We start from the raw sequence: 113,999 nt of genomic DNA on the forward strand, positions 1-113,999 counted from the left end.
ACGCGATACAACTATTCGCGCAAGATGGATGTCCACATTGCATATGAAAAATGTAAGACGCGATGCCATGAGTCGTGAACTCGCAATGCTCTGCTCTGTTTTGAAGCAACATTACAAATAAAACAAACGGAAACAAACACAATATGGAAATAGAGCGAGGGAAAGGATGCGCGTTAACGACGGCGCAGAGATACAACTATTCGTACTTGATGGACGTCCGTGCTGCATCTGAAAAATTGAAGGCGCGATGACGCGAAGCGTGAGCTCTCAATGCTGTGCTTCACGTTCAATTTTGCAATTTTTACTCCATGCGATCAATAAACTTTGAACCTGAAAATAGCATGAACTTGTACTGATTTGCCACAATTTTCTGAACCCCTCTCCACGTAGGGAATGCCCTACCAGGAAATATCACATTACGCCCCTTTAACCAGCCAAGGGTCTACGTCCTCAGATGCGAGCCAGTCCGACCCTGATTGCCTCAATATTTGGGTGGTAATGGAGACGTTTCTCATAGTTCGTAGTAACTTTGGTTATAAATTGTGAGACTTTCTCCATACCAATTCTATGAATGTCAGAATTTCTTTCATACCATCGTGCCCCGACCATCTGTCTAGGGGCACGATTTTGAAATCTTTGTAATATAGAGATAAAATTGCGACAAGATCGAGGATAATCGCTTATATGTTGATGATTACGTCCGATGAGCAAAGATATGACGCTCGAAAAATAAGTTAATGTCTCGGTCTGGTGATCTGTTGGTCAATGGATACGATATGACAGGAAGACAAGCAGTGAACTCCAACACAATGTGTTGATAAGGCGCGTCATTAACTCGCACATATCAACCCCTTTAGTTTTCGTTTACAGAGATTTCAAAAAAGGCAAGCAGCACAACAAGAGAATTAACGATCCAACAGTGCAAGGTCAACGAGGCACCTTGACGAGACCGTGTATTGTAAATCTAGAAAGCTATTCGAACAAATTTAAGTTTTTTGATCTGCCTCAAGCAAAATCTTATCAGATTCTTGAAGAAAAGTGCTACGGAAAAATTTAAGCGAAGAAAGGAAAAATTCTGTCGAACTCCTAGAAGATAAAGTCGATTTAAAGGTATTTTTGGGCTAAAATACCCAAATCACCGGTATTATAAATCCCGTTATATTATTGAAAAGAGATTTATACTCGATATAAATGCAATTGTATTAAATATGTCTTGATTTTTTTATTTTAAACGTCTTTTCATGCAAAGAAGCTTAACCATGTCCATGCTTTATTCATTCATGAATTGAAAGTAAGCAATCCACATCCCGAAAATCTACCGATTTGCCGTGAAAAATTGCAGAAACTTGATATATCAGGTCGATGTACCCACTCTTTGAATTTACCAATCGATTTAGTGAGTGCACGTATGTGAAAGTCAAAATGCTATAGTCATTTTGGGTGCATTCATTTTTCATGAAACAATTGTAAGTAATTTCAATCCCGAAAAACCATACATTTTCCGTATAAAATCGAAAAAATCAAAATATGTCGACTCCCTGACGTGAAAATTAAATTCTACGTGTGAAAATACTTATGTATCGATATGCTGAACAGAATGCCCGCCTCTCCTCGTAATTTACAAACCGTTCCTATACTCATCTCAAAATTTTTCTCAGAGCTTTGTGTTATTATCAGCTTCCATTTAAACCCCGGTTTGATGGCCGAATCGGCTGCCCAAAAAGCAAGCCATTTTTGAAGGGCTCTATGAGAAATTCGTGATATTATCAGCTCTCAGGAAATCACCCCATGGGTAAAATTGCTGGTATAAATTTTCGAGAGCTTAAAATAATCGTATTCAAGAAACTAAGGCATTAAACTATGGAGTCAATTTCGTTTTAATAATGTAACGGGATTTACTTGTCTTCAGGTCAAAACTCATACAAGGAAGCCCCTTGCAAGAGGCTAATTTTTTGTAATTTCACTCAATTTTTTCTCCTTTTTATAATTGAATTGCTTGTCACATTCTGAGGTCAATCATATTAAATTGTAATTTATACATTTCTTTTTTTTCCCCTTCATTTTATTTTTTGTTTGGAGAAGTTTTGTTGATTTCTTCGGATTTCGAATACTGTAACTTCTCTTCTATTTGGCCGATTTTTATGAATGAGACCTCTTTTAATTCGTGTTTCAACGGAGAGTAAGGAAAAAATTGCTAAAAACTCGCGAAATAATTTTTTCGAAAATTGGGCGAATCCTAGCGTGACGGTGAAATGGTTAATGAAGCGTAAGTAATTGGGCGAGGAGCTGAGGATCCCGGCCTAGCTTGGCGACCGTCATTAGCTATTGTTCGTCGAGACGCCGACGCAGTGATCAGGAGCGTGGGGAAGAGAGGGGTAAGTGGATTCCTGTATGAGCCACGTTTAGCTAATGGTCTAATGAGTCTCGAGGCTCATCACAGATTGCACTTACACAGATTGCACTGTATTTCTTAGTTTTAATAAGAAATAAAATATAATTCTGTAAAATTAGTAAATAAATACCAAGACAATTATTCAGGATGTCAAAGACTGACTGAAAACTTTTTATTAACCTCATATGATAAAAATATTATTATCAGCTGACACTGACATTGTTGTCAGATGAACAGCACTATCAGAGCACGGGTACCAACTTTTGAAAAGTATAACAGAGGTTTGGAGATCTGTCAAAGCAACGTTCTGAACAAAGCGGAGGAGTTAAATTCTCATTCCGAGAGTGCCGACCTGCTCAGCCATCCTCGAATCAATTCGCTTGATTCTGCTTATATATGCATATTTTAAATCAGCGCGTCGTACTCTTAGGCTTTTTTTAAGAAAACCAAGTAACGTAGACTCTTGGTATTCACTGCACATAAACTAGAGAGCCCCAGAATGAGAAACAACTTTAAATCATAATTATTGACGGATAAATAAACTTTTTACACGCTTTGGAAAATCTCAGAAGTTCGCGGTAGTCACTTTTCGGTAAGGAACTAAGGGACTCGGTTATTGTATCGAGCAAGGTTCGAAACGATCGCAAAGGCGGTATACTACGTATACGCGCCAAAAAGGGGAAAAAAGAGAGATAACTTTTGCATGTATAGAGTTGTACTTTTTTTCATCTATCCGGCAACATCGAGCATGTCTCTCCGACACGCTGTCTTTTTCACGAGCCATTGTGCCTTTTACGCAAACTTTCGCGTCTGCTTTGTCTAAGCAGTCTTTACTCCTGATTTGGAATATACCACAGCTTGTCTTACGACCAGTTATTGTCTTTTTCGGATTTTTTTTTTTAAACACTTCCACCGTAAGCAGTTTGATAACAGATGGACGGAGAGGTTTTAATGGGGCCATAGCCATATCGCCGGATGAAGAGTTAAAATTCAATTCAACGAGAAGCAGTATTCTGCGAGGCATTATTGTCATTTTAGGTAAGATCGATGGACCGACTTTTGTACGTAAGAGTGTTTTTTTTCCTTATTTTTCTTATTCCTCTTCTTCGTAATCTATACCAATACTTTCACCATAACGCATACGCGGACATAAGGCCAAACAAGCGAGCAGATGTAGAAAATTAACGGACAGCTGTGCAACCGTAACGGGACGCGCAATAGGTTTGGAGACTTAAACGCAAGGATAAGAAAGTAAGCGCGATTTTGCAGCTAAAACAGGAGTGTTTATTAATTACGTAACGCACTGTGTCGGCATTTTTGACCCCCCCCCCCCCCCCCTAGAGCCCCTTTATACTGAGAGTTAAGACAAACCTTCCCCCCTCATGGAGTCACAAACTGGTATGAAGATTACACAAATTGAAAGTTTTTCGTAATCTTTGATCGGCCCATTCTCAAGTTCCTTTCTCCGTTCCTTCTCTCATTCCGTTTGTTCCTTTCCAAACCTGTAATTCTCCGGTCCATTCCAGATTATAATCTTTGCAATTGGTGAAAATGTAATCTTTATTCCCGTTTAAGACACTGTGGAGGCCTAAAATACGGGAACCAATCAGGAATGGATTCCCATTGTCTTAACTCTCAGTATAAAGGGACTCTACCCTCCCCCCCATCCTCATGTAACGCAAGTCCGAACCCCTTCCCCTCCTTTTATAATTATACGTGACGCTCAACAGACGTTCCCCCTTAAAATCCCAAACATTGTGGGAAATTCTTGAATAGACCGGTGGATAACATTTGAAATATTTTTAATGATAGTGACAGATAACTTCGATGAAACGAGATGAATTTTGAATTTTGTGTATTTTTACCGATCGAGAGGGTTAAGTAACGCTGCGGTACTGAGCCCCCCCCCCCCACCCCTCACTTTCTTGCAACGCAGGCTCATAGTCCTCTCTCTCCACGGAGCATTAGATAATTTATATGAACCCTCCCTAATTGGTGGTGCCCAATAGGTTTGGAGACTTAAACGCAACGTCAAGAAAGTAAATGCGTTTCCGCAACTGGTATCCGATGGTTCAAACTTGAGCTCGGTACTGTCTCAGTGACGTTGTCGTGATTTGTTATGGAATCGATTGTATCTTAACCAATAAATGATTAAAATAAAAAAAAATTCCATCTCGAAGGCAGCGTTTCAACCGCTCTTCCTTTACGCCTTCTATTATAATAATTTAATAATGTTTAAAAAATATGAAAATAAATATTCCATAACAAATTTAGTGTTGCAGAACGCCCCGGTGGGTTATTGAAGCAACAACTACACACATTCTGCCGTGCTAAAGAAGAACGTCCTATGAACCTTTCTGCGTGGCAAAATTTCTTTCGGTAAAATACGAATTTTCAGGAAAACTTGTGAAAATTGTCCGTCCTATCTCCAGATAATTTTCTCCGCAATGTGATTTAAAGTATCAGAAGATTTCAAGTAGAAATATTCATTATTTGTTTCAAAAAGTAATATTTCATAAGGAGAAATTTGGCAACACTCGGATGTTCATACGGCGTTCTTCCTTAGCACGGCAGCATTGTTGAATTGAATTTTTTTTTTTTAAAAAAAAACACACTCAGTCTGAAGGAATTTTTCATTTACTGGACATTCACGAGGGCTTTAATCTACAAAATATAATATTTGAAACTAGAGGATAAAATTGAAGAACACACGTTATCTGTGACTCTGGAGTCCCTGCAAATTCCAAAGGATGTGTATGTTTACTTACGCTGGGGAGCTTGGCAACGTGGAGAAACCTTGGTAACATCTGATAACACCTGCTCTCGGAATCCCTCTTATGACAAAGAAATCGAGTTCCGAATTCCAGTTTCTTCTTACTCGACACCTTCTTCACCTTCGGCCATCGAGCGTTGGTTGTCCGCCTGTCACCTCTTTGTCAGGCTGGACAATCGGCAGACACCTTCCAACCCCTGAACGCCTCACCTGAATGGGACTATTCGTGTGGTTTAGAGAATGGCTCGTTCCTCCTCAAAGCTATTTCTTAGCATCAGTCACGTAGTTGTTGTAATCTCATCATACGCTACGCTAGCTCCTACGATTTGTATCCATCCGTGCTTTTCACCCCCTTTTTTCGGTTGCAAAAACGACGTTTAAAAATCAACTCTCCACGGAAGTGGTCCAGGTTTTGATTTTGAAGTCATATTTTGACCACATTTTTCAATGGGGAACTGTCATTTCCGACTCATTTTAGATGGAAACAACGTAGGTCCCATTCATCTCTCTATGCGGATAGGAGCTTTTGGACGAGTTAGAAATGCGGACGTCCACCAGTTGGAGCATATTTTTCAGTAAGGAGCCACTATTTCTGCCACGTTTTAGTAACAGCGTGTGTGCAATTGATTTTTTCATGTAGATAAGTTCTTCTGCAGACGACCCAGAGGTATTAGTGCCTTATTGCAAAATGTGGTCCAACGCTGTCATGTATTCCGAAAAATGAAGTGCATTTGCTACTAAGGACATAAATATGCATTCAGTCCAACAATTTCAAACCCTAAATGTGGCAGATTGATTTATATGATTTTTTCACCAGAAAAAATAGCAAATTTCAAACTGTCATGGTTCCGCTTTCTTTTGACATATTTTGGTACCTATATTTCCATTGTAAAATGTGTATGCAAAAGATTTCCTCTATGCAGAGGTATCAGGTGTCATTTCCTCGATTCTTAATTTACGAGAAGTGTAGGGTCTCTATACCTTTGGATGGTCACAGGCATACGTAGATTCCTTACTTTTTTATCGATTTCTAGGAAATTAAAGATTCAAAATTCAGTTTAAATATTGACTGAATTTTTTATTAATTCCAGTTTTAAGTGTCTGCTATAGTGTTGAACGCGCCTCCTAGAAGAAAGATAAATATTATCAGACAATATGGTACGGACTAAAAAAGTTCCCCGTGGTCAAGAATCTGAATCATTATCATCGTGTTTTTTTCCAGTATGGACATTCATCTCAAGATTTATTGCCGCCATGACTTTAATAAATAAAAAATCCAAGATGAGAACTTAAAAAACATCACAACCGCTTCGCGTGAATTATTATCAAGATTTTAAACTAAGTTTTATTTTTATTCAACAACGGAATTGACACAAAAATACGATGCCTCGAAAGTAATACGAATTTGCCGCTGTTCAAGCAACTTTAATTCTTTTTTCTTGTTTCCTTTTTTCGTTTCGACTCTTTTTTTCGAATGAAGTGAGGTGCAGACGAAATAAAATAATTATTGCCGAATAATCCTTTTTGCGCGGTCTTTCGAAACAAGGTACGCTGTCATCTCATGAATTATGACGGTGGCTGCGGGTATGAAAAATTGCGAGACCGCCTTCGTGCGACTCTTGCGGGGTTGCAATTTTGTGGCGGGAAAATGTTCCTTTTTCCACTGTACGTAACCAAAACCTTGGTCATACATACGAATGAACAAAGTCTCTCCGGAATGAAGGTTAGTTTTTCCTGATGTGTACCCTCTACTGCAGTTTAATTCATAGACTCGGACTGCAGATATAATTCAGTTGCAGCTACGGTGAGTATGGTCGTGGACAGATTTTCCGTCAAAATCTCACAATCCGATTTTTGGTCCCAACTCGACGGAGATTTTTCAACTGCAAACTGACTATTGAAATCTATAGACAAAGCGATAGACAAACAATACATGGGGAACACGGAGCGATCCTATTGGTCAGGGTGAGTGATTCCTAGATTAAGGGATATAATAATGGACCAACTAAAGGGTCTCTCGTGGGTTGCCGTTATTAAGTTAGTCTATTACCAGCCTCATTTGTCCATTGCAACCACCCGCTACCACCAATAGGATCCCTTCATACCCATTTTGTCTTTTTTGTCTATAGCTTTGTCTATCAATTTCAATAATTGGCCCGCAGGTAAGCTTACCTGACATCTCTTTTACCTAAGTTTGGACAATCACAAAACTTTAAACTGGGCTTGAATCTGTTAATCACCGAAATCAAATCATTCTGACTTTTTTATTTTCAGCATGAAATTAAGACATGATTCGGTTTATATGGGTTAAGTTTCGATTAAGGCAACTGCGCGTGGTGCCTCACGGAGAATTAAGCCGCAGGGCCCAAAGGCACACGGGTGGCGGCGGTGGCGCTCGAACGCACTCGAGAATCCACTGCCTCCGACCGGTCCGATGGATTCTTCTTCGTATCATTTTATATCATTTTACATCTCGTAATCATTTATTTATACCTGCCTCATGAGGAAAATGAATTAAAAGCAATAATACGAATCGGAATATTGGAATACATGTACCTGGAGCGGTCAGGTGCCCAAGTTCCTGGAAATTACGCAGAGCAAATTTAATAGCTTTGTCGATACGTAACAGTACTTCTCAAACAAGAGAATGAGGTCTGATCATTTTTAAATTTACTCCTTGCGTGGTGGATTTAACAGTAAATTGTTGTTCAAAATGCATACTTACCATCACTTACTTGCTTAAGAACTGTACTGCCGTGCTGAGAAAAAATGCCGTACGAACATTCGAGAGTTGCCAAATTTTCTCGAGTAAAACATACATTTGTGAGGAAAGTTCAGCATAGTTTTTCTTGAAATTTTCTGATATTTTAGATTAAATCGCGCACAAAATTGTCTGACAAATTTGAAAAAATATATTCACAATTATCCCGCTAAATTTGACTTGTCTTGAAAGAAATATGGCAACATCTGAAAGCTCATACGGCGTTTTTCCTTAACACGACAGTGTAGGCATAATTACCTGGATGAAGTGACGGAATTATCGGTGAGAGATTCAGCTTGCAAATAGAATACACTTGGTGATAATAATCGATACCTAGGGAGTGGTGTATGTGGCCAGTAGAGTTTTTCGCTTTTTCAAATATGCGGGACAAAATAATATCGATTGAACCGATTTTTTTCCAAATCATGTGAACGCCAATCTCTATTTTGGTGGTAAAGGAGTTGTTTTTTCTTTGTTTGCTCTGGTATAATCAATCATGTCTGATTTTAAAATAGCCTTCTAAAAGAACATACATTTTGCGGAATTCGAAGATTGTCAACAAAGCGAATAAAACGGGTTTTCTTGTTTTTCTTGCATTCGCAATTTTGGCACTTGCGTGATTTGGAAAATAATCCGTTCAATTAGTATACTTGTTGACTCGTATCATTGTAGCAGGAACTAGGCAACCTTGCTATTCAGGGGAATGATTGGGAGTGATTGGGGGAATTTCATGAATCATAGTTAAAAAAGTTCAATTTTGTGACCCTAATGCACTAATTCGTGTAAAAAAGTGTGCGAAATTATCATTATCGAGGCTAAAAAATGTCCTGTCGGTTTTATGTGAAACCGATTTTAAAAAAATGATCCCGTCGGTTACGTAATGGACACGACGTATTGCGGTTTTGAGATCTCAAGAATGATGGCTCCTCATATCGATTGCTGAGGTTGAGAAATGAATACCGCCATTGCAACGTTGTAAATCTCCGATGATTTTTTTTTTCTGAACTGACCAAATATCTCTTTGAAATTTTCAGGCAATATACATGTACTTGGGTAAGAGGGACAATCTTTCAAAGAATTTCAAATTTTTGTGAATTCATCCAACATGTTTTTATTTATTTTATTTTTTATTTTTAGAGATTAGTGCATTAGCCTGAACAGAAAGGCTCAATACAAGTCGAATTAGAAAAAGTTACAAAACAGATGATTATTACAAATTTAAAAATTCTTGCAAGGCTCGCTTTTAGGCGTAGTCCTTTCCTTACTCTACATATATTAACTACTTGCCTGATTTTTTAGCTGACATTGAGGACAGTCAAACAGTAATTTATGATGATGATATTAATGTTGTAGTCCAGGGCAATAATATACTGGAGAAAATAGAACGGGTAACTGCCTTAGTTAATAATTGGGTTGAGGCAAACGATCTTAAGTTAAATTTTAGGAAAACCTGCATACTAAATCTAACCAGAAATGTGCAGGCCTTTGAAAAAGTTGTTTTCGGTTTTCAAAACGTTCAGTTTCTTAAAAACCATTGTTCCTCAGATTAATTTTGTAGGAGTCTTATATAAATGTCAACTGTTTAAAACCACAGTTTATATTTGATGCCTTTTTTAATACTCATTTTTCTGAAATTTTACCTTTTCAAATAAAGTTACTATAACGACACCTAAAAAAAGATTTAGGAATTGTGTATTTAAAATGTAAAATTTTGTAAGTTGTTTTACCATTATGAAAGACGCAATGAAACGGAAGTAATTTAAAAAAGGATGAAAGTATATGTAATATTGACAGTTCCTGCGTGCTAATCAGGCAAAATGAGACTGATAATTGTGATTAGAGCCAAAAGTGGGCAAGAAGTGACAGAAAGTCCGTGATTAAAAATGGGCTCTGATGGCTACCGGCTGCAAGTTAGGTGCTTCGATTGCCCTCTGCAACCAAAAAGCGTCTAAAGATCCGGTTTCTGTTGCCGGTGATTTATAATGAGTGAATCGGTTGGCAATTTGAATCATTAGTGCTTCTGATCTGTAATTTATGTGATCTCAGCTCAGGAACTGGAGTTGAGTGCACAGGTTTGCGTTTTGAATGCTTTTGAACTGAATTATCTATCTTTGTTCGTACTTCTTATAATTAGCTATTTAAAAAGAAGCAGAGTATATATGTCGCTGTCTTATGGCGTCAGGAAGCACTATGCAAGTATTCTATGTCTTAGGATTGATGAAAAACTCATACGGCGTTTTTCGTTAGCACCGCCTATCATCTTTGTGTCAAGACATTTTTCATCCGAGAGGATCTTGCAAATGGTGCGGATTCTAATTGTATATGTTTCCATCAGTATTCGGTGGTAAGCGAGTGAAAAAACGTGTACCTGGATAGTGATGTTTCAAAATCTTAGTTGTTAAATTTTTGTCTTTTTTTCTTCTTGTTGAGGAGTTAAAGGTACTTTTTTATTTGATTTGTTAATTTTCATGAAATATTCTGCCTCATTCTGGGTAGAGAAAAGAAAAAACATAGTTAACATAGAAATATTGTTTTTAGGTATTTATTTAACGGAATAAAATGTAACTCCAGAAGAAATCTGCGACGTCAAAAATCGAGGTGCAATTTTTCTTTCCCCCATCGTAATTTCAAGCTCGAATTGGACTACATTTTGTAAAAAGGAACAACGATTTCCACCTCTTTTTATAAACTACAAATAGATTACATTTTGCAAATGGGGAACCACTATCTCTGGCTCTCCCATAAAACCACATATCTACACAGGGAGACCAATGGCATGTATGTTGTTTCTGAAATGGGCCAGAAATAGTGGTTCCTTATTGCAAAATTTAATGCAAATGTGCCTTTAGCTTCCCCAGATGCATACAGGTGCTTTCGTATGGATGAACTAGAGACAGTAATTTCATTGAAAGTTGTAATCCACTTTGACTGCCGTGAACTCGATGATGAAACAATCATGTTTACGTATATTTCATTCGTTGTATCGCCAAGTTTGGCTGATGATTGTCTTGAAAGTTGGCAATAAAAGAGGGTCAATTAACAAATCAAATGGTTAATGTCAAACAGTCTTTTTATTATTTACAACTATACAAGTTTCAATTGTTTAGCGACTATGTACAAAGTATCACAAACAAAAACGCTGAAAGTTGAGTCAGATGAAAAAGTATACAAAAATATACTCTCATGTTAAAATCCAGAAAGAACATATAGATTACTGAATGTGTACAGATAAGTACAGGGGAAAAAAATTTAAACGGGAAGTTAATTTATGACAGGTACATGTGAGGATATAATTTTTAAAAAATTAAAGAAAAATGCTATAAACATGAAAAAAAATAGGTAGGTATGCAGTTAATGTAGAAAAACTCAGTCTTCATGAAAATCCCTAGTTTGGCCAAATCTGTATAATAGCGGATACACTGGGGAAAAAAGTCGCTTGGATCTAGAGTCTAGACTCTTAAAAACATTGACAAGAAAAAAAAAACTCTTGATTCGATCGGATTTTTGCTTAAATCGAGAATCAAGCCTCTTTTAAGCGGATTTCCCTTTGATTCAAGCAAAAATCCGATTGAATCAAGAGTATTTTTTCTTATCATTGTTTTCAAGAGTCTGGACTCTAGATCCAAGTGACTTTTTTTTCCAGTGTATAGTCGCTTTGTGAAGCAGGGACAAAAGGTTGGAAAATACAAAAAGAACAAAAACCGATATTTGAATGCTCATTGAACTTTTAGTCAGGTGCGATGAAAGTCAGGCAATCTGAAAATTTAAAGAATCGTGGAAAAACTTTACACGAGATTTTACCGCTCTTTTTTGTTCCAACATGAATCTATGCGTGAAAAAAAAATAAAATAAAAATAAATTAACGCTTGAATCCTCGATGAGATGAAATATATGATACTACATATCAGTACGCCAGAGCAAAAAGGTACCAAACTCCATTTTAGTTATTCTGAAATATCAGGGGAAAACTGCGCGTCGTCGGCCCCATTGATTCCAATGTAGATTGCAACTTTTGAAATTCTGTATCTCATAACCGGTGTAAGATAGAAATACCAAATTTTCCATACACATGGAACCGATAATGCAGATTTTGAACCAACTCAATTTTTCCAAAAATGTGAGTTATAGGTATCTTCTGGCTCTGGGGTGCAGATACATATTGGTATGACTACATTAATCGCACAATCGTCTTTCATGGAGGTAAGAAAGTTATTTCGACCTCCATAGGTCAATTAATCAAGGAAAGCAAGTCAAGAAAAAATCAAATTTTAATGTTGTCCCTAGAAAGACGATGCGTGCTATTGAATTGGTCATTTAAAATATCCCACTATCAAAGCCGACTTTCACACGATGGGTATTCACGAGGACAATAGGTATGCAATTAGCGGCACATGTTGTTCTTTTCATCACTTTCAAAGACCGCTGCCGATCCGTCACCGAAAGCTATCAATTTCCTCCATAAAGGGGGAAGAAAGTTGCATTTTTTCATCTCATCTGGCAACTGCGCTCCCGAGGAGCGACGTACCCAGGTGCCTACGCACTTGAACTCGTTTCCTTTTTACGCCGAATAAATTAGTGTCATCCGACACTTTGCTCCAGAATATAATGCATCATGCGAGACCTTGCACTGGATCTGGGCCATTCGACACCATCATCCAGAGAAATGTTACTATTTCAGAATAGTGGTGCGAGACTGATAGGAATTCGACACAGGATAATCATTTTGCAACACATTGAAGCTGTGGAGTTGAAAGATATATCGGGAAAAATTCCCAAGAGAAAGTAAGACATGTGCCGCGATGGCTCCAGGTTCAAAAGCGATCCATTTTTATGTTTTTTTACAATTTCAAGTATTTTTTAAAGGCGTTTTTTTAAATAATTTTAATTGCGGGGCTTTGAAAAACTGAGATTTTATGAAGTCAACTGAAATGAGTTCGAAAGGATATTCTACGAAAAATTCACGACTAAAATCCGACTTTAAAGCATCACAACCCTGGTAAAAATTGGCGATAGGAGCTGCGTTTCAAAATACCATAGGAGTTCTTAAAGCCGACTAAAGAAGGCTATTGAAAATCATATAGCTAACTGTAGAAAGCGGAGCAAATCATATAGCCGGGCTATACGAAGCTATAAAAAAGTATTCAGTCGGGCTTTAGTTCCTATCGCCGGGCTTTACACTTTATCGCCATTGGCTATGAAAGACTAGAAGAAACTAGGGGGCTACGCCCCTGGCCGCTACGCGGCCCAACCCCTTAAAGGCGCTCCGCGCCATCAATGGGCCGCTTCGCGGCCCTATTTTTACTCTCCTATCGGTGTTAGTTTTATTTTTCCCCTAAAAAATTACGATATGAGGTATACTTTACTTTCAGAATTAAATAATTTTTGGTTTTCATGCATAAAGAAACAAAAATTTTTTTTGAAGTCTAAAGGACGCGTTTTGGAATGACTGCTTGATGAAATATTGCAGTAAAACAACGAACAATTTTAATCAGGCAATAATAAAGTATTACGGGAGATGGGGATCGAACCCACACATTGATCTAGGTGGACGTTTCCGACGTCTTTGATGACTCGGCTACCGCTCGTCATGAGGGGGGTGAGGCGAATCTTGTGTAGATAAGTGTAGAGATGATGCGCAGGCTACACAGCTACTGCGCAACCTCCTCGACCACTGCGCATCCTCCCGCGCACAGCGGTAGCAGTCTCAGAGCATTCTGAAAATTCACTCACTTTTATAACGTGATTGTAAAAAAACCTGGGTCCTATTTCCAAAATCTGAAAAGAGCGGGCTCATCTAGGGCCAATTACCCGTCGATTACCGCGAAAAACTTGGAAATCGGCCCGGTAGAACGCTCAAACGAACTATGACCAAAAATATAAATTTACATTGTTTAAATGGGAGAATTCGCAACTTTACCATTTAATATAAAAAAACCTGGGCCATATTTTGAAAATCTGAAAAGAGTTGGCTTATTCAGAGACAATTGCCCGTCGATAGCCGCAAAAATCATGAAAATCGGCCCGGTAGAACGCTGGAACTAAGCGTTACCAGTTTCGCAAATTAGGAGGTCTCGGAGCTTATAGTATAGATTGTGTATAAATTCGTGCGCTTTGAAAATCATTAAGTTTGATACGGAACTACCTTAATATTTACTAAACACACATTATATTTTCCTTTAAAACATATTTTTATTTATCAATTAAAATGAGAATAATCCATACAGAGTGTGCAAACATTTCAAAATCATGAGATGAAAAACGCTGACTCCGCGAGATTAAATATTAGAGCCTAACACAAAGCGGAGCGGCGATGCACTGGCGCCTACAAACCTAACTGGGATACTTCACGCATTGCGCAATGCGGGAAGTATCCCTGTTAGGTTTGTAGGCGCCAATGCGCGTTTCGCGCTCTCTGCCCGTCCGCCGCGCCGCAGCGTGCCACGGCGTCTGAAGCAACTATTTCACACCAGATGTATTGCACAGTATCATAAGAAATTGAAGGTGCTCCAACATATTAAAAATGACAGGCATCCTTCAAAAGTACGGAGCTTTCCTCGCAAAATAAATCAAGATACTACGGCACAAAAGGAGAGCGGTAGTCCAGAAACTAACTAAGTCCTAGTATCCGTATTTAGTAACGTTTAGCATAAACTTTATCGTCTGGCTGTTGCTTAATCGCCATCGGCTATGAAAGGCTATAAGAAATTGTACAGCCGGCTGCAGAAGCTATTTGAAATCTTACAGCCGGCTTTAGGTCTATAGTATTTTGCAATACACATTCTACTGCCAATTTTTACCAGGGAAAGTCACAAGTATTTCTTGAAATAACAAAAACTGCACTTATGCGCCTTCTCCTCGAAGCCCTCATTTAGTTTAGTAACACGGTGACACGCGATATCACGGAATATCGTGAGGAAAACTCAAGACCTGACGATGGGTAAATTTTGCCCAAATCAGCTGTCGTCAATGGATTGAGAAGAAGTAAAAACAACTATCGTCAGACATTATCAGGGTAAAGATAACTTTTACTTTTTTCACCTAGAAGCTTAGTTTACTCCGGACTTCCTGCAAATGAATTAAAAAACATTGGTGCCACTAATACAATTAGAAATAATCAAATCCATCTCGATGAGAAGTTACGAAAAAACATTTTGAGAGGACCGTTCATCTATATCAAACAAGTCTTTGGTAACACTGATATAATTTCATCACTTGATTTTTGAACCTTCGTGAGATAACTAGAAATTGGACTGAATAGTACTTAGAAAAGGTGCCTATGAGTACTTAGAAATGGTTGCACGGAGACTCAAAAATCGCGGTCAGACTAGTTCTGATTACGCGAAGTGAACATAAATCGATCGAAGGTATTCATTCGGTCTCGTCGATTTTAATGGCCGGTGATTCGGTGCGAACTGTACACATTGTCTGCATCTGATGAGGCTCATAAAGGTAAAGTTGTCGAATCAAAAAGGAAGACATTGATTTTACACTTCAGGCACAACTAATAAATACAGTTTTTCGTTATCTAGCCGCTCAGATAATGTCGGTAAAAAACGCTAAAGGGACCCTCGGATGTTGCCAAATTTTCCACCTCGTGAAAAATGTACTTTTGAGAATAATAGCGAATATTATGTGATGAAATTTTCAAATAATTTAAATTAATTTGTTTTTTTTCTGAAAACTTTGAAGAAAAAAAAATTCTGAGCTTTCTAAAAAAAGCGTATTAGAATAGATGTTTCCAAATTTTGCCCTGGTTGTGAATGTATTTCTGAGACTATTGGTGAATATTTCTTGTAGAAATTTGTAAAGCAAATTTCCTGAAAAATTCGAAGAGCGAAAATTCCAAACCGTCCAGAAAAGTCATATTATACTAGCCAAAATGTTCCCAAATTTCACCCGTAGAAAATGTATTTTTAGAATATTTGTGAGTATTTTTCCGTGAATATTTTCATACACTTTCTCAGATTAATTTGTAAGGAAAACTATCTGAAAAGTTCGAAAGGAAAAACTTACGAACTTTCGATAAAAATTGGAGGGGCTCTCAGATCTCATAGGTAGGCTTATTGGCAGGAAAGCTACGACCTAATAATGATTTTACTTGACAAAATCTGGCAGCACCAGAATTTTCATGCGACGTCTTTTTTCTTGAAACGGGAGTATCTCTAATGAGAAATTCCTCCAACTTGGACTTGACTGATTCGGTTGATGGACAAGATAAGGAGTTGCGGTGAAAATTTATGAAACGCGAAAGATCCTTTGGACCGACGAGAACCTCACAAACGAAAACCTGACGAACACATAAATCGGGAGAGCGATACGTGATATTGACAGGCAGGGAAAACAATCAATTCGAACGTGTATGTATTGGAAAGAAAATACTCCTCTCTCCTCGTTTTATTTACTACTCGGGTATAAAAAGTGAGAATGAAAATAAAAGAGAACAAAGCCGGGACAACGGCGGTACACTTTTTAACGATTATTGCACGGAGAAATTTGAATAAAGCGGTGCTAAACTACCAACTTTATCGCCACGACAGAACCAACACAAAAGCGGGGGTACGCGTCTGACCTTGTAGCAGGGGAGTCATAGCGTGCTACGAAATGAACCCGTAAAATGGCGTTTTCTATTCCTCTTTTCCATTTTACAATCTTTTCTCAACATTGACAGACCCATCAAATGCCGATCCCATTTTTTCGGTGATTTATGATCAGAATCTGGCGGCCATATTACTACCGTGCTAGGAAAAAACGCCGTATGAGCCTTCAGGCGTTGCCAAATTTCTTCGGAGAAATCACGAATTGTCGCGAAAAGTTGTCGATACCTCTCGACCGAGAATACAAAGAATCATGTCCGTAAATTGATCTGGAGTGCTAGATAATTCCAAGGGGAACTGTTCATAATTTACTTCAAAAATACATATTTTCTGAGGGGAAATTTGGCAACATTCGAAAGCTCATTCGTCGTTTTCCCTTAGAACGGCAGAGTGTCGCTTCGGACGGACACTCCAATAAAAATCTGAATCCAGCGTTCCGGGTGTTATAAACCTGAACATTTGAAATTTTATATTGAACTGTATTTTTTACGCTTTTTACTGTCATGATGAAATTGTGAGAAAATCAAAGGTGAGAATATTTTCCTTTTTTTCTTTTTTTTTGTAAAATGCTTGATTCTACAGAAAAGAAAATGTTTCAATGTTACATTCAATGTTTGTATTCAATGTTTCTACATACTGAAGGCTGTTGAAAAAAGAGTATTTTTTAAGTAGTAATTTTTAAGTACTTTTAAGTTTATTTAAGCAGTTTCTACCAAATTAGTCCATTGTCTTAAAACCTATCATCATGATTTATACCTATCAAAGGAAAGCTGCGACACATATTGAACTTTAATTTTTGGATGGGGAAGAAAAAATCGTCTGAAATAAGCTCTGCGAGACTAGTCAAGCTGACTTTTCTTTTTTTTTTGGCTCGATGTTCACCTGTTCCACTAGACTCTCCTTAAATCAATATATTTTTCCGTTGCATAGCATACAAACGTTAAGAAATTCCATGACTTCCTAGCCAAAGAAAAAAACCTAATTGACATTCTAATCTAACTTTAAAAAACCAGGCTCACTAATTTGCGCACGGGTGCAAGAGGCGACAAGACATGCGTCTTCTCTAATGGGACGTCAGTAAGGCAAACAATGTAAACGATAAATCCCAAATAAAAATCATAATTAATCTCTATGAGAAGCCTCCGCATGGGTAGCCATGAACAGTTAGCAGCCATTTCAGGCACTTAAAAAAATCATGAATCCCCATGATGAGAACGTAAATCAATTCCGCTTGGAGCGCGCATAATTCTCGGCTCCTAAAGCGAACATTTTTTCCTGCAGCGTAATTTACTCTTCCTGCGACTGCAAATGACATTCCGGGATTTTTTTCACGCGGGACACAGCGTGTCGAGTGCAGGCGACATAAATAAATACAAGATTTCATTTTGAACACTTTTCCCCGGATTCGGTTTAATTTATAGCGCGAGATTCTTGCCGGATAAAAAGAAGTCATTGGAACGAACGAATGGCTGGAATCATGTTCGAGTGCTTGAGTGCAGTGCACGCTGCTGCAGCGATAAACCACTTATCAGTTTGATATCCGCCGTTGAGGCGTTTGCGCGGTGGCCAACGGGGCAACTTTCCTCGCTCATAGTCGTTGCTAGATCGCCCAAGAAACCGCAGAGCTTTTTACCGTGACTGAAAATTATCGATGTTTCCCCATTTGAAGCTATGGGAAAGAATCGATTGTTAAGGTGTTCCTTGCGAACACCCTGTTTATCGATCCTTTCCATGGGTTTGGGGTGGATCAATCGATACATCGCAAAGCACGCTGAAAATCTAGAGAGGAGACCAGTATGCTCGAAAGACAGCCGTCGTAATTTTACGAAAAAATAAGTGCATTCCCTGCATTTTGCAGGGGAATCATAGTATTTTTAATGATGGCGATGGGCAAAGTTCAAAATCACGTATCTCAATTGCGATGTTTCAAAATTTCCGCTCCTTTTCAAGTTTTACACAGACAAGCAAGCCGACTTCAAAGCTTGAACTTTACACAGAATATTATATGATACTTAGGGTTGCCATAATTTCTTCATATATGTATAAATTCCCTGACCTAGTCAGCTTTTCCTCGTTTCCAAAAACGTCTAATTCCCTGCTTCCCCTGATTAAATACGCTGACTTCCGCTAAACTTTGGACAAAATTTCCTTGTTTGGACATCAAATTACCGGAAAAGACATCAAGTAGCTGATTAAAAGATGACAAGCCTTAAAAATGACCAGAAAGAGTAAAAAGTTGGACAATCAGTGATATTTTTTGGTGGTTCGTAGATGTGTCAGAAATTCCGTGACTTTTCTTGACTTTCTTGGTTTTTCAGACCGCAGGCAACTCTGTTAATAGAGGAGAAAAATAAATGTAGTTTTCGAGAGAGTACGTTAATTGGCAAGTTTTCCAAAGACAAAATAAAGTATGACAGGAAGTCTGCGACGCCACAAACGGAGATACGTGATTTGGAACTTGTGCCATCGATGGATGAGCGATTACACGAAACGATCTAGCAACGTGCAAGGGCTTGCCCGAATGCCCGGTTGTGCGGGGCAAGGCGCAGGCGCTAAGGAAGAACGCCGTAAGAACATTCGAGAGTTGCTAAATCGTCCCGGATAAAACATTTAATTTTGAAGAAAATTGTGCTCTTTTTTATTTGAAATTTTCAGACATTTTAGATAAAATTGCCAACAAAATATTCTGAAGAAATTGAAGAAAAAAATCCACAATTTTCCTAGTAAATTAGGTTTTTATTGTCGACAATATGGCAACGTCTGAAGGCTCATAAGGTGTTCTTCCTGAGCACGGAGTATGAAGCGCAAGCTCAGCTCATTTATCACATTAGATGTAATGTATTAATCAGCCTTTTTAATTTACGACAGAGATTTGAAAAAATAGTTCACTTTAACACCTATGAACTTCATATTCTCTCCGCCTTCGGTTCTCTATTGCTCCAGCGACGCCGCGCCGCCGCTCCGGTTTAATTGCCTTTAAAATACACTCCCAAGAATGCACACTCCACCAGTGATGCCTTTCATAGCTCAATTTCGATTTCTCGATCGGAATTCAAATTATTTTCTCATTTTTTCTTCTCTTTTTTTCCCCCTTTTCGATTTCGATTTTCTCTTAGTGACCATCATTAACGAAAAGAGGCCACGGAAACAAATTATTCAGAAAACAGTTTTTGAAAAATTGATTCGAAAATTTATTATTTTGCTTTCCGATTGGAAAGACCAGAATCAACCTGATAGCGTTTCACGTTGCACAAATTCCTTTGATACGTCATTTTTTAAAATTGGGGATTTGACGACAACCGCTTCGAAACTTTTTCTGAAAGTTCCTCGGATAACAAGGAGAATACTTAGAAAACTTCAAGTCAGCATGTTGCTTAGTTTTCTGATTAAAAAAATAAAAAAAATTAGACGAGGTCTAATGAAAATGGGCTGATCCTGGTTGATTCGCCCAATTCACTTTACTGGCTTATTATTGAAATTGATAGGCAAAGCGATCGACAAAGAGAAAATGGAGCGATTCTAAGGTTGAAGCAGTTGGTTGTAATGTATATATGAGGTAAGTAACACAGAAACGAACGGCATCCCACAAGAGGCCCTATTGTTAGTCCATCATAGGATCGCTTAATTTTTTCATTGTCTCCTTTCTTTATCGCTTTATCTATCAATTTCAAAAATCAGCTTGCTGGCATCCAAAAAAGCCAGACTTAGAGTTTCTCTAAATATGTCTTTAGACTCTCTGAACAAATCGAGAAGTGTCAAAAAACGTTCAGACGTTTTCCTGGCTTTTCCAAGATTTTGAACGAGGATTTAATTGTATTCCACGAGAAAAAACAACTGCAAAATTCGAGGCCTGCCGAAGATGCACAAAGCGGTAGAACTATGCAAAAGTTTCGACAGGACAAGAAAATATAAGGGTTGTCAGTGAAATTTCTATAATGATAACGATAGAGTGAAATTAAGTGACTTTTCGGGGCAGTACTCGAGTATTTCAAGACATTTTCACCCTGTACATGATCCAACAAAAACTTCAAGCATTGGAGTTAATCTTTCACTAATAATTGACTGCATAAAATTAAAGGAATAAAAAGAGGTACGAACTTGCAGTGCTGTCATGATAACGTAGATATAAAAAAAAAAAAAAACATAGAGAGCGATTGTTGGGATGAAAGATGAGTCGCTTCCCTGCACACAAAAAAAATAGGCAATCTACTACGCAGCGAGAAATTACACACTCATTTTCTTCCGAGTGCACAAAACCGTTTTCCGGACTCGTTAACAAGGAGGAACCTAGTTCCCGAACCGCACATCTCGGATAGCGGTGTTGCTAACTTCCCGTCTTTAACTTTTGTAGCGGGGAACTATTCAACTTCGTTTTTCGATAATTTTCGTGATTTTTCAGCGATAATCTGTGAAAATTTCACCAAGAGGTCCCACGTTTTCAAACTTGTCGGGAAAAATTACCTGAATTTTCCAGGTTTTCCCTGACCAAAATGTTCAAAGTTCCCCGATTTTCAAATGGACCATTTATATGCGTAAAATTGAGATGGTACATTTTTTTTTTTTTTGGCACTTGCATATGCCTATTCTGATTTTCCTCATTCAAATAACTAAAAATTGCATTTCTTTATAAAAACTTGTTCCTCTATCCACTGTTCAAAGTGTAACTTTGAGCACAGAACCCCAAACCTGACTGAGTTTGGTTCAGTTGCGCGGACAGAGCATACATTTTTGTTTCTTTTCTTTTCTCTCACTTTAAGTTTCAAGGTGTTAATTTCAGCCTTCATTATTAAATTCTCTGACTTTTCTCTAACCTGATGACAACCCCCAGTGTTCCAGACCAATTCCACCATAGATTCATTTCCCGTTCAAATTATTGAAGAAGACGTGAGATTTTGCAACAGCGCAATCGAGGTACGCGGTTTTATAATTTCGTCGTCGATGTATTTTCCGCTCTTGTTATCTCATTCACCCGGGTGACGTCATCATAGTTGATAAGACCTGGGACCAAGAATGCCGGCCCATAAAAACGCAATAAAACCCATCGCGTGGCTCGCCCGACTTTATAAGTAACTCATCAACGCTCTGCATTCTAATTAATTTTTGACGCGCGCGGTTACGGCTTTAACGGGTCGAATCGACGGTAACCCAGTTTACCAGAGCGGAGGTAACGAGGAATCTTAGGCTTGGTAAACTATCGTCGAAAACCAACTCATATTTGTTCGGATACAATTTACGATCCTACCGACTGACTCCCTATGTTGTTATATTAACTCGTGGCGCATGACTGCCTAGGTATGAATTGATTGACGTTTATCCCTCGTCCCTTTGTAATTTCTTCAAGAATTTACAGAGGCACCTCATCATAATATAATCACACAGGACGGAGTAATCTATCCATTTTCAACAGGCGTCCGCACTGAAAAAAAAACACATTGGATCTAGAGTCCAGACTCTTGAAAACATTGACAAGAAAAAATACTCTTGATTTCAATCAGATTTTTGCTTAAATCAAAAGGAAATCCGCTCAAATTAAGAGGTTTGTTCTTGATTTAAGCAAAAATTCCGATTGAATCAAGAGTATTTTTCTTGTCGATGTTTTTAAGAGTCTGAACTCTAGATCCAACGTGTTTTTTCTCCAGTGCGTTATGAAAAAGCAGAAAAAATTGTTGAAAACTTTAAACTTTTTTTTTTTCAAAATTGAAACAAGATTCCCTTTAGTTTAAAGAACCTTTTTGGAGGCGAAAGTAATTCTCTTTGAAAGGGGAGAAATGTACTGTTCATTGAAATGAGTTATCCTTTATTAATGCAAAGAAAATGTTTGGCATCGATGAAAAGTTGCATTTTGTGAATTAGAAAAAAGCTAATTCGATGTAAAACATTTCTTTAACTCCAAATACCTACTTTTTCTTTGAATTGAAAAATCAGAATAACAATACTTCCTCTACTCACAAGGGAAGCGAAAAATTAAAAATTGCCTTTAAAAAAAAATTGATTTAAATCAAAGAGAATTTAGTTTTCATTTAATAAATGCTTTTAACCACTTTTTCCGTGAATATTTGATTGTAATATTACTAGATATAAGATTGGCTTAGAGAAAGAGACTCTCATTTTTGGTTTTTTCTTAGTGAAAAGGCTAAAATTAGAACAAGACAATATATGCAGAAATTCAATTCATTCAATTTAAATCTGACAAAAATAAATCCATCATTTCATTTTCAACATTTCAGCGCGTTTGGAAAAACATGGTACATACAATATTTACAGATTGAACATACTACGCACGACACTTACAATAAAAGACTAGTTTAAAAACATAATACTACTAATTATTATCACATTTTTTGTTTCTAAAATTACTTATTCAAAAAGTCAATGGTAATTCCTAAGCTAAACTTTAATCAGAGTTCTTCATATTTTTCTTGAGTTGCGGGAAACATTATTTTACCTAGACGTTTACAAAAGGAACTAGTGAGTGCGGGGGAAAAATTATGATTTTCGGACGAAAAAACGTGACTTCATTTTCATCGTTGCCCTTTCTAAATTTTATTTTCACTAGGAAATAGTTGGGCATTTCTAACATAAAATTTCCCGGCTTTCGACTCTAATTAGACGCGTAACTCGGTAAAAGTTTGGACAAAATGGCACTGTCATATTCTTAAAAGAAACTGAATTATTACAGTCGATTGTGCAACGTTGGAATAAAGTTGCGTTCATTTGTCCGGGTAGCGACGAAATTTCTACGAGGTGGCAAACTGTTTTTACTCTATTTAAATGCATGTGAACGATCGATTCTTGGAGCTGCAAACCACCTTAACAAAAATCGATCAGTCGAGCCTTACGTAATTTTTAAGAGGGGGAGAGTGGTAAGAGATGCCTTACAAGAGGGGGAAGGGGGGTCTAAAAATGGGGAAAAGTACCTTACGTAATTTCTGGAAGGTCCCTAATTAATTGTTTTTCTTAATTCTGGCGTTCACGCAAGTTACGATTCAAGCACATACACAAATAGTGTAACTTTTCCCTTCGGACAGATAAACATTATGAGCAAGAATGAAAGAAAATATTTCATTTGCAACTACAGTGAGGGTCAGAATCAGTGAAAAATAGAAAAAATGAAAAACGACATTAAGAAATACATATAAAACCTCGCTCGCCTCAAAATGATCGAAAAAAGTGTTTTTGTAAAGTACAATATGGCTCGGAAAGTCTTGATGCTAAAACGTCCACAGACATGATTCAATTTTCCTCTCGGGTTTAATGGACATTACATATGTTCACAAGAAGTACTGAATGTTTGCTTGACGTCACTACAATGGGTTGTTTATTGATTTCTTTGATAAATTCATTACATTCAAATTTTACTCGTCCGGACGACGTTTGAATAATTTCCTCTAAGATCATGTCGACAAAGAACTTTTTGGTAAAGGGGAAAACTTTCAAACTAAAAAATGCATGATGAAAAAATTGCAATTCGATTGCTACTTTTTTGCAATGCGGCAAAATGTAATCATAAGGTGAAAAAGATGGGTCGAAAACATTTTCGAGAACATTTACATGAAAAAATAAGAGTAAAAAATTACGTAAGGCTGAGTGACATTATGAGCCGAGAGGAAATTCTTGCAACTCACAACACATCGTAAAAGCACCAGTGTGAGGTTGACAACACAGTTCAAAGTTGTTCACGGAGAAAAATAGAAAAGAGAAGGAAAATCTACTATTTAAAAAAAAAAATAAAATAAAATTGACATTTACACTGATCACACGGACGAATATTTACATATTAACATACATCACAAATAAATACATATTATCACATTTTTTCAAAAGAAGCAAACGTAGTTACACTTCGTTTCATCATAGTCGTGGGAACACTTCTTTGGTTGAAAGGATACCATTTGATTTTTTATGGTATTTCGAGGATTATAATGCAATGAAAGTGTCTTTAAATTTGTACATTTTCGGGTATGCCTTTAAAACAAAACGAAATATAACTACCGATAAAATTGGTCATTTTTGACTGAGTTAATGACAAAAAAGGTTTATAGGTTAAAAGCAAACCCAACGTTCAAAAACAGAACTTTAGAAATTCTTGGAAAGTAACTTAATATAACAACCGGCATTTTTTTTGTGTTAAACTTGTCCAAAATGTACACCTGTTGTAGGTGGTAAAAAAAAAAAAAAAGTCTGGGAGGAAAATTATTCCAAAAATAGAAAATAAAAGAATACTGTACTGATAGCTGGTGCACTCAGGCCACCTATTTTTTATGATCGAGAGATCAGAAAGGCAATAATAAAAAAGAAGTAAAAAAAATATTTAAAAAAAAAAACCCAAAAAAACTCTTGATTGTCGAACCGCGACAAGAGCAATATAACAACCATAAAAAATTATAATTTGTTTTTAAAGAAATACCTTCCAATGAATTTCAAGCCTATTTTTACACGACGAGGCACGAATAAAAAAATATATCAGTCAAAATCGAGACAAATTTCTCTAAGGGAAGCTGCTGTTTTCAAGCCTTTGAGGTTTATTTATACTTTGTCGAGTGCTTGCCATCTTGAGGAATACATTTCAACTCAACTTTAGCAACTTCCAGAGAAACCGCCTCGCAAAAATAAAACAAGTAAAAACTATAAGACTGGTAGTCAGTAACCTGTTAAAAATTGGCGATAGGATAATCACTCCAAAACATCACGGAAAATCTTACTGTAAGGCTATAGATCCCGATTTTCTTATTACCTTTCGGAAAAGGTAGGAGTATTTAGCCCTGAAACTTTCAGATACACTCAATTGAATTTCAATTTGATTCTCACAAATTTTGAGAGAGCAAAATTCACAATATTTCTAGGAAAATCACTTAAAATTATTCGAAGAGATTTGGCAAAATTTAAGTGTTCCTACAGCAAGTTTTCTTAAATTGACAATATGGCACTTCGGAGCGATTTCCTATCATCGATTTTCGCAGCAATGGAACGAACTTGACTTGATATAGGCAGAAATTTTCTTGAATTTTGTCTAGAAAGTTTATTAATTCGTGATTTAATCTAAATGATTAAAACAGGAAAAGTCCAAGCAAAATATTTATACCTTTTATCAAAAACAAATATTTTATTGAGGGAAATTTGACAACTCTTAATTGAATGTCTATACCGTGTTCTTCCCTAGTGAGGCCGAATATTCCTGCTTATATCAAGTCCTTCCCGTCCATTGTAGCGGGCTGATTATTGAAATTGATGAAATTGACAAAGAAGACGACGGAAAAATGGAATGATGCAAAAAACGGTTGTGCAGATTCCCTCGACAATTTTAAGGAATTTGCTTCGCAGTATGCAGAAAATTCACTGAAATTTGCACAAAAATCGCACAACCAATTTCGTCTGAAAAATTAAATTGCCAAATTTTGATGAGGCTGGTTCCGGTCCGCTAAACGTGGTCCATTTGAATCGGGACGTGCGAAAACCGCTAATGTCCATTTTTCCAGTCTTATTTCTTTGAGTTGATAATACTTTTAAAGAGTTGATAAAACCAGAAAGGGATAAAGGAATTGTTTTGGGATCAAGGAAACCCGGCTCCACTCCAACCGTTGCTCGTTGCAACCAGCTCCAAAAAGTATTAAGAACTCAAAAAAACATAAGACTGGAAAAATGGACATTAGCGGTTATCGCACGCTCCGATTCATGTGACAGTCGATTACTTACCTCTTCAGTCATTTCAATCGACCGCTTTCACCGATGGGTTCGCTCCATTTTCCCGTCATAATCTTTGTCTAAACTTTCATCTAAGCTATATTATCGGTCTATACATGCTATAGCTTTGTCTATAGCTATGTCTATAGCTTGGTGTATCAAGTCCAATGAGGAGCCCTGCGTGGAGGGTGGTAAGTAGGTTAAAGAGACGAGACTGGAGGTGGGTCTCGGGCCTCTCGGGGTAGCTAGACGTAGGCCTGGACCTTGCGGCCGTGGAAGTGGTAGAAGAACTCCTTCCAGGAGGTGAAGGTCTTGCCGGACCAGATCCAGAAGCTGGAGGCGATGCCGACGATGAGGAGGTTGATGTACTTGACCATGAAGATCTCGAGGTCGGGCTTGCGGCCGAGGTCCTTGGCGCGCTCGCCGACCGGGCACGGGACGGCCATGTGGGTGAGGCACACCTCCTGGTTCCAGGTGAGCATCCAGTGGTCCAGGTAGGCCTGCTCGTAGAAGAGGCACGCGATGACGATGAGCGCGGGGACCGTGTAGCACACGCTGAACACCCCGATCCGGATCATGAGCTTCTCCAGCTTGTCCGTCTTCGTCCCGTCGTGCTTCATCACCGTCCGGATCCGGAAGAGGGAGACGAAGCCGGCCAGCAGGAACACCGTCCCCAGCACCAGGTACACGAACAAAGGGATCAGAACGAACCCCCGCAGACTCTCCGGGTTCCACATCCCCACGAAGCAGACACCCGTCAGCACGTCCCCTGAAACACACAAACCAAATCCTCAGTCAATAGTTTCCAGTATTGATCCAGACATATCCACGTATTTCTATCAAACACTGGTAAAAAAAACCTCTTGGTTCAAGAGAGCAGTTTCTTGTCGCCGGATTTAAGAGTCTGGACTCCTGTTTCAATGCAAAATGCGCTTGAATCAATGCAAAATCCGCTTTAAACAAGAGTTCAAGACTCTTAAATCCGGCGACAAGAAACTGCACTCTTAAGTCAATGCACCGCGGCATTGGTCCAAGAGGTTTTTTTTTTACCAGTGAACGGAACTAAGCGTCGTATGGGAGGAAGGGAGAGGGGGGCTTGGATTGGCGGGTGTTGCGGAACGCGATGCTCGTTCCGTCCTATACTGGCAATGCTTTTCCATGGCGCTAAGGTAGTTCCGTTCGACACAACGCGCTATCCGGGATTCTAATACCCTCAAAAGGAACTCAATTTGGCGCTTAGTTCCGTTTAACAGAAATACGTTCATGTATCGTCGCTCCTTTGACGTAAGAGAGATTCTCAATTTCCGCGTGAGCCCTGTTTCACAAATGAATCCTTGGTTTCTGGAGCTCATCCTGAAATCGAGACACGACCCACACGTCAGAGTAGCGGCGATATTCAGGGTTCATGACATCTCTCCTAGACTAGGACGTACAAATGGACGTATTTCTGTCAAACGGAACTAAGCGCCAATTTGAGTTACTTTTGAGGAATTTAGAATGCCGGATAGCGCGTTCTGTCGAACGGAACTAAGCGCCATGGAAAAGCATTGCGGGTATGGGACGGAACGAGCCCGACGCCGGTTTCTGCCAACAATCCAAGCTCCCCTCTACCTTCTTCCCCCTATGGCGCTTAGTTCCGTTTGATAGAGATACGTCCAAATGAACGAACTATTCTGACATGACCCCTGAGATCGATAAAAATACATGCACAAGGGGACTCATAGCACAATGGATACAGTTCCCTTAATTTAATACATCTGAAGTCGCCGTTTCCCTCACGAGAGAACGTAGCTACACTTCAATATTGCCACGTTTTTCCGCGTACATTTCCACTTTCCCCAAGAAAATCTTCGGCTTTTTTAACTGAAAATGCCACTGATTTTACCCCTGATCTCATGCAATAACCGGAAAAATGTTGGACAAAATTGCACGGATACATTCTTGTGAAAAATTGAATTGTTGGAGACAATTTTCCGACCTTGAAATGAAGTTACATTGATTCCTCCGTCAGGGGAAACTACGAGTTATTTTCTATATGAAAGTTTGGGGAGAAAACAAATTAAAATGCTTGAATAAAGAATTTACACGCTCAATTTTCATTGCTTCATCTGTAAGTGTTTTAATAGCTGATTTCGCAGTATTTGTTGCACGATTTCTGTCTTACATAGGAAATAGAATAAAAATGGACTTAAAAGTGAGAGGCTGCTCGTGGAGTGGATGGTCAATGAACGTCCGGCGGAGTCCATCCCGGGAAAGGAACTCCGGCCGGAATTGAGAAATAATTCCGCGAGGGAGGTGCATTAAATTTGTAGTTGGGCGAGATTCTCTCACACTGGCTCCTTGCGAGTTGCGTTAATGGCCGCGGATGGGGTCGGCTCTGCGCGGAGCTCACGAGGCCTCGTTCGCAGAGCCATTGTCGAGTGCTAAGCGACAACGACCGGCGACCGGCACCGGCACCGGCAGCGGCCTGCCTCGCGCAGTCTTCCACGCTCCCAGGCTACTACATCGCTCTACCCAATAGCAAGCCAGCCTACGTTGCCGCACACCCTTCCACAGACCACTGGACGGACAGCGGCATAATCACCGTGTCTCGGGTCAAAGATACACGGAGAAAAAAACTTCGTGTATGGGACCCGAAGTTGAGGTCATATGGATCTCTGAAGTTTTCTGATCACGCATCCGAAAACCTTGAGGTCGAGCTGCCGAAGTTCGGGTCAGACATCGAGGCACTTCGGTATGTACCGAATGACACCCAGTCCACTTCGGCACTTCGATATGTACCAGATGTCTGACCCGAACCCTAGATCGAAGTACTTCAGATATCTGACCCGAACTTCGGCAGCTGGACCTCAAGTTTTTAGATACGCGATCCGAAAACTTCAGAGATCCATATGACCTCAACTTCGGGTCCCACGCACGAAGTTTTTTTCTCCGTGTAGGGGCCCAAAATATACCCCGGAATTCGGTGTTCGAAATTCACAAATGCGCCTAAGAAATCGGTCATGGCGCCTAAAGAATGAAGGCTCTGCGCCAACGTAGCTCCTAAAAATTACCCTCCCCCTCCCCCGCCGTCAAGAGAAAATCCCAATTTTTCTGTTCAATGATATATGAAAATTTCGACGCACGGCTCCGGATTCTGACTTTTCACTGAGTGCGCCGTGATACATAGGCAAAAAGTCGATTTTGCCCCTAAAAAATCTTCAATGGCCCTTAAAAATCGAGCTTCATGATCCATGGCTTCTGAAACTCGACGGTGAGTTTCGAACACTGCCCCGGATCATCGGATCCGCGGATCGCGAGGGAATTTTGTCCAAGACGATGCCGAGAAAAGTGTGGTTGGATCAACAATACTTTTGGCTGATGCAACCACTCGTATATCAGGCGCCAACATCAGCGAGAAGTATACTGCCGTCCTAATACTGCACCCAGAAACTGGTGTTTCTCGAGAAATATTACGAGTACTTAAATCGGAAATCCCTGACACATGCAAGAGGTCCACTGAGCACTGACCACCACAAAACATGTTCCCTCATAAAAGTTCCAGTTCCGTTCCAGACTTTCCAGGTTTTCCAGACCTGCGGACGGATTATTGAAATCGATAGACAAAGATGACATAGGGAGTATGGAGCGATCCTATATTGGTTGCAACTGGTAGTTCTAACAGACTGGGGGGAAAATGATGGACTAACTGTCGGGTCTTCTGTAGGTTACCGTTAGTTAGTCTATTTCTTCCCTCCTTTGTCCATTGCAACTCTCTTCTTCCACCAATTGGATCCCTCCATATCCTTCATGCCTTCATTGTCTGTCAGTTTCAATACTCGGCCCGCTGGCGACAGCCTGTTAAAAGTACTTTTTTCGGGAATTATGGCAACACGTGTTGGATTTCATGTTGCGGGAGCATTGACAAGCGCGTGGTGTCTCATTATCCGAACGAGGCGCAATCTTTCCTCGGCGCATTAGCCGTACGCAGGCGCAGGGGCAGGCAGTTGCAGTTGCAGCGGCTCCGAGTCCATTCTTAAAACCTGTGAAGATACTTAACGATGCTAAACGAGCATTTAACGATTTAACCAGCTCGCAACTCAGCCACCAAGTTCCACGGCCTCAGATTGTGTCGGCCGTGTCAAAGATGAGCTCCTTATCTGGACTCGGTGAGAATTAGTGACCCAAGTACTGCCAACTTCTCGAAATGAGTATGCGGCAATTGCCCTCTCGGGGTGGGGTTCCGCGATTCGGGGCCACGGCGCGGCACGGCGACAAAATTTCATGAAATTTAAAATCCTAAAATTTCGCGTCAACTGTTTCGGAAATTTCCCAAAATTAAAAATTGCCACTTCTCTGACGTTAAATCATATCTCTGTTTCCAATTAAGCCCTGGAATGTACAACGTGGAAATTGAGTTACGTCTTTGCGCCAGACCAAATGTGACAGGATCTGTGAAGAGGGGCCTTATTTTCGAAAAAATTCAAAATTGGGTTATTAGTACCCTGCACAGAGGAAGAAAATCTGGACATTTTGACGCAAGTTTGATCCTGAAAGCTTCAAAATTGAGAAAGATATCACGTCTTGAAGTTCGGATACGAAAATTCTTAAGTTCTAGGTTACATTGACGTTAAAAATTCTGACATACACACAGAAAAAGAGCGATCTGTGAATGATAGAAACTCGCGCTTATCCAATAGTGCTTCTTCGCCAAGATTCCAACGCTTAAATTCTCATATCGCCTAGTGGTCCATTCTTTGACTTCTTCAGTTTTTCGGTCAAATTCCCTGCCTCGTCCAGGTTACACACAATTCACCAATTATTCTCTATTTTCTAGGTTCTCCAGAATCACCTTTGCGACGCGGAGAAAAAAATCCGGGCGTGGCACTCGAAGTTGAGGTCATAATTATGCATATCGGAAGTTTTCGGATCGCGCATACGAAAATATGCGCATTAATCCCGCGCATAAATGTTATGGGTGACCCGAACCCTTTGATATTTCCCGGAGTACGTCAAATGTTCCACTCGAGCTCCGACAACTAGACACGGTATCCAGGTTTTTTTTTTTCATTTCGGGAAATCCTGATTATCCTAAAATCCTAATTTCATAATGTTTCCAAATCCTGATTTTTGGTGGAGAAAAATTAAAATTTCTGGATAACCGCAAGCGAAAGCATAAAAAAATCCGATCGGACGGCCGAATTTTCTCAAATCCTGATTTTACGACCGATTTTTCCTCAAATCCTGACGAAATCGGGCCTAAATCCTGATTGACCTCAAATCCTGATAGAATCGGAGAAATCCTGATGCTAGACATCCTGCTAGACCTCAAGTTCTCGGATGCGCGACCCGATCGCTCATTGGCCGACAGACGTCCAACTTCACCTAAAAACCGATCCAGGGGTGCAGAAAATGACCGATTTGGAAAAGTCCCCAAAATGTGGAGGAAGGGAAAATTTTGAAGGGTCATCAATCGAAAGTCAAAGAAAAACAGGGAAAAAGGTCATCTTCTTTTTTAAATTGGTGGGAAATTTTGTAGAAAAGCTATGAAAAAAATGTGGAAAGCCCTCGGGTGGGTGCGTGAAAATATGGAAGCTTGGGAGATTTTGGACCCCTGAACCGATCTCCGATTTGATTTTTTCCCGGACGCGATTCTCAGCGCAGCACGGAGCTCGGATCCGGCGTCCGGAATGGTTCCCATATTAACTCCACTCGTGCCCCGATTTTCGTTCCCTTTTTTTCATGGCGGGGGACGGGGTGGGGACGGGGGGCGGCGGGTCATTAGGAGCCGGCGTTTATCGCGGGGAGCGCACGTCGCTGGCGTATTAAAATGCAAATTCGAGGCCGGGTTCCCCGGTTCCCTGTCCCGTCCCCGTCCCCGATGCAGGACTCTAGGAGCCGCCAGCCCGCGAGCCCTCACCCATCAACACAAATTTAATTATCTACGCTTATCTACGTCAAACCGCGGCCCCGGCCCCCACCCCCCACCCCACCGGCCCCCGCGCTGACAGCCCGACCAACGGTCCCGCTTTCCGCGCGTCGAATCGGGAACGCCGCGAAAGCGGACCGGGAGCCGCGCGTACTCCGCATGCGTGGACCGTTCTGCGTGTCACGCCGCCGCCGCCCATCGCTATATGGACCAGCAGACAGCGCAAATTTAACATCAAAGAATAATGCAATCTATAAATCTATAATACAGTGGTTTAAGTCAATGGAATTTAGGCATTCTGATGCATGTTTCTTGACCAAAATTTCACGCAGAACGCGATAGGTACGCGCAACGAAAATTAATAGAACTAACTCCTAACTGACATGTTTCAGGAGCTTGGAGGACAAGGCGCACGAGTACAATAGAGAATTTGCAGGCGTCTTAAATTTTCATCTTAAAATGATACTTCTAGGAGAACTGAATACGAGGATATCCAAGGTTTCTTAATTAGACAATTATTGGAGAAAATATTAGGCACTTCAGACAATAGAAACTCATTAGGCACTTTCAGATGAAGCGATAAGATTTTTGTGTGCAAATTCTCCATTCTTATTATTTCTAAAATAAACGTTTCAAGTTTAAAAATTACATGGAGCCTTATGGCGGAAAGAAAGCTCAGACTGACTTTTTGATGCTTAAAAATTGGATTTTCGCGGTGAATTTTCTAAAGAATATGGATTAAAACTAGTTTTGATTAAAATAGTTGATATCTCATTTTTTTTTTCAAAAACTGCACTTATCCCACTTGTGTTCCAAGCCTCTCATTGAATGTTCCTTGGCGAATTTTTAAGTTTTCTTTATTTTAAACCTCCCGCTCGTGAAAAAACTAAAGTCTACGTGAGTCAAATCACACAAGTAAACGTTACCGTAACCGTTTTTGCGGTATGAAAATAAGACAAACTCGATCCCGGCTGTTCAGCTCACCTGTTGCACGTTGTTATCGAATTGAAGCACACAAGGCTTGGAGGGAACGTTGCTTGATCAAGCAGTTTTCCAAACCCGTTATTGTGCGCGATTTGGTCAGCGGGACCATTGTTTTCCTGAGGAGCGAGGAGTTCATACCTCCCGTAACCAATGTAAATTAAAACGTTAATATCTTGGTCAGGGCCGGATTTTCCTACTTGCCGTCCATGGGCCGCCTGTATTTTGCCGCCCCCTTCTCATTCGTTTTGAAACATCAATAAAAACAATCAAGTGAACGTGCCAGCGGGGGAGGGGTGCATAAGACGCGTTTACTCGTGCGTTGAACACATTTTTTGGGAAAGCCCTGTCAACACTACTAGCAAAAGGTCACGGAACTTTGCGTGAGAGTCAAGTTTCGTAAACCTATCTCTAATGGACAAGGCCTTCCATTCATAAGAAATGCACGAAAAAATTATGAAAGAACAAACACAAAATTTGGTTTAATGATTTTAACTTCCGCCGTCACGCCGCGCCGACCGCACCGTGTTTGACGCAATGCGTGAAGTATTCACGCAGTCTTGTAGGCGCTATGAGTTTCACGCCGACCGCTGCTGAACGCATTGTGTTTGACGCAATGCGTGAAGTATTCACGCAGTCTTGTAGGCGCTAATATGTGTTACATGCCGATTGCCGCGCCGACGGCTTCTCCTTTTCATCTCAAGTCCTCGTCATCATTTCTTCCTAAGTCGCGCCGTTTTAGGCCAAATTGTGTATTTGGTTTCTCTCTTAACTCGACTAATTAAAAGGTGCTCTTGTATCACTGAAAGACGACAAAATTAGAAATTACTATACTCTCAGGAAATGAGAGATTTTGTAGCTTTTTCTCGTTTGTAATTCTTTTTTCTAAATCCGATTTTTTTTTATACACCTATTTTTAAAAAAATTGCAAAATTTGCCGCCCTCTAGATTTGCCGCCATGGGCCGCGGCCCATGTGGCCACCCCTTTAATCCAGCCTGATCTTGGTTAGAAGTTGACTTTAGTTATTTTCGTTGGGCGCATCTGTTCTCCGTGAAATTTGGACTTGAGAACGTGTATCAGAATGCTTAAATTCGTACGTCCCCGACTACTGCAGCCTGATTTTTGAAATTTTGTGTTTGTCGGGTAGACATAGATGACATAGGTTGAAAGGCGGAGCGTGATTGATCGGCTATGTCTTATCGCTGCTTTGTCGGTTGGAATGGACGACAAACAAAAGGCACTTCTTGAGTTTCCGATAGCATGTCGTCCATTCCAATCGACAAAGCACGACACAGTAGCGATAAGACATAGCCGACCAATCACCCTTCACCATTTGGACCGCGTTAAACAGAAAGGAACCAAGTCACATCAGCTATTGCCAAATTTAATCGGGCAATTTAATTTTTTACATGAAAACAGTTGTGCAGATTTTCGTGCAAAGTTCGGTGAAAATTTTCCGTGGTAGGAAGCAAATTCCTTAAAATTTTCAAAGAAATCCAAACAAACGTTCTCTCGTAAAAAATTTAATCGCCCAGTTAAACTTGGCAATAGCTGATGTGGCTTGGTTCCTTTCTGTTAAACTCGGTCCATTTAACCTATGGCATCCATGTCCACCCGACAAACACAAAATTTCAATAATCAGACTCCTGGTCCATTTTGGGACGCATATTGAATAGTTACAAACTCCGGGGGTTTTCTCGGTGAACGCGACCCGGTTTGGTCGGCAACGCAGCCCGGTCGGCGGCGAGACTATTCCGGTTATGCTTGGCTTCCGCTGAACCGTATCAGCGCGGCGCGGAAACCGGTCCGGTCGTGGCGTCGCGCGTCGCGTCGCGTCTTGTGCCACCTCGCGGGCGGCTCAACTGGATTAGCGCCCTCCCGACCAAGAAGCACCTATCTGCGAGGGTCTCCCGCGGACGGATAGGCGGTTCCTGCTCGTACGGGCGGAGTCTGCTCGTCTTCGTCTTGGCCACTTGGTAATGTCTTCGTCCGATTGTGACTCGCGAGTGCCGAGTGCCGAGTTGTCGCCGAGACCCGAGCGTCTTCGCGCCTTGGTATTCAGCCCAGGGAACTGCTCTCATTCTAACTGCTTTTACAGGGGCATTCGAAAATCTCGCACCACCCTTATCATCCCTGGGCTCAGGGTTCCCGCAGACTATATACAATCACGGAAAAAAAAGTGTTAGGAGTTATCCACTAAAATTGTGGTACTTCCACGATTTGTTGGATGATACGGACATTTCTAATTAATTGTGGTAAAACCGCATCTCAAGTTAGGGTAGTACCGCAACATTTGGGTAAGTAACCTAATTTGTTGGGGTACGACCACGATTAATTCGTGTACTACCACAATTAATTGGAAATGTCCACATCAAATTTCTCCAAACTTTGTCTATTGATCACACATACTTAAGCGCTTCTTTTCTCAAATTTTCAGACCCCCAAAACGACCCCCCAGACCCCGGGTGCCGACCGACCGGCGGTTCGGTGGGCCTCTCATGTAGCGCTACTGAAAAAAAGAAATTTTTGAAAGTATCTGTGATTTTTAAACTCATACAGTGACCCTTAAGAAACCCTAAAAATGTGTTTTGCGCGGTTTGAACATTTAATCTGATTTATTAACACCCAAATCCGGCTGCGGAGCCATATTTTGGCGCGCGAAAATCGGTCGGTGCGCGATGAGCGGAAACCTAATCGTCTATAACTCTCGAACCCCTCGGTTTCCCAGCTTAATGGACCTGGTGGCCCGGGACTTTTGGATCACCCTGTATACACATGCGGGAGAGAGTATGCAACGGTATAAAGAGATGGCCGAGACCTCTTCCGAACTGTGCTTCATGGGGATAAAACGGCCGAGTGCCATGCCGGAAAAGGTAGGTCAAACCGTCGCTTTTCTAACGTAAGGGCGTACCTCCATTTTCAAGTGAGCCCTGTTCTCCGTCTATCTCTATACTTTCCGGGGCTCATGTGGCCAAACAGATACGTCCTTACGTCAGAGTAGCGACGAAATGGACCGAAGCTCAGAAATGCACAGAGCCGCATTTTGGAAAAACAAAGGGAGGCGATCGAGAATAGATTTGAAGTCAACTAAACAAACAAAAATCCTCTCAGATTAAAATTAAAAGTGAAAAAAAAAAAGAATTAAAAATTCGATTTTTAGACCCAACTCTACTATAACCGTTTTACAGAGCATTCTGCCACCGTGCTACCGCTCAAAGCAGAAACGTCATATCTCCATTCAAGATTTTTCATTTTTTTCCACACACAATGTTTCATTGCGAGAGAACATGATCACCTCATTTCGAGTTAAAGATTTCGATGACATGCCATGATTATTCTACAATTATGAAAAGCGAGTGCTATAGTTAGTTGCTCTGCAGTTAACAAGTTTGTTACAAAAAACTTAAAACTATCTCGAATGGATTCAGGGTGTTTTTGTGTTTGAAGGCAGCGTAAATTATAGGGGGTGGTCACAAATTGACCGAATTATAGAATTAGGAATATTTCTGGCTTACCCAAAAAAGCGCCTATCACCGTAGGGAAATTTATATCGCATATGTTGTTGAAGAAATGAGCCAAAATTGGACCGAGTTCATCAGAAAGGAACCAACCCACATTAAGTTGAAACTGAGAAAAAGAGGTTTGAAGTTTTATGGCTGCATAAGGCTCAATGTAGAAATTAAACTTTAACCCCGCCTTTTACATACTAATCTCTGTTTTTCGACTTTCAGTTTTTGGCAGGAGAGAATATACGGCTAGTGGAACTTGAAAACATTCTCAACTCACTTTTTTCAAAAATGTGGGTTGGTTCCCTTCTGATAAACTCGGTCCAATCCACATTGGGTTCGGTTAGGTCACGCAACTAAACCAACTTCGGAGAGGTGCTCCAAGTATCATCCAAAATTGAAGGCGCACCAAGCTGAGGCACGTATGTACCTTGACAAGCGCACATCCTAATGCGACAGAAATATCGCTATGTTCAATCCATATTGGCTTCGGTTAGGTCACGCAACTAAACTAACTCCGGAGAGGTGCTCGAAGCGTCATCCGAAATTGAAGGCGCACTATGCTGAGGCACGCACCTCTACAAACGCACATCCGTATGCGACAGAAATAGCGCTATGTTCAATCCATATTGGCTTCGGTTAGGTCACGCAACTAAACTAACTCCGGAGAGGTGCTCGAAGCGTCATCCAGTTTTGAAGGCGCACCAAGCTGAGGCACGCACTTCGACGAGTGCACATCCGAATGCGACAGAAATAGCGCTATGTTCAATCGGACCGAGTTCATCAGAAAGGAACCAACCCACATTAAGTTGAAACTGAGAAAAAGAGGTTTGTAGTTTTATGGCTGCATAAGACTCAATGTAGAAAATAAACTTTAACCCCTCCTTTTACAGACTAATCTCTGTTTTTCGACTTTCAGTTTTTGGCAGGAGAGAATATACGGCTAGTGGAACTTGAAAACATTCTTAACTCACTTTTTTCAAAAATGTGGGTTGGTTCCCTTCTGATAAACTCGGTCCAATAAGTGTTTCCCAATTTAATCGATGCCTGTCAAAGGCATGGGTCCAAAAACTCGTGACCCGTGAATTTCGTTGAATACGCAGAACGCTAGGGCTCAAGAGTTATGTACTTCGCCCTTTTGCATGCATCGATTTAAACGCAAACTTCCGTTTAAAGTTTGGTTTTCACCGATATGTACATCGAATCCAAAGTTTTAAAATGAGACCTTGCTCAGCTCATTGAATTGGTCCGGTTTTTTTTCTGCTCATGAAAAGGCTACGGCTAGCTTTGCCGAAGGAGGAATGGAAAGCGAGATGAGACCTCATTATGAAGGGAGCGGTTCTGATCGTAACGACTTGATGCAACTATTGCTGCTCCAAGGACGTCTGTATTGCATACCCAAAATAATGAAGGCGCTCTGCGCAGCTTTGCACGCCAGAGCATTGGGTCAAAGTTAACAAATCGCAGAGAGATCTGATTTCATCTGAAATATAATGTTAAAAAAAAATAAACTTACGGACAACTTGAGTCTTTTTAAGCACTGCAAGAGATACAGATTGTCAACATACCTGAAACAGAATAAAAAAAAGTCATTAATGATTTGCTCGCACATAGACTTTAATCAGATAATATTTGTAATTCAGTTGCGAATTGCGAATTCATTCATGTCCTAACACGTTCATTTCATTCGCTTCAGCAAAATCGGGAAATCGTATTCCTTTTCCCACAAAGCGCTGATAGTAAATCAACGAGAAACGATCAGAGTACATACTTACGTGGGACTACACTGTGCTTTCTTAAATTTATTATCTCTTTGATTAAAACAAATATAATTTGTCACCGATAAAAAATATTCTCTTTTTTCCTGGATCAGAATTACTTCGGTACATGAAAATTCTAAGGAATGCATTTGCCCCCTTCTACTCGAAGAATACGTATTCGCTCCAGGTGGATACATAAAAAAACTATCTAAGTAGAACCAAAATTTTTTTTTTTTAAAGTAAATCAAAAATAATAATTGTTTTAAACTTGGCAAAACGCGTTTTTAAAAACAATCCCTCGATGCTGAAGAAAAGAGATTTTTCGATTAATTTTGTGGAATCGTCTCCAGCGTGTACAACAGAAGGACCAATTTACATCAGAAGGTACTACATCCATTGTGACATGACACGTATCATGCATGAATTCTTACGGGTCTCAAGGCTCGTGTCAGGGAGGGTACAGTTCCTTTTGATTAAAATACTTCCAAAACGCAAACAAGGAGGAGGAAAATCTCGCTTTTTAACTAGAAGCACGTGCTATGCTGTCTGGAGCATTACCATCCACAGGGTTGTAAAATTTCCCTAACAAACCCTCATTCCCCACGTGAAAAGCGCGCTAGACGCTCCGATTGGCAGCGCTGGTGGGAAGCTTTCGGTCGGCTGAACTTGCTCCGGCTGTGGAATGCGTTTCTGCTGTGGCGAGAAAGAAGCACCTAACTCCAATAAATACCTTACTAAGATCCGCTGTTTTTGCCAAGTACGGCAGGCTTTACTCCTTTTTAATTGCAGGTGTTTGGAATTGGTGAATTAGGCGCCGGAATCCTGCTTTCGGGCTCTCCGTCTCTTTTCCGGGCTCGTCATTTTTGCCAGATTGTGCTGAATATCAGCACTTTTTACCCAATTAAACTCGTGTAGACTATCCCAATTCTACCCCACAACTTGGCAACCTTAGGGCTGCCTCAATCATTCGCTATCGATATTTCCCCATTTGAAGCTATGGTAAAGAATCGATTAATAGGATAAACCCCGATAATCGATCCTTTCCCGTTGGTTTCAATGACATATCAATCGATTCCTCGCAAAGCAAAACGCGCCACTGATACGAGTTTTTGGATGAAATTTTCCGAATAGAAAATTATTTTCGGGGGAAAGCCGTGAATGTTTTCCCTTGTAAGTCTCGGGTGCCTTAAATTAAATTGGACGTATTTATACTAAAAGGAATTATAAGCATACGGTTTGCAGGTACCATAATTGCTTTTAACATACATACGTCCAATTTCGAATAAAATTCTCTGGAAAATCAGAGAGAAATTTTTACGAGTTGCCTCGAAAATGTATATTTTATCAAAGGAAATGGGCAACATTTGACGTCCACCCCGTTTTTACGAGAGTCCGAATTTCGTCCCAATCTGGACTGCAATATTTTCTTTTCTTTCGTATTTATTTTTTAAGCACTTTTCAACGCAAGCGATTCAATCATCTAAGATATCATTATTTCGTTTTTTTTTAACGGAATAAAAGAAGAACTCTGTATCACTATTTTACATTTAGATCGCTAGCGCTGGCTGAATTACAAACCAATATTATTTCTTAGGACACAATAAAAACGGGAAACCAGACGGTTGCTTCTGAAATTTGGCAAGCGTGATTAGCAGATGTTAACTTTCCGGTTTCTTTTCCTTTTGTTTCCTCTCCAACATCCTGCCGAGCTGCGTTCACCAATTAAAATTATTTTCCTGCGCGAGTCTCCATTCAGAAGCTCGACCTGGAGGAATGTTGCCCCTCTTTTTAAATTGTTATTCCCTTAATTTGTTTTTTTATTTGCTCCTTGCACCGGTTGTGGAAAAGAAAAACTTACAGTGGCTTTTACATCTTCGCCCTCTGTAAATTATGTGATTTATCCTATCGATTCGCAAATTGTATAGACTAAGGTTGCGGAGTAAGATTAAGCTTAAAATGCCGATGAGCAGTGGCGAGGCAGTGGTGGGCGTGAATGATCGATTATCGATATTCGCCCATTTGAAGTTATGGTAAATAATCGATCATTAAGGCGTTCGCTGCGAACACCCTGTTTATCGATACTTTTTCATAGATTTAAATGACCGATTAGTCGATAAATCACCAAGCACGCCACGCCACTGCCGATGAGCACTTTTTTGGTTCTTCGTTATGAAAACCAAATCTTAAATAAAAAAGAGTAGTGATAATTTCATCCCCATTAATGGCCAATTTTAGCACCAGCCAGAAGTAAGACAGCTTTATAAGCCAAAGGTACGATTGAGTCAGCCGGAATAATATGGGTTGAATCCACTTTGTCTCTGGTGCTGCAACCACATAATATAAGGAATTGGTTGAAATTATTCTAGGTACTTGTATTTTCGGTAATGTGGTACGGGGAATACATTTTTTATTCATCATATGAAGTCTCGCATTCTGTACCAAATACTTCGACAATTCGAATCGAGAACTTAGATTCCCATAATCGGAAACTTCTGTATTCCTTGAGAACCGAAGTTCGATCCTTAGGCCTGCATTTTTTCTCCGTGGTGAGGAAGAGACCCGCATGGACCTACAGACGTTGCCAAATTTCTTTTGATAAAATACGAATTTTCAAAGAAATCTGTAACTACTTTTCCTCCAATTTTTCGGAGAATTTAATTTCAGCCGCAATCAGCTCTTGGTTACCTGAATGCAGAAGATGCTATTCGTAACTCTCCTTAAAAATAAACATTTATTTGAGGAAATTTGGCAACTTATTACGAGGAAGGGCAACGTCGGGATCTAATTCAAATCGAGATTTAAAACGGTCGTTAAATTTTTTCCCTGCTCTTTTATCTTTGAACGTTCTCCGAAACATGTCCAGCTCGTATCTGAGAAGCGTTTAATTTTATTTTCGGCCGTATTGTCCGGGGGAGACTGCCGGAAGCCATGGGGGAACGCAGCACTGAAATCCCCCAACATGTGCGAACATATCTCCACTTTAATGTCCGTGTGTAAATCGTTTAAGCCCCCCCCCCCCCCCTTCTCCTGGATAACCGAAATGATGCACGGGCTTTAGTAGCTAATTCTTTCCGATTACGGGACTCAAGAATCATGGATCGTTTTTGACGATTAGATTTACAACCCTACTCCTTGTAAAATTGAGCTGCGCGTATTCACCCGTTTACCTGTAAGATGGCTTCTTTTTGGGTCGGACTAGCTGTCAAACTATTAAAGAGTGTACTTGATGAGTTGAGTTTTTTTTTTTTTTTTTTAAATCAGCATGATTACCACCTTTTTAACTACATAGTTGACAAATATTTCAGGTAGACTGCAGTGCAGGCTAATTATTGAATTGATAGCCAAAGCGATGAACAAGGAAGACGGCGCCGGCGGGAAAATTAAGCAAAGTTATTGGTTGAACCGGGTGGTTATTGTGCACATGCAGACTTAAGAATTAACTACTTTCAACGTAATTTCTTGAAAACCTCCTTGATTTTTCTTCTCTGTTAACAAAATATAGACGGCGAAACTACCGAACCACGTATCTCGTTGGCGGTATTTAAAAATCTCCGCTCCCATTTTCCTTTCGGGGGGGGGGGGGGGGGGGGGGGGGAGAAACAAATCAAGAAAGTTTTCGAGGATTGACGCAGAATCGTTTTGCATTTAAAAAATAAAATATGACAAGAAGTCGGCAACGTCGCAAACCGAGATACGTGGTCTGGTAGTTTCACCGTCGATATTCTACATACATACATCTCAAGCTATGAAGTTGGCGTATTTCTCTTCTAAAAAATAAAATACGTAGAATCGGCACACGTGGCGATACCTAGAGAGGCATATGTATGGCGTTTGGGTGTCGCAGAATGCCAGAGTGCGTTACAGGAGCAACTTTATATATATATACCTAGAATCGGATATTTGAGACAGCGCAATGAGGATACGTGATTTCTCACTTAGGCAATACATTCAACTTCTTTCGTTCCACAAGAGAAGCTCCACTGAAAATGTCCATATTATAAACGCATCTTTTCATCATTTTACGACCTATTTCCAGAAATCTCCTCAATTGTGTGCAGGATCAGAAGGGATAAGCTCGGAAGCTTTCCGTTAAAACTTTCCTCCCTGTATCTCCACTACACACGCACTCAAATCACACGTAGGAACACACACACACATACAGGAGCGAAACGGCGGGTGGGATGGAGTGTGTACGTAAGGAGCGGAAAAAGCCCCTTGAAACTTCTCTTGACGGGGCTTCACTCGGAGTGATCCGGGAGTGGAAACGGAAGATAATAAGTGACAGGACAAGTGACGGGCACTTGAGCCGGGAGACAAGGGATCCTCTGACCCTTTACTCCCCCTTCGGGCGGGGATGGTGATGGTGAGCAAACTTCCACGCGACTCGCAGGGGGCGCCGAGGGCGGGAGGTGAGCGAGGCTTCGGATATCGATACTCCACGTCCGATACCGTCAACGAAGCGCGCGTGTCCAGAAAGTGCACACTAGAGAAAAAGTTGCCGTGCTAACGGAAAACGCCGTAAGAGCCTTCAGGCGATGCCAAATTTCCTTCGATAAAACACGGATTTCCTGGTGAACTTATGAATATTTTCCTTCCAACTTGTCAAATAATTTTCTTCGCAATTTCATCTAAAGTTCCCGAAAATTTTAAGGGAAAATGTTCATAACATTCCTCAAAAATAAACATTCTACCGGAGGAAATTTGGCAACTCTCGAATGCTCATACGGCGTTCTTCCTTAGCACGGCAATTTTGCTCATTCATTTTGGCGCACTACGTCGTTTTCCCTACGAAAGAACGTAACTACATATCAGAGTTGCCAGATTTCCTCTTGCAAATTGCAATTATACTTGTTGCCTGGACGAAGGAACGTAACTTCATTTCAGGGCAGCAAAATGAACTAAAATAATTCAATATTTTAACGAGAAGACACCTATGAGTAATTCTGCCGTGCTAAGGAAAAACACCGTATGAACCTTCAGGCGTTGCCAAATTTCCATTTATAAACCACGAATTTCTTCCGAGACTTATGAATATTTCTCTTCCAATGTTTTAGATAATATTGTTTACAATTTCACTTATGTTTCTGAAAATTTCAAGGAAAAATATTCATAACTTTCCTCAAAAATAAACCTTTTATTGAAGGAAATTTGGCAACTCTTGAATGTTCGTACGGCGTTCTTTCTTAGCACGGCTGAATCGCTGTCCACAATTCTACTGATTTTAGCTTAAGATTAGAAGTAAATTCGAAGGGAAATTTGGCACTCAAGAGGTGCAGTTACGTTTTTTCGTGAGGGAAACGAGAAATTTAAAGTGAGATTCTTGGGCATTTCCAACTGAAAATTTCACTGATTTTTCATCTGATCTCATTCGAAAATCAGGAAAATTTCGGAAGGAATTTGACGAGTACATTCATGAAATAGATCCATATTTTACGGTAAGTAAATCCACCGATTTCGAGAGTAAAATTCTGCTTGTTTTGAAGAGTGAGGGAGGTAAACCTTACTTTTGGGCCAGAATAGAAACTATCAGGCCGATGATTACGGATAAAAAGGCAACCTCCCCATAAGCCTCCACGTATTTAAACATTGTGCATTGCTTGAAATTGCGTTTTACTGTGGGGTTGGAAATCCTGCACTTGCTGCCGACCTACTCAGCACAGCCACAGCAGTCTATTGGCGGATCCAGCAACTCGGCAGCATTATCTTTACTCCATTTAAACTTATAGAAATGTATCGGAGCACCTGGCCCTCCAAGAATCGATTATGTAGAATAGGTTTAAATGGACGAAATCCGGTGTTGCCAAATTGGTGGATCCGCTTCTGGCAGTATCGCGAACCGATACGAGGGTTCCCAGTTTGACATGAGTCAACAACCCGCATACAGAGTCCTGGATCTCCTTATCTCTTGACCTACACACAATCGGGAAGCGATCGAGTGCGGACCAATGAGAGCTCATTTCCTGACTCGGCCCGGCCGCAACATCATCGCGACGGACGGGACGAGAAGGTGGGATTAGAATAACGACTAAACAAGGGCACCATTTTCCGCACAATTACAAATTACCCCCCCCCCCCACCCCGGCCCCGGTCGCCGCAGCCGGTAATAGCATTCCCGGACCGGCCGGCGGAGTTCCCGCCTCGCGGTCCGTTTCCGAGACAATGCTAGTGGAGCGGCGCACAAGGGAACGAGAGATGGACGGAACTGGCGATGACGTCATCGTGGGGAATGGGGTTGTTGCATGGATGAGGGATTTGGGCATAATAAATACATATATCGTCGTCTCCCGGACGAAAGAACGTAACTCCATTCCAATGTTGCCAAATTTCCCCTAGCAAATTGCCTACTAATCAAGAGAATCTCGGGCATTTTTGACTGAAAATTTCCCTGATTTTTCTCTAGATCCCAAGCAAAAAACAGAGATATTTTGGATAAAAATTGCTTACGTACATTTATGTATCATAAGTTAATTGTTCGAGTCAATTTGGCAACCTTGGAGTGGAGTTACGTTCCTTCGTGCCGGAGACGACGATATGTAGCCGCAGATCTTGTCGCGGGAATAACGAAGGTGACGTTCGGAAAGTCCATAATCGAGTCCTAGACCCCGAAAAAGTTCGCTGGCTCCATCACATCCAACTTGAGAGGGACGATTTTCGTTGGCTCGAGGTTTCATCGTTAACTTTTCTTCATGAAGCACCCCTTACAATTTGAAATGTGACGTAATAAACATCTGACATGTTCAGTTGTAGATCTGAAATTTCATGTGCGAGCTCCCCCGTTGACTGAATCCACTGTGCGGAGGGCGAAATATTTTTATTGCCCCGAAAGCATCTCGCCGCTCGTCATCTGGGAATCCTTAGCTGATGCCGGCACCGGAATCGAGCCGACTGTTTAAACGCGCGGATTCGAACGGGAGGTTTGGGATTCTCCTTCAAGTGCTTGTCCAGTTTTAATGTAAGTATTTCGTAGCGCGCTTTCTTTGCGCCGTTTCAAAAGCCGTTCGGCTTGGCCACGATTCGAATGAGCGGAAGAGAGACACGAGTCTCTTTACGAGCCAGACCAACTGAAATACTTTTCTTTAACGAAAGAACATAACTCCACTTCAACGCTGCCAGATTTCCCCGAGGAAATTTCACTTCAGCCAGGAGACTGTTGTGAATTCCTATTTGGAAATTTCACCGATTTTTCTTATCATCTCATGCAAAAATCGAACAAATTTTTAACAAAAATTTCGCGGGTACATTCGTGTAAAAAATGGAATTGCTTGATTCAATTTTGCAACCGTGGAATGGAGTTGAGTTCCTTCGTCAGGAAAACGATGTCTTGAAATACTGCCAAGCTAAAGAAAAACGCCGTATGAACCTTCTGACGTTGCAGAATTTTCTTTGATAAAACACAAATTTCCTGGTAAACTAATGAATATTTTCCTTCCAATTTTTCAGATAATTTTGATCGCGATTTCACCTGTGATTTCTGAAAATTTCAAGGAAAAATATTCATAGCTTTACTTAAAAATAAAGATTTCATTGCAGACAATTTCGCAATTCTCGAATATTCCTACTGCGTTTTTCCTCAGCACGGCAAGATACTGCCGTCACGAGGAAAAACGTCTTAAAAACCTTGGGTAGTGTAACACAATCTCTTCCGACAGAACACTGTTATTTTTTGGAGAACTAATACTTTTTTTTTTTGGTATTTGTAGGGAGCCTGGGTAGCTAGACACTTCACCTCATTTTTATTACCAGTACCTAGTTTGACCAACAAATACAATTCAAGTTAAACTTTGACTGTGTTGCTCACGTAGCCTTTTAACAATCACTACAGATGAGGCAACCGGAGCCAAGACAACATGGAAATAGAGTGAGAGAAAGGACTCGTTTTGATGACGGCGCAATGATACAACTATTCATGCTTGATGGATGTCCGTGTTGCGTCTGCAAAATTGAAGGCGCTACGGCGTGAGGTAAGAGCTCGCAATGCTCCGCTCTATGCTGTCAGTGAGGCGTCGCTTGGATTCGAGAGAAAGGGTAAAAAAAAAGGCCCGATTACATCTCTCCTATCTTCGGCTGTTTTGCTAACGTAGCCCTTGAAGCACTACTACAAATAAGACAGACGGAACAAACACAACGTGGAAATAGAGCAAGAGAAAGGTCGCGCTTTGATGACGGCGCAGGGATACAACTATTCGTACTTGATGGATGTCCGCGTTGCGTCTGCAAAATTGAAGGCGCTAGGGCGTGAGTTGTGAACTCGCAATGCTCCGCTCTAGGCTGGCAATGAACTGTCACTCTGGTTCGGGAGAAAAGTTTCAAAAAAACCAGACCCAAAACGTATCTCCTATCTTCGATTATGTTGATATTTATGTGATTTTTTTGAATTTCATTTTATATTCCACGAAATCTTGCATCTCTGATGGAGGACCTAATTGGTTCATTGAACAAACTCGACGATTTTTTTCCGGCAAAGAGTGAGTGGGAACGTGTCACGGCGGCGCCGCGCCGATGCAACGAGACCGCGCAGCACGACCATGACTCAGTCTGCCAACTAAATAAGAACATCGTAAAGGCGTTCATACGTTGCCAAATTTCTCCTGTAAAATAGTCATTTTTGATCAAGATTATGGATAGTCCTCCGCATTGTAAGAAACTTTCGATCATAATGTCTAGGATTCTTGACTTTTTTTCATTTATTGATTTCTCCTGATGCCCCCCCCCCCCCCCCCGAAAAAAAATTCCTTGATGGAAATGGAAACCTGACAGTCCTGCTTACTTTTCCTCCAGATTCACTGAGAAATAATACGTTTATGCTCAAAAGTACGGAGAAAAATCTATTTTCAAGACATAGACGTCTAATTCTTCAAAACTGAGTCCACATGCACCAATCGCACCACCAGTTATAAAAAAAAGTCTTATCTTGGAGCGAAGAGAGTAGAAATTCCACGTTTTCAGCATGATATCGACGAACTCTTTGTTTTCCCAAAATTCTTTTCACTCCTTGATGAGTCCCAGCATTTTCCGGATTTTCCAAGTCCTAAATACAAGCTCTAATTGTAATGGGTCAGGGACACGGAATTTTTGCACGATTTTCGTTTATTTTACCTGGTGTAAAAGTTCGTTAAAACTCAAAACAGTCCATTACAAATTTCAAGAAACCATTTCTAAGGGGAGAAGAGGCTAATAAAAATCCGACCAAACAAAAAGCTGACGGTCGAGTTGACGCCAGAGGCTGAGTTTAGCTTATCAACAAACGCCGCCTCCGCCCCCAACCTACGTCATTAGAGCCCGCCAAAAATATCGTTTGAACGAGTCCCATTGCCATTGTAGACATTATCTAAACGAGGTGTTCGTGACCATTAAGGTGTAAAAAATCTCCAAAAATTTCGGGAGGCTTAGTTCCCTCCGTAACTTCAGAACATGAATTAAGAAAAAAATAAAAACCACTGCAAATAATCTGCGATAAAATCAGACTTTTTTTTTTTTTTTATAATTGAGGCATTGGGTGCAGAAAGGACATTACTTGTTTGCGGTGTAAATCTCCACTGCTAACTTATATGTTAGAGCGGAAACTATTGCGAGAGTTTCCTGAAATTTTTAGTTTCAGCATTGTCAAATTCAATGACAGTTTTAACGAATTCCATGCGATCGCTGTACTTAAAAAGGATGAAACGTTAACGGAGATCCTGAGATACCGCGACCAAGAAATAACCTCTCTTCACCCAGCGCTCCAATTTTCTAAAAGAGAAAAAAAGCGCAATTTATCGAGGGAAATTTGACAACGTTTGAATATTTATACGGCGTTTTTCCTCGGGACGGCAGTAATGACTCATAGCCGGGGGCTCGGCAGTTAGCGTGACCCGTAACTCGAGTCGGGGGGCTTCCGGATACTTGGCGCTGGTGCGGGTGGAGTGCAAGAGCCCCCCCCCCCCCCCCCACGGGAGAGTCAGCGAGCCGAAATTGATTGGGTTAGCCGCTCAGTTATCTTTTCTAGGGCCTGACTCAATTTCAAGCATGGAGACCGTGGCGTGGCACGCTTTGCGATGCATCGGTTGATCTGCCGTTTAAACCTATGAAAAAGGATCGATAGACAGGGTGACCTTATTGATCGATTCTTTACCACAGCTTCAAATGGGGAACTATCGATAATCGATCGTTTACCCCTCGCCACTGGAGCAGCCGCGCGTTGCCGTTCTTCGGGAATGCGGCCGGCTTATTCTGCCGTGCGGAAAAACGGCGTAAGACCATTCAAATGTTGTCAAACTTCTCCTAATAATAACGCGTTACGAAAAGGAGGGTATCAAAAATGCCGAAAAAGTGCGTAATGTAATTCATAAGCGCCTCTACATTAGCTGCGGAATCGCTCTTACTTTCATTACCTTGCGTTTAAGTCTCCGAACCCATTGCGCACTCCCCGTTACAGTTGGACTGCATTTCGCATTTAGGAACTACAATTTCTGGCTCATCCGTAAATACACTTATCGACATAGAGAAACTGATGGTACACACGTTGTTTCTAGGCTGAGCTCGAAATTGTAGTTCCTCATTGCAAAATGTAGTCTACCTGCCATTGCTGTCCATTAATTTTCTGCATCTCCGACAGGTCGACCGCGCGCTACAAGGGCAGGAGGAGGGGGAGGGGGAGGGGGAATGCAAAAAAAGTGCGTTACCTAATTTATGAACATTCCGTACGCTGACGGAACTGAAGGAGCGTAAGAATATGACCCTTTTCTCAACTAAATTTAGCAACGAGGCACCACTTTTCCTGGCTGAATTCAGCAACAACCTAAAAACCATTAGTTTTCCTATTCCGATAATGCTTTTACAGATGAGGCAGAAACAGCGGTTCCTTATTCTGCTGTGCTAAGAAAGAACGCCGTATGAACCTTCAAACGTTGCCGACTTCCCTTTGACAAAACACGAATTTTCTGGTAAACTTATGAATACTTTCCTCTCAACTTTTGAGATAATTTTATTCCTCAATTTCATCAAAAGTTCCTGAAAATTTCGAGTAAAAATATTCATAAAATTCCTAAAAAATAAACATTTTATCGGAGGAAATTTGGCAACTCTCGAATGTTGATACGGCGTTCTTCCTTAGCACGGCAGTATTGCAAAATGTAGTCCATTTGAGAATCGTTTCGTTTACTCCCCTGCCAAGACGAATCGTCTCTCCTCTACCGTAAGGGCGTACCTCAATTTCGCGAAGAGCTCTGATTCACATACAAATCCATGCTTTCTCGGGCTCATGCGGAGATACAGATACGTTCTTCCGCCGGAGAGGCGACGAAATGCGACAGGACGGTACCCCACGCCGCGTAGCGTTGTGCATCGGCACATCATGGGCCGTGCTACGGAAGAAACCCGTAAGTGAATTTCTGTATGAGCCACGGTTAGCGCATGCTCTAATGTGTCTGGAGGCTCAACCCGGAATGCACTTTCCCGTGACACGGCCCATTAGCCACGCTCGCCGGCTGCTGCGGTTCGACTTGGCCGACCAACCATGTCTCACTTCCTTGTCGCATCCTCCAGATGGAGCTGATACGTAGAGGGACTTGCCAGAATCATCAAAGCTTTTCAAAACCGAAATATAACGGCCTCTAATCGCTCTATCGCTATTTTCAAATTTAAAGAAAAAACTTTTATGATAAAAAATTAATATGGTCGATTTTCCAAAAGTTTATGAAACAGGTTTTCCGTGGATTTAGAAAGGAAATGTTCCCTGACTTTCAGGGAATCTACTGGTACATGATCTTCTAAAATCCTTGCTTTTTTGCGTCTCGTGGAGATAGAACATCTGCAAACAGATACCTACCAAAATTTAACCGACTGTCACCAACCTCATAAAGATTTCGTCTATCTCACTAGAGATAATTCGGCCAGATATGAGGGTAGGGCGCAAAATCCTTGCTTTTAATCATTTACTTTACTTTAATTTTTCAATGATTCTCAAGAAATTCTTCTTTTCAGGGGTGTCCTGAAATTTTTACCTGTTCACTACCTTCCCCTCTCTTTTTCCTCACTCATTTCGAACACTACATAACAAGAACATATTTTCGCCAAATACCTATACTTCAAGAAATTTCTTCAAGTTACTTCAAGAAAAAATCGGATTTGGAAAAGGCAAAGTGGGAAATCTGGAAGCAACATCTAAAATACACAGGACCTGACTAAGATTTTGCAGGGACGTCATGTAAGTAGTAAGTTATGTATAAAAATTGAATACTTTTGAGGCACTCAAGTTTATCTCGAATTTCGAAATTTATTATAAAACATCCTTGCGTATCCGTCTTCGTACTTTTTCCGTACAGTAAACTTTCTACATTTCTAAGTTTTTCATGAAAAAAAAAATGATAAATTAAAGTTCCCTGACTTTTCACATGGACAATTTTTACCCTAAGAACTGAATATGAACAATTATTTCTGGGCATCAATCTAACTGCAAATGCACAGAGACTTCTAAGTTCTCCTTCAGTCAATGAGAAGCACTTTAACTTATTTCCTCGTCAAACACTATCCAAATTTAAAGCCTTTTTCACAGGTACAAACACAATGATACGGCTCGGAGACTTGAGAAGATTTTGAACACAGATTTCTCGACTTTCTAAGATACCCTTGAGGAATCCCTGTCTTTTCCAGGTCTTCGACAACATGCATTCCATCTGGTTTGTATGAAAATTTCGAGGAAAAGTGTTCGTTTCATTTATCGAGGATTAATATTCCGTTGGGTGTTTGACAACCTTCGAACGCTCATACGACGTTCTTCGAAAAACGACAGTCCATCAGGAAGATTCCGCGTAAGTCAGCAAGTGCGCGATACAGCGTTGTCAGACGGCAGGAGCTTCAGTAAGCTAATTTGAAAAGAACCGTGAAAAATCATGCGAAACGGCAACATGACATCGGACCTAGGGCGAAAAATTACCGTTTCTTAAGTCGGAACGGTAACTACTAAGGTTACCAACTAGTCCATTAGCCCACCGGGACCAGTCGCCTGATGATGCGTCGAGTTTGCCTATACGCTGCCGCGCTAAGGAAAAACGCCGTATGAACATTTACAAGTTGGTAAATCTCCTATGATAAAATGTGAATTTTCTGGGAAACTTCCGAATATTATTCTTCCAAATTTTCGGAGAATCTCATTTGCAATTTGATCGACGGTATCTGAAAAATTCGATCGGATTTTTCCATAAAATTTCTCAAATTAGATGTTTTGTCGTGTGAAATGTGGCAACGTCTGGAAGCTCATACGGCTTTTTTCCTGGGCACGACAGAATAAGTGGCGTGGCGTGGAGGATCGAGTATCGATATTTCCCTATTTAAATCCGTGGTAAAGAATCGATTGTTGAGGTGTTCGTTGCGAACACCCTGTTAATCGATCCTTTTTCATGGGTTTAAATGGCAGATCAATCGATATATCGCAAAGCACGCCACGCCACTGGACAGAATACATTCCAGTACCCTCGCGGGGACTTTGCGGACAGGGCCTTCCTTTCTTCGCTTTGTCCAACGCTGTGTCGGATTTATTGATTGTTTTATGTACTTGGTGCAAGAAGCAATGTTGATTTAGGCGCACCGTGAGTCGTAAGGGGAGAATTGAAAGACACTTTAAAGCTTAAAAGGACTCAGGAAAGGACCTATGAAAAATTTTAAAAATTTTGAGTATTTTAATATGTAGAGCTTTAAGTACATTCAAATAATTAATATAAAAATCGTTAAAAATACCTACTACCAATAAAATAAACTTTGGCACAATAAAAACAACTTCACGATGTCTTTCAAATTAGTTCAGAAACATTTTCGGATTGTAAGAGGTGTTTCAAAATTGAACCGATTATTTTCCAAATCACGTAAGCGCCAATCTCTACTTCAGTAGTAGGGGATTGTGTTTTCTTTGGATTCTCTTACATAATCAATCATGTCTGATTTTTAAATATCCTTCTAAAGGAACACACATTTGTTCAGAAGACGAAGATTGTCTACAAAGCGAATAAAAAGGTTTACTTGTCTTTCTCGCAGTCGCAATTTTGGCGCTTACGTGATTTGGAAAATAATCGGTTCAATTAGAGAGGACAGTCTGCCGAGCGAGACGAAAGCGAAAGAAACACGAGAAATGGAAAACTTTTTATCCTGGCAGTCACACGACGACGAATCGTGGACAGTTTTTCCAAACACCGCTTCCAAGATCAAGACCAGCATCTGAGATAATTTATCGGGAACAAACGACTCCGAAAAACGCGAGCGGGAGAGCATCATATCCGGAGATAAAACATACCGAAGCTGGGTAGGGGGAGGGGCATGTATGCGGGGGTGTGATACTGACTCGTGGAGCCCTCTTCTCAGAATCGGGCGCGCCGCGCGGTCCGCTACAGAATCCACTATCCACCCCCTACTACCCCAACGTAGGGGGTGTAAATAAATCCCAGGGTTTTGTATCTTCTTTATCGTTATTGAAATGCCCAGCACAGACTTCCTTTTCCTTTCTCGAACTCGGTCGCTCCCCTGAATAGCAAGGTTGCCTAGTTCCTGCTACAATGATACGAGTCAACAAGTATACTAACTGAACCGATTGTTCTCCAAATCATCGTAAGCGCAAAAATGGACCACTACACAAGGTACGAATTTAAGCGATCTGATACATGTTTCTTAACCAGAATTTCACGTAGAAAACGATTCACACAACGAAAATTACTGAAACTAACTCCTAACGAAGATATTAACGTTTTTATTTCACATTGGTTACGAGGAATTTGAACTGCCCGCTCACAAGAAACTCAAAGCTTTACGTGAGTCAAATCGCGTACTTCAACGGTTTCAGCAAGCTTCTCAATCGAGCAATGTTCATTTCCCACCATGTGTTGTTCAAACTATTAGCAATTTGCTATAGCTGAGCCAAAGCGTCAAGATTGAGGTTGCCAGATTTTTATATTGCAAAGACTGTCATGATAACGTTTAGCGCGCGATGCAAATCACGTAGAGCATTGAGTTTTCATGAGCGGGTGGTTTGAATTCACGCAACAAGAATCATTAAATATCTTCGTAAGGAGTTAATTTCGGTAATTTTCGTTGTGCGCATCGTGTTTTACGTAAAATTTTGGATAAGAAACATGTATCAGAATGCTGAAATTCGTACCTTATCTAGTGGTCCATTGCGAATCCAAGTAAGACAAGAAACCTCGTTTCATTCGCTTTGTTGACAATCTTCGAATTCCAAAAAATGTATGTTCTTTCAGAGGACTATTTTGAAATTAGACGGGATTGATAATACCAGAGAAAAAAAAGAAAAAGCAGCCCCTCTACCACCAAAATAGAGATTGCCGCTTACATGATTTGGAAAATAATCGGTTCAATTGTTAAAGAAACAAAAAAAAAAAAAAAAAATTATTGAGGGAATACGGGTTTTTAAAATTGATTGTTTAATTGTACCTTATCATGCAACGAGGAACTAAATGTGCGGATGGTTAGGGCGGATTTAATTGAAATCAGCCTGACTACATTCGACAATACCTGATTGTCTCTGATATTTTAATTTTTAAACAGACGACTAATCAACACTGGAACTTGAAATTTTGTGAGTATACTTTTCATAATCAACAAGGTGGTATACTTAAAATAGTACTGGGTCCACGCACTATTTTGCGAAGAGCGCAAGGCCAATAAATCCCAAAAAGTTCAATTAGGTAGAGTCAAGATTTCAGCTTTAATGATTATACAAAAAACTAGAATTTTTTAGTTTTTGGAATTGTTGGATTTTTTTTGCCCGGAAGACCGTGAGGATCCCGCACTATTTTACCACCTGTTCGAGCCACATTTTAAGTTTTTTTTTACTATCACAAGAAGTTCAAAAGCGTTAGGTACCTAGTTTACTTTTCAGTTTAACAAATAAAAAATGTGAGAAAATTAGGACAAGTTGTGTACAGTTGGACTACATTTTGCAATTAGGAACTATAATTTCTGGCTCATTTGTCAGAACACTCAAGTGTATAAAGAAACTAATGGTACATACGTTGTTTCTGAAACGAAGCCAGAAATTATAGTTCCTAATTGCAAAATGCAATCCAGTTCTAGTTCTAGTTAAACCCGTTCAATTCAATCATCATTGGCAATTACATCCCTACAACTTTGGGCGCTTCTCATGAGCTTGAGCGTTCATTTTCCGCGTAAACATTGCGTTTGTTAAAGGTTTTTACACCGGAAAAGTTCCTTAAATCTCAAACCCCTCGCTCTCGCGACAAATCCTGAAGTACGAACATATTATCCGCAAAAATGTTGAGTATTTTTCCCAACAAGACGAGTACATTCCATTGCCTTGCCACTGACTAAAGCATCAAAATCTTTCCTTTCCGACCGTACAGAAAAGCAAAAATCAGGGAGGGGGAGGGAGAAGTGTTCCGTCATCGTAATTTGACATCCTCGTCTCTATCCCTCTCTCAAGTTCTTCAGGGCGGGATGTTTACGCCGACAAAGCGGCTCGCACAGAGGTTCGAAATTTATCATTTTGGAGACGATAAAAAACGAGCAAAAATATGAAACGCACGAGCTGAAGAGTGTTCAACCTACTTGACATTATTAAACATTTCAGGCATTCGATCTAGGAGATCAATGAGGAAAATACATTTCATACAATACAGGGCGTCTCAAAGTTTCATGGCTGTAGAAGAATATTTTCTTTGAAAAAAAAAATCATACTTATTTCCTATCCATAAAAGTAACTCTGCTAGAGCTACGGCTCCCTAAACTTATAGGAAAAACATAGATTCTTCTGAATTTTGGCGAAAGTTGTTATGTATGTCGGAACTCGTTTAAAATGACAAACAACTATCATGCTCAGCGCTGAATTCACACATGGTCACAACAATATCGAAATATCAAGTTGAAGGGGAATATATCAAGGGGTCTTAGATCTCCCAGGTGAAAAAAATATATTTTCCTCCTTAGAGCATCTAAAATCCCACTTTAACTTAAGATTACAGTATTTTTTTGACCATGAATGAATTTAACGCTAAAATTATAGGATAATTCAAAACTATCGGACTCATTGTCAGTACGCTATAAAACGCACAGTATTAGTAAAATATTAATTATAAAATTTTGAAAAAAAATTTCATGAGTCGTATTTGAAGTTCCTGAAAACATGCTGGATACTCGTTGAAGGTTGAAAACACAGCCCCTGAAAAAGCCTTGAATTTTCGTTTTCGATAAAATTTTACATCACAGCAAATTTTCTGTGAAATTTCATTGCGCATCTCTCCCAGTGCCACTGAGCGCCGACCCTCCTTATAACCTGCCCTTATCCCCCTTGTTTCATTCATAGTTCCGTTCACCCTGACTTTATCTCGTAGGGTGTTTAGACAGCCCCCCCCCCCCCCCCCCCCGAAAGGACCAGACGCCGCGCCGTGCGGACGTGCCGCTTTGACCATAAATCGTCTTTTTCCTCACGGAAGAACGCAACTGCATTTCTAGGACGTAAAATTCCCCCTCGCAAATTACGTTTGAACCGGGAGTATCTTCGGCGTTTTTCACTGATAATTTCACTAATTTTTGTTCCGATCTTACATGCAAAAATCTAAAAAATTGTGGAAAAAATTCGCACCAGTACATTTTTTGTAAAAAATTTATGTTTAGAGTCAATTTCGCAACATTCCAATCCCCAAAAATGAAAATGAACAGAGATGCGTTCAAACAAAGCTAAAATTATCCACATCCCTGGTGGGGATCGAACCCACGACCTTTGGATTAGAAGTCCAACGCGCTATCCACTGCGCTACAGGGACCCGCGATATAAGCATCATTCTCGCGGAAAATCTGTATACACGTGACTGGAAAATAAAAATGTACTTCTTCTGAAGTAAATGATTAAAATCTGCAAGGTATCAGCAAAAAATTCAGACAAAACTTTTCCGAGTACGTAGGTACAGATAACACGAATCCTCTAAAACGCGTAATTTTCAATATATGTCCAATAACGGTTCTGGGATAGTGATGTGACAATGAGGAACACGGGAAAAACTTAAAATTCGTATAAAATGAAGCGGTTTTTTTCTGATGACACGTTAATTTTTTTTTAATTTTACGTTGAAAATCAACCTTTACCTAATGTATATTCATTTGAATGGAGAAGGATGAGATGCATATGAATGACGCAATCTCACCGTTTATTTCAAATCAGGTTTTCCTACAATCGACAGTGGATTTTCGATGGGAAAATGAGGGAAATTCAACCAAACCTAATTAAAAAAGTAAAACTGAAGTACACTCGAGGACTATAACTATTGGGAAAACTCCGTGAATGCCTGAATTGAAAAACAAATCCCTCTTCCGTTTGTGAAAGGGTGCACCATCACACTCTGAGCTGCTTTCTCTCGGAATGTATATATATTCCCGTAATTTTGGAATTTTCCCCGACTTTCTTCAAAATAAATCCCTAAACGTTATTGCGCATTGCCGAATTTAAAAAAAAAAAAAAAAAAAAAAAAAAAAACTTTAAATCTTCCTGCCTGTCGCCGCGCCGCCCCGGGTGACCATGAAACGTCGCTTCTCTGAATTTTCACGTGAGCCCTAATAGACCTATACTGCCGTGTTAGGGAAGAACGCCGCGTACGAACATTCGAGAGTTGCCAAACTTCCCTGGATAAAACATGTATTTTTGATAACACTCATGCATATTTTCCACGAAATTTTCAGATATTTTAGATTAAATTGCGAACAAAATTGTTTGTAATATTTGACAAAAAATATTAAAAAGTTTCGCAGCAGATGTGTTCCTTATTGAAAGTTTGGCAACGCCTGAATGTTCATACGGCATTCTTCCTTAGCACTGCAGTATAGACCTATGGTTTTGGGGCTCCTGCGGAAATTGAGATACGCCCTTGCTCTACTGCCGAGCTAAGGAAAATGTGTGAACATTCAGGAGTTGCCAAAATTCCCTCGGTAAAACATGCACTTTTGGTGACATTCATGCGTATTTTCCCTTGAAATTGGCAGATATTTTATGTTAAACTGCGTACAAAAATGTCTGAAAATTTTGGGGGAAAATATTCACAATTTGCCCAGTAAATTCGGTTTTTATCGAAGATGATTTGGTACCATTTGAAGGTTCATACGGCGTTTTTCCTTAGCACGGCAGTCTAGACGAGCGACGAAATGAACGCTCTCCTGTGCGTCCACTAAAGAAGAGAATCTAGTATCTGCTCGGCGACTAGTTTAAACAAGGGATTTTTAAGTAGGGCGAAAGCCCCAAGCTTTGGCGCTCAGATCTGAAAGCTACAACAAAAGAAAAAGAGAAACAAAAAGCTCGAGCTTAATGGACACGGGATCGCGCTTAGCGAGTGAGTCCCAGCCTGACGATGCTGCGATACCCGCCACCGCACAGTGGATCAGATATTAGGAAATATTGGACATCAATTTCTTAATAAACTGTAAATTTTTAGTTTATTTTGTCGCATTTCAATTGAAATGGGACGTGCGAAAACCGCTAATGTCCATCATTCCAGTCTGCAGTTTTTTTGGGTTGATAATACCATTCGGAGTTGGATGCAACCAAGAAAGTGGCGTTAATACTCGCCTCCGGGTTCCCTTAATCCCAAAACGAGCCCTTTCATCACTTTGAGGTTGTATAAACTCTTTAAAAGTATTATCAACTCAAAAAAACTGAAGACAGGAAAAATGGACAATGGCGGTTTTCGCACGTCCCGATTCAATAATAATTGTAAGGCGTAGTACTTTGGGAAGGAAATTTCATGAGAAAATCGATGGGTAAGGATTCGATCGACATAAATCAACCGAAAAATAGTAACGTGAACCGATCGACAGCGACTCGCTCGACAACGATTCGGTCGATGACCGTAAATCAATCGACAAATCTGTGAATCGATTAATAAGTGGATTGATCGACGAAATCCGTGAATTGATCGATATTAACACCATGAATCGATCGAATCTGTGTCGATTGAGTTTTTGTCGATCGGTTCACATTATTATTTGTCGATCGATTCAAGTCTATAGATCCGACAAAGGTTTATTAATCCATTGTCGATCGAATCGGTGTCGATGGAATAGCATCGATCGGTTCACTTTCTAAACTTTCGATCGGATCCTCAACCAAAGTTTGATGCTAATTTCGTCACGATCTAATTTGTAAGGGGTAACTTGGGAGAGGGAATTCTATGAGAAAACCAATGACACCACTCTCAAGCTTTTCCGTTCCGTTTTAATTTTAAAGTTTCCACATCATCATGCCCGATCTGCAGTGGCGATTTTGCAAGTTTGTAACTTTGCAACTTTTAATAATACTATCATTGGAAATTAGAAATAAACATCTTATATTACTGGAGGAAAAACATTTCCTCCATTTAACGCCATTAAAAATATCCGTTTTAAGAGGGGCAATAAGCTGCCGCACCAAGAATAGGTTGGTTTACAAACATTGAAACCCCCGTTGACATACCCCACTGTGCGCCGCCGCTGCTGATTGTGAGACCGGTTCGGCCGCACCATATACGGCCACTCGGGAGAAACCGGTCCAGTCTTCAGGCTAAAACCACCTAACTCCAATTTAAATCTTACATAAAGCTGCGGTTTACGTCTCGTAATCTTGAGCGTAACCGTACGAAATCGCGAGGGGCGCCCCAACACCCCCCCCCCCCAGCTCCTACTTCGGCCACCCCCGCACCGGCGCGGCGCGCAATGGAACGGGGCATCGGGAGAGATTCACGGAACATTTTTCGCGCTAAGTTTCTTGAATTTGAAATAATCCAAGAGTCAAAGAGCGTGAAGGCGGAATTTCTAATTATTGTCGATCGAGCATAGACTGGAAAAAAAAGTCACTTGTATCTAGAGTCCAGACTCTTAATAACATTAGCAAGACAAAATACTCTTGATTCAATCGGACTTTTTGCTTGAATCAAAAGGAAATCCGCCTAAATCAAGAGGCTCGGCTCTTCGATTCAAGGAAAAATAGGATTGAATCATGATTATTTTTTCTTGTCACTACTATTAAGAGTCTAGACTCTAGATCCAAGCGACTTCTCATTCCAGTGTACGTGGATGCGGTACGTAAAAAAATAATAGATTCACCTTGATCTTCCTGATCGCCCAAAAAACCCAAAAACACACTTACTCCAGGGAGCACTATATTTTCACCCTCGTTCAACTGGACTAAGTGATTTGTTCCTCTTGAAGAGCCGGAAAGACTTTCGCCGTGATAAGGTCATCAAATCGTCGATCGGCGCCCAGTGGATCGAGCCACTCAGAGAGGTCATGCATAAAGTTTTTAACTAAAACTGCGAATTTTGATGTTTAATTCGTCACATTTCAGGTTTAAGGGTATTTCTGGAGGACAATTTCACGAGGAAATCAATGGAACCACATTTAGAATCGCAAAATTTGGTATGAACGGGGTTGTAAGCTTTTAAAGTTTCCAAATTTTGTCCGAGCTCTCTCATTGACTGGATGCACTGTGCGGCGGCGGCCCGCCCACGGGGTTCCCGTTGGTCGAGAGAGCGGGAGGCGCGAAGAATGCACTTTTGGCCAAAAAAGCACATGATGCCCGCTTAGCGTCGACCGTCGAAAGCGCCGGGAACAGACATCGACGCTGCGGCGCCGGGATTACGGCTTGAGACCTTACTGGGAAAAGTTGCCCGGGTGGGAGAAGAGATGCACGCTTCTATGAAACCGCACTTCAACTTACGGACAGAAACATCGCGCGCTTAATATTCCAGTCTCTTCGAGGAGAAAACATCCTGAAACCAGCGAGACGACACAGCGCCATTTCAGCCCAGGCTCCGTTTTACAGTACATATCGTTGAAGGGGTCTCTTGCACGCAACAAACCAATTCTTGGATTTGTCAAATTAATTTTTTCCCCTCCACCAACTAGTCCTTCCTTGCCCGCACCTGAGAATCACTCGTTGGGAGCTTTCGTTAGCGGCGGATTTAACGATGATGCGGTGGACCGCAGCTTGAACAGCGCCTCTCAACACTTGATTCATTATGCAGAGCATAAGTGAGCGCTTGTAAAAGCGCTTACAATGGGGCATCGGCACACACTGGATCCAGTCAATTAGAGAGATCGGACATGTAATTTTTGACTGAAACTGCAAATTTTGGTGTTCCTTTCGTCACATTCTAAATTTCGAGGGGTGCTAACGGTAGAAAATTTCACGAGAAAACCAATGAATCCACTTTTGGAGCCTTAAAGTTTCGTATACACGGAGTTATAAGCGATTGAAGTTTACAAATTTTGTCCGACCTCTCCTACTGACTTGATCCACTGTGCAGCACCGCGCCTGATTCAGTGTTCGCCACCAGTTAATCTCGCACTGGCATCCTAGAAAGCTCTCATATCGATGCTCCATTTCCCGTTTTCACCAGAGATGCTCAGCGGTTCAAACAGGCGTTGAAAGAAACCCCCTACTGTGGACTGATTTTTGAAATTGATAGACAAATATAGACAAGGAAGACCTAAGGCGTGTAGAGCGATCTTATTGGTTGAAATGGGTGGTTCTTATAGACTAAGGGGGAAAATGATGGACTGATTACAGGGTCTCCCATGGGTCGCTGTTACTTAGTCTATTACCTTCCTTTGTCCATTGCAATCACCCACTTTCACCAATAGGCTCCCTCCATATCCTTTTGTCATCTTTGTCCAAGATTTGTCTACCGAGTTCAACGATCAGCTCGCTGTTAAGTCTCGACGGGTGTGGTAATTTTTTTTTGTAGTCGGTCGAAAACGCGCTCTTTGTGAATCTGAAGCACTTGCTAGTGCCTCAGAACTTCAACCACCATGACTAAGAACTAATGTGCAAGGGTTTTTCATACATCTCAGGCTGTCTTGAGAGAAACGCATGGTTTAAAGCGAAAAATTCCGGAAATTCCGGAATTCTTGCGAAATTTTCGGATCGCTTTCTAAGAAATCAGTACTACTTCCGTATTTTCCGGACCAATGGACACCCTAATCGATTAATTTTGATTCGATTGGACTAATGATCGATAAAGGAATTTCCGATTACCTAAAAATTCGAATGATCGATTTATCGACTGATCGAAAAACGTTATGCATGGTGTCGACCGAACCAACACCAGGTTTATTATTGATTTTTTTTCTTCTTTTTTTTCAGCGATAAGATCAGGACAGAAACCACAGAAACTAGAGACCAGGGGTGGGGCGAAAGGATCCATCCTGAGAGGAAGACAGGACTACATAAGGAGTCTGGGGATCCGGCCCCAAAACCGCAGGTAAAAAATCCGGACAGGGCTAGAAGGGAGGAGGGGGGGGGGGCGAGCAGGAATGTAAACAAAAGACGAAGATTATAGCTTTCCACACGAATCCAACCTCCACATGCCCCTTTTTTTTGCCAGTCGTATCGCAGCACGAATCGGACACCTTACTGCCGGGAGAAGGAAGATCATCGTATGAGCCTAAAGAAGATGTCAAATTTCCCTTAATAAAAGGCGAATTTTCGGGGAGACTTGAATATATCTGTCTCCTTATTTTTCAGAGGATTCCTGTCGCAATTTAATCTATAGCATCCGAAAATTTCAAGGAAAAATAAGTTTGTCTTCCCTTAAGAATGAATGTTTTGAAAAGGGAAATTTAGCAACATCTGGATGCACATACGGCGTTTTTCCGCGGCAGGAAAACGTGGTAAGACGATCCTCCGTCACGCATCCTGTCTCGCTCGAAATAAACTCTGTTTTAGGCGAAGACGCGCGATATCAAAAGTCAGACATTGCCCAATTTCCTCTCATAAAATACGGTTTTTCCAGAAAACCTCTGCGTTCCACTCTTCCTGTCTAACATCAGGGAATTTTATTCGTTTTCAAGCTAAAATATCTAATAAATAAAATAAATAAATGAACTTGGCCAAAAATATAGAGAAAACTGAAAACGAACGTGTAAACGCTCAAAAAAGACCATGATTAAAATTGAAATTAATTTTAAAAATTCAGGAGCACGAAAAAAATACATCAAATTAGACAATGCTTGCGCACTTGCTGTTTCCTCGCAGATTTTGTTTTTGTAAAAACGAGACGAAATTGCCTATATTAGCGGTTCCTATAAACTAGATTTAACAAATATTAAAGGAAACTCGATCTCGAAAAGGATATTACTCCTCCCTTTGGTAAAACGGCTGAATGTTCTCGGTTATCGGTAATATGCCTCATTCAAGGACTAAATGAACGACCTTAAACAATTATTTTCGTTAAATATATACTTCTCTTATACATGAAAACAATTAAGTTACAAAAGGCCCAAGCTGGGCCTGTTGGCCCTTGACTACTTAGATATAAAGAATTCGTTGGAAAAAAAGTCGCTTGGATCTTGAGTCCTGACTCTTAATAACATTGACAAGAAAAAATACTCTAAATTCAATCGGATTTTTCCTTGAATCAAAGAGCAAAGCCTCTTGATTTAAGAGGATTTCCTTTTGATTCAAACAAAACTCCAATTGAATCAAGAGTACTTTTTCTTGTCAATGTTATTAAGAGTCAGGACTCAAGATCCAAGGGACTTTTTTCCCCAGTATAATTCAACTTTTTGTAAAAATAAACTAGCGCTGGTTTGGACATGTGCGAAGGATGGCAGACGATCGGTTGCCCAAGCAGGTCTCCGATTGGGTTCCTCCCGGAAGGCGACGGCGTGGACGTCCTGTGAAAGTTTGGCGACAAGGGGTGGAGGAGGAGATCAGAGGGTGCCAATTGCCTGATGATCTCTGGGAGGATAGGGGGCAATGGCGATTGGGCGTCGCAGAGCGCGAGGCGGCGCTATAAAAGCGGCTTTATGTACGTATAAAAATAAATATTTAATCAGAGAAAAATCAGCGACACTGGAATTCTGATAGGACGTTTTTGGTTAGCACAGCGAATCGCGCACGGTGGTCGGTGGATGACCGCAACTTCCACCTCGACTGCGGATCCTCCATATCCTCGCTCCTCTCATTTACAAGGGATCTACTTTCAGGGATGAGCCCTCTTGTCCGTACAACTCCTTGCTTGCCAGAGCCCACGTGGAGATATAAATACGCTCTTGAGTCAACGGAGCGACTTGACGATAGGGTATCAACATCGAGGAGAAGATAATTTTTCAAAAAACCACAGGAAATGGTGATATTCGAGGGACACAGCTGCTAATCGAGTCTCCGGTTGGAGATACCCACCAAACTAAATTCATCGATATTGGTCGTGTCCGTCGGAGGCGATTTTCCATTGGAGGTTAAAATTTCTGAAACGGCAGCCCGTGACAATGGTGATATCAAAAAACAGAGGAGAAAAAACGGGAAGCAAAGCTAAAAATTACACATAAAAATCTGAGACGTTTCGGCCCAAAACTGAGCCATTTTCAGTCGGAAGAATAAAAATTGAATTAAATATAAGATAAAATACAATAAAATATAAAATATACTTATTTTATATATTTTATTTTTATTCTTCCTACTGAAAATGACTCAGTTTAGGGCCAAAACTTCTCGGATTTCTATGTAGTTTTTAGCCTTGTTTCCTGTTTTGTCTATGTTTTTTTATATTTTCCAAATTGGCAACATTGTTTTTTCTCCATTTAAAGCCATTGAAAATATCGATTTTAAGTGGGGCAAGCTGCCTCGCCTAGGATCGATTGCTTTACATAAATGGAGGAAAACAGTGTTCTCAAATTTCGAGAATCACCACTGGTGTCCGTCCCCGGGAAAAGGACCTCAGTTCACCAGGGTGGCTACTAAAATTGGATTTTAGATTTTCCTGATTTTTCCTGAGATTTTAGACAAGATTTCCCGATTCTTGGCGCAAATACTTAAATTAGCGCTCGTTTGATTTAAAAGATAAACACACGTAATGAATAGACTCAATTTTTTTAAAACTGCTCGAAGCACTTAGAATTTCCTGATCTGTGACCGATTTTCCATGAACCATTGAATTTCCTCATATTTTCCAGTTTTGACTTTAGATGAAGCAACACGTGTATCATCATGCTCGAACTCGCACTTGGTAAAATTGGAGCGCGTTTAGCAGAAAGGAACCAAGCCACATCAGCTACTTCCAAAAACTGGAGAATTCAATGTTTTACAAGAGAATGATTGAGTGGATTTATTTGAAAATTTTAAGAGATTTGCTTGGCACTATGCAGAAAATGCACTGCGAGTCGCACCAAATCCGCACAACCGTTTTCATGTAAAATATTAAATTGCTCGATTAAAGTTGGCAACGCCTGATGTGGCTTGGTTTCTTTCTGCTAAACGCGGTTCAATTGAACATCGCTTTAACGAATGATGTAAATTGAAATTTGTTTTTGAGAATTGATTTTATCGTCATTCGAATAAAATTAGTCCGAAACCGAAACTGCACTTACTTTCAACTGATCAAAGCACATGGATACGAGCAATGAAATACAATTCATAGGATCTCTGTCTTCTGTGCTTACCTGAAACAGATAGAAAGAAACTAGAGTTAACAAACATACGCAAATTAGAAATTGAACATCCTTAGATCTGCCCACCAACACAAAATGATAATTACATTTTTAGAGTAATGCTCTCCGAAGCATGTTCTACCGAATACTTCAAATACTTCATGGATGACCTATAAGGAGGGTGTAGCCGCCAAATTTTAAGAAATTGAGTTTCCGAGGAATACTAATCTGTGAGGGCGGTTGCATCTTACTAAGCGATGATACCAAAATTGAGGGGCTTGGGGGACAAGGCGCTTAAGTGCAGTTTTTGTTATTTCGAGAAATACGTGTTACAAGTTTCGAAATTGCATAGAAAGAAAGTTCAAACTGACTTTTTGATGCTTAAAACTTTGAATATGAGAGCGATACGATGTTTTTCCTCGGCACGGCGGTGCTTGAGCACGTACGCAAATCAGCTCTTACATTTTAACTTGCAAACGGTCCAGCGACACTTTCTCCTGCTTTTGCGGGCTAACCAGTGACTACACTTATGCAATGCTCGATATGCATGCCTCGGCTACTGGCTACTTTCCGTCCATAAAAATGAAACTGACATTTAAGTCACCGATATCAAGTTCGCTCCGTACATACGAAATGAGGTTGTCAACGATCCGGCTGCGAAATTACCCACGACCATCGCTAACCACGGGCCAAACCGTCGCTGCTCTGACCAGTAGTGCTTTGCGATACATCGATTGATCGGCCATTTAAACCTAAGGAAAAGTATCGATTAACAGGGTTTTCGCAGCGAACGCCTTAATTATCGATTATTTACAGATTATTTGTAACAGTTAGTCCATCATTTTCTCCCTTAGTCTATAGGAGCCACACGTTTCAACCAATAGGTTTGCTCCATACTCCCCATGTTTTCTTTGTCTATAGCTTCGCCCATCAATTTCAATAATCGGCCCGCAGGCGAGCGTCCAGGTGGAGGTTGGTCAGTTCCTAAAGCCTTGAAAGCGTTTAGCCCTTCCAAGCTTATATTCTACTGATGTTGCACCTTTGTGGATGAGTTTAAAGTTTGCTGCTCGAGTAATTGATAGATTTCTTGGGAAAAGATGGTACGCTGGTGGGAGGGGTAGCGTTGTCGTGACAACAAGGTAAGCTGTTTAGAGATAGTAAATTTGGCTCCATAAAAACGACATAAATAAGGCTTAACAACCCCAATCTCGGCAACGATGGCTTACGTTGAGCCTCCTGTTAAAGGATATCAATTAATCGACTCTTTATTCTGGATGATTCCCAGGTAAACAAGTTTTAACTCGTCGAACCTTGAAAGTAGGAAAACCATTTCTCAAGGGTAAAAAACAAACCGCAATCAATCACGAATTTCAACACTTTAATTTGACATCTATGACGGGTCTTGATTGTTGAACTCGAGAAAGTGACCTTTATTTTAAGAGAGGAAAAAACTCGTGTCCCTTGTAAAAAAAACCACCCTGAACTAGGCGACCGGAGCGTTCAGGTCAGTGGTGCGGTAGCGCTGCCTTGGTAAGGCTATAAGGAGTGAGAACCGAGCAACGAATGTGTCTTCGAATGTTGCCAAATTTTCAGGGTTGCTACAGAATTCAGATGATGAAATTCCCTAACATTTCCCTGATTTCTCTGACACATTTTGGTGAAATTTCCTGACAATTGAAGATGTGACGGAGGGTTAAGAAGACATAATGAAACTAGTTTTCAGGCAAAATTTGTTGTTAGAAACCTCAAACTCATTCTAGAAAGCAAATGAGGGTGATTTCACAAATTTTCCCTGACATTTTCGTCATTTTCTCTGACATTTCCCAATTTTTCCTGACTTTTTAAAATTCTCTGACAGTTCCCGGTTTTCTCTAACTGTGGCAACCCTGGATTTCGTTTCATAGAAAACGACTTTTTTGGAATACCTGAGCTTATTTTTCTTTCTATTTTTGGAGACGTTTTTCTGAGTTTAATCTAAATTATCTGCTAATTCCGGGGAGAAATATTCATACCGTAGCGGATATCGGTAAGTGCCGTTTTTGGACAAATCCTGAATTTCCTCAGCACAACGATTTTTTGTCCATCGAAGAACGGAGAATGCATCACAATATAGACACTGTTAATCACGGCAGATTTCAAACTGATCATTTTGGTTTAGCCACATTTAATAGGCAGTGAAAAATTTGCAACATCGCAAATTGAGGTATCACTGTTTTTTAACTCGTCGCCGTTGGTGAAAAAAAGTGTAACAGCGAGCGTACTGAAGTGGAAATTCAGCCGAAATCGGGATGTTCCGCCATCAAGTGGGGGCAATATACGGACGAAGTTGTCTCTGAGACGAAGGCGCACTGAGCAACTATTCGACCACGGAAGTATTGCACAGTATCAGATGAAAATGAAGGCGCACTAACTGATGTAAATTGGCTCGTATCGTTTACCACTCTGCCGTGCTAAGGAAAAACACCGTAAGAACATTCGAGAGTTGCCAAATTTCCCTCGATAAAATGTTTATTTATGAGGAAAGTTAATAATATTTTACCTTGACATTTTCAGGAAATTTAGCCGGTGAAACTGGAAGAAAAATATTCATAAGCTGACATACATATTTATATTTTATCAAAGGAAATTTGACAACGCGTGAAGGCTCATACGGCGTTCTTCCTTAGCATGGCTGCACTGTGAAGAGTCCTACATTTGCGGCACCTGTTCGATCGATTATTGAGCAGCTTAAGATACCTGAAGGCTGTTTCGGGCAAAAAAGCGGATTTGAAATCGAATGCCAAAAAATCTGAATTTTCAATCAAAATCAGCCTTCAAACCCATGTATAAGCCTGTATTAGACCTCATACTACCAATTATGATGCATTCCGTAAAATATGGACCTTCAATGAGCAAAAAACGTCGAGCTGAGAAAATTCAGAAAAGGCCAAAAAACGGCCCTTACCGATAGCCCTCCTCGAAAAATTAAAAATCTAACGGAGGGGAGGGGGAGGAATTTGGCAACACGATGTTCAATGCCTTCATTCTTTAGCACGCTAGAGCAATATTGCCGTGCTAAGGAAAGTCGCCGTAAGAACATTCAATAGTTGCGAAATTTCCCCGAATAAAACATGTATTTTTGAGGAAAGTTATGCATATTTTCCCTTGAGATTTTCAGATATTTTAGGTTAAGTAAATCGTGAACAAAATGGACCGAAAATTTTGAGGGAAAATTTTCACACAATTTTCTCAGTAAATTCGGTTTTCTTGAAAGAAATATGGCAACGTCTAAAGGTTCATACGGCGTTTTTACTTAGCACGGCAGAATAGTCGAGAGCTAGAGATAAAAAGGGCCATTCTTTCGCCCGGTTTCGCGAGAAGTTGAAACAATAATAATTTACGACGGGCCGTATAGTCGCTGGCCGTAACTCAAACAGTATACGGCCACCACACCGCGCCGGGAGGGCCGAACAATGGGGCATCCATATTTTAATGCAGAAACCAGGTAGGTGTGGGTGAATAGGTTCGCCTCGCTCGGTTGGCCCATCCGAGACCCACCACGCGCGAAACCTTACGCTTGAGCCATTGCCGTGGCAAGATTCCCGATAAATCGATTGCTCTGCCATTGAAGCCTATAGAAAAGGAATCGATAAAAAGGGTTTTCGAAACGATCACCTTATCGATTCTTCACCACAGCTTCAAATGGGGAGATCGATAATCTATCATTCACGCCTCGCCACTGGCTTGAGCTTCAAACCGAAGCTTTTTCAACTTGATTTTTACTGCTTTCCAACCAAGTTAACAGCGTTGTGACATTGAGGAAATACGAAAAACAACTCCCTTTAATTTGCGGGATACCTTTATTATCTCATTTTTTCCGGACTTGCTCTTCAGCAGCATAAAGACGTAACGGTAACGCTCGCCGTGCTGGAAAAGCATTCAAACGAAGGGCTCACGAAACGTCGATTTCCTCACCAAAGAACGTAAACACATTTCATTCCTCGCTAATTGCATTTTTACCGAAAGAATCCTTATGGAGATGGGTGGGGGTGTCAGGCCTAGACTCATGAACGTCTTCAAATTAAAAAACAATACAGTATATATTTTCCACTAAAAATTAATTTTCCAGCAATTTTTAAGGTTCATTGCGTTATTTTGGAGACAAACTGGGGAAGGGACCATATGTACGGGTTTTATACGGCTGCCAAATCTGAGCGACACCTCTTTGGCAAAAAAGAGCGGAGCATTGCAAGTTCATCCCTCGCGCCATCGCGCCTTCAATTTTTCAGATGCAACGCGGACATCTGTCAAGCACGAATAGTTGTATCTCTGCGCCGGCATCAACGCGCATCCTTTCCTTTGGTTTATTTCCATATTATAGTTGTTTTAGTTTATCTTATTTGTAGTAGTGCTTCCGTGAGCAATACACTGCCGTACAAAGGAAGAACATCGCATGAGTATTCGAGTGTTGCCAAATTTCCTCACAGAAAATATTGATTTTTTTTGTTCTTGAAATTTTCAGACGATTTAGGTCAAATTAGAAAGTAAATTCTTTGATAAATTGAAAGACAAACATTTACAAATTTTACCGAAAATGCGTCATTTACCAAAGGAAATTGGGCAACATCTGAAGGCTCATACGGCGTTTTTCCTTAGTGCGACAGTGCAGCTGAAAATAGAAGAAACGAGATCGGGCCTCGTTTCTTAGCTTTTTCCCCGGATCTGACAGACACCACACTGGCAGCATTGTAGAGCATAGCGAGTTCACATCTCGCACCATCGCGCCTTCACTTTTGCAGATGCAACAAGGACATCCATCAAGCACGAATAGTTGTATCTCTTCGCCGTCTTCAACGCGCATCCTTTCCTTGTGTTTATTTCCATAATATAGCTGTTTTAGTTACTCTTATTCGTAGTGTGCGAGCGCTGTCATCAACGCGCGTTGAGAAGTCTCTTACTCTTAAAATTTGAGTGAAGTTAAAAAAAATTTTGCTCAAAATAAATTATGTGTCCAGATCAATGATCGTTTTGAGGGGGAAAAGCAAACACAAAAGCTGGTAAAAAAACATGTTAGGAAGTCTCTCAAACCTCTGCCACCCTCAAAATAACCGAGGTAATACTTTAAGGGAGGATTTTTCGGAAAACGTTACAGAGCCGAAGTTGCACTTTGATCCTAAAAATCGACTCTTAAAAATATTCGCGTTTAACTTTGGGACATCATGCGTATAACACGTTCTGCCGTACTGGGGAAAACCTCGCATGTTTAAATTAATTGGTGCCAAACTTGCTCCAAAGGTATTAATTTTTGTGGAAAATTATGAATAAATTTCCTTTAAGTTTTCGGATACTAGCAATAAACCAGTTTCGCCAAACTTCGGATAAATTTCCGTGAAATATGGAAAAAAAACGCAGGGCTTCAGAAAATGCTCGATCGTGCGCTCGTAAGTGTGGAAAAGCCCCAAAAATATGAGTGGAGGGGATACTTTTAAGGGTCAAAAATTGAAAATTAAAGGAAAACAGAAGAAAAAGGTCTTTAATGAATTATTAGGAAATTTTCTGGAAAAGCGATAAGAAAAATGTGGAAAGCCGAGCGGCGGGCGCGTGAAAAAGTGTAAGCCTGGAGGATTCTGCACCCCTGTAAAAACGTGACAAAATCTCCCATAAAATCAAATTTCATTGAAGAAAAGCCAACAACCGGAGGCTCACGAGACATTTCTCTCTAGGGCACGGCAATATTGTCATGCTAAGGAAGAACGCCGTATAAATCTTCAGACGTTGCCAAGTTTCCTCCCGTAAAAACGGAACTTACTGGGAAAATTGTGAATTTTATTTTCCAAAATGTTCAGACAATTTTTCACGCAATTTAACAGAAAATATCTGAAAATTGAAAAGAAAAATTTGCATAAATATCGTCAAAATTACATGTCTTATCGAGGGAACTTCAGCAACTCTCGAATGTTCATACGGCGTTCTTCCTTAGCACCGCAGTAGTGTTTGAGAGGGGTAAAAAGGCGTTTGGCAACCGGGTCCGGGTTTCAAATGCGCGCATATCAGTCGTCGCACACGGCACGGGCACCACACCTGCCTCGCACCCCCCCCTCCCGCCCCCCTCGAACCCTTGCATCCCCTCACCCTCGGCCGCCTACACGACTGACTCTGGAGCCGGACTCCCCCCCCCTCCCTCACCATGTAGAGGTCCAATAAGCACTCCCTCCCGTTCGGAACGCCCGCGCCTGTCGTAACTATGCCGTGCTAAGGATAAACGCCGTAAGAGCAATCGAGCGTTGCCAAATTTCCCCCGGTAAAATAGGTATTTGGCTAGAGGTTTATGGACATTTTCCCTGGAAATGTGCGGATACTTTAAACCAAATTACGAGTAAACTTCTCTGAGAAATTGAAAGACAAGTATCAACATGTTTTTCAGGAAATTGGGGTTTAGTCGAAGGTAATTTGGCAACGTGTAAAGGCTCATACGGCGTTCTTCCTGGGGACGGCGAAACTGCTTACGCTTATTTAGGGAGGAAAAGAAGGACGCCTCGTTGTGTATGGGAGCCACGAGAGCCACAGCCGCGTAAAGAGCAAAATAAACAAAGCAACTGCTTCTTTCACTTTTCCCTCAGATTTTTGACCCGTGCTGTTGACACTGAATCCTTCGCATTGCTGTCGTGCTAAGAATAAACGCCGTATGAGCATTCCAATGTTTCCTTTCCTCCACGAAATTTCGTCAAACTTTCTACAATTTACATTTTTTTAAGAAAGTCGGCCCCCACTTTTAACATAAACGGTTGGAGGGTAATATCAAAAAAAGAATTTTTCCATATTTTGTGAACTACTTTACTGAGACTACGAGATAACGTTTAGTAGATACTGAAGAAGGAAACTAGAATTTATGGATTTAAAAAAATCTGAAGTTGGTGGAGTCATTCAGAATCCTTTTCCCCGAATTATTTAGGAAAAAAACAATGTGATGTCCTTTAAATAATTAGGTAGTAAAAGAGGTAGCTATTAAAAGGACACCCTTCATCTTTGAAATGTCGATCTTCTACAGTGAAGATAATTTGAAGTTGGCAACTGCGATCTACAGTCTATACACTCACGTCCAAATATGAAGTGTCTGGATCGTTTCCTATTTGCCTAACTAATAACGGTACCGTTTGGGCCTGAGTTACAAGACGGTAAACTTAAACAAAGATACCTATTCTACAGTCTGCTATGGAACATAAAATTTACTCATATTTTCACCGTTTTTACGTGGTTTTATATCCGTTTCATAACGTCACATAAAAGCTCAAAAGTTAGGCTTTTTAAAAGTCTAGACTCCGGATCAGGGTTGTCTTGATTCCTTCGTCTTCAAATTCCCTGACTTTCCCCCGACTTTTCTGTACCTTTCACTGACTCCAAAATATTCTATAACTCCTTGACTTTCCCTGACCTTTGAACACATTTTCCATTTATTTTTTAAAAGAAATACGCTGTCTTTCGCTGGACTCTGATAGGTAGACGTGTCAGAACTTCCCTGACTTTTTCCGGTCGTCGCTAATTTCCTGACTTCCTCTGACTTTCCCGGTTTATCAGACCGAGCCAACCCCGCTGGATCCAAGAAACAGGGTTGCCACAGAACTTAGAAAACGAAATACCCTGCCATTTCCCTGATTTACCTGACACATTTGGTGAAATTCCCTGACGATTGAAGACAGGACAAATGGTGAAGAAGGCATGATTGAAAACAGTTTACAGGCAAAATTTGTTGTTCGACACCTCAAACTCGTTTCAGAAAGCAAACAAAGGTGATTTAACAAACTTTTCCTGACATTTCCGTCATTTTCCCTGACCTTTCCCGGTTTCCCCTGACTCTTTAAAATTCCCTGACATTTCCCGGTTTTCCCTGACTGTGGCAACCCTGAAGAAACTTTTTTTTCTCCAGTGAAGGTTCACCCTGACCGTCGACGCTAGCGACATCCTCCTTCAAAAGCGACGTCCGATTCGGATAAATCTTGTCAATGGTCTCTCAGCTGGACGGAATCCCGAGAAGAAATTAATTTGTAAAGCCGACTGAAATAAATAAAAGTCCAACAAGCGCGAGACGAGGTGCATGACACAGAGCTGGTTCCACCATGTTCGCCTATTATGTTTCTTTCCACCTCGCTCCAAGGAACACGTCGCACAGTGCAACGGGCTGATAGAAGAGCTCGGATATGAAAATTTTGGCTCAAAATTCAACTTTCGATGTTTATATCCTCACAAATTCAATTTTAAGGACTGTTTCTGAAAGGAAATTGCATGAAAAAAATCACTAGAGCCACTCTTAAACTTCCTTGCTTCATATTTTCGATAATAAGAAGCTTTCAAAGTTTCCAGGTTTTGTCCGACTTCTCCTATTAGGGTTGCCACAGAATTTGGAAAATAAAATTTCCTGACACTTCCCTGATTTCCCTGACACATTTTGGCAAAATTCCCTAATGATTGAAGATATGACGGATGGTTAAGAAGGCAAATTGAAAATAGTTTTCAGGCAAAAGTTCTTGTTCGAAACCTCAAACCCGTTCTAGAAAGCAAATAAAGTGATTTAACAAAATTGCCCTGACATTTTCGTAATTTTCCCTGACATTTCCTGGCTTCCCCTGACTTTTTAAAATTCCTCGACATTTCCCGGTTTACCCGGTTTTCCCTCACTGCGGTAACCCTGTCCTTTGTGCGTCGTTGGGACCGGGCACGAGTCGAAGGCACGGATAGAGAGGTATGAATACATAAAGAGGAAGAGGAAAAAAATTAGTGGATAAAAAATAATTGGACGATGTGTCTTGTGGTGATCTGAAAATTGGACGACGGACGCGGGGCTCGACACGGGATGAAAAATGAAGTTGTCACCGATGGACGCCGACGACGACATAAAATTGGTGACACGGCTCATAATTTCCGAACGGGTATCGATCGGGAGGGGGTCGCGGGGGAATTGAGAGATTAGAATGGAATGATACTTCTCTCCGGCCGGGTCGGGGCAATCGAATAAAGTGATAGGCATTATGGCCAGTGTAAATCCATGGATTTTACGATTCCGATTCCTCCACCACTCGCACTCGCACTTGGCTCAGCTACGCCTCTTCACGCTCTTGCCAAAATTCCGCAAAAAACTTGCCCATCTCCATCACTGCCAAAATTGAAAAGTCGATGACTTGAACGCTCGTATAAGAAAAACAGGGTTCCCACACAATTATTGAGAATCTCAAATTCTCTGACATTTCCCTAATACCCTTTCAAGTTTTGGTGAAATTCCCTGACAAATGAAGACGCACCAGTTCAGGATTACCACAAAATGTAGAATATGAAATTCCCTGACATTTCCCTGATTTCCCAGACACGTTTGAGTGAAATTCCCTGACAATTGAAGATACGCCAGATGGTTAAAAAGACAATATTACAGACATTTTTTGGGCAAAATTTCTTGTTTGAAACGTCCAACTCATTCTAAGAAGCAAATAAAGGTGAATTAACAATTTTTCCTAACACTTTCGTCAGTTTCCCTGACATTTCCAGGTTTTCCCTTACTTTTTCAAATTCCCTGCATTACATTTCCCGGTATTCCCTGACTGTGGCAACCCTGCCAGTTGTTTATACAGACATCATTTTGAATAGATTTCACGCAAATTTTGTTGTTTTGAACGTCAAATCCATTCTAGAAAGGTAAGTAATAAAGGTATATTAACATTTTTTCCGTGACATTGCCAGGTTTTCCCTACTTTTTAAAATTCCCTGACATTTCCCGGACGGTGGCAACCCTGGGAAAAGGGAGGGTATCGTTTTTGTTCGGGTGGTTGCAATGGACGAAGGAGGTACATAATAGACAGCCAGCCTATACGTCTTTAATTCCTTAAACTTTCGTACGGCAAAGTGCGGTTCGAGTAAAAAGACTTTGACGCACGGTTACAAATGTCATATTCGATTTTGGCTGGGTAGATGTATCGTTGGGATCAAAACAATAGAACACAATCTCAAACAAAACTTTTATGATTTAAGTAGAAAAAGCTGAATTTCGACAAAAAACGCCGTATGTGAACATTCAAGAGTAGCCAAGTTTCTCTTGATAACACATGTATTTTTGAAAAAATGCACGCATATTTTATCTTGAAATTTTCAGATATTTCAGATTAAATTGCGTAAAAAATTGCCTGCAAATTTTGGACAATGATATTCACAATTTTCCCATAGTAATTTCGGTTTTTATCGGAGGAAACTTAGCAACACCTAAAGGCTTATACGGCGTTCTTCCTTGGCACGATGGAAAGGAAGAACGACGTATCTCATTCGAGCGTTGCCAAATTTACTTCGATAAAATGTTCATTTTTGAGGGAAGTTATGAACATTTTTCCTTTAAATTTTCAGAATCTTTAGGTGAAATTGCGAACAAAATTATCTGAAAAATTGGGAGGAAAATGTTCACAAGTATAACAGAAAATTCGCTCTTTACAAAAGGAAATTTGGCAATGCCTTCCCAACGCCGTTCATACAGCGTTTTTCCTTAGCACGGCAGCATAGGTGCGCGGCAACGGTGCGATTGGAAATGCAATGCGGGGAGAGGGGGGGGGGGGGGGAGAGCAGATGTAAAGGAAGCCCAGTGGAATGGTCGATACCTCTTGGGACTAACGAGCCGAGCAGCGCGAGTTGGGAAGAGGTTGGGTCCGAGGAAGACGTGGAGACGGTCTGCTATGCCATGTCTTTGGCTATGCCCTGCCTGGGTCGCCGCGCCACTCGCCCCGCTCGGGCTCTGGGTCGTTGTTTCATTTCAAGGACGACCGCCGATCCTCGAACCTCGATCCTTTCACGGCCGGGATCCACCACCACCGCACTGGCCCGCCCCGCGCCTCAGCCACAACCGCGGCAGCGCCCCCAGCCACCCCCCCCCCCCTGCCCAAACCGGGAAGTTGCCACGTTTGTCCTGGCTGGAGCACCTATGATCCGATATCGAGTACCCATATCCATATGTCTACCGTGCTAAGGAACAACGCCCGTATGGACTTTCAGGCCTTGCCAAGTTTCCTTCGACAAACCCCGGATTTTCGAAACGATACACAATTTGAAGGTGTCTTCAATTTTGTGAATATCATCTGTAAAATGGTACTGCTAGGTATACTGAGTGCTAGAATATCCTTGGTTTCTAAATTGAACGATTATTGGAGAAAATATGACAAAATAACCTAACCTGCTAAAATACATGTGTTTAAATGGAAAATGCCGCCAAATGACGTCACGAGGTGGCAAATTTTCTGGTGCATAAATCGAAAATTCCCGACACGTACAAGAGCTGCATTGTTACGACCCTTCGTTAGTAGGTGAGTAATGTATTTATTTGACTTGGTTATTGCATACATTTACTCGAAGTAATTGAAATCTCCCTTGAAATTGTCCTTTGATCGGTAAATTTACTCCTTTTTTTCGGGCAAACGCTCAGTTACATACATTCTTGGCCATCTTGGTTTGATACTGGAACCTGAAGATTGACATCGGCATTTTAATTGATTGACAGCCCGATTCCAATGCCAACCCAATATGACCGGAGAATCTTTATGAAAGAGCGTCTTTCCTCAAAAATGAGTGAATGTATACAAAAACTAAGACAAATACGTGTTTTACAAACGACAGGTCATAACAATTGTAATAATACTAGAGGGCTAGGCCGCTACGCAGCCCAACCCCCGAGGGCGCTTCGCGTTCTATTAGGCCCGCGTCGACAAAAGAACGACCAAAAAAATTAAAGGATTTTCATAGCCGACTCTCATTTATCCAATCTCCCTCTGGCCGGGAGTAATTGGACCAATAAGGATAGGAAAAAAAATCGGCATTTATTGCAAACTTCACGCCAAGACTGAAACAAAACGGAGCGTTCCGTCGCTTTTGGATAGTTTGTAGCAAAGAAGCATACCTTCGATTCACTTACCCTACTAACAGACCAAGATTCAACATTTCCCGCTAAATGTTAAATTGCCGCCGTTTTTCATGGGCGGAAATTTCAAATTTTGCCCCCCTTTCTAAGCTTTCTGGTCTCCTCTGATGTAGAAAAACCTGGGTCCTATTTTCAAATTCTGATTACAGCAAACTCATCTAGGGGCTATCAACTGTCGATAACCGCAAAAATCATGACAATCGGCCCATTAGAACGCTCAAACGAACTATGACAAAAAATAAAAAATTACATTGTTTAAATGGAAGAATTCGCAACTTTACCACGTACGTAATATGAAAAAAAAACCGGGTCATATTTTCAGAATCTGAATAGAGCGGGCTCATCTAGAGACAATTGTCTGTCGATGGCCGAAAAATCATGAACGTCGGCCCGACAGAATGCTGGAACTAAGCATTACCAGGTACTCAAATTTAGGAGGTCTCGGAGTTTATAGTATAGACATCATTCTGGATAATTTCAGTTCATAGGTTGGCTGCCAGCCTACAAATTAGCAACAGGTCTGTACTCAACCTGTCGTCACCTTCCAGGCAAAGTATCACAAGCGCCATGCGACGTTTAAAAATTTCCGCCGCCATTATATTTTTTTTTACAGAGAAATTGTTCAACGAAGCTGTCCGAAAATTACACCGAATTTTCTTTGTGCTGGCGATAAAATTTAGTGACATTTTCGAACAGATTCAACCAACAATTTAACTCAATTTTAAACTCAGTAAAAAAATAAAATGGCGGCAGAAATTTTTAAACGTCGCATGGCGCTTGTGATACTTTGCCTGGAAGGTGACGCTGTGTAGATAGGTACTCTATTCGGATAGAGCCCCTTCATAGGGGAAGTTGAGGCGATTCTTCCCGGTTTCTGACGTGGTCCAACTGGTAAGGGATATGTCGCATCGATCCAGTAAAAAATCTCGGCAGATTTTGAAAATTTTGCCCAAAAAAAAGAATGATCGTCCATGCGCATGAGCCTAAAGAAAGATTCTTCTAGGGATGCAGACACTTCCGTACCATGGTGCCGGCTGGTCCCGCGAAAGGGGGATCCCATCTTATCACTTTCCGGCCGAAGTATCACGAGCGCATGCGACGTTTCAAAATTTCCGCCGAAATTTTTTTTTGTACAGAGAAATTCTTCAAGGAGGCTGTCCGAAAATTTCACTGGATTTTCAACGTTCTGCCGACAGAATTCGGTGGAAGTTTCAGCAGCGCAACGTAGTGGCGAATCTCGTCCAGAGATCACATAGAATCACCTTAAATTGGCCTTCCGACTTTAAAAACCTCTTTCACTCAGAAAATTTCGAAAAGATGACTTTCACAGGCCCTGTACGTACAAATTGCCGCGATTTTGCGCAAAGCACGTGATTAGTACGGCGACATTACGGAAAACACATTACTTTTAACGCGGTTTTGCACAAAAAAAAAAAAAAAAAAAATCGCAATTGTGCCAGCTTCCCCATTTCAAAACACCGTATTGGGACCTTTCCATTTTGGCGCGCGACCGATCGCGACCCACCCCGTCGCGTTGTCGCGCGAGAAGTTTTTGCACCTCTGTATTTCAAACTCACTTTTTGATGCTTAAAAATTGGATTGTGGGTAAATTTTTCACGGAATATATTTTAAGACGAGTTTTATTTGATAACATTACCTCAATTTTTGTAAAAACCACCCGTACTTAAGAAAATGCCTCGTCCTCCAAGCCTCTCAATTCAAACCGCGACTCCAGATTCTGTTTTTATCCTGGCTCCCATAAATATTAGAACTGGGGAAAGCTAAGAAGAGACAAAAGTCACATCAGTCTGGATGCATCGATCATCAGTTGGTCCATTGGTTAGCATGTAAACATCTGTTGAATAGTGCAATTTTTGGGTGTGACATTTGTCTCTTCTTTTCTTTCCCCAGTTCTACCAGATAATTTAGTGCCAGAATTCCGGGTAGGGGATGTCCTCTCGAAATAAATGAAATAGGAGGGGTGCAAGTTGTTCTCGACCGCGCGGGTGCGGCTAAATTTTGGAAATGCCCGTAAAATTATGGAGGCTGAAAAAAATTATTTGTTTCAGAAAATTTTTCAGTTTTTAAACTATTGTGGAATAATGCTACTTTGGCACACATCCTACAACTATTCAAAAATTTAACAAAAATTTGATTAGCGCTTGTTGCGCAGGGCCGGATTTACTTAACTGCCGCCCATGGGCCTCCTGTATTTTGCCGCCCCCTTCTCATTCGTATTGAAACATCAATAAAAACCATCAAGTGAACGTGCCGGAGGGGGAAAGGCGTATAAAACACGTTTACTCGTGTTGGTCACATTTTTTGCGAAAACCCTGTTAACACTACTAGAAAAAGTTCACGGAACTTAGCGCGAAAGTTAAGTTCCGTAAACCTATCTCTGTATGGACAAGGCCCTCTATTTATAAGAAATGAACCAAAAAATTATGAAAGAGCAAACATAAATGTGGTTTAATAATTTTAACTTCCGCCGCCGCGCCGCGCTGACCGCACTATGTTTGGCGCAATGCGTGAAGTATTCCTAACAGTCTAACATGCGCGTTTCGAGCCGACCGCTGCTGCACGCACTGTGTTTGACGCAATGCGTGAAGTATTCATGCAGTCTTGTAGGCGCAATGCGTTTCACGCTGCTCACTGCTGACCGCAGAGACCGCGATGTCTTTGGCGCAATGCGTGAAGTATTCGTGCAGTCTTGTAGGCGCTAATATGTGTTACATGCCGAGCGCCGCGCCGAGGGTTTCTCCTTTTCATCTCACACGGTCTCGTCATCATTGCTCTCTGCGCCGCGCCGTTCCAGGCCGAATTCCGTGTGCGGTTTCTCTCTTAGTCTTAACTCGACTAATTAAAGGTGCTGTCTATTGTATCACAGAAAGACGACAAAATTAGAGATATACTCTCAGGAAATGAGAGATTTTATCACCTTTTCTCGTTCGTTTTTTTTTTTTTTTCTGAATCCGATTTTTCTTTATAGCTTTATTTAAAAAAATTGCCAAATTTGCCGCCCCCTAAATTTGCCGCCATGGGCCGCGGCCCATGTGGCCACCCCCTTAATCTGGCCCTGGCTTGTTGGGTAACCTTTTGGCAAAAACCCAAAGAGTTCCAGAGAATTAAAACAAAGTTAAAGAAGGAAAAAAATAATTTTAAGAGAAAAAAATAGCAGCTAGGTAAACTACTGGGAGGAAAATGTTAACACAGAGCATGAATAGGTAAGTCAATTGAAGACAACTTTAACAACCGAAAATATTCAGGCAAATTTAGCTAGGCACATCTTGACAAAGAATAGTTTTAGGGGCTGTTCATGAAGATGTCAATATGGTTGACATGACATATCAAAGTCAACTCCATAGCAGCTGTAAGATTTATAGGTATTTGTGATGTTTTTTTCTTTTTCTGTGACTTAGATTTTTTGTCTTTGGTGAAAAACTGTGACAAATTTTCACTAGTGCTAATAATAACTCTGAATTTAATGTGATAGAGCCAAGTTTATAGTTCGCTCATTGCATGTTGAAACAAATTTCAATCTCTGCCTAGCTCTGAAGAAGCACTACTCAACATGTTAACATAAGCAATCAGATGGCGAGTGGTAGCAGAAACAATATTTGATTACCGTGTCAACATACATGGAACAAGCAATACCATTCATACGAATGTGCTGAGATTTTAATAATTATGAAACTTGAGAGCATCCATCATATAAGATTAGAAACTTAGACAAACAAAGAGTTATTTTAAGAGAGTACTTTGACTCCTTACCTTCAACTTTGCGCATTGCGAGTATCGTGATGGTCTGAATGGCAGGTACAGCCCACGCGGCTAGGTGGAAATACTGAGAGTTGGCTTCGATAGCTTCATGGCCCCATTTTAATCCAGCGGCAAGGAACCATGTAAGCGTTAAGATGACCCACCATATTGAGGAGGCCATGCTGAAGAAGTAAAGAACCATGAATGTAATGGTGCACAGTTCGTGTCGAGTGCCTTGTGTAATAACTGATCTTTGATTATCACCAACACCAAACTTCTGACAAGCTATCGAATCATCCGCAATGAAGCCAACGACGTAGGCTAGAGACACCATTAGATAACACACAGAGAGGAATATTATGGGCCTTTCGGGGTAACGAAATCTATCAGTATCGATCATGAAGGTTAAAACCGTGAACAAACAAGACGCAGCACACAATAGTGACCAGACACCGACCCATAACCGCACAAATTTTTTCTGCTTGTCAGAGAAAAACATGCCATCACACGGGGCTCCACAATCTTTTTCAACTTTGTCCCCAACTTTGAGGGAATACTTGTAGCCTTCCGTGACTTTAAAAGGGGGTGGACACACAAAACCAATATTTTTGGCTTCTTTGGGAATTATAGGATAACTCGAACCATGATCACCAATGGGTCTTCCGGCAGACCCAGGTAAATAACCGCTTTCTGGATAATAACCGCTACCCAAAGATAACTGAGTATTATGACCATTCGGACTTTTACCAGAGGATGGGGCCCCGGAGCTTGATGTTTGATTCTCACCGACACAAATATCCGACCCTCCGGCAACTGGAAACTTGGAACACTCCAACTCTTCGGGCCAAGGATACCCAAATTTCTTCATCAGATCTTCACATCCATTTTTGGCCGAAAGACACAGCGACCTACACGGAGGAATTGGATTCTCCAAAATTGTGCAAACAGGAACATAAACCGAGCACAGGAAAAACTGAAGATCCCGGCTACACTTGATCTTCACCAATGGGAAGAATTGGTGGACTTCGTAACCTGCATCATCCTGCTTCTGATGGTTCAGAATATTGGGCATAATGGTTTCATTGTACGGAATATCCATGCAAAACGGGATGGTGATGGGTTCACAGCGACCATGGTGCGGGAGGCTGTCTTTTTCACTAACCCTCGTAGTGATCATGCTGCTTGCAACAAGCAGAGAGCTCTCCATCAGGAGAAAAATGAACATGGGCAATCGTGGGCACATTTTGACCTCCAACGCACCCACCATAATTGCGACCAGAACCGCGGACGATTATCACTTGTAGAGAGCGTAAATGGCATCTTCCATTGCAAAAAACTTACTCCGTACCAAACGATAAGACGAACACGAACAAAATTGATGAATTATTCACTCACAGTTGTATACAAAAACACTTGGAGAGGTTAGAATGCATGGAGAGCGAGAGCTCATTTTTTTTCACTTGTAGAGCCGGCGAAAAAATACCAACGGAAAAACTGTACGCACCACACCAAGACGGGAGAGTCAAAATTTTCTCAAATAAAGAGAATAAATATTAGAGCCTAAACTAAATAATTTTAGGGTAATTATGAGAAAAATCACCAAACACAATAGAACACGGTTTCGCGAGCGCGCGACCTCTCCCGTTGAGTTTTCTCGGCAGACTGAATCAAAATAAAAGGAAGGAGTTGGAGTGCAACTAGCAGTACACATGAATGACCGCCATTGGATGACGTCATCTAAACACTTCGTTTTTTTAAAAATAAACCCGGTACCTTATTTTCTAAAAATGCACCAGATAGCGCACACCGCGTCGGGATTCGAGAACTAATAAAGAAATATGACAACGTGGCTTGATGTTTTAACTTAGATTGAGGTTAGAAAAGACTGCAATTTGTTTCTCCAACGTTCGAAAATGTTAAACGGATCCCACAATTAAACTTTTCTCATTCAGCCAGTAGTAGACTTTGGTAACAGAACATTTGATTTTTGAACTTTTATCTCTGTGTTTCGTTGCGGCCCACTTTTCAATGTTTCCGGTGATTCTTTTGGGCCAGACAGTGGGTGTATTTGGCCAGCTTTTGAAAGTTCCCACCGAGGTTTAAGCTTCTTTTCCGTTTAAGTGAAATGTTTTCTCAATGGCTTTTTATGACAATAAGCATTGGTTATTGTCTCAAGTTCGAAATTCCTTTATGTTATTTGATGATACAGGTGAGAAGTTCTCATTACCTTACCTCAGCGCACTGCTCCACCGTCCTCTCTGCTGTGTTTGGTTTATTTCCACGGCACTTCAACTTCTTGCGCTGGAGAGTGCTTGCTGTTTATTTAAAACTTTGGCATCAGCAGAGTACTTATATTTTTTCCATCTCCAGTGAAATAATTTATTGGGAATCAATTTCAACAAGGATCAGTTCTTTGAAGAGGCAGGCTACCCTCAGCCTGAACTGTGTCTCATCTAATTTTTTCCTCTGACGTGTTCTTGTGGGTTTCTTGATTTAGAGGTATAGTTCGTTAGATTTCATGTTCATCCTACCTTACTGATTGTATCAGTGGCCTATTAAAGGATTCACTTTTAAGTTAGCTACTCAAGAAAGTTCTCCTAAATTGGGCCTGAAGCGTGACAGATGTTCAACAACTTGGGGAAAAAACTGATACTCAAGTTATATCACATTAACTGGGTCTAAATTTCCTCACAAACTTCAGCCTTAAATATACTAGGTTATTTGTTGTTACAACTGGCACTGCCCAATAGAGTCTTATTTGTTGGTACCGTACTAATGACTAGAATGTTACTCATTTGTATGATCTGTGAAAAAAAAATGTTTTGTTCATCACCAGACGAAAACAAAGCCTTTTTTTGTTACCTGACACTATCATTTGGACCGAGTTTAACAGAAAGGAACCAAGCCACATCTGCTATTGCCAAATTTAACTGGGCAATTTAATTTTTTACGAGAGATCATTTGTGCGGATTCCTTTGAAATTTTTAAGGAATTTGCTTCAAATTATGGAGAATTTTCACTGAAATTTGCACGAAAATCCGCACAACCGTTTTCATGAAAAAAATCAACTTGCCCGATTAAATTTGGCAATAGCTGATGTGGCTTGGTTCCTTTCTGTTTAACGCGGTCCATTTATGGAAGAAAGAAACATTAAAAATGTGGATGAAGTTTAGTTTAGTCAGTTGGGTGGGTTTTTCCCTTCTCTGCGTGCACATTTGGGGATGTGTGCTTCCCTGTTTGGTAGCTGACAGTTGTATCTGCTTACATTCACATCTTCAACTGCCCGCTAATTTACTTTGTGATGTTTTGCCTTGGGAGGTGTTCAGCAGCATTGAAGGATCTCATCTTGGAGCCCATGCCATTGCATTGTATCTTTGACATGACTTAGGGTCATCCAAGATTTTGCTGGATACCAAGCTAAACTCTTAACTTAATTGACTTTTAATTTTATTCTGCCACCTTCCGGCCAAAGTATCACAAGCCCCTTTATGTTTTGCCTCAGTATTGCCGGACATCTAATACTGTTTCAATTTTTTCTGTAAAACTTGTGTTCATACTTTTATGAAAATTTTAGGGATTCAATTTGATGACTAAAATGAAGTATTAAGTATAATCTTCTACTGACTCGCTGCCTTAGTTTTTCTGTAAGAAATTGGAAAAATTTGAGAATTTTGGCAACATATTGCCTAAACACAAATGGTGCTCATGACACTTTGGCCAGAAGGTGACGATGTGGACTGCATTCAGCAAGAATGAACCTAATCATATCAGCTATTGCCAAATTTAACTAAGCCCTAATCTTCTGCAAAAGAACGTTTGTGTGGATTCCTTTAAAAATTTTAAGTAATTTGCCTTTCATTGTGCAAATTCACTGAAATTTGCACAAAAATCCGCACAACAGTTTTTACGTCAAACATTAAATTACCCCATTAAATTTGGGAAGAGCTGATGTGGATTGGTTCCTCTCTGCTTAATGAGGTCCATTTATCAGTTATCTTCTTTGTACTTAACCCCCTGCCACGGCCAAGGCTTATCTGGTGGTGAAGTGCGTTTGTTGAAGTTGTATTTTTTTCTACAGATTCTTCATTTATGTCTAGTGAAGCTGAAAATACAGGAGTATTTAAGCGAATTTTCGCGATAGAATATCATTCACTGTTGAATGATTCGACTTTTTTGTCATTTTAGTTTTATCAATAATTTCAAAGACCATACTGCTACAATTCTGTGAAATTTCATTTTGTTATTCTCTTTTTAGGAATGTGTGAAGTTGTGATGGCTGGTGAGAATTTGGCAAAGAATTTGGATTGTTCGAAGTATGACTGCTATCCTGGTGTGGAAGAGAGCGAAGATGAAAAGGATATGGACCATTCATCGGACATTCACCCAGGTATGCTTTCTCTTAATTTTCATTCCTTTGAAATCATTGAAGCTCCATCAATATCAGGCTGGCAAACATCAAGGCTAATAATAACCTAGAAAAGTCGAAGAATTTTAAAAAACCTGTAGATTTAGAGAATATTGTTAGTTGTCAGGGAATTTTTACGTTTGTAGAGGAAACCGCACTTTGGTGTACTTGTTACCCAAGCAAAAAAATAAGCAATTATGAAATTATTGAAATTTCTAAGATTCACTGAAACAATACGTCTCTAGTTTTGCAGGAATGCAGCAGCGAAATATTCACTTTTTCAAAAGTTGAGCAATTTATTTTTTTGTAAAAGTCAGGAAATTCTGCCAAAATTAGTCAGGGGAGTTTTTAGGAAAAGTCAGGGAATTTTGATGTTTCAGTACATTTCCTACCCTGAATGAGTAGTATTCCATTCAGCCATGTTTTAAAATCGTTTGCAGTCAATAAGTGGGAAAGAAAACACAAATTAAGGGGGTTTATTTAAGTATTGTATCCATAACTGTCCCCTCAACTTAAAGGCTCCTCTTATCAAGGTATTTTTATGAACTTGATTTAGTTGTGACAGACTCTATTCATTTTTGCTATTTTTTCTCATCCAATGAATGTTTCTTTTCTTTTCTTTTCGAGAAGTTGTATTTGCTATTTTTCTCCTACTAGATTTGGAATTTGGTATCTACCGTTCGAATACAGCTGCTCGCCTCAAGCGCATGGAGGAAGAGCAAAAAAGAAATGCAAACACAATGCACATCAAGTGGGAGCCTCATGCTGCAGCTCTCTCAGGTAATGTCAATTTATGGAGCTATCTCTCAACATTTACTGTCTAATGGCAATTCTTTCAACTGAAGCATGGATTTCCCAGATCAGCAGAGTACTTAGCCTAGGCTCAGGTCAGTTTATTTCCCTTTTTTCTCTAATTTCACTGTGTCCACTGAAATTGATTCTGTCTCTTAAGTAAATGAGTCTCTAAAATTTGAACGCAACTGCAGCTTTTTCAGGTAAAGAACTTACGCGTTTTTAATGGTTCTTTCCATTAAATTATCAAAAGATTGGAAGAAAATCTGCTCCCAAATTAATTTTGCCTATTACTTTTTGGGGCGCATTGAAATAGGTGTTCAGCACTGATGAGTGCACCTTGCCCCCTCTCGTTCCTCTCTTGACTATGCTCAAGGAATGATATTTAAGTTATCAGGTTGGGGCTTAGTATGTGGATACTTTATATGGATAAAAGGGGGAAAATTAATGTGTATTATCCAGCAACAATAGAATATTGATAAAAATAAAATAGTCAAAGAAGCATCCAATGGAGTTATTGTATGGGCCAGGGATTTGCAATTTAAGTACTTTTTCCTCCGAGTTTTGCAAGAAACATAATGATGCCTTCTGGTTTTCTCTGAAAACAAGCCTAAAGTTAAAATAAGCTCCCAAATATAATGGAGGGGATACTCTGTATCTAGTCCAACACTCCATGCACGGACAGAGGTCAAATACAATAGCTGGGTTGCCACTTTGTTTGAGGACTCCAAAGTTGGAACCACGGCAACCCTGCGAATGTATTTGACCCCATCTGTGCATGGAGAATTTGACTAGATATAGAGGTGGACTCTTAATGGAGTGTGGGATATTTCCTCTGTTACGGCCTAAACTTAGAGACCTTGTTTTGAGCTTGGAGGTTGATTTTATAGAAAACCAGTGGCACCAGGCACCATCTTGTTTCTTGCGGAATGTCACATATGAAGCACTAAAAAGACATATCCCCAACACATGCAAGAACTCTATTGAATAATCACAATAGTAAGATCTTCTTCTCCTCTAAGTGTGTTTCTCTTCCTCCCAAGTCTTTCGATGATAGTCACTTGTGTTTCATCAAATATTTTTCTAACATCATTGCAGAGCTGATTTAATCGCTTTTCCTGTCTATTTTAGGGTGAATTTTGAAGAATTAAGTATTTAAAAGGAAGAAGAAAAAAATTAAGCAACCCATATTTTCTGTATTTTTTATTTAGATATCTTCTAAATTGCAATCATTTATTTTTTTGTTTCAGAGGAGGATAAAGATGAGCTTTTCGTTGCCAAAGATTTTCGTCGTAAAAAAGACAAGAGGGAGTTCCAGTCTTTACTTACCGAACAATTGAAAAAATATGCATACTTGCCGCAGAACCCCTTTCAAGACTATGCTAAATTTGATGGCAATGTATGAAATCGCTTCTATGAATTATTTTTCTTTTCTCTCATGATTTCGTCCGAAAATCTTTGCTTATTCGCCAGGAAATATTTAGACAAATATGTAACATATTTCTCTTAAGTATTTACGCGGTGTGAATCGTAGATATTTTCAGTGAACATTTTTGTTTTCAATTTGTTTTCCTTTCCATTTATTTATTTAAGTTATTTTTTTATAAATTATCAAGCCGCTAATTACATCCTGTGCACACAAAAAAAAAAATTAGACCTGGTTCAATAGCAGTGATTGACGATACTGAACATTACATTAAGTAATTTTATCGAGTGAAAAAATTAGTTTTACCACAGATGTCGAGAAAATCGTAGCAATTGTAGATGATTTGTCAATGCAAAGATTGCTTACATAGTTTGTGTTGTAAAGCCAGGCTCATTCATGCATGTTGGCACGTCAAAGTATCTGAACTCCAAGTATATTTTGCGCGGATGTAATCAGGATTAGCCACCTTGAATTTTACTGTACCTAATTTTCTCTCATGTTTTACGTTTCTAAGGGAGAACCTATCATGTAAAGCCTTAACAAATTCTGTGCACTTCCTCTACCTTGAAGAATGGATTCAAAGTGAATGGCATTGCAACTTTTCAAGAAATCCTCTCATTATTTTATTTTATTTATTTAGGTTAAGTATTAAAGATTTTATCACATAAATTAGACTCAGTTCATCAAACGAGTGCATGGGCAATATTCTGCTGTGCTAAGGAAGAACTTCACATGAACCTTTAGACATCAAATTTCCTTTGATGAAACAAGAATTTCCCGGAAAACTTATGAATATTTTTTTTTCTAATTTTTTAGCTAATTTTGTTCGCAATTTCACCTGAAGCTTTCTAAAATTTCAAGGAAAAATATTTATAACTTTCCTCAAAAGTAAACATTTTATCAAAGAAAATTTGGCAACTCTCGAGTGGTAATACGGCGTTTTTCCTTAGCACGGCAGTATTGTGAACGCATTGCACAAGAACAGATATGTCGTTCCTGGAATCAGCCTTAAAAATTGTTTTGCCTCTGTTCCATGTAGTCTAGTTTCCCTTGAAACAACTTCAAAGTCGTGTAATTTCTCTTTTCTAGGGTCAAATAGGGGTTCCAACAAAAAAATTTGGTATATTTATTGCCATGTTGAGCCCTGAATTGCGAAATTATCCCATGCATGTGGTTGTCTTGACGACGGCTAAAATATCTCAACTCACTGGTTTAATATGTTGGAAATGCAGCATAGACTTTCCAGATGTCACCCTAAAGTAAGTTCTCCACCACTCTCCTCTACCTTTTCACTCTTCCTGTATGGTTTTGTCCTAGAGGAAAATAATCTCTAGCAGAATCTAATGGTATTCATCTACAATCTTGTAGTATACTCTCTATACTCTCTACTCTCTGTAGTATAACTCTCTACTGTTGAGTTTATGAGATTTAAGCAGATGGTAACCTTGGTGCAACTGTAACCGGAAGAATTGTCTATAGTGAGCTAGCGGTTGAGTAGGTTGCACAGCAGCTTTAGTTGCTATCACCATAGCAGGGATTGATTTTACCTCTGAAAATTTGCAGATGGGCATTATTGTAGCCTCTGCCCCTGTACCAAAATTTATCTCTCTTTGCATCTTCATGTTAACCCTTAAGAACCAAAACAGAGAAAAAAGTTGAACTTGTTTCTGGACCTTGTCTCCATCGGACGGTTTCCAGGGATTTGTCGGTACGAAAAGTTGCACTTACAAAGTGACAAACAACTTTCACTCACTCAATATTAATCACCGTTCCAAATGTTATCATGGGAGCAACTGAGAGAAGAAAAAGAAATGAAAACAAGTGTGCGTCATTTTTTTGTTTACTTGATTGTTTGATTGTTTGATTTTATCTTCCTTTGGTTGGCTTCACTCATCATTTAATATCGCCCTGTCTCCCACCTGCACTTTATAACATTTGTTTAATTTTTAATTGGGTTCTGTCGCAAGAACATGAAATTCCATTTCCATGAAGGTCCACTTTTCCAGATTTCATTTTTTTCATGTCGATAATACTTTTAAAGACTTGATAGTGATACATTCATGAAAGTAATGTTAAGACTCGTTTTCGAATCGAGATAAGCCTGAAACATATATCAACACCATTCTCATGGTTGCATCTATCTCTGAAAAGAATTATCAACCCAAAATAACTCAAGACTGCAAAATAGACATTAGCGATTTTCGCATGACTTGATTCTTTTGTAGTACCTTAAACTTTGATGCAGGTGATGAGATGTATGAAATTAGTGAAAAATATGGAAATGAAACGCAGAGCCGATGAAATTAAAGAGTCTTGCCTTTGTATGTTATTCCTTGTTTAAAATTCTTATGATTATTTCAACAGGGAATCGGCTGACAACTATGGGCTTTTTATCGCAGATGATGATGGAGAAGTCAACTGGGATTTCCCGTGTCTTGATCCCAAAGAAGCTGTTGCAAAATTTGGTTTTAGATTCTTAGCTTTAGTCGAAGTAGAGCCAAGAGAACAGAACTCACCTACGCCTCCCGTGTAAGTACACAGTCTGTAATAGAGGCATTCCATGCATTAATTTCTTGAAGTGAAAAAGTTTTGAGAAGAAACAAATTTGGTTGATGGAGAGAGGTACATCTAAAAGTTGTGAATGTTTTTTCTACCTGTAAAAGTTGACATACATTCTATGTAGTCAGTAAAAAAAATTTTCTTACGATTTTCTCAATTATGTCAATTAGATCAGCCATTTTTACACTTAGGAAATAAGATGTGCTTTTTGGGACGAAAATATCTTTCGAAAAATGTAGTGTAACTTTTCCTGTTGTAGACTTTAAATGGACAAAAATGTTGATCAGCTTACAGCCTTTAGGTGCTTCTTCGCTTTTTAGTGAAATTCCCAGAAAATAAGAGCTTGTTAGTAAAGCCAATTGTAAGATTCAAAGTCGGCAAGGGAGGTACATTTTTGAGCATCCTACTGGGTGCAGAATTTATTACTTTAATACGGTGCTGCATATATCAACATTGAAACTATGTATCTCATTTGCAGTGTCTCAAAATCCCCACTCCCATTTTATTTTATAAAAGAAGAACAACCTATAACCATTGCCGCAGATTTTCTCAGAATAATCTGCGGAGAAGAACAATCAGAGGAGTTTTCAAAAAAATGACATTGAGTATTTTTCCATCTAAAAAATTAAGTATGACAAGAAGTTAGCCAACGTCGCAAAAAGAGATCCACCTTCCTGCAGTTTCATCATCGATATCTGGCATAGAGCTGTTTGGACATTATGTCAGTTTCCTTATCACTTTTATGTCTAAAAACTGTGTAACACGCTGAACTGTCCATGCTACCAAGATCAGCACGGATTCAGTTTCTCCACTTGTTTAAGACCAAAGAGTGATTCAAGGAACTTTTTGTTTTTTATTTTCAATAAGAAAACAGACTAGAAAGTGAAGTTTGAAGAATCAAGTAACTTTTCAGTAATCTCAAAGATTGTAATAAATTTTACTTTTTATTTGCAGGGAGGAACCACCAATTCCAGAGGAACAATCTCAACCCCAGTCCAAAGGTAAACAGAACCAAGATAATTGTCGCTTATGATAAAATAGAACGATCCCAGTTTTTAATTCTTTTTAGAAGTAACCTATTTTTGAAGTACTTGAATATTTTTTTGAAACTTTTCGAAAATCAAGACATCACACAATATTCTTTGAAAATTAAAGTGTCAAAAAGGAGTCCTGAAATTTGAAGTCCCATCCAACCAAAATAGCCTAAAAATTAAATTCGAAAGTATGTTCAAGCCTGTTCGAAAATTAAAAGTATGTCAAACATGAAGCAAACACAAGTGCAGAAAATTTTATACTAAACCCAGTTCTATGTTTTGTCCATGATGCAGCAATGCCATCATTAAATCATGTTACAAAATTTTTCTGACTGACAGTTCCGAAATGCAAGAATTATGTATTGTGTGCCCAGATCATGCCCAGAAAATTTCTCAAAAGTTTCGGATTTTTGAAACTTGGCTGAAACGCCAGTGAACATACCAATTTCAGGCACCATAATCTAAGAACATAACCGTGCTCAGAGAAAGAGTCCTCAGTGTAGCAAAACCTAACATTGAGTTATTGGTGAAAGAACGCACAGGAACAGGAGTGTTCCACTAACACTCACGGGGAATCACTCAAAAATGTTGAACCAAACCGGTGTTATGATGGTTCTAATTTTCTGGTTTAACGAACGTAGTTTTGAGAAAAATTTATTTTAAAATTCTAATCTACTATGTTCACTGCACCAAATTACCGGAAAATAATGCAAATGCACAACCTATATCGGCATCGCTGTTGCCAGATAGTGTTATAAAATGTAATAACACACATTCACAAGTTGAATGGGAAAATGTGCTAAATTTTAGGTTTATCTGGCAACATGATTGCTCCCAATTTATCATTTTAGACATAAGAGAGAGTGCTGCTGAAATCTCAAAACTCGATTTTTTTTGCCTGACTGGGCAAAATAGCCTGTTGAAAATTTTTTATGATAGAAGTTGACCAACGCATGTATGATTGAGTTAAAAACGAACCAAGGCGTTGTTGCAAGTAAATAATACAATTTTATTCTGAACTGAATTGTTTTGACCTAGTAGCCTTCATCAAAGTCACCTCGAACACATGTTCATATTAAAATCAACCTATAGACGCTATTAGCGGCACATCACACAAAAGCGATATATATTGATTTATTCGCATTAGTAGCATTGAAAGAGGTTACGCGAATGTTATTGTTTGGATCAAATTCGATATAATAGAGAATCCCTGATGACGTCGCCACTAATAGCGTCTATTTCATCAATGCAGGTTAACCAAACAATCATTACTCTTCATACACACTCAGCAAATTTTGTCTCTATGGACTGAGGTTTCATTTTGTGTCACAAGTTGGCAACGTTTGAAATTCATTGTTTTCAACTGTACCTTTTTAGCAAGTTTTTTTTAAAAAATTGACTCACCAGTTTTTTCTGCTGTCCTTAGCCCAACGCCAATTGGAAGTAGACATGATGAGAATGCAAGGTCATATGAAAGCACTCCTATTCCAGTCATTCAAAGTCCACATCATCAACAGAGTGCGCTCAAGAACAGAAGTTTTTCTAGGTGTTTCCGGAGAGAAAGTTGAGATCTATCCTGTTGCTAGTCAAAGAGGACCATTCTGGTGGTCCAAAAGCAGATCTGCCACTTACTCTATCGACTCAGTTGTTGCCTGTGATCTAAGGGAGAATAAATCAAATAACAAAGCTGTATTTAGGTGAGACTCTCATTCCCTTTACTTCATTTTAGTACTTTTACATTATTTTACGCAAACTTCGAAGCATTTAGAATCTCACCAATCAATTTTTTCAGTTGTTACGTCACTGCAAAATTTATTTAGATTCCTTGTTTTAACAGCAGGCTGATAATTGAAATTAATAGACAGAGCCACAGGTATAGAAAGCAACAGGAGAATAAAGTGATTCTATTGGCTGAAACGGGTGGTTCTTATGAACTAAGGGAGAAAATGATGGACTAACTATGGGGTGTTTCGTGGGTTGCCAATAGTTAGTCTACTACTTAACTCCTTTGCCCATTGCAACCAGCTGCCTCCACCAATAGAATGGCTCTATTTTCTCTTCGTCTGTCACCTTGTCTCTCAATTTCACTAATTAGCTCAGGAAATTTCACCAATCAAGGTATGAGTTGGACTTCTCTGCCAAACGGAACTATGTACATTATGACGTCAGCCCTGTCAAGCATATATCCTTATGGGTCTCAGGGCTCATGTCTTAATGCACATAGTTCTGTTTAGCAGAAATACGTTCATTTTGCAATAAAAAACTACTATTTCCTGCTCACCAAACAGAAGCACCTATCTACGAATGGAAACTAATGGCACAGCACCTATCTATAGATGGACTTTAATGGCACATACAACTCCTTGATATTAAATGATTTTAAACCTTTTATCACTGTTAGGATTCTTCTTTTCTGTGAGTGAAGAAGCTTGTGGAATGATCTTGAAAAAATCTATGGAAAATTTTCACAATTTTTTGGAGATTTTAACCCCAATTGTTGTTCAGTAATAGGCCAGTTGTAAACTTCTTTGGAATCCATGCTGTCTTTTTTGACTTCTGCATGCAGTGGTGTTGCTGTTTTCATTTGCCATTATTCAATGGGAAATTGGTGAAAATATAAGCCGCCTTAATCCACTTTTGTGAGAGGAGAGTTAAAAGTTTCTCTCTTTTATGTACTCAAAGCTCAAAACAGGTGGTTTCATTTATACTTGACAATATGTTTTCTCTCCATACAGATTAGTGTATGATAACTCAGGAGCAAATAGTTCGGATGTTTCAAGCTCACTTCATCATCAGCCAGTAACGTGGAGCTGTTTTAAGCATCATGATTTTGAGGCCGAGTATAAGGTTTCCGAAGAAATAGTTCAGAAAATCAATTTGATTCTAGATTCAAGAAATAGTCAAAGGAGAGCAGAATATTTAGCAATCAGAGAAAGGAAGTCACATCGGAGGAAAAGTTTTAATTTTGGACCAAGATGATTCACCCTTTTTTTATCATCTATTGAAAGGTAAGTGCCGAAGAATTTAAAAACAAGCAGTAAACAAGTTAACTTTCACGAACATAAAAGGAACAGATCAAAGACTATTTTATCTTAAAATCAGGGATAGGAAATCTTATATATTTTGATGCAGTCAAAAGTTACAAAGGTCAACCTCAAGTGCACCAAGCACTGATTTAAGTGGACTCTTCAGTTTGAAGTCAGTCCGAAACCATGAAGTTACGTTTTTCATTTTGTTTTAGACAAAATTCTGTGGTTGAATTTTTGGTCCAAAAAAGTCGAATAGGCTTCCATATTTATTGGCTGCTATTGAAATAACTTTGGACTGAAGTTTCCTGTTAAATCGGCTCTCGGTACGCTTGAGACTCGCCTTAGTACCTTTTAACTGTACTAAAATTTGACAAGATCGTTCAAAATTTTTATTGCAGGTGTAAAATTTCTAAGTGTTCGGGTTTCAGTCGCAACATTCTCCCTTAATATTGTCAGCCAAACGCTCGGTGGCTGAAAACAGCAAAAATGTTTAGCAACAAAACTTGGTTCATAATTTTGAAAAATATACGTACAGCTGATTACTTTGTTATGTCAAATAGTTCTTGCTTCCTGTGCTTCTAATATTTTCTTTACTCTTTCACAATTGAATGGGTCAATTGAAGGAAGATGTAACCACCAAAATTTAAGTTTTGAAAAAACATGATATAACTTTATTTCTTTGACAATTCCTCATATTTTTGTTCGGAAAATTCATCGAATGTTCTACATACCATCTGTAATAAGACCCCAGTAACACGACAAAAGGTCAGAAAAATAGGACAAGAACTAAAAGATTTTGAAATTTTGGTGAATATGCCTCTCCTCCACAGAAACGCTCAGTACTTCCAATTTTAAACACTCAAGTAGCAAGCGCATTTGTGCTTTTACTCGTGGCTTTTACTATGAGGAAGCACCCTGCGCTGGGAAAGGTTGCTCGGAAGTTACTCCCTTTTTTCTGTAAGCAGATATCTAAATATTATAAATATATGTTTAAAGAACAATTTTGGTAGAATCATTGGCAATAAGATGCTTAAAGAATAGTATTTCATCAAGAACTCAATCTCTGAAGATTTAGCGGTTATGTCCTTTTTAAAGTAAGCATTTAATTATATTTTTGATTATTTTTTCTGTTTCAGACTAATAACGTGAAGGCTAGTGGAATATGATGTAATTTAAGTTAAAATGAGTCAAATTCTTGGCGTCTTTGTTCCTATTTTGTTAGACGTTTTGAGGTCAGGAGTGATGCAGAGCAGTCGTGCAGCAGGACAACATTCTTAACCGTTTTAAGCAGAGGTTTCAATTTTTTTAAATCAAGTTTTATGTTTTGATCTTTGAGAAAGGCTTCGTATTTTACAACATTTGAATCTTGTTAACTGCAAGATTTATCCCTCTAATCTCAATCTAACCCACTACTTTTCCTTGTGTCTGTTTTCAAATCTAAATTTCAGAATATTATTCCAGAAAATCCACCCGGTTGCCTTTTTTGATTTCTTCATTTTACAAATTGGGACATTTCTAACACTTATTCTAAAAAATCAATGATTTTTTTTCTTCTTCGCTGGAATTGGATTAAGTACTGTAGGTTAAAAATAAGAGCTTACAAAATGATTCTATGAAACTCATTTGTGTAAGTAAGTTGATTGGATTTTAATCATAGTTGAGTCAAAATTGTTTGTATGAGTCCTGCCTCCCTCTTTTTTCTTCTTTTTCAGTTTAGCTTTTCCTCTTATCAGTGGAGAAACTATCAAAACTCCTTTTCTCCAGTAAGTTATTTTCCTAGCTGATGACGTTTAGCCCAATTTTTAATATTTTTATGACCTAGGTAAAAACCCAAGCAGAATTTTTTTCACGGATTGAAGTTAGAACAATGAGTGTTAGCACCTAAGAACATAGTTACTTGTTTGAGGTCAAGGTGTCCTGTTATTTTTATGAGTGATCACAACAATAGCTTGGATCTTATGTTAAGGCTGGGTTTCTTGTATTAATTTTTACACGCATATTTTCCCCTTCATTTTTCTTCTTTTTAATTTATTTTATAGTCCTTTTTTTATACACTAAGTGATGACTCCGTTACTGCCATCTGTTTTCATACTAATTCCTTGGTGTTTTTACATATTCTGTAACTCAACTGTTTCTATCAAAGTAACTTCAGGACTCGGTTTACAGTTCATTGTTGAGGCCGTACCTCATCCTCAGTGTAGTTCAGCCTGTCCATTTCCAGTGTTCGTCGTTCTTTTGATCACTTTTTATTCAGTTAAAGCTGTTTTCATTTTATCTTGTAACCTAAAAAGCTTTTATTTTTATAACTCTACTCTATTTTAAATGCAGTAATAAAATTTGTTTTATCAATTGTTTAAAAATTCTTGTTCTTTTCTGTGACGAACTTATACGTTTCACCACTGAACCAAGAGCTGAATAACTGTCGTAACTCCTTCGTTTTTCCTCCTTTTTTTGATGTCTTAGGGACTTTCAAACATTACTATTCCCATTTTTATAAAATTTCATGTGGAGTCGAAAGAACCCTGCACAGAGCATGGGGTCAGCGGCTCTCGATGAAAGGCGATGAAACTTTAATAGATTGATATAAAGTTCATAAGTAAGGGAAAGCCAAAAAATTAGCTCATTTTAGCAAGTAGGATCCGAGATATTCGCAATTGAATCAGGACTATTTTCTATCATGCCGCAGCATGGCAGAAGAATTCCGAGTCCCCTCTCCTCAAGTTCGGCGTTCTCGATCAGACCTCTCGTCACTCACGTGAAGATAGGTGCTTATACGCTCGGCCGGTGCGAATGCCGTACTCCCTCCCTCTCCCCGCATCTGTCAACTTTGTTTCAGCAAGTACATTTCAGATTAAACTGGCCGGCACAGGAGAGGTGCGAGAAGCAGAGAACTCCATATCGCACAGCCCGAACGGAGCGTCCTAATGTAAGGAGTGAGTGTAAACAATGCGTCATCGTAGTTACCTGGTGGGGAAGGGGGTTTCCTGGCCGAAGTGCTCAAGCAAGATAAGGCGACACGGAGAATTTACCTCCGCCACACAGAAAATAGTCCGGGTTCAATCACGAATATCTCGGCTTCTACTCGCAAAAGTGAGCTAATTTTTTGCCTATCCCTTAATTATGAACTTTATATCAATCTATTAAAGTTTCATCAAGAGCCGCTGACCTCATGCTCTATGCGGGGTTCTTTCTAGATTCCTATGATTCTCATTTTATTTGAAATTGCTTTCAACACGCAACGCTTACCAAACAATCGATTCCAAGGCCATAAACAACCAACGAGATGTTCATCAGATCTTTCCTTCCTTTTTTCTCCCTTTATATCTCCCAAAACAGAAAAATCCTACACAGAACTCGTAGCCGTTCTGAAGAAAAACTGAGTGTCAAAGAGGGAGGAGGAGTTGTCTAGATTTTGTTCGGCTTTCGTGTGCATTGAGAGTTGAAAGCATTTCCAAATAAAATGAAAATCGAGAAACCATAAACGGCTTTTTTTTTATCGTGGCGCAGGGTGGATGAGAGTCAAACACACTGGAGCAAAATCCTGAGCGAACCGGACCAATCCTAAGCTTTCCAGGTGATTAAAAATGCAAACTTGGTGGTTGCTCTGATTTGTCATTGTTTTGACTTCTTAAGGACGGAAACTTTCTCGAATTAGGTTAGGATCACATTGGAACGCGATCTTCCCCCACCTCGAAAGTCCGTTCCATCCCAAGGTAGATTTACACAGGTATGGAAAAGTTGAAAATTTCCCATGAGCCTCAGTACGTGTCACATGACCTCGTGACGTAGGTTAAGGGGCCCGTTTTTTAATTAAATTACAATCAAATTAACATTCAAACGTTTGTGCGTTTAAACACTAAAATTAATATCGCATAACCAAAATTGTGCAAAAAATCCCACAAAATTTTGACAAACGATAAACCGAACATAATAAATCAAAATAATCAAAACATCCAAAATGGCTGACGTTAAGGGGCCGCTGGAGAGCCAATCAGAGGCCAGTTGTTTAGTTCTGTCCATACCTGTGTAAATCTACCTTGGTTCCATCCGGATCCACTGGAACACTCCGACCGCAGCTAAAGAACGGAGCAAAAAAATACCGATATTCATCACAATCCACCGGGTTCCGGGAAAAAAAAAGCCCTTCAGCTTCATGTTGGCGCAAAACTGAGTTAAACCTCTCACAACTTATTCCTCATGACACCAGCATGAGTTTTCCTTTGAAATCTCAAAAATTATAATTTTTTAGCCAACTTGAAGAGGGATCGATTGTCTGCTTAGGAGGCAAGGCCAAATCAGCGAGCTGATGATTGAAAAGGATAGAAAAGAACAAAGGGGAACGGGAGTTTTAAAAACATAAAAAAACGAGTTCTCAGAACCTGGAGGCAAGAAAATTCAATGCTTTTATCCAAAAAATTATCTTTTATTCGATGTTTTCAAAAAATGCAAGAACACAATGGGCGTAGGATAAGATTGGTAGGCACTCTGCATTCATTGTTCTCTAGAGACACATGTATCCATAAAAAAGTGTCCTCAGAGAATTAACAGAAATACGTACATGAAAACAAATGTCTAATCCTGGAAGTTATATTCTTCGTGCGGCTCTAAATTGTTATTTGTTCATCCTTTTCACCAATAATTGAAATAGGAGTTAAATTGTCCAGTGGCCAGTGGTATTATCTATGGCCCTGCGTGGTTAGATAGAATTTTATCATCCTAAAGAAAAGCTCTTATAGTCTAAAGTATGGTATATGAAGGTATCATTATAGTTTCTGGTGAGCTATTGATAAAGTTCTGTTTTAAGGAGAAACGATAGGAGGACCCTGAATGATAGCTATCAGAGTCTGCAGAATCAGAGAAAATGGGCTGTTGTCATGTACATCAGTTTTACAGACTAGCGACCCAATGGGCAGAGAGACACCAGGCAATAATGATTCAACTCCGAACTCGTACAGAGCTCTGTTAAAGCCGCTCGTTTCTGACAATAGTGCCCATATTAGAATGTAACGATATTTTGTAGTAAGTAGGACCGGTAAGGATTCTAAAACCCTACTTCAAAATATATCACTTCTACTTAAGCTATGATTATTATACTTATCACCAATTGACACTTATAGAAAGTCTCAGCAACAAGATAAATACTTCCTAAACTTTTACTTGACTGTTGATAACAGTTATACAATTTTTAACTTACATTAAATACTTCCTAAATATCACAGTTAATTTTTTTTAAAATCATTATTATTTTTTATTATCTTATTTTTCCTGCAAACTTGTATAATCTTGAACAAAGCTAGAAAGAAAAAATTACTAATGCAGGTTAAGGCATTTTCTTTTCCAATCAGGAAAACTGTTTCAAATTAGTAGCGGCTGCGGAAAATGCTGCTTGTGGTCACCCCTGGAACATCATATAAAAAAGTAGATTAGGTTTGTTCTGAATATGTATGCTCTAGCAACTGCGGCATTATTCCTAGTTATAAGTAGAAAGTCTCCATAAATCTACCATAGGCCATTTCGTTAATGATAAAAATATAAATGTACAGAGTAGAAGTGGCAAGAAAATAAATCAAAATTCACTAGAGCACTATGGGAAGAGTACCTTAGGAGTTTTTGAAATGGTATCTTTGCAGAAAAATATTGCAGATAATTAAAATTTGTAACATAAAATATAACACAAATTTTCAAATAATTCCTCGGCTCAATTCCTCCATATTTGCCAGTCTTCTTGCAGGGGCGCTACCAAGCCAACAGAGACAAGGTTTCACAGTCCACGTCATGAAAACTGCTGCGTGAGGGACAAAGCTTGCCAGTATTTAGATAGTTATGACGAGAATCAGCCTAATTGCATTTCATAATGCCTAATTTTGTCTAAAATTGTATTTTTTTAACAGAGAAACAAATTATGTACAGCCTTGAAAATTTCTGTACATTTTCCCTGGTTCAGGAGGAATTTACTTGCAAAATTTAAAGTCAGAATGCTACTAACTTTTCTATTAAAGAGCTAGGGAAGAATGCTGTAGGCATCTTCATGCGTTGTCAAAGTTCCTCAGATAAGATACAAATTTTTGGTGTTGTGAATATTTTCCTTCCAACTATCAAGAGAATTTTATTCAGAAACAAATGTATGAGTCAGACAATAAAATACCTATATTGATAGCTTTCCACAAAAATAAATAGTTAATTAGAGGAATTTTGGCTACATCTGAATGTTTAGAGTGTTTTTCCTTAGCATGAAAGAATCATCAAACAATAGACTGCGCCATGAACCTCTCATAATAGTTAATTAAATTATTATTCCTTTAAATTAGTATTTAAGTCATTATTTACTTAAGTGCTTCAAGAGATACTGTTACATTTAGCATGGCCACTCTAGTCTAATATAGCATTCACCACTTACAAATGATAAAAATACTTACAAAGTAATGAAGGTCGAATAGTAATATAGATGTCCATAATATTATCTGAACACACTGGGCTGATTCAAACCTTCTGTCCCGCAAGACACTTGCCATCAACCAATGTCACTAGATTTGGAAGCTTCGGAACTTTGGTAACTTCAAGGTTGTTATCACTAATATTTAAAACCTGTGATAATGAAAGACATTAAAATAGACAAATACAAAAAATGCAGCTGACTTAAAGAAGAAATTTTCACAAGACAAAAAATCCAGGGATTTTTCAAAAATATTTCAAAAAAAAAGATTCAAGTCTTGCCATACTCTTTTGCTCCAGGAAAAAAAGTAGCAATTTTGTGTTTATCAAAAACGAAGAATTCACGAAAAGCGGAATAATAAAAATACTAGGTAAAACTTGTCTCATGGTATACTTTTGAATACCACCCTATTATTCAACTTTGAGATTCATTTGTGTCTTAGGTTTTCACGAAAATTTGGACCATATTTTACAAAGAGGTACTACATTTTCTGGTTCATTTGTAAAAACACTTATGTGCACAGGGAAACTAATGGTACAGGTGCTGTTTCTATACTGAGGCAATTGCAAAATGTGGTCCAACTGATAAGAGCTTGCTTTAATCTTCAAAAAAAAAAATAGCACTTATTTAGTATTATGCAGACATAAATAATTAAGATAAAAAAGTGAATTTTACCTCACAGGCTTGAAGATTGCATAGATTTCCAAGACATCGCCTTTTAATTTTTCCTAATTTGTTTTTACTTAGATTAACTTCCCGAAACAATGATAAATACTGAGTGTGGTAAAGGGCAGTCAGTTCCATGCAAGATACATCGAATACTCCAGTGAAATCTTCCAACTCCGATAGTTTATCTTCAATCAGAAACTTGCTCCCTGACAGAAATTGAAATTAAATAATTTTTTAATAATACATAGGGGAAAAAACGAGAGAAAGAGTAGAGAGTTGTTAAATGATTATTAAAGCTACTGCATGAGGAACAGTATGATATTGCAGCTCAGTTATGAGTTAGGTCTGGGACTCTCCTGTTTTATTCCAAGCATTCCTTTACAAAGTCTCTTTTTAAATGTTTTGTGGTACACATGCTGAAAATTGAGAGATCCTAGAACGCTATCCTTCTTTTGCACATTTAGTCAAGGGGATTATATGTTACAGCAGTTCCAAGTTCCAAAAGCCCAACTCCTATTTGTAGTTTAAAAACTGACCTATAAAATGGGCAGTATATTGAAATTGGACCCTTTTTTGTTACACCAGAATGGGCAAAAAAAAAAACGCTTGATACGCATGTCACAAGTGAGGGGGGGGGGGGGTCGGTTGGTTTTCCCAAGTTTTCCTTTCGATAATTACAACGGCAGTCCAAACTGGAACAAGTTTACTCAAAAATTGAAAAATTTATGGCGTATAGAGTGTTTCTTTTGCCCATCCTGGTTGTATGTTTAGAGGAGGGAAAATTGAGCATTACATTCTTGCCTCGATCTTAAGGTTTTATTAATTAAAATGTTCAGTTACGAAAAGCACTAGTAGTGAATAAGAGGATCATAGAGGAGAAAGATCATTTTATTAGAGAATAGCGGGATGAACTTACTTAAATCATCATAGTAATTTTTCCGAGTTGGGTCACACTTTTTGAGTAATTCTAATTTTTCATAAATCTCTGCCCGTGATGATTCAAACCTCAAATGTCGAGCTATCGTCACAAAAGACAATAGAGGCCCTGAAATAAAATTAGAAATAATTTAGATTTGATAGATTCCTTCGATTTCTTTGATCACTTTCGAATGGACCATAATTGGTGACCAAATATTTTCCTCTTTTCAAATTTTTTCATGGTGTTTGCCACTCTGCTAAGAAAATTATTAATACTTATTTTTTTTAAAAACCTAATTTTTTAAAAAAAATATTATAGATCTATGGTGAAACTGCAAAGGCGAATATCTCAGTTTGCAATGTTGCAAACTTTCTAACATAATTTATTTTTTAAATGAAAAACTATGTAGCATCATACACAGACGGCTTCCGTAATTTATCTTTTGATGAGTTAAGAATATTCTGCTAAAATTTTATGCCTTGATGCTGGTTTGTTCTCCTTGAAAGAAATAAAATAAGAGCGTAGTTTTTGAAAAATCACAAACGAGATCTGCGTTTTTGCAATTTCACAATTGAAAAGTCTTTGCTACGGACAGTTCAGCTTCAAAAATCTACTCAGAAACAGCTAAAATATCTGGTATTCCCACAAACAGACTAGAGAACAGAAATTCTGTTGAATTCTCTGCACCAAAAGTGAATAAATGACAGAAAATTCTGAAATGAAGTAAATTATTGAAAGAAATGGTCAAGGCAATCTCAAAAGTTTCAGATCAAAGATGTTCGAGTTAAAATATAGGTGGACACTTACATTTACAGTCTGGTTCAAGTTCCAATAAACTGATAACCGATTCCAGAAGAGAGGAGTAGAAATCGACTAATGCCGAATTGAGATTGTTAATGAAACTAGGTTTGCGGAACCCGATCATTTTTTGTTGATCGTTAGACTCAGTGACAAGTTTCAGCTCTAAATCACTTTTCAGTTCACCATTCACAAACAATGATAATTTTGATTGCTCGTAGCTAATAAGTGACTGATCCTGCGTATCTTTTATCTGCAAATGCAATGGTCAAAAGGAGATTAGTGTGAAATGTTCAACAAGATAATAGAATAGTGCTGGGTCCATACTAATCTAAGAGAAAGGGGGAAGCAAAAAATCAATTTTCACTTTAGAAATAAAACTCTAATTTGAGTCAATGAAAAAAAACTTATGAAGGAGCGCTTTTATTTAGGCAGATGTATTGAGAATCATCAACAATGATGCCACTAGTATCTGCACCATGATTTTAGGGATTTTCTTTCCAACATTATCCAAGTATAATCCAGAGGTAATAGGGAGGAAAGTGACATGCTATAGATAAAATAAAACAGTGTTAAAATACAAAAAAGAAAACAGGATCGCAACCTCAGCTTGTGTGGAATGAATGAATTTTCATTGTTGAGTTATTTCACCAAGAAAAATTACCTCATGTTATTCCTCATAAGGGCCAAAAACGTTTGTACCAGCCACACTGAAAATTGACAGGGACCATAAGTCAATAAGTGACAAGTTGTCTTATTATCTTGGAAGTAGGAGGGGTGACGAGGCCAGTAATTGGAAATGTAGCTCTCGTTTCTTTTTTGTTTTCAAGGAATTTATTACATGGAACCTAGAAAAATGCCAATAAATCCAAACCAATCTCAGAATGAAAAACTTACCCACACATGAGATGCAGTCTCACCGTTGCATGTCTTCCATTTCCCATCACCCAAGCCTGTTATACTCAAAGCCGTATCATTAGGACAAACCGGTTTGTTGAAAGCAACCCAAGTGAAATTTTCACTTATACAAGCTTGCGTTAGAACAAGGGGCAACTGTTGCTGAAGATCCAAGAGCCAACGCTGATAGAACCAGCCGCTCTGATCATTTGGATCTGTAAAAGCTGCACTTTCTACCAGGGTGAGTTCTGGAATCAAAAAGCAACAGGAAAATGAGAATAACAGCAGAAGTAATGGAGCGGAAAATACTGCATTCTTGAAAAATAATTTTAGGAATGCTCAATTTTTTTGTCAAATGCTTGGTGCCCAAAAAATTGCAACTTCTTCGGCAAATCCGCATGCAGGTAAGTGTACAAAAATCTAGATTTAGCCCAAAAAGTATTTTGAAGGACAAAAATAAATATTTCAAAGACTTAAATTGGCTATCCATTCAATATGGATGGGTTGAGCAAAAATGACTGAGGAGTAAAAGACTGACTACTGGCAGCAAGATTCATCTTCGTATAATAATGGACGATGAAAGTCACAAAGAATCATTTACAATTAGGTTTGTCAAAGTGGGTTCTGTCTGGTCGATAGATTGTTTAAAAACCTAAAATTGAGATATCTGAAAGTAGCTTTTCACTTGACAAAAGACAGTTGAAACAGGGTCACTAAAAATGTTATCTCTTTGCGCATCAGTAATCGGCAAATGCACCATTTTCATCACCATTATAGCAGACTGAAGTGTAGACCTCGATTTACATCATGGTTTGTGCAGCCTTACAGATAAAAAATCAAGTACATTTTAAAGAATTTCCAAGCGCTTTTCACGACTTTCTCCATAGTTTTTCTTGAATGCACGGTTTCTCCCTGTACCTATACTCCGGGTCCGGACTTTCTTACTAACTTTGAAGGCAGATTGAGATTTATTTTGTAAATGAAATGTCTCTAAAAACGCTTTTTATAATGCAAAATGATTTTATATATTATTTCATAAAAAAGCGAGCATTTCATGCTGAAAACAAGAACACTTTTCAAGCAAGTTTAAAAAAATTAAGCACTTTCTATGCCTTGAAAAAAATGTCAAATTCAACACATGCACATTTCAAGCGGTTTTCAAGGCTACACAAACCATCCATCATCACTCTTGTCTTCTCATCATAGATTTCAGATAGTCACTGAATAATAGGATAATATTAGGAGCAAAACCTTTGATGTGTATGTCTCTGTCAATTGGCCTTTCCCCGGTGGCATCTGGGTGAACTAATGGAAGATACTGGCTCCGATAGTGCCATGAAGAATAGTTGGAGAAATTTTTATTAATTTTACTTGTGGTGTACTCCAATTCAGATTTTGCAGAGACTCCTGCTCTACCCACAACAAATTTTCTATAGTCCCAAGTGTGAACTGGAAACAAAATCATAACAACAAATTAAAAATTAGATCAGGACGTTGCCTGTGCGTAAGTGAGATGGCTGCAAATACAACCATGACTGACTGTAGTTACCATCAATATCGTGCAAAAAGAAAACGCACTCCTCAGTTGGTCTACATTTTGCCAAAAGGAGCTACTTTTCCTGGCTCACCCTCAAAAGCACCCATCTCCACATCAAAACTAATAGCACATGAAATAAACTAGAAAAAGAAGTTCCCAATGACATAATGTGGTCCAATTGCAGTGTTTCTAAAATTTTCAATCTTACTTTATGTTTTCAAAAGAAAGCAAACCTATATTTTTGCATGCAGTGTGTCCACTTAAACTTATTGAATTAAATTCATGCAAATTCTTATGAGAAAAAAATAAATTTTCCTCCAATAAACTAAAATTTAGTAGGAAGGTTGCTAACATCGCAAACGGCTCAACTATCCCCACTAACATATACGAATGGACCACTTGTTTTTTCTGATAATCTTTTGCATCAAAGAGAATGCTGGTAAGAACAACACAAAGGATGAAAAATATCTGAAAAAAACCTACATGAATTGTTCGTAAATGAGCACCGAGCAGTTCGAGAAAATCAATGAAAAATATTTTTCACCCATTTCCTCCGTTGTACACCACTGGTTGCAAAGAAAGAATTCTTCACACAGCCACAAACTCCTTCATAAATGGAGAGCCTTGAGTGAAATAATGCTATGGCAGTTAGAAAAAACCCTCAGTCATATGCAAGGGTGAAGAATTTCCCAAGCTTTAAATATCATTTAAAAGTTTTGTGTGAAATATCTCTGACGTAAGGTTAAAGTATGAGATTTTCTTCAAAATCTACACAGTGTAGAAAGCTTTCTGAATTAAGTTTCTCAACAAATACATAATTATACAAATGTTCAACTTATTGACTTAATGATGAAGATGAGAAAAGAACAATTTTAAGTACTGATGACACATGAGAGAACTTACAGTTTCTTTCATCGAGCTCTAAATATTTGGTGCAGACTAAAAGTTCTCGATCCCAATCAGGTTTTGGTGCAATGTTGTCCAGAGTCCAACAGCGCTGGTGCCACGCACAATATGATTTAGGGTTCACTTTCAAGCATACCTCTGTCAAGTACAATTCTTTTGATACTAACTTTTCAAGGTCAATCTCTGGATTTGTGCACCTGAAAAATTCAGGGAGACAATACAGGATACTTCACAGCAAGGCAATGAAGGTTAAGATCTTCTTCAACTCTTCCATTGGAATAAAAAAATTTACAGACAAAAGTCAAAATCAGTGGCTGAGGCAAATGAAAAGAATGACTCTTTCTTTATTTTTATTGAAACAAATTCTAAGTTCAGAAATTACATCAATCCTGCATCATTGCTACAGCTCATGATAAGTTTTAACTGTAAGATTTTGGGTTAATGTTTTTACGAAGTTTACTTTGTGACAAGATTTGCCCAAAACGTGAACATCTCAAATTGTTCACAGACGTCACTCATCTCTAACATTCACCAAAAATGTAGAGTGTCCTTGAGAATCAATGCAGGTATTCCAAAAATATTCGCCATCTATCAAATATTACTAATCATGTAGAATGCTACATTGTGTGCTCTGATAAACATGAGAAAGTACTGATTTATAGCAATAATTAAAAAGCACCATAAAAGGCAGATCCAAATGGTTTGGGAGTTACAATAAGTTAAGAAAAAATGCCTCTAAACTGTCGAGGCATTCTGTAACACTACCTCATAATGTGAAATAATTGTTTATATTTCTCGTTGAGAATGTAACAAAAATTCAAACAATAAAAAAAAATGGTTTCGTAAAATTTATTGAACTTTCAGCCTATTAAATACCCTTCCTAGGAGTAAAGGGAAAGGCACTTACGCAGAATTTTTGAATTCCAAAAGTATTTCCTTGCGAAAGTTCCAAAGAGTTAAAATATCAGGGTTGTGAACTAGCAGATTTTCACAAATAGCTAAAGCTTCGTCATCGAGTTCTTTTTTGTTGCGCTGAAAAAGATAGACAGAAAAATCATTGACTTTACACAAAATTTAAATCAGCAAACCTGCATCCTATGTGAAATTTTAAGTAGGGTCAATTTGTGAAGCAACTTTGGATTGTAGCCTCTTGCAACAATGTTCAATGATATTTGAGTAGTAAATTTGAAAACTACACAAGCTTACTAGCCTACATCTGATGGTGTGAGGGAGAGGGTACAGTATGCTATACCCAGGAGCGAAGAGCTAGTCTCCATAATTGCTCATAAATAATGACAGAAAAAGTTGAGAGAAAAAAAAAAGTAGCAAATAAGGAATAAGATTATATGATTTTCTAGATATTTTATTGGATTTTACCTCTAGAATTAAACTAAAATGGGTTGTAGTGGGTCTGAATTTTAAAATTCCTTTTTGGAGGGAGGGGGAGGGGGAGGGGGAGGGGGAGGAGGAGGCTGGAGGCCACCCGGACCCTTATCTTCCCGTTAGAGATATTGTGTGAACATTACATCTCCTGATTGGGTGGCAGTCATTACAGGTTGCCATATCACCGAACCCACTGCAGTCACATCATAAATATAAATGTTGTAACCTGTTCAAGCCCAATTCACACTATTCAACTTTTCATCTGACAATAGTGGACAAAAAGTTAAACAGAAAGTAGAACGCAACAAAATTAGATTCTATTGTTGTTGCCATGTAATATCGTCAAACGGAGTAACTTCATCGCCTTCCAGTTCACGAAGATGCAGGGTTTCTACCGGAAGATTTCATTTTAACCTTCTGTTCAACTTCCCATCCAACTGACGCAACCAATTGGATGGAAAGTTGAACGAAATGCTGGATGTGATGTCATATTCAAGTTTCCATTCAAATTTCCTCAGATTGTTGTGTTTTCATGTCAGTACCAAGCATACGATCCAACTTTTCATTCAACAAAAAAGGAGGAAGAGTTGAATGCAGAGTTCCTGTAAATTGGGTATTACATGGAGGATCAAGTGACATTCTTTGAGGAAAACTGATGGGAGAAAAAAATTCCTTGCATAGTCAGCAAGCGCTAAAGAATTGAAAGCCAAAAGTACCTTTTCAAAAGCTTTGTTCATACCCTCCAGATATAGTTTCACCTTCTTTTGTTTCTCGATGCGCTGAAGTTCTCTCTGTTCTTCTGTTGTTCGAGTCTTGACCCTTCCGTGCTAAAACGATGAGGGTGAGAGAAAAATCACATGTAAATTAATGAAAATAACATCTTAACATTCTCTTCACATTATTCTTGTTACATTTTCCACAATCCCTTTTCATCACTGTGCCTTTGTTGCACTGAATTCAATTGGGAAAAACTGAATAAACGCAAAATGATTCCATGGTCAGGATATGTAAAGCAAATTAAGTTATCTCTTACAATTCTTGTTATTTACAGCCTCAAAAATTCACTGGAAAAAGTAGATTGAATTTAGCAGGAGGGAACCCGCATAATTACAGTGTTGTAAAAATTGCATACTCACGTTACCTAAAAAAGCAAAGGATAACGAATAGTTCTCATTTATTCACCAAAACTTGTTAATTTCAATGAAAAACGATTGTGCAAATTCTATTATTATGCATTATCAAGTATTTCTTTGAGCAAAGAAGAGGTTGCACGATTTTAAAACAATGTATTTGTATCGGTTCCCTTGTGCAAAGTATGATGCAAGTATTGTCAAAAAGTAAGCAGGAACTACAGGCCCTTGTCATCACTGTGCCTTCAAAGCACTGAATTCAATTGGGAAACACTGATTAGACGCAAAATGTTTCCATGGTCGGGATATGTTAAGCAAATTAAATATTAAAATAAGGTGCATCTGAACTGTGGGGAAGTGAGAGGGTTTTGTAAGAGTTCTACGCAACAGAGAAATCACTTACCATTTTGGTTTAGTAAATAGAGCAATAGTGACGAATGCGGAAGTGTAAAGGTATATATGAGAGAAGTATTAGACTTCCTGAAGTACCGCATACAACATTTGTTGTAAAAATCCACAAAATTAGCTAATATATTTAATACAGTAGTTTATCAGTAGACGCACAACGTTATCAGTAAATTAACTTCAAATTTTTAGGTTATGTAAGCTATTTGTAAACAAAAATGGCGATGAATTTTACGCGGGTTTTTTGAATTGGCGAAGTCCCCGACGCAACGCGCTACGTTATGAGAGGGGGGGAAGGTCTTCTGCCGGATTCCAAGGAATCGAAAAATAAAGTTCCACTTAAATGATAAGCTTATTCCAAAATACGCACAAATCCATCCGACCCAATTTCTTAGGAGAGACAAAAAAGTATGAAGTGCTCACTGCTTACCTAGAGAGCAACAGAAGCGTAAAAAACTCATAATACCTAATGCATTTTAAAATAGATTTTGGCTACTCTCGCATTTGTAGCGAGGAGAGGAAAATTCGAACGTGGATATCGATGGTGAAACTACCATACCACGCATCTCGAAAAAACGGCGTGACACGCGCATAGGCGCCTACAAACCCAACAGGGATACTTCACGCATTGCGCAATGCGTGAAGTATCCTTGTTAGGTTTGTAGGCGCTGGGAGCACGCCGCGCTGGCACTTGGGCTCGGATCACCGAGATCAATATTTGATTATTTTCTCGCGGACGGGATGCGACCTAAAGTGAGCGAGGCTTTCGAGAATAAGATCTAGGTGACCCGTAGTAAGGGGGCATGACCCCCCCCCCCCTCCCCTCCATTCGAACCATTTCCGAAAATAAGCTTCCCGATTATGACATGTCTATGTACCGAGGGGCCTCAGGATTTTATTTGCAACTACGATTACTAGCTCATTCGTAAAATCACATGTGCATTGTGAACAGAGTTGCTAAAAGAAATTTCATCGAATGAAATTTCATGAAATTTCACAAGAAATTTCATGAAATTTCTTTTTTCCCAATGAAATTTCTTTCGACCGACAAAATGTCAAAAATGCTTATTTTTTCTAACAGAATTTGTTTTTATTTTTAAAGAGAATAATATTCGTCAATTAGACCAGTTGGAGCGCGGTCTTCTCTCAGCTTTTCTCTTCTGGTCTTCTCTTACTCTTTCTCTTCTGGCAGTTCTGGCTTATCAAGGGGAGGGGAACCGGGGACCCTAACTTCAAATTTCAAACTGTTTATTTCTGAAAAAAATCAGAGACAAATGAAAAAATCATTTAAATTGTTTCAAAGATAGTTCAAGATCCCTCTCTTTTGTACCAAAATAGAACGATATACTATTAGGGGGTACTAGGATTCTTTATAGTCATAGGCGTAGCTAGGCCATTTTGCTGGGGGGGGCCTGGCCCCCCACCACCGGGGGGTCTGGGGGGTATGGAATACCCCCCAGGTCAGCGGGGGGTCCGGGGGGCCTCCCCCGGAAAATTTTTGAAATTTTAACTCTATTTGAGCGCATCTCGAGGCACTTGTGGCGTTAATCTTCCTTCAATTTCTGCATAAAATTCACCCAGTTTTATGCATTTTAAGGTTAAAATACTTTGAAATTGTTGCATTCAACAGGTTATTCCATTTATTTTCTCACTTTTAACCACTCATTTGTGTGAAAATTGCGAAATAAATGTTTAGTGAATGCCAGAATCATTGTTCTGTATTAGGAAAAGCCCATGCAAAGTAAAATATAATATAATGAGCAAGACGTAACTATGAACGAATGAGCATTTGTCATGTACCAAAAAATAAAGATATGAATTATGAATTAGAAAAAAATCGATTGCATCCAGATTTTTTAGAGCAATTCAACTGAATAATGAACAGAGAAGAAAAAACTAACCGTTCGAGCGCGAGATTTTAAGTAAAAACTATGTGCATTAAGAGTGATAAATTTCATTGATTCATAATTTTATTTTACACTCTGATTTTTCCTCGTTAATTAGAGGTAATTGTGTTGCGCTCTGCGGGAAACTTTGGGAAACATTTTACATAGCTTTCTCCTTCAATTCGGAAGATAGGCATCCTCTCACGGGCCACGGCGACAGAGACTTACCGTTAAAGATGGTGTTTTTGCACCATCCAGAATTTCTGGGGGGGGGGGGGGCCAGATGATACTATTTCCAATTTTGGGGGGGGGCCAGGCCCCCCCTGGCCCCCCCCTTCCTACGCCACTGTTTATAGTCAAGAAATTTGTTTTGCTCCAAATATGAAAGCTAACGTCTTACTTTATCCGTAAAATTTATTTTGGTGTTCAACTGGTACGGCTGTGCGCTGTGTGTTCAACCAAAATTTAAGAAAAAAAATTCAAAATTATGTTTTTGCTGTTTTACTTAACTTTCTGGGCATTTCTAAAGTTCCCTTTCACAGTTTACCACGTGCATACAAATGAACTTAAGGAGATTCATAAGTTTCAAGGGTTTAATCCTGAATTCTGCGTGTTAAATGAAATTTCACGAAATTTCATGAAATTTCATTATGAAAGAGGTTGTTCCATCCCCCATTAGATTTGGCCCCCTATCAGATATGATCCATCTTTTCATGAGTGATACTGTAGCATGCGAGACGTTCAAATATGGCGGTCATTTTGACTTAGGCCCCCCCAGAGAGGGGGGGCGGGGGGTCAAAGTCAAAACCTTCAACTGCCTATAACTTTTGAGCGAAAAATCGGATTGAGTTGAACTTTTTTTTAAATGAAAGATCTCAAAAAGATCTATCTGCTGATACCAGAAAAATTGAAAAAAAGTTAAATTTAATGCAAATTTTTAGCAATTTTTCAATTTTTTAGGGGACAAAATTTTCAATTTTGTCGTGTTTCGGCACCGCGCAATGACTCTACTAAAACAAAAACCAGTTTTTTAGATTCTACACTTAATTTCCTACAAGATGCAAAAAACCGCATCTTGGGGAAACGTTTAGATCGCGAGCTATGGCTCGTCAAAGTTAGCCCCGCGCTGAGCGCGCGCGCCCTACGCTGTTCGCATATCCTCTGCGCGTCTGCCACCGATCCTGTTGCCCCTCCTCCCCCTTCCTAAATGCAAATTAACATTCTACTACCCAGCTTTCGTATATATCTGCGTTATAGGTACGTGAAAATTTCAGCAAGTTCGTGATTTCCAGTGGAATTGATGCTTTATTTCGCTCCCCCCCCCCCCCCCCAACCCGGCCACTGTGCTCCAAATATTGTGCAAAAAAGAAATATATAAATTTTCTTGTTTCATGTTTTTGCTGATGTAGCACCCTGTGACTACGAGATCGAATTGAGGTAATTTTTTATCCCACCTCCCAACCACTTTTCGGTGTATTGAGCGTTTACCATTCATGAGAGGCCGACATTATTATGGGTATTCATAATAGGCTGCTGAGGAATTAAAAAATATTTCGCACGATTTTTCTCCACATAGCTTTGAGAAATATAAAATGATTTCGTTGTTGGCAGGGGCACACTTCAGTGCCAGTGGCCGGGTTGGGGGGGGGGGGGGGGAGCGAAATAAAGCATCAATTCCACTGGAAATCACGAACTTGCTGAAATTTTCACGTACCTATAACGCAGATATATACGAAAGCTGGGTAGTAGAATGTTAATTTGCATTTAGGAAGGGGGAGGAGGGGCAACAGGATCGGTGGCAGACGCGCAGAGGATATGCGAACAGCGTAGGGCGCGCGCGCTCAGCGCGGGGCTAACTTTGACGAGCCATAGCTCGCGATCTAAACGTTTCCCCAAGATGCGGTTTTTTGCATCTTGTAGGAAATTAAGTGTAGAATCTAAAAAACTGGTTTTTGTTTTAGTAGAGTCATTGCGCGGTGCCGAAACACGACAAAATTGAAAATTTTGTCCCCTAAAAAATTGAAAAATTGCTAAAAATTTGCATTAAATTTAACTTTTTTTCAATTTTTCTGGTATCAGCAGATAGATCTTTTTGAGATCTTTCATTTAAAAAAAAGTTCAACTCAATCCGATTTTTCGCTCAAAAGTTATAGGCAGTTGAAGGTTTTGACTTTGACCCCCCGCCCCCCCTCTCTGGGGGGGCCTAAGTCAAAATGACCGCCATATTTGAACGTCTCGCATGCTACTGTATCACTCCTGAAAAGATGGATCATATCTGATAGGGGGCCAAATCTAATGGGGGATGGAACAACCTCTTTCTTTTTATAATCTTTCATGAAATTTCTTAACTCTGATTGTGAATCAAATGGTACATATACATTGTTTCTACACTGAGCGAGTTCCTAATTGCAAAATGTGGTCCATTTAGTGCCCGAAGAATATAATTTTGATTATTAAATAAAATGATTTTTTTTTTTTGCCAGTAATTCTAATTTCAAAAAAGATAGCCTATACGCTTGATTCAGATTGTGGCCCTTGCTTTGATTATCATAAATTCTCATGCAAAACTGAGAGAGTCGCTGTTTACAAGATCGCAACTTACTCAAACGTGGTTTTGAATTCAATAAGTTTCGCATGAATAAAATGAGCTTTCATCGATGAACTGTGAATAATAAAAATTGAAGAGACGGTTCTTTGTGCACTGGTCCATTTGAAAGGCGTAGAGCATGGATGGACGGAGCATGAATGTCCTCCGGGTTTCTACGGGCACTACGTAACGTATAAAGATGACTGTGGGTTTCTAACGGTATATGAGGACTTATATGTAACAATGGCGGATGTGAAAAATTACCTTTTTGAAACACATTCAAAAAACTGTTTTGGCATCGAGAAAATTTTGAGAAAATACTTGAGCTGTGATCTTCGAGATCTGTACATTGTGCCAGAGCTGAACATATTAAATTTTTGTGTGAAAAAAACGGTTTTTTAAGCATGTTTCGAAAAGGTAATTTTTCACATCCGCCATTGTTACATATACGGCCTCAGATGCCAAAGTGTTGGGGGAAAAATAGAAAAAAAAGTTTAACCTATACCTATATAATTTTTTGAGAGTCCAAGCAGAGACGATATATTCTAGAGACTCCATACTATCTTCTCACCTATGGTGTAAAAGTGACTCAAGGAATCCAATGCTCTGATTCACTAATTGATGAACTGGATCAACTGAAGCTTCGAAACAAGTTTTAAGTATGAATAAACTCTATTTTTGATCTTAATGATCAAGAGCAGGTTCAAAACACTTGCAGAAATGCGTATCTCATGATCAAATGTCATTTTCCAATCATGTAATGTTTGATCTGGCCATATGAGA

The 113,999-nt window shown here is 39.5% G+C and overlaps 3 protein-coding genes and 1 non-coding gene across 4 annotated transcripts; 1 reads left to right on the forward strand and 3 right to left on the reverse strand.

The window, feature by feature from the left end:
- Nucleotides 1-26,326: 26,326 nt before the first annotated feature.
- fz (frizzled class receptor) lies at nt 26,327-82,101 on the reverse strand. Its single transcript, XM_019049318.2, has 2 exons — nt 80,434-82,101; nt 26,327-26,970 (listed from the first exon to the last, which is right to left on the reverse strand). The coding sequence occupies exons 1-2, from the start codon at nt 81,686-81,688 to the stop codon at nt 26,447-26,449; spliced, it is 1,779 nt and encodes a 592-aa protein (XP_018904863.1). The 5' UTR covers nt 81,689-82,101; the 3' UTR covers nt 26,327-26,446.
- On the reverse strand, nt 56,047-56,119 carry TRNAR-UCU (transfer RNA arginine (anticodon UCU)). Its single transcript has one exon. It is a non-coding gene; the product is annotated as a tRNA-Arg (tRNA).
- Nucleotides 82,102-82,268: 167 nt separating the features above from the next.
- Sin1 (SAPK-interacting protein 1) lies at nt 82,269-96,026 on the forward strand. Its single transcript, XM_019049325.2, has 10 exons — nt 82,269-82,630; nt 84,677-84,808; nt 85,484-85,606; nt 86,869-87,017; nt 88,134-88,303; nt 89,409-89,573; nt 90,558-90,604; nt 92,064-92,334; nt 93,373-93,645; nt 94,803-96,026. Exons 1-9 carry the CDS (start codon nt 82,558-82,560, stop codon nt 93,614-93,616), a joined length of 1,374 nt encoding a protein of 457 aa, XP_018904870.1. The 5' UTR covers nt 82,269-82,557; the 3' UTR covers nt 93,617-93,645; nt 94,803-96,026.
- Nucleotides 96,027-98,068: 2,042 nt separating this feature from the next.
- Nucleotides 98,069-108,933, reverse strand: RabGGTa (Rab geranylgeranyltransferase subunit alpha). The gene is made up of 11 exons (XM_019049324.2): nt 108,742-108,933; nt 107,925-108,035; nt 106,733-106,857; nt 105,823-106,022; nt 104,634-104,831; nt 103,383-103,630; nt 102,495-102,738; nt 101,685-101,813; nt 100,775-100,974; nt 100,083-100,251; nt 98,069-99,064 (listed from the first exon to the last, which is right to left on the reverse strand). The coding sequence occupies exons 1-10, from the start codon at nt 108,742-108,744 to the stop codon at nt 100,147-100,149; spliced, it is 1,563 nt and encodes a 520-aa protein (XP_018904869.2). The 5' UTR covers nt 108,745-108,933; the 3' UTR covers nt 98,069-99,064; nt 100,083-100,146.
- Nucleotides 108,934-113,999: the final 5,066 nt, after the last annotated feature.

The sequence above is a fragment of the Bemisia tabaci genome, chromosome 5, assembly GCF_918797505.1.
Source record: "Bemisia tabaci chromosome 5, PGI_BMITA_v3".
Taxonomy (NCBI): domain Eukaryota; kingdom Metazoa; phylum Arthropoda; class Insecta; order Hemiptera; family Aleyrodidae; genus Bemisia; species Bemisia tabaci.

Coding starts and splice junctions, on each gene's coding strand:
- fz (XM_019049318.2), bottom strand. CDS start 81,688: ATGGTGGGTGCGTTGGAGGTCAAAATGTGCCCACGATTGCCCATGTTC. Junction 26,971..80,433: donor CGCAATGCGCAAAGTTGAAG/GTAAGGAGTCAA, acceptor TGTGTGTTTCAG/GGGACGTGCTGACGGGTGTC.
- Sin1 (XM_019049325.2), top strand. CDS start 82,558: ATGGCTTTTTATGACAATAAGCATTGGTTATTGTCTCAAGTTCGAAAT. Junction 82,631..84,676: donor TATGTTATTTGATGATACAG/GTGAGAAGTTCT, acceptor TTCTCTTTTTAG/GAATGTGTGAAGTTGTGATG. Junction 84,809..85,483: donor TTCATCGGACATTCACCCAG/GTATGCTTTCTC, acceptor TTCTCCTACTAG/ATTTGGAATTTGGTATCTAC.
- RabGGTa (XM_019049324.2), bottom strand. Junction 106,858..107,924: donor TGAACAAAGCTTTTGAAAAG/GTACTTTTGGCT, acceptor TATCTTTTTCAG/CGCAACAAAAAAGAACTCGA. Junction 102,739..103,382: donor AGACTGCATCTCATGTGTGG/GTAAGTTTTTCA, acceptor TTGCATTTGCAG/ATAAAAGATACGCAGGATCA.